We start from the raw sequence: 141,822 nt of genomic DNA on the forward strand, positions 1-141,822 counted from the left end.
GTGTTGCTGATAGTCGGCTAGCTAGCTAGCGCCGCTAGCATAGTTAGCTCGCGCCGCTAGCAACCCTTCGTGAAAAAGCACCCAGGCTTGGCTTATATTGAGGCGGGTGAAACTCGTGTCAGCACCGGTCGCTCTCTATTTGGGTCAGATATAAACCCGAGTTTAGGTGTAGTTTATTTAGCAGCAGTTCTCTTATGTGTTGCTGATAGTCGGCTAGCTAGCTAGCGCCGCTAGCATAGTTAGCTCAGCGCCGCTAGCAACCCTTTCGAAAAAGCACCCAGGCTTGGCTTATATTGAGGCGGTGAAACTCGTGTCAGCACCGGTCGCTCTCTATTTGGGTCAGATATAAACCGAGTTTAGGTGTAATTTATTTTCGTTGACCTTTACAATCGTAATGCCACGGGAGTTTATATACAGCTGTGTGCGTATTTAAGTTACTGACGTTGGACTTTATTTTATTCATTAGGGTTAGTTCATAGAGTTGCCGCACAAACGGAATCGTCCCCACATTCAGAGAAAACATTATGATTTATTCTGTCGTTACGAAGCCTCCCTGTCATTTCTCGCGTGTTGAAACGTCAATCATGAAACTGATCAATGATCGGCTGTTCGCCTTATTTATCGCGCTAAACAACAGCAGCACGTTTAAGCTTGATCAGCTGTTGTTAGAATTCTTTTGATTTTAATTTCTAGTATCAGCTGATGTTTGCTGGAGCATGAAGATGAAATCAGGAGATGTCCTTACTGAATCATCAGAGCTGAACTGGTGATGGAGAAACAGGTTTACACTTTAGGTGACATGAATGAGTTGAAGGAAGTTATGAGTTGTTTCTGAGAGACAAAGACCAAGCTCCTTTTTTTTGTGTAGCTGACAGCTGGTAACTGTGCAGGGGCGGATCTAGCAAAGCTTTTAGGGGGAAGCTAGGGCATTAACAGAGAAAGGTGGACACAAAGATATACTTTTCTTTCTTACTCTCATATAAAATATTTAGCTTTTATTAAATAGTTATCTGAATCTCACAACCAAAGTTTGTATAATAATACACAGGATTGGCTGTAGACCATTGTTCATAATTCAGAACACTGTGTAAAAATAACAAAAACAAAAAGTGAATGCATGTGTGAAAAGTGGTCTATAATGTAATGCTTCAAAGTGTGTGTTCATGCAAACATTGTCGGGTCTGCCGTGGTACAATGGGACTTCTGCTCATGAACCTGTGTGCACAGCGCCTGCAAATCGGCGCTGTACAAAGTAACTTCATCTTTACACAAAACTGTAAGCTGTCATCTGTGAAGCGTGAGCGGTGTTTGTTTTACCATAGTTCATGGTGGAGAATGGCTGCTCTTCTGAGTTTTGCTCTCTGTAGCCGTATGAATGGCAAACTACAGTGATTAGCAGCGGCATAGGCACACATAAAATTTCTTCTGAAATTTTCGCTTTCTAGAGTTATTGTGTGGATGCTGGAGGCATCCACACTATTGAGTTCCTGTTTCTCTTTATTCTTTATTATTATTCTAGTTGCGTTCCATTACACTTTTGGCACTTAACTACTTTCACAATTTTCAGCCGATTTTCACCGCTCAAATTTTAAACTATTCTGCTATTTCTGCTAATGTACGCTATATCTTTTGATATTTTTAACTGTTATACTTTTAAAAAATATTACACTTTTTTCCTTTAATTTGTCCCATTGAAATGAATGGGAAACTTCCATAATTCTGCTAAAACTTGCTTGTTTTTGAAACTTAACTACTTTTTCCTACTTTCACGTAGAACAACCATTCAAACTTTAAAATGTTCTCAAATTATTGGGCTATTCAGGAATAAATCAGCTTTTTCAAATCTTTTACCGTTTTACTTTTATGCCTCTTAAAGTTTTGAGTTGCAAAATTGTGATTTTCAGAAAATACATGCGTTGTTATGGTTGCTATGCACTTGGCTTCCAGTGTGCCACTGAAGGTTTTGCAGTCTTCTCTTCATGTCCGAACAACTTCTTGCTACTTGCTCAATTTTCACTCAACTTCCACAAATTATACATCAAAACGTAGGTATTTTTGCTGGCTTTCAGAAAATGTCACCATCATTGTTGTGAGATTTATAGAAATTTGGCAAATCTCCTCAGACCAACACAAAGTCTCAAAAATCCCCATAGAAAGTCAATGGAGAGCTTGTTCAAAATCACAGCTTGATTTCTGTAATGAGAGGCATATTCGAATCGTCATATCTCCTTAACGAAGCGAAGTTAAAACATGAGGCTTGTCCCAGTATATCTTCAGACACTCCTGACACTCACAATTCAAGAATTTCTTTCTCACCTATTACCGTTCTGAAATGAGTTAGACTTGTTTGAGGGTAGGAAATTCGTCCTTCGCTCAGATTTCTTCAGATTTCAAACTCTGGAAATGATCCACTTTTTTTCTCTCGTCATATCTTTTTAATGGATATCAACAGAGACCTGAAAATTTCAAGATTGTTCACCAAAGCCTGCTGTCTCTTACGGTGAAAAAATGATATTGATACTCCAAATAGATTTAGAGTTAGAAAGCGTTGTTTGAGGGCAAGTCAAGGCAGTTTTGCTTTGCTCTACTCAGTTATGGTGCATTAGAAGTCAAATATCTTTAAAAATTCATATTTTAATGATAAATTGTCAACACTTTAAGATTCCCTGATCTCTTCTGAACAAAACGGTGTAAGAATGACCGTTCTAGCCCCTACGGTTAGGAAATTATGGCCATTTGTTTGAGAGGAATCCTCACTATGAGAAATTCACTGCAGAAATCCTGTCTCTGTGCTCTGTGTGTGTAAAACGGCTGCACCTGTTTTGGCGGGAAAAAGTATACAGCCTCTCTGATTGGTGGATTCAAATTCAGCAGCTCCCAGGCTGCTTGACTGAGCTAGAAACTTACTTCTCTCTCCTGTGTGTGTGTGTGTGTGTGTGTGTGTGTGTGTGTGTGTGTGTGTGTGTGTGAGAGAGAGAGAGAGAGAGAAGAGAGAGAGAGAGAGAAAGGCTTGTTATGGGATGATCTCACTGTAAGATTTAAATTCAATATATTTAGACTGGTTGACTGAATTGAATGTGTGTGTGTGTGTGTGTGTGTGTGTGTGTGTGTGTGTGTGTGTGTGTGTGTGTGTGTGTGTGACAGAGAGAGAGAGAGAGAGAGAAAGGCTTGTTATGGGATGATCTCATTGTAAGATTTAAATTCAATATATTTAGACTGGTTGACTGAATTGGATCTTGTGTGTGTGTGTGTGTGTGTGTGTGTGTGTGTGTGTGAGAGAGAGAGAGAGAGAGAGAGAGAGAAAGCCTTTTTATGGGATGATCTCATTGTAAGATTCAAAATCAATATATTTAGACTGGTTGACTGAATTGGATCTTGTGTGTGTGTGTGTGTGTGTGTGTGTGTGTGTGTGTGTGTGTGAGAGAGAGAGAGAGAGAGAGAGAGAGAGAAAGGCTTGTTATGGGATGATCTCATTGTAAGATTTAAATTCAATATATTTAGACTGGTTGACTGAATTGGATCTGTGTGTGTGTGTTTGACAGAGAGAGAGAGAGAGAGAGAGAGAGAGAGAGAGAGAGAGAAAGCCTTTTCATGGGATGATCTCATTGTAAGAGTCAAAATCAATATATTTAGACTGGTTGACTGAATTGGATCTTGTGTGTGTGTGTGTGTGTGTGTGTGTGTGTGTGTGTGTGTGTGTGTGTGTGTGACAGAGAGAGAGAGAGAGAGAGAGACAGAGAAAGCCTTTTATGGAATGATCTCATTGTAAGATTTAAATTCAATATAGTTAGACTGGTTGACTGAATTTGATCCTGTGTGTGTCTGTCTGTGCATGTGTGTTACCATATGTGTACATATTTGTGGTTGTATGACTGTTATACTTTTTTTGGTGGTTTTTTTTTTCATTTAACAATTACATTTGAGGGACCCTTAGCATGTTCAGGATTTTTTCAGCTGTCCATTTTGCTTTTCCAATTTTTCTATTTAGGTTATTACTATTGTGCTAAGTCATAGCATTTCTGCTGCTTTCCAGTATTTGTGCTAAATACAGCATTTCTGCTAAATCATACTATTTCTTCTATTTCATCAGATTTGTGCTAAATATAGTGTTTCTGCTACAAAATAGTATTTCTGCCAAATATAGTATTTTTGATTAATTATAGTTTTTCTACCAAATCATAGTACAGTTTTACTGCTTTTTATATGGCTTCTAAGACAACCAATCATATCCGAGGGCTTGCACATTCAAATTTGCATATTGTTGCCTTCATGGCTTCCCAGCCAGCCAATCATATCTTAGGCCTTGCACATTCAAATTTGCATATTGGGGCAATCATGGCTTCTAAGACAACCAATCATCTATGTCATATATCTATGATATTTCATATTTTTATTTTAAATGGTCAACATTTCAAGATTCTCCCATGTCTTCTGAACACAACGGTCTAAGAATGACCGTTTTAGCCCCTACGGTTAGGAATTTATGGCTGTTTGTTTGAGGGGAGTCCTCACTATGAGAAATAGACTGCAAAAATCCTGTCTCTCTCTGTGCTGTAAAAGCCTGCACTTGGTGCACCAGTTTTGGCAGGAAAAAGCACACAGCCCTCTGATTGGTGGATTCAAATTGAGAATCTCACAGCTGTTTGACTGACCTAGAAACATGCTGTTAACAGCCCTTGTTCACTTGCTGATGCTATGTGTGTGTGTGTGTGTGTGTGTGTGTGTGTGAGAGAGAGAGAGAGAGAGAGAGAGAGAGAGAAAGACACACACAAAGCCCTTTTTAGGGCAGCATCTCATTGTTGGATAAAATATAATATATTCAGACTGGTTGACTGGCATAGACCCTGTGTGTGTGTGTGTCTCTCTCTGTACATTTGTGTATCCATATTTGATTTTGTGTGTATTTGTTGATTTGTGTATCCATATTTAATTTTGTGTGTATCTGTTGGCTGTTCTTATTTGTATTTCTAAATGTATTTTTATTTTATTTTTTCACAGGTGAACAAAAATTAGTTTTGAGCAAACTTAACCATGTTCCTTTTTATTCAGCTTGTCATTTTACCTTTCCAATATTTTCACTTAAGTTATTACTATTCTGCTAAATCATAGTATCTGTTCTAAATCATTGTTATTGAGCTATATTGCAGGATTTCTGCTAAATCATAGTATTTCTACTATATTATATTTTTCTTTCTAAATATATCATTTCTGCTATAGAGTAGTATTTCTGTAATGTTTAAGAATGTTTGGCTAAATATATTCTTTCTGTTATCTTATACTGTTTCTCCGAAATTCTTGTATTTTGGGAAGTTATCGTGTTTCTGGTAAGTTACAATATTTCTGCTAAGTTCTGCTATGCTATTGTATTTCTGCCAAGTATTATGTTTCCTCTAAGATATTGCAGTTCTGCTAAGTTACTACATTTTAGCAACGTTCCTTTGCTTCTGCAAAGTTTTTACAAATTCTGCAACTTTTCAGCTTTTTCAGCTAGTTTCAGCTGACAGCTTCAGCGTTCCAGCATCCACACTGCATTTTCGCAGGAAATGCAAATTTTCTAGTTATTATTATTCTCCATCTTCCGCCTAAATTTCGCACGTATCACGCCCGCAGTTTTGAGAAAAGCTTCATATATGTTACCTCATTTTGTGCGGCTGGATCTGGAATGGTGTGCTATGACTTTTGGTGTTTATGACTATTATAGTTTTTAAAATATTAATATTTTAGTGAAAATTTTTCCCCGCTCCTCTGCCAAACAGTTTTGACAATAGGGGTACATATGTTACATCATTTTGTGCGGCTGGAGCTGGGCTAGTATGGTGTGACGTTTGGTGTTCATAACTTTTATAGTTTTTGAAATATTTAGATTTTAGTGCAAATTTAGGCCAATTTCTAGGCTCCTGAGAAAGATTCTGCTTTTGGCACCATAGAAACAGACTTCATTTGTGGTGTGTTGGCTCTCTCTAGTGGTATACCGGGAGTAGTACGGCCTAAAGGGTGCCATGCTTGGTGAAAACTACATATCCCACAATTCATAGCATGCCTCTACCGAGTCAAACAATGGCGGACACCACTGCGTTTTATATGTCTTTTATTCGTGTTTCTAGGTCACAAAATACACTTTTAAGATATTTTCAGGCGAGAATGTAGGTGTGTAAACTTCAAATATCTGCTCGTTTTATCAAGACATCCCATATTAGCGACAATTCTTTTTAAGTGTTGCTGATAGTCGGGTTAGTTAGCTAGCGCCGCTAGCTTAGCTAGCTAGCGCCTTCGTGAAAAAACCACCCAGGCTTGGCTGATAGTGAGGTGGCTAAAATTTGTTTAATCGCCCGATCGCCGGCAAGGGTCTGTGTCTTAGCTGGACTTATTTTTCGTTTATATGGGCCGATGATGCTGGTCGATGTGGAAAAAATAACTGAGTTGTTTGGTGGTGGAGCTACAACAGAGGGCAGCTATCCACCGGTGTGTGACAGAAAGGACATGCCGCGAACGAGACATACAAGGCGGTGAGGCTACCGCCGATCGTCTGGTGTTTGCTAACGCGGAGGTCAATCATGGATCAGGGAAAGCGAAGGCAGGAGCGTGAGGTGAACTGAATTTCAGGTAAGAAGTTATGACCTGCACTCTATTTGGGTCAGATATAAACCGAGTTTAGGTGTAGTTTATTTAGCAACAGTTCTCTTACGTGTTGCTGATAGTCGGCTGGCTAGCTAGCTAGCGCCGCTAGCTTAGCTAGCTAGCGCGGCTAGCGACCCTTCGTGAAAAACCACCCAGGCTTGGCTGATAGTGAGGTGGCTAAAATTTGTTTAATCGCCCATATCGCTCAGCAAGGGTCTGTGTGTTAGCTGGACTTATTTTTCGTTTATATGGGCTGATGATGCTGGTCGATGTGGAAAAAATAACTGAGTTGTTTGGTGGTGGAGCTACAACAGAGGGCAGCTATCCACCGGTGTGTGACAGAAAGGACATGCCATGAACGAGACATACAAGGCGGTGAGGCTACCGCCGATCGTCTGGTGTTTGCTAACGCGGAGGTCAATCGTGGATCAGGGAAAGCGAAGGCAGGAGCGTGAGGTGAACTGAATTTCAGGTAAGAAGTTGTGACCTGCACTGTATTTGGGTCAGATATAAACCGAGTTTAGGTGTAGTTTATTTTCGTTGTGCTGACTTTTTCAATCACTTACAATGACTCGTACTGCGTGCTAGCTAGCACTACGGAGTTTGTATACAGCTGTGTGCGCGCTAAGTTACCGATGTTACCGATGTTGAACTTTATGACAGCCTCCCTGTCATTCTCTCGCCTGTTGAAACTTCAGTCATGAAACTGATCAATGATCGGCTTTTCTCTCGCTTGTTTATCGCGCTAAACAACAGCAGCACGTTTAAGCTTGATCAGCTGTTGTTAGAATTCTTTTGATTTTAATTTCTAGTATCAGCTGATGTTTGCTGGAGCATGAAGATGAAATCAGGAGATGTCCTTACTGAATCATCAGAGCTGAACTGGTGATGGAGAAACAGGTTTACCCTTAGGTGACATGAATGAGTTGAAGGAAGTTATGAACTGTTTCTGACAGACAAATATACACCAAGCTCCTTTTTTTTGTGTAGCTGACAGCTGGTAACTGTGCAGGGGCGGATCTAGCAAAGCTTTTGCCAGGGGCCAGGTAGGGCATTAACAGAGAAAGGTGGACACAAAGATATACTTTTCTTTCTTACTCTCATATAAAATATTTAGCTTTTATTAAATAGTTATCTGAATCTTACAACCAAAGTTTGTATAATAATACACAAGATTGGCTGTAGACCATTGTTCATCATTCAGAACACTGTGTAAAAATAACAAAAACAAAAAGTGAATGCAAAAGTGCATAAATATTTATTTTACGTGTTTGATGTGTGTGGCGGGCGTGGTCTGCAGTGCCGCTGCAGGGGAGGTGGACCCACCTGAGCGGCACCTGCAATCACGCCTCGGCGTAGTCTGTGCTCTCGGCTGTTTTTGGGTGTGTGTCGGGCTGTGAGTTGAAAAGCTACAGCCGGCTGTTTGGGTACACCAACCATGTGTGAAAAGTGGTCCATAACGTAATGCTTCAAAGCGTGTTCATGCAAACATTGTCGGATCTGCCGTGGTACAATGGGACTTCTGCTCATGAACCTGTGTGCACAGCGTCTGCAAATCGGCGCTGTATGTAAGTAACTTCATCTTTACACAAAACTGTAAGCTGTTATCTGTGAAGCGTGAGCGGTGTTTGTTTTTACCATAGTTCATGGTGGAGAATGGGTGCTCTTCTGAGTTTTGCTCTCTGTAGCTGTATGAATGGCAAACTACACTGAATAGCAGCGGCATAGGCACACATAAAATTTCTTCTGAAATTTTCGCTTTCTAGTATTAATGTTATCCTCCTTACTATATGAGCCCATTGCTGAGGCCCTCCACAGCAGTCCTAGTTTCTCATCTGGCCCCTTGGGAAAATTAGTCGCTTGATAGAAACTGAAATATGATGTACTGCTGCAACAAAAACGGCAAAAGTATGCAATCATATTTCTATTTTTGGAAATGGGTTTTAATTGGTCCCATTCACTGAACCAGTGATGAGGTGGATAGGATTGTTTTAAAAGGATTAGATAATTTAAAAAGAAAGTGTACAGTATGTAGATGAGTGGTTCCCAGACTGCATCTACTATAGCAGCTACATGTAGTTACATGTCTCCACTCTGGGTCACACGGCACACCTAACAAAGGCAGGTACTTTAAAAGCCCTCGCCCTGCCCAGTGAGGAAGGAAGCCGAGCCATGAAAGCCAAGGAAGTTGTTCTCAAAGTGAGGAAAAGTAACATTATACTGTGAAGGCTGTCGTATTCATGAAGCCTCTTATTCCTAAGAGTAAATGCAAAACTTACACCAGTGTATAAGTACACTGCTCAGAAAATTAAAAGAATGCTCTGAAAACCAGTGTTGGGTAAGTTACTTTAAATTAGTAACTTAGTTACATTACTAGTTACTTCTCTAAAAAAGTAACTCAGTTACTTCAAGTTACTCGTTACTTTCAAAGTAACTAGTTACTAGGGAAAGTAACTTTGGTTTTACTCAGAATTCTCTCGTTAATGTGTTGCTTCCGTAACTGGATACCCAGCAAGATTGTCAGTCTTCTATCTTGCTTACATGCCACAAGTGCACTGTGCCACCTACCAATAGAAAGGAAAAAATAATGTGCACATTTCCACGAGAGAAATCCCACGCCTGGACCGTCGTTGACCGCCGCCATGATTCTAGCCTGCTTTTTACATCCAACACAAAAACTGCAGTCGTGGTGCTTTTGATTGTACTCAGAACTTGGAAATTCTGCCTTCTGAATAGGAAGATGTAGGTAACACCAGACTGCAGATGAGCTGCATACAGGGCTGGACTGGGACAAAACAATCATCCCGGGCATTTTGACTAGAGACCGGCCCACCATTATAGGAAAAATCATAAAGCCTTTGAATGAAAACAAACACTGTTGTGACAGTGATGTACACTGTTCTGATGGTATATATGTATCAATCTATCAATTGTTTGTTGTAAGACTCAGATAATTATTTTTTTTTTTAAAGCGAGACATTTTAAATGAGAATAATAAAGAAAAGTATTTCCTTGTCCCCCCCCTTTCCCTGTTAATGCCCTACCTGGCCCCCTGGCAAAACTTTGCTAGATCCGCCCCTGCACAGTTACCAGCTGTCAGCTACACAGAAAAGGATGCTGGTGTTATTTGTCTCTCGGAAACAGCTCATAACTTCCCTTCAACTCATTCATGTGACCTAAAAGGTAAACCTGTTTCTCCATCACCTGTTCAGCTCTGATGATTCAGTAAGGACATCTCCTGGTTTCATCTGCATGTTTCCCTCTCACCAGATAACCAAACCGATATCATGACCAGCAGCTTTACAGCTGTGGCTCCAGCAAACATCAGCTGATACTAGAAATTAATATTAAATAAATTCTAACAACAGCTGATCAAGCTTAAACGTGCTGCTGTTGTTTAACGCGACATCCGCTGGTTTCTCTTTCTGGCGCAAAGTGGGCGATAAATAAACAAGAGAGAAAAGCCGATCAGCTGATCATTGATCAGTTTCGTGATTGAAGTAGAAACAGGAGAGGGAGAGAATGAGAGAAGAAGAGGCAGCTGTGCAGCTTCAGCTTTGTGTCTTTTTCATTGTAGCTGAAGTCCGGGACAAACTGTGTTCCTTTTCACCTCAGTACGAAACGCGTAATATTTTCTCTGAATACCAGACGATTCTGTTTTTCACGGGACGGTTGGCAACTCTAATAATTAACCGTATGAACAAAATAAAGTTCAACATCAGTAACATAGCACCCACACAGCTGTATAGAAACTCCATCAGCTAGCACGCAGTACGAAAATGTCAGCATACCGAAAATAAACTCCACCTAAACTTGGTTTATATCTGACCCAGATAGACTGCAGGTCATAACTTCTTACCTGAAGTTCAGTTCACCTGACACGCGGATCGGCGGCCGCTTCGGGTCTCTCCTCTTGCCTCCCTTTTCCTTCATCCACCTGCTGGCCTCCACCACTTGCTAATGTTACTGAATCTGTGGAAGCTCCGCGATATCCACCACACGAAGTAACGAGTAACGAGCCTATCTAAATCCCAGTAACGAGTAACGCGTTCCTGGTTTTGGCATAATAACTAGTTACCGTGCTCGTTACCACAATAATAACGTAGTTACTGTAACGCGTTACTTAATAACGCGTTAGTCCCAACACTGCTGAAAACACATCAGATCGCAACTGGATAAAGAAAAAAAAATTATTCTGCATATCTATACTGATATGTACTGGGTAATGCGATATGAATGAAAGGATGCCACATCGATGATCAACCTATAAAGGGCTGAAATCAAAGAGAAAAAATGATGTGGCAGGCTAATCCATTTTGCCAAAATTTCATAGTAGCAGCTAAAAATGGTACTCAGTAGATTGTATGTCTCCCAGGTGTTTGTATGCATGCGTGACAATGTCAGGGCACGATAGATGATGTCCTGAGGGATCTTCTCCCAGATCTGGACCAGAGCATCACTGAACTCCTGGACAGTCTGAGGTGCAACCTGGTGGGGTTGGATACAACGAAACATAATGTTCCAGAAGTGTTCTGTTGGATTTAGGACAGGCGTCTGAGGGCCACTCAGTGATAGTAATTCCTTGACCCTCCAGGACTTGGATTTATACTCTTGCCACACACAAAAAAAATCAAAAAAGAAAAAGAGCTTGGGGAATGTAGCGGGTAAAAGCCACCGAGTGTTCGCTAAGGGCCTCTATACGACTTGTGCAAACTTTCAGGCCCAAAGCTCTTACAGGAACGAGCCCAGAATAAACGGGACAAGAGGGTCAATATCAGTCAAATATGTCAAAATTTATTATTTTAAAAGAAAACACAAGGGGTTTGTAAAAGGCCTAAAACATCAAAATAGAGAAAAAGTCACTAACGACTGCAGTATAGTTTTATTGGTGCAACCTGCCAGCAATGCAGCTATCACCTGAGGGCTTGCTCTACCCCGGTGGTCCCAGATGCTCGTTACTTTAAAAGAAAGAAATCCACCCCAAATAAATACGAGCCCAACAGAACACTTATCGCATGCACTAAGTGTTTTAGTCCAGGCAATAATCGGTGGCACTAAAATCACTCTTAATAAAACTTGTTCACAGCAAATCCACACGGAGCACCTCTAAAAGACCTAATTCCCCTAAGGTAAGAGCCCAGCTCAGGGATTGCACGTTGCCCGACTAATATTGCACCAACCCAGTAGAAATAAAAACAAACCCAGCATAAAAAACAAACAGTTTTAAAAGGTGACCCTACTAAAACCAAAAACGCAACAAAAAGAGGAGGAGGAAAAAACAGTGACAAATTCACATGTGCAGCCTGTCCTGCAGGAGGCAATACAATATAAATTAGATTATAGTGCATAAATATACTTTTTTTAATGTCAAATATATTAAGTTAACATACCTCCAGCAGACAACTGTGTTTGCTGCACACCTGGCTTATCTTGGCTTGTCTTCTAAAAATCACTACTAAAAACATAAAATACAATAAACATCAAATACATTTCAACAAATGTAAAAAGAACTAAAAGAAAAACAGCCTGTACCTCGAACCTCTGCTGTAGAGGTTTAAAACAACTGTTTGTGTAGCAGACAATTAAAACTTCTCAGGCTCTTCACCTACTCACACAACCATTGTTCACAGCCGCTCGTCAGTGGGAATGAAGAGCACCTGCTGCTACTTCCTCTTTTATATCCTCCATTGGGTCCCCTGGGTCCTAAAGCCTTCCCCATTACAATTGCCCCCGTTTTGAAAGGTCACCGTCCCGGTGACCACTTACTGCCAGGGCCTAAATACATTTTGGGGCAAAACATTATGGACAAAAGAGCTCTGTGAATCACTAGTGAGAACAGCAACAGTCTGATTTACTGACCGTGGGAGATTAAAGGGGTTAGAATGCTTTCCTGCTGTACTTCTTTTAGGCCGCCCCTGAACTGTTCCTGAGTCTTGCTCTAAAACATTCTCCCTATTATCAATCCCACTTTCCTCTGCCTGTTCTGGAACTATGGACACAGGGTTCAAGTTGCTCGAGTCTATGCTCCTAGTTTCACTAGCAGGCTCTGGAACAGATACCGAAGGGAGCTGATCTTGGGGTTGGTGTGGAACAAGGGCGAGTACAACTCCATCAGCCTCACTGTCATCTGGTGTATCTGATGTTGACTGCCGGGGTGACTCAACTACCAGCCCTGGGTCAGAGGGAGGATATTCGTCTGGAGCAGGTGCTACAATACCTGAGGGTATTACTCTCAACTCTGCCCGATTTAAGTTCTTGTCTGGACCTGAACGATCTCTAGGGCGTATTTTGTAAACCCTGCCATCTTTGTCCATACTCTGCACAACAACATACACCATAGGATCCCAGGCATCGTGGATCTTATGGCGGCCTAAAGGATGACTTTTCCGATAAACCAGAGTACCTGGGGAGAGAAGGAAGTAACTGTTGGCTGAAAATGTTTATTTCTCCTCTCTGCAGCTTGTTGGAGTTGTTCTTTCGCATGCACATAAACTGAACTTAGACGTTGTTTATGCTCCTCTACCCACTCCTGCGCAGATCTAGACATAGGTTCTGACTGGGAGGCCCCCAGTAAGAAGTCAACGGGCAACTGGGGCTTCTGACCAAACATAAGCTCATAAGGTGAAAAGTCGGTGGACTGATGTTCTGTGGTATTATAAGCATACAATACCTGTGGCAAGTATTGGGGCCACTTTCTTTTTTTTTATCAGGAGGGAGCGTGCGCAACAGATCATGGAGTGTTCTGTTAAATCTCTCACATTGTCCATTGCCCTCAGGATGATATGGTGTGGTCCTGCTTTTGTCTATGCCATACAGGTGGCACAGACGTTTCAGCAAGTCTCCCTCAAAGCTCTTTCCTGATCACTATGGATACGCTTAGGGACCCCATAGATATAAAACCATTTTTCAGTTAATACCCGTGCCACTGTACTTGCCCGTTGATCTACTGTAGGGTATGCTTGAGAGAACTGTGAAAATACGTCGGTGACCACAAGTACATTCTCACGCCCATCACTAGACTTGTCCAAAACACTGAAATCAATGGCGATGATTTCCAGGGGTTTAGAAGCCACCAGTTCCCCCCTGAATGTACGAACTTTTGGTTTCACAGCCTTTGCCAAGACACAACGATCGCACTCCTGACAATATTTCTCAATGTCACGTGCCATAAAGGGCCAAAACACCTTTCTCTCACCAGGCTGGTAGTGCGTCCAATGCCTTGATGCCCATGATCATCATGTAAACTTCTCAGGACCTCTGTTTGCAAGCACTGGGGTAGCAACAGTTGAAACAAAACTTGGCCATCACCAGGTGTCTGAACTTGACGATACAAGACACCTTCCTTCAACTTGATTCTGGGCCACTGTTGCACCAACTTTCTCACTCCCTTACTTACGTTACCCATTTCCTGCTTGGTAGGCAGCCTCCCTCTTTCCCAATACTGTGAAAAAGGGCCAATTACCGGGTCAGCAGCTTGAAGGGATATTAGATCAGCTTTAGGTCGGGATGGAAAGGCAGCTATGGCTCTACACGTAGCGGCAACAGCATTTCCCAGTTGTCCTACATCTGTCTGATCTTGCACTTCCTGTGGAACCTTCAACCCTGGAAGCAGGCCAGATGGACTCTGTGGATGCAGTTGCCGTGACAAAGCATCAGCGTTGCGATTGCTGGGACCTGGCCTATATTTGATCTCAAAGTTGAACACAGCTAGTTCTGAGGCCCATCGCTGCTCTACGGCTCCCAATTTAGCAGTCTGCAAGTAGCTAAGGGGATTGTTATCCGTGAACACAACAAACTCATTTCCCAACAAATATTCACGGAATTTTTGAGTGACAGCCCATTTTAGTGCCAAGAATTCCAACTTCCTAGAACTATAATTAGACATATTCCTTTCACTAGGTCGCAGGCCCCGGCTAGCAAAAGCAACTGGCCGTCTCTTTCCTTCTTGCTCCTGAGATAAAACTGCCCCTAAACCTGCCTGGCTAGCATCTATCTCAAGGACAAAAGGTTTAGCAAAATCTGCATATGCCAATACTGGGGCACTAACCAGCAGCCTTTTTAGTGTTTGGAATGCATTCTCACATTCCTCACTCCAAAGATGACACATTGCCCCACTGGCACCACTTCTACGTTTCTTCTTGGTACCTCCCAACTCGCCCACCAGCCGGTGAAGCGGGGCAGCATACTTGGCAAAACCTCTAACAAAACGCCGATAGTATGAGGCAAATCCCAAAAATGACTGTAGCTCTGTACAAGTAGTTGGTCGTGCCCACTCAGCCACTGCACTAATCTTAGAAGGGTCAGTCGCCACCCCAGAAGCAGATATTACATGCCCGAGGTATTGAACCTCCGGCTGGAAAAAGTGACACTTCTCCAGCTTCAACTTTAGATTGTGCTCTTTGAGGCGTGTTAAGACCAGGTCAAGACGCTCCAGATGCTGCTCAAAGGAGGATGAAAACACAACAATATCATCCAGGTACAATAAAAGGGACTGGAAACTTTGATCCCCAAAAATCCGCTCCATTAGCCTCTGAAAGGTGCTAGGGGCATTACAGAGCCCAAATGGCATTCGATTGAATTCGAAAAGACCAAAAGGGGTACAGAAAGCAGTCTTAGCTTTGTCCTTCTCAGCCACTGGTACTTGATTATACCCACTTGCAAGGTCCAATGTAGAGAACCACTGTGCTCCCGTCAGGGCATCTAATGACTCCTCAATCACGGGTAATGGGTAAGCATCTTTCCGTGTCTTGGCATTAAGCAAACGGTAATCGACACACAGCCTAATCTCTCCATTTTTCTTGAAAACCACAACAATCGGAGACGAATAAGGGCTACTGCTTGGACGCACTACCCCCCAATCCAACAAATCTTTAATATGGGCTTTCACTTGTTCATACTGAGAGGGTGGAAGTCGGCGATACCTCTGTCGCACTGGGGCATCATCCATTAAAGGGATCTCATGTTCCACCAACGTGGTACATCCTAAGTCTCCCTCCCCATGGCTGAAAACTGAGCAATGCTTCTGCAAAAGTGACACTCCCTGTTGTGACTGTTCATTGGTTAAGTTAGGCCATGAGAGCTTGGAAAAATCAAGGGGCAGATGTGCCTGTACAGTCACTTCGTGCATCATTATCTGCATCGTGGGATCATCAGACTCTTCAATGATGACAGAGTCCGAAGATGATGGCGGGTCAACCACATGCAATTCACCTAATTGTGTACAGGGCGGTAACCAAACATCCTCAATTCCCACATTAACCACCGGAATCTCAACAACACCCTGCTCAACAGAAAGGAGGGCCGGGGAAACCAAGATGCCCCCTGGAAGGGGATTACCTGTCGCTATGGGCTCCAGGAGCACTGACGGAAGGTTAATGTTAGCAGCAGAGGGGCAGCTAGTACGTATCCATTTCAACGAACCAGCAGGGACACAAACCGCTCGACCGTGGGAATGAAGAGCACCTGCTGCTACTTCCTCTTTTATATCCTCCATTGGGTCCCCTGGGTCCTAAAGCCTTCCCCATTACAGGAAGAGTAAAGAAACACCAATAAATAAACCAGATAAATATACACATATGGCTGGAGGATGTGTGCATGAAAAGCTATTCAAGACTCAGAGAAGTAAGGCTGCAGTGTTGACTGTGCCAGTCCCTTGCACACTGTGCACCTAAAGGTAATTTTTTTACACCTGGAACTGTGATTCTGATTGGGTCATGGAAAGTCTTCTCAGAAGCCTGTGGAAATATTCCTGAGAAATTGTTCCAGTCGCTGCTAACGAGAGAGAGGCTACAGGAAATATCAGTGAACATATCCGCCATCATCATGGAGGACTAACTAGCAGATCACAGAATGTGAGACTGGGCGGTGGTCTGTCTGATGTGCAGTGCAGGAGTCTGTACTGTCGCCATTCCTGTTCACCTTGTACACCTCAGACTTTCATTACAGCGCCCGGGCATGCCAACTAAAGAGATAATATGACAAAGTGTTGGAGTGCTTGGAAGTATTAGTGATGGGCATAAGGAAGCTAAGGAAGAGTACAGAGCATTAGTAGGTGATTTGTGGAGTTGCCTGAGAGGAATCATCTGGTTATGTGTGTGAATAAAAACAGAGACGATGACTGACTTCAGCAGGAAGAGGACAGCTCCATGACCTGTGTCTATCCTGACACAGGATGTTGATGTAATGTTTGAGTACAAGCACTGAGGCCTCCACATCAACAACTGACTGAACTGCAACACCAACACAGACACTGTGTATTTCCTATTAAGCTGAGAGTCGTGTGTGTGCAGTAAAATTGAGATTTTAGCTGGTGACACTGTGGGCTCTCGTCTCTCTTTCTCTTCTCTCCTCTTAAAGCAGCCAGTGCTCTGAAACTTCTAAAGCTCTGCAGAAAGCCTTGAGAACTGTTGCTCAGCACCACTTAAAAAAATAGAAGAACGTGTGACTCCTTAGAAGCACAATATCAGGAAAAGAGGGGTGTCTTCAGACATTTGGACACTAATCTCTGTCATATGTGGTCATTGTTAAGTAATAATAATAAGAACTTTATTTATAAAGCGCTTTCAAACAAAGTGCTGTACAACTATTTGAAACTAAAAAGATAAATAAATAAAAGCGATACATGGCAATACAAGTAAAAAACAGAATACAAGTAAAACAGTAAGAATTTAAACAGTAAGAATTTAAAAACTAAAAGCCATAGAATTAAGACATGTAGGACAGGGTGAACAAATGTGTCTTCAACTTAGTTTTAAAAACCTCCACAGAGCATGCCTGCCTAATATCTTGAGGGAGGTTGTTCGAAAGGAACGGGGCAGGAAAAGAAAAAGCACACACTCCAATTGTCTTCTTTCTGGCTCTAGGAACCTTTAGAAGGCCAGAGTCCTGAGATCGTAGAGCACGGGATGGAACATAAAGGTGTAAAAGGTCGGAGAGGTATGAAGGTGCCAATCCGTTTAAAGCCTTGTAGGTGAGCAGCAGGACCTTAAAATCTGCTGAACCTGACAAGGTTGCCAATGAAGAGATCTCAGTACAGGGGTAATGTGCTTGAATTTCCCAGTTCTTGTTAGCAGCTGCATTTTGCACCATCTGTAGACCTTTAAAACTTTTCTGTGGTAGCCCAGAAAGAAGAGCATTACAATAATCAATACGTGAAGACACAAATGCATGGACAAGAACCTCTGCAGTGTCGCTTGACAAAACTTGTCTGATTCTGGCTATTTTTCTCAAATGATAAAAGGCGGTCTTTGTTATCTCTTTTACATGAGACTCGAAAGAGAGCATCATGTCGAACCACACGCCCAAGTTTTTTACCTTGTCCCTGCAATTTATGACACTGTCATCAATTTTCAAGATGAAATTTTGGGACAAGTGCTGAAATTTTTGTGGCCCAATGACCATCAACTCTGTCTTATCAGTATAAGTAAGTTAGTAAGTAGGTAAGTAAGTAATATACCAATAATCAGATAGCTTTATATTTCTAAATATAAAAATTTGGTGAATCTGATCAAACAGATATTAAGTAAAAGAGAAATGCAAACAAGTTTTGCAAGTTTTCCCTAAACAAAATGTACAAAAATGGGCTGATATCAGACAGAGTGGCCATCTGATTACACTCTGACTTTGATACTTCGACCAAGGAAACAAGAAAAGATAAGAAAACAGCAAAATATGCCACTCTGATACCTGATTTTTGTGTTTGTCTTTTACATAAATAAAGGAAGAAGGAAGAAATCAGTGCACGAAGAAAACAAAAATCCTCAGAATTCAGGAAATGAAGTGTTTGAAGGTCAAAGTTTCCTGGGGGATGTCCAAAAGCTATGCTCATGCTTCCCTATTCTGCCTGCACACTACAGAGAAAACAGGTTAGCTCAGTTGTATGTACCGAAACCCAGAGCTAAACCAGCACTCTTAAGCTGAAATAATACAAAAGGGCCCCATGTTAAATTAACAAGGACGTAATACTAGATCATCAGAAGCAAGCTGGGTGGACAAACTAGTTTAACAGAGACCTGTTTCATTCTGGATGAATGCTGAAAGAGTAGTGTTCCTGGATTTACTTAAGCTCTAATTTTACTCATAAACTACATTATTAAAGATATACCTTGTATACTTAAAGTACAAAAATTAGAAGCTAAATGTACAGAATCACAGACAACAGGCTCCACATGCAAGAACGGAGCATAGGCAGTCTTAACGAAAGAGAAGGATCTGAATTTTTTTTCCATACTTTACACAATATAAGCCAAGAGTTTACAGAAAGGCTTACATCTGCAATATCCATTTTCCTGAAAGAATCAAAATCTAGGTAGAACATATGGAGGCTGGGATCCTGGTGTGTGTGTGTGGAGAGGTTTGGAGATATCTCATTTATTTGTGGAAAAACACGGGCTCTTAATGTGGAAGTCAAAGACCTTTTTGTTTTCTATAGTTGTGCTCTTGGCATGTAAGAGCTCAGCATCAGTCCACGGTATGATCATGTGGGGATCAGCCTCTTCCTTAGCATTTTCCCAGTGTGGGTGGTTTGGTGGGTGTATGTGTGTGAAAGAGTGTTACGTGCTGCCAAACAGAAAGCAGGCAACATTTCGCCCTCTGGTGTTCACGGCTGTATTTGGACTTCATTCCAACTGAGTGCTGCTCAATGAAAAGTACATAGATAGATGTGAGAAAAGATCACAAAGTATTAAGGTACTAGTGATTTTTTTACTTAAATATTTGGATTCTCTTTGTATTACATAGTGTTATCATGTAAAAATATACAAAACATATTGCATAAATGCATGCATATGCAATAAAATTAACAAGCCTAAAACCCCTGATTATTTTATTTCATTTCACCGAACAATATGTATACATCACACTTATTTGCATATCTGAACGTGTATATCAAACACATCATGTTGTTGCATTCACATTTTGGCATGGTGATGCTGCTAATCCATTTTTATGCCACTTTCATTGCACAAAACAGGTGTTTCTCTGTTCTTTTGTGTTACACTGGTATCTCTCTTTTGAATACAATTACACTGTGCTTTATATTTCAATTTGCACCCCATGCAGATGAGCTAAAGTTAGAGGGCGGGACAACAATTGGTTCAAAGAAGGTATATCTTTAGTATCATATGTAGCAGTTTTTACATGAGCGCAGTGGCTTCTCTCTCTGTTATGACAAAAATATGTAGCATAGAGCCAGTTTCATGTACTACTGTATGAGGGCACAGGGTTCAAAATGTGCTTGAAAATCATTAATTCATCAATTTATCATCAATTACTGACTTCATACTCTTAATCACTTTCGGATCAAATGGAGAGTCTCCCTTGGAAATGTAGCTAATAAATCTTGAAAAACAGTTACTTTTACTGGAAGTTAAGAACTAGGATGAAGCGATGACTTCAGAACTGAGCTATACACGTGCTTTCAGTGACGCCAACTCTTAGCTCACTTAGTTACTTTAGTTTCATGGAGATATTATCTTATCGTTAACCATATTACTGTGCCAACACAGTATATTGCTGCCAAACAGACCTATCGGATCTGCTGAGGTACGTGTCCCTGCAGCATGAAGCTACATTTCTGAGAAAGTGTATGCTAGGCTGAGGCTTCCATGGGTGGGCAATTCATTCTCCCAAGGGGCCCCATGAGAAACTAGGACTGTTGTGGAGGGCTGCACCAATATACTGAACTTAGTTCTGCTCATTATTGCTTAGGCTATGCTGTAGTGTATAGAGTTAAGATGAAGCTTTCTATTTCTACGCAGTTTTGCTGAGCCATGACTTCATGTTGTAGCTATGTACTGTCACCAGGGGACAGTATCAGACAATATTTCCAGCCACCTGTTTCTGTTCTTATTGGCTCTAGCTTAGCTCCTACCTCAGAGAAAACAGAAGTCGTAGCATACAAAGAACTTTTAATGAAAGAGTGAAGTTTGCAGTAAACTTTAAAATACTTTAAAGACTAAATTTTTACATACAAAAAACTTACAGTGTTCACAAGTGATGTACGCCGTACCCCTCTGGACACAGCATGTCCATCCATTCTCTTCCACTTATCCAATTCAGGGTCGCTGGGGGGCTCGAGCCTATCCCGGCTGTCTGAGAGCAAGAGGCAGGATACACTGGATAGGGTGCCAGTTTGTCGCAGGGCTAACACATAGAGACAGACCACACAGCATATGTCTGTACGATATTCAAACGTGTTTCATATTTCTGCAAGTAAGATTGGAGTCACTGTAGCCGCAGCTGCTGTTATGCTACCTACCGGTAACCATGTGAAACTCACAAACAGTACTCCTTCCAACAGTACGTGTTTGGTCTTTATTGGTGAACGGCTGTGGAATTTGACTTTGAAATTGGATGATGCTTTTTTAATATACCCTGTACAATCAGACAGTCACATTATTGTACTGACATATGTGCACAACTGAGGTTCACAGTTGTTTCAGGACTTGTAAAGTTGTGAAACATCATGTGTAATGTGCAAAAGAATAATCTGACCAGGAAGTTGTTCTTTTAAATCTCATTTTGGGGGCAGAGTCACCAAATATTTAACCACCAGACGAAAAATAAGGCTCTCAGACACCTGGAGTTGATCCAAGATGGCAGCCAGGTTGTGAAACTTGCTTCTCTGGTCGAACCCCAAGCATCATTTAGAGTGGGTTCAGTCAGCTCAGGTGGCTAAGGTGGGTAACCCAGAATACAGACTGATCTAAAAGCAGTAAGAACAAGGACTCCAGCAGTAGGAAACACAGGAGAAACAGGAACTCATACAAGATACACACCAGGGAGTAGTAACTTTCAAAAATGCAAGGCAAGACTAAACAACTGTAACTAAAAGATGCCATAACCATTTGAATATGTGAACTGTATAGGAGAGAACAGAGAGGGATATTTTAAGAAAAGGTAAGCTTTTCTTAAAATACACAGTCCAACAGGTAAAATCTAAAACCCACAAACAAGAGACTTACACATGCAAGGACAAAGACGGGAGTAACACAGGACTATATATACAAACAGGACTGATTAGACAACAGGACACGGGAGGAATCACCTGACAGCACATGATAACAGTCAGGGAAACACGGGAAGACAGAGACCGGAAGTAAAACTAACCTTCAACATTAAACAGGAAGTAACCAAAACATAATAAAAGACATGAAAAGTTGCAGACAAAAGAACACAAGGGGACTAAAACCTACTACTGCTACTACTACTACTACTACTACTAATAATAATAATAATGATAATAATAATAATAAGGACATTAACCCAAAATCACAATACTAAAACTCATCAGGGTAATCAGATTAAACCAGAACCAACACTCAGAAATAAACAAAAAACCTCAAATTAAACCTCATAAACTCAGGAGACTAAGTATCCATGCTACACAGTATCAGTAATCAAACATGGAGTTGCTCTTCATCACATAAATATAACTAAAATAAAATCTTGTTTTCTGTAGGATTGTGCAAAAGAGTCCAAACTTTGTCTAGATTTTCAAAAGAACGGGCAGACCTTCACTAAAGCTGTTTGACATGATGTGTATTTCTTGCTGTCAGCTCCTCTGAAGTGACCGGTGATTAAGCGCAGGCCTACGTGGGAACTTGCCTCTGCAGATCACATCTGGCATTCGTCTGTCAGCCTTTTCTTCTGTTTGTTTTACAGTCCGGTTCACATTTATGTCTTTATAAAGGCCACTCGCCTGTGTTTGACGTTTAAATCACGAAATGCAGCGTGAACTTTTTCCACCCCATTAAACCTGATCCTGCTAATACCCCCCTTCTCCCCTCCTCCTCTTCCTTCTCCTCCCCACCACCGCTGCTGCTGCTGCTCCTCATACTTTCCAAATAAAACGGATCCAGCTGTGTAGAGCTGTGCGCCCTGCGTGCGTCACACCCGTGTGCTGCTCGGTAGACAGACTAGGTGGAAGAGAAGGAAAGATGTCCGGCATCGCGCAGCTGTCGGTGTTCCGGGGTTTGTGCTTTCTGTGGGCAGCCGTCGGGACGGCGAGGAGCGGGACCTTGTTCCCGCGAGACAGCCTGGAGCGGGGTCCGGTCAGCCTGAACGATATGTTCCGAGAGGTAGAGGAGTTGATGGAGGACACTCAGCACATACTGGAGGAGGCAGTGGACCAGGTTGGCGTCATATTTTATCCATTCATATAAAGCCAGTGCTGACTGGCAGAGAAATTCAATTTGTTCACATTAAAGTAAATACGCGACAGTTTTATTAGAAAGCAGGGGGATAAAAAGTGTTTCAAATTGTTTTAATGCTCAGTTTACTTTTAGCAGACACATAGTTTCCGTGTCTGCTTTAAATCTGGCCCACGCCATGCTGAGTACCACCGTCACTCATCATGATAGTATTTGCTTAAAATAGTGATTTCCCGGCCAGACTCTCAGTTCAATAAAAGAAAAGGGAATACAGAAGAGCTCCTGCAAGAACTTCATACAAACAGCTTTTTCTGGACAGCCTTCAGTACCTTGTGTTTGTTATTTTCCTTCCCAAGAATTGAATTTCAGCAGGTCCGATACATTTCCTGATGTCAGTGAGGGTCTGGTTTTCATCATTTCTGGGCTACTGGGAGGTTTCCCCTTTGCATCAAGCAGAGAATGCAAACTATCCATTCTTATAGCCCCCTTAAGGATTCATATTTTCAAAAATATGAACAATAGATGTACAGTGTAACATATGCTGCTCCTTATGTAAGATTTATCCTAATGTTCCTTCTGACAGATCACTACAGAGAGTGCAAAATCCTCTTCAGGCTCACTGGAGCTGGGTCCTAGCTACCACAATGAGACTACGATGGTGATAAAGAACGGAGAGAAAGCAGTTAAGGTGCTAGACAGAACTGACAAGGTAGGGATTCACTCATCACAGTGTAACTTTCACATACAAGCATTCACTTCATACTCCCCAATGTCTGAGTGGGTTTAAGAATAATTGGTCAGAAAAGAAAAGTTGTTTTTCGTCCCCGGGTCTGATACAGTATTTCACCCCCTTACAACCCCTTCCTTTTTATAGGATACTAACAACAAAACTGGAGAGACTCATTTGTCCCATGTTCATATGGAGATCTCCAGCCAGTGGAACAACATGAATCATGTGAGTCTTTTACCTCTTGTCCTTGATCCAGACCTAAACCTAAACCAAGTTTTAAACAAGGTTTTGGCTTTTTCTTCTGTGTCCACATTTTCCCGATGCTGCCATGAAGCTGCTGTTTTTATGTGAGTCAGTATTTTGTACTGAGATTAATAGTTTAACATTTTGGCTTGTATGAAGTTGGGATTCTGGAAATATTTTGGAGAGAAACACAAAATCCAGCTCACTTAGTTTCAGACCTCTTTTCAAAACAATGGAAAGTTTACAGGCTGACTTTTGGAAACAGATAACAGCTCAAGCTTCTTCTTTTTTTTTCATCACATTCCAGTAAGAATCTGTCAGTATTATTTTAAATATTTATCAGCTTTTAGAGTGCTTGATTTCAGTGTGATGTTTCCAGAGATCCATTTTCCTTCAGTTTGGTAAATATTCCACATTTGTAAGACGAGACAGAGAGAAGGAGAGGTTTTTGAAACTATGGGACCATTGTATTAATACGTTTTTTAAAATTAAGGATGATCTCATCCAGCAAAGAAACCTACCATATACTTTTCATAGTTTTTGCCAAGAGGAGGCCAGCTTGGATTGAGGTTGCTGTTACTGCTTGCTGTCTGCTCCGTACTTTACGGCGGTGGTTTTGATCTTTTTCTTTCCTGGCAGCTGTACAGATGGTGGTTATGTTAATAGAGGAAAAAATGCCAAGGAAGCAAGGAAGATTGTAAGCCAAAAAGCTCCACATTTCTAAAGAAAAAACGAAAGTAAAACAAACAACTAACGCCATATGTATTTAACCTTATTTGTTAAGTCACAGTAAAGTAAGTTAATGGCATGGCACTGTTGCTGCTTCAGAAAAAAAATTTAGTCAGCGCATGGGGAGGTGAAAAAAAAGCATATGTAAGCTAAAATGTGGAAATGTTTGGTTAAAATGTGGATGCTTTTTGGATGAGTGCAGGCAGTCTGTGAGTAATGTGATTTAAGTGACTAGAGGGTCTAGATAATTTCCTACAGCACTGCTGTCCATAACAATTGTCAGTCAAATGCCTTGTTGTTGCAACAAAGCGTTGCAGACAACTGTGGCTACTACATTTCAGCTGTTGCGTTAAGTGTCCCGTATTTTGCTCATTTGTGGTTTCATAACTTTATTTTAGTGGTCTGTGCTCTTTTTACCCTGATTCTGCATACCTCCATTTTAGCTGCTGCATTTTCTGATGGGTTACCTTAGCCCAGCTAAGACCCGGGCTTGGCATGAGTTCTCTACCTAACTCGTTAGGTAGCAGTGTAGCATTCTTAGAAAATGTCAGTTGCCAATAAAACTGCAAGGCATGTGCTCACTCTTTGTTCAGGCTTTGCTTGTGAGTGTGCTGAAAGAGCTGCTAGGCGGGTAGCGTGCCTTTGTGTCGCCTTGTAAGATAGAGAAGTAATGAGAAGACTAGAGCTGCCACGATTAGTCGACTAGTCACGATTACGTCGACTATCAAAATCGTCGACGACTGATTTAATAGTCGACGCGTCGTTTAAAGCTTTGTAAGATCACAAAAGACGCAGGAATAAGTAGTAGGATTTAAAAGTGTAATAACGGACTGAAACAGAAGATGGCAGCAGTGCATGTACAAGGATGCCAGCTGCCGTTAAACCCCAAGAAGAAGAAGCTGTGTCCCAGAATTCATAGTGCGCCCAGCGCAGTTGTCAACAATGGCGGCAGCTAGTTAGTTTTAATATTACTCTTATTATTCTTTCTGGGTCACAAAATAAACGTTTAACATATTTTCAAGCTGTAAGTTTTACGTCCAATCGATGCATGATCTGATTAGTCGACTAATCGCAAAAATAATCGGTGACTAGTCGACTATCAAAATAATCGTTTGTGGCAGCCCTAGAGAAGACTAAAAACAAGTTGTATTAAGCTGTGTGAGAGAATAACTGAGCACTTCAGACAAACCTAGGATTGTTTCTCTGTTGTCAGACATTTATATTTGGTGGTATTTCTGGGACCTCCCCGCCATTTCAAAATCATACGTGGAAAGCCTAAGAGGAGGGGGAACAGCAGCAAGATCCTCCTACTGTTATGATTTAACCGAAGCAGGACGGGACACAGGACAAGCAGTTGACAAGGTTTACTGACCAATTCATAATGTGCAGTGGAGTTTTCAGAGACAAAGACAGAGAGGAGAAACATTGTAGGAGAGTGCCCAAACAAACAAGCAGACTCGAGAGCAAAAGAATAAAATACTGTGTGGAATGGCTGACACACAAGGAGGAGATCTGGAGCACAGCACAATTCTAAGGTATTAACTTGAAAACACTTGGAAAAATTAACACTAAAGAGTCTGAATTATATTATAAACAATCTGCAGAGTGTAGGTGGAAGAGCTGGCGCCGTGGTGGATGGGTCAAGTGCACAATCCAGGGAACCAGTGATAACAGTTGGGTAGCCATGGCTCTGGGAAACACACAAACGTACACAAATGCAGGGAGAGAAAGGTCAACACTGCAGGCGAGCAGGAATCGCCCACAGAACAAAGCGGACAACCGACATGGATTGGTTCAAGTCAGAAATAGCACGACCAGGCTGAACAATATGGGCTGGTGGTGGGTGACAAAGCAGCTTGCAGCAAAATAGCACGCTCCTATAAGACTTGCTAACAGGATGAGCAGAATAGAATCTGCTAAGATGCCAGCTGATGAGAGCTGGTATCTGAAATGTGCTGCACTTGACTCCCCGACCTGCAAAAAATAACAGGTGATTTCCAAGCTTTGCAACAGATTTTATTTCCTCAGAAAAATACAAAGAAGAAAACCCCAAAAAAGGATGATAGGGGAACTTCAAAAGTCATCCATTTCTCACAAATAAAACCAGGACTCTGTAATGTGTGATTAATGTCTAACCTTTTAGCTTCATTTGACCTGTTTTCCTGCATTGACGAGGTAGAAACACAGACAGTAAAAACACTTTCGGTAAGAAAACTGAAATCTAAATTTACAGTGGGAAAGGAGGTCTGGTTTAAAGATGTTCTTTGTTTGGTTCCTGTGTTAAACTTTCACAGGCCACACTTTCAAAGATAAATCAGAGAAATCCACCCATGTGGCTGGGATTGTTTTTGGCATGCACTGTTTCCTCTCACCACTGGAAACAAGTCAAACTAAATCTCAAATATCTCATTAGCATAAAGACTTGCTGACTTCTTCTGCTGGAAAATCCACCCTTAAAAGCGCACTTTTAAGCATGCACAACATTTGTCACTTTGTTGCATGGTGTACCCGGTGTTCCTGCAACAAACTCACAGTTAGCATCATTTAACAACAAGTTTATAATATTTCCAGCTTGGCCTTAAAAGCCCAGATTGTTTTAGACATTAAAAAAAAGTGTTTTATCTTAAGCACTGTTTCTTTCTGGGAGTCATCCTGGAAAGGGCACATATTTGAAGATCATTTCTTTACCTTCAACATGCTGGAGTCCAAATCAAGCGTAGAGGACAGAAGGAGGGGAGACTCTAGAGACCCAGCCCTTCTGTTACATTCAGATGCCACTGATGTTGTCCTTAATGCAGTTTCCATGGAGATAGACCCAGCAGATACCGGGAAGTCATTATGTGGGGGTGCAGTGGAATAACGTACGACTGTTATTGTGATACAGGCAAATAGCACTCAGCTACACTGAATTCTGTTTGGCTTAGTGCTTCTTGATAATGATGACTGTTGTGAGATGAGATTATTTTCAAGATGCATGAATTTCTTATCGAAAACTATAATAAATACTTCTGTTCAGTTCGTCATCACTTAATATATTTGTAATTCATTTTTCTCATCCCACAGGAATGCATGGTGGACGAGGACTGTGGCAACCTGAAATACTGCCTGTATGAGATAGAGAACTCCAAATGCCTTCCCTGTATCCTGACAGATATGGTGGGGAGACAGTCAGTGTTGTCTTTTGTGGTTGCTATGAGCTACAATAATCAGTGTCTTTGCTTCAAGTACAGCATCACTAGTCACCATGAACCCACAGACAATTATCACTGAGCTCCACACTTCCCCTCTACTCGTTGTATCGCCTTTCAGCTGTTTTTGGGTAACAGCTTTCCAGCTACAGTACAGTGTGACTGGCTGCATGTAAAAGTAATCACCATAAATTAACCTGGTGGTTTCTGGACTGTCAGTCCCATCGGTCTGAAAGCTCACCTTTAGCCTCCATGTTGTTTTTGTTGAGCTACAAAGGAATTTGGGCTAAAAGAGTGGAGTACAAGTTTATCAGTTATGCTTGAAAGTTTGAATAGTGGATGCATCCATAAATGGTTTGGATGATAAGTGCAAACAGACTAATAAAATACTAGAACTTCACTCACCGATAGGAGCTCCGCCATTGAGAGGTTCAGTTCAGTCACTCAGATTAGCAGTGCTAATACCTGTCAGTCAAAGAGACAACATGGCTAACTTTATGTCTCAACAAAATACATACAGGGAAAAAAATTGAAAAATCACAAACAAACAGTTGGTATCTATGAGGAACATCCACAGAGGCTAGTTCTGTTCCAAGCTGTAAACATCCTTTATAATGCTGTTAAGTTGGACGTTTTAAAATGGGAGTATATGTGTCATGGTCCGGAGTCAGTGCCTCTGTATTTATATTTGTGATTATTAATATTCATTGTTTTAGTTTTTCTAGTGTTTAGATGTTACTGTACCTCCCTTGTGTCACTTGTGTTACCTCTTGACATCCTTGACTCTATGTTTGTGTATTTCCTGTTTTACTTTGACAGTCTGTGTCCTGCGTCAGTGTATTCTGTTTTCCTTCCTACCTGTCTCGTCTTGTCTGATTAGTCACAACTGTGTTCCTCACCTGTTTGCCATTTCCCTCTGTGTGCATATATAGTGTGATCCTCGTTGGATCGTCTGCTTGTTCTTCATGTTCTTTTGTTTAGCTTCTCCCAGTTTAGGTTTTGTTAGTGTTTTCAGTTCCCCCTCCGTTAAGTGCTTTGCAGTGTTTTTTACAGCCACCAATGAAAGGCTCACTTTCAGTTTAAACCTCCACCTATTCCTCTGTTTGTCTGCGCTTGGGTCTGCACCTCTCATCTCCACACAGTCTATCCTTGCAAACCGTGACAATATGGGGACTTATATAGTTGAAGCCTCAAGCTGCCAATAGAGGAACTGCAATTTCTGCAGTTTTTTTATTAGAAATTACAAAAGTATTTAGATCATTTACATAATACAATCCATAATCTTGGTTAAGTAATGGTACCAACGTTTCTGAAATAAATGATGTATACTACAATGTGCAACATTTGCTCCTAAAATATAGTAGAGTAGAAGCGGAAAGTAGCATAACATAGAAATACCACCCCATGCCCCCCTCTGAACACACCCCTGGATTTGAAAATGTTCAAAAGTAACATAAGTGACATAAAAATGCATTAAGCAAAAAAGTGTCCTTACTTTATGCCGTGATGTAATGCTACTACATGAATCCAAAAGGATGCACATGACTACTTATACTTTTTTTTTTTTAAACATTTCTGATTGTGTGTCCTCACATAGCCCTGCAACAAGGATGAGGAGTGCTGCTCTGATCAGATGTGTGTTTGGGGCCAGTGCACAGTGAACGCCACCAGTGGAACAGAGGGAACCATCTGTCAGAGTCAGAGTGACTGCAGGCCACATCTCTGCTGTGCTTTCCAACTAGGTAAGCTTCGTCTGGGTTTGAACACCAGAGAGACTACCTTAAAGTGCCTAATTGGATCTGTTTGCTATTTTAAAGCAACCTGTAACATGTTATTATCTCAACCTGTAACCAGTTCTAAATGTTTGGTGACAGAATTTAGGAATCAAACATAGTCCAAGACTAACAAAATCAGAACGGGGATAGTCTAATTGGGACCCTGTGATTTGGACTGAGCAATCAATGACTTAGAAGGTTCAGTAAAGTCAGTTTTAAACTTCATGTATTTTTCTCTCTGCTGCTTCCATCAGAGCTTTTGTTTCCAGTATGTAACCCCAAACCGGGCAAGGGGGAGTCCTGTCTAAGCCACCCCAACCTGCTAATGGACATGCTAGCCTGGGACCAGGAGGGTCCCCGTGACCACTGCCCCTGTGCCGATGACCTTCAGTGCCAGCCTCATGGGTGAGACCAAACACAGCAGCACACGTTTACAGTGAAAAAAGAGCAAGTGTAAATTTTTTTGCTTGAAATTCACATTTTTCTCTTTTCTTGCAGCCGTGGATCTGTGTGTGGATAACAGTACTGGAGGTTTACAGTGCAGCAGAGTTAGAATAAAATGACCTTAATGATCCAAAGAAGGACGTCTCTGCTGATCAACAGCTGCTGAAAGTCCAGGCTGTTGCTTCAGGATTGAACTTGCACTCACTGTATTATTTATGCCTTACTGCCAGTGTGTATTATATATATATATAAAACAACAATAAAAGACTTGTTTTCAGCTTTGAGAACCAAGGAAAGCACCTTCTGTTATTTACTGGTGAACTTATTTTTGGTTTGTAAGCAGTGAACACTAGAGGGCAAACTTTTACACATTTAAAAAACTTGGTGGGTAGCTCTTTTTGTAATGACCTTGACCTTAGTGGAAACTATTAAAGGTCAAGGAAAGGTGTGAAGGAGAATTGATAAGGAGGAGAATCAGTGAATCTGACTGCTTGTAAACTAGGCTCCTTAACGTTGTGATATCTGCTGTGTTGAAGCTACAAAGTCCAGAAGATGGACTACAAAATGCACATCGTACTTCACCCTGACTTTCTTACCCATATTATTTCATGCAAGTCATATAAAAAAGAACCAGAGGTGAAAAATATCACTTACAAATTCAAAAAGTTGGATCCTTTTCAGGGTCCTGGGGGGTGCTGGAGCCTATCCCAGCTGTCTTAGGGCAAGAGGCAGGGTACACCCTGGACAGGTAACAAGTCTGTAGCAGGCAACCAATCGCACTCACATTCACTCCTGCATTCACACCTATGGGCAATTTAATGGTTTCCAGTTAACCTATCCCCACAAACTGCATGTCTTTGGACTGTGGGAGGAAGCCGGGGGGAACAAATAAAATAGATCCTGTTTTTGTTTTTAGGTTTGTTTGTTTTTTTGAGGAGGGGGGGGCGGGGGGTCCTGCTGGGAAGGGGATCCAGTATAACTCCTTTCTGCATGACTGAAGAAAAATTCCTTCCACTCATCTCTTATCGAGTTCAGGCTGGAGGTTGGCAAAACAAACAAATGCACATAAAAAAATGGAAATTAAACTATAGTTAACTTTAAACAGTTATATAGCTCATAATCTGGATATAAATCTATGTTCTTCATGCAACTCAATAGCTGGATATGAAGCAGATGTTATTACAGCCGAATAATCAACAGGCTGTTGATCAGGTTATGACATAAAATATACATAATAATAGATAAATAAATATACAACAAATATACAAAATATATATAAATATACATAAAATATAAAATGTAATTTTAATTAACATTTACATGAGTTTTGTCAGTCCTTTTGATAGTTTGTTTTCATTAAGATCTGATGGTGTGTTACTATTAATTATGGATTTAGAAAATTCCAACTGTTGTAATGCATTTGTATGAACAAGATATAATAGTGTAATAAATTGTCAGTGTGATAACATATGATACAGCAGAGGGGGCAAAAGCGCAGACATTTGTCACGTACGTAAAGGAAAAGATGTGTTAAAAATACTCTGGCAAAAGTGGAAGTACTAATTCATCTTCTTCAAGAGTAAAAAGTTTATTTTAAATTTAAAAAAACAAAACTCAACTTAAACATCTGTTATATAAAACACGACCAAAGAAAAATAAAGGGAATTTAAAAAAGATATATCTATATTTGCTCTTGCCTACATTGTAGAGCGGCGACTCATACACACCTAAAAACATCGGTTGTAGCGGTGCAACATGGGCAAAACAATTACAAAGAAAGATGTCACGCTTTCCATTTGTGAGCACTTCATCTGTAAGTAGAGCAATATCACCACCTGCTGGTGCTCACAGTCAGACACACATGTCTCACTTTTCCTCTGACCTCATTATAGAAACACTAGAACAGCGGTCCCCAACCCTTTTTGCGCCACGGACCGGTTTATGTCCAACAATATTTTTGCTGACCGGTCTTTAAAGTGTCGCGGATAAATATAACAAAATAAAAACAAAGAAGGTTTATTCATAACACACGTGAAAAGACCCAGTTAACGGAAACCGAATTAATGATTAAAGCGTTAAAAAAAAAACCCCAACCCCCCCCCCCAAAACCCCCAAACCCCGATAAAAACCGATAAAAACCCTGAAAACCATAAATTTCACACCCGAGCTTAAACTATCGCAGCCCGGTACCAAAGGACTTATGGACCGTTTTTTAAATCTTCGTACTGTATTTAATAAATGCAAAATGAAGTAAAATCACTAAATAAGGCAATATTTTAATTAGAAAAAAAGTGCATTTATGTCAAGTCTTTTAATTGACCCGTTTCCTTACATTATATTATTAAACTGTTTCAAAACCCAAATTACTTGAACCCCCAAATACTTACTGGTGAAAACTTCTTTGATTGCTGATGCCAAATCATAATATTACATAAAGGGGAAAAAATAACACTGTTTCTTATTTAATGCTCAAGATTACAAAATTGCTAAAAAACTTCTTTCTTTTTTTTTTAAATAGCCAAACAGTGCTACATGGATCAAAAATACCACTACAACTCTAATCATGAAGAAGAGGAGCGTTGAAACTGATTAATAGATAAGTCATTTTGAGTCAAACCTGAGCCCACTTCTGTTTGCAGCTATTTAGCTTTAGCTAATATTGATTTTAGTCTAAACTCTAACACATATGTACAACAGTTACATTTACATCTGCAACACAAGAATTTCACTTGTGCTTGAGTATTGCTATTTTAAATCCAGAACAAACCTGAAATCATCCACCAAATCTTTCTAATAGAGTTGTCTAGTGTCTAACCAGTTTTGATGTTTTGGTCTCCCTGTCTTTGGTTGAACTTTTTTCCATCAGGATTTGGCAGTCACTGAACAAAGCAGGGGAGACAGCACAAACTGCATTGCAGCAGAAGCAGTAGCTGCATAGCTGGCCCCTGGTTTGTTCCCTGTTTTGGCCTTTAAAAAAAGAAAATGAAGGTATCCAGTAATATCTGAAAATAGGCTTTTTATTCCCTTTAAAAAAAAAAAGTTAGAATGTGTCACAGCTTTTCACCTTAAATTGATTTCATACCACTGTCAGTACTATATATCACTTTAATTTCCCCTTCAGGTTTATATCTAAGTTTATATCCTATTCTAATGCTTTTAGTATGAAAGCCTCTCTCATCTGCTGTTGATGAATTGTATGAAGGTGGTCGACTGATTGGATGGCATAAACTACACAGGCATTTGAGATCATGTCTGAGGGTTCTCTGTGAGTAGAAGAATACGTGAAAGTTAATGTTTCTCATTCCATTCAAACTGTTTTTGGTAGAAAATATAAATGTAGTTTTGCAACAACATGCATTATTATCTAAATTGGTGCATGTGTCTGCTATCACAAATACCCCAGAGCATGTAGTTCATCCTATACAGGAAAAATAAGAGACAATAAATAAATCATCCATGCCATCAACACACAGCACTGTAAGAGTGTAATTACTGACTCCTTCTTCACAGTCAAGACAACCTGTTGTTAGACTGGCTGTCTCCATCAGTCTCTATGTCTGTGTCTCTGTAGGCTGTAGTTTACCTCTGCAGGCTGTTTCTCCAGGCTTTCTGATTCTCATTTTTTCCAAGTATTTTTGATGTATTTGTTAATTATGTTATGATTCTTTTAGTACAGTTCTGTTATGAAGTCAAACAGTAATGTTTTAAAACTGACGTAACAAGCAAGAGGCAGATCTGACTGAGAAACTCAAGCAGAGGTATACTGCACACTCACAGGTTACCAGCATGGGAATTGTACAGTAAAGCCCTCTTCGTTTACAAAATGAACACCTTAAATTTAACTTAAATTTAGCTTAACACTAGTGATTGAGCTTATGATGTCACCAGGAATGTGTTTCAACTTCTATACAGCTTTCTTTTTATAACCCCACTTGTCGCCCTCTGCTGGCCATAAAAAAGAATGCAAGTATAATGGACTTTGCATTCTCTTCTCGCAGCCTCGGTTCCCTTTGGTGTAAATCTCCAGAAGTCTGGAGATGAGTTTCTGTTTCCACTGAAAACCCTTCAGCATAGAAACCTCACATTTGTCTAGACTGTGTTTCCTGTACCCTCTGTCCTACTTGCACGTCATCTTCAAGAATGTCTTAATTCCAGAAAATAGTTATTCCATATTAAATTAACTACTTCTGAAAGGTGGGTTGTATAGTGTATATAGTATATGTTATATATGGGTCCAGCTTTTTTTTTTTTTTTTTTTTTTTGACCTTCATAACTTTTGAAGAACAGGAGATATCCACCTGAAAAAAGCCACAATCTTCTTTTGCACAATTAGTTTCATTATCATAGTTTCAAGTAACAATGCTGCACCAACTTAATGTCTGTGATTTAGAGTAAGAGGAACAATCAGTGGTATACTGAGTCCCATATCATTCCCTAATTCGTTACTGGACCAAATGCACTTTGGGAATTGAAATGTCCTTCAAAATGTGTAATGAAATGTGTTTTCGGATTACGGTGAGAAGAACGGAGGAGAGAGGAGGCAGAAATGAGAGAAATAAGAAAATCCCTTATGTTAAGTAATTCCTTTTGTTCTGTTCCCCTCTTTTGCTGTCTCTTGCTCACCTTTTCCATCTGCATTTTGGTCTGGTGTCTGGACTCCAGGATCTACAAACTTTGTTTCAATAAAATTTATTTCAGGCTGTTAAGAAAGACCAAAGTAACAAAACACCTCAGAACCAAATAATTGAAATGAAGCGTCGTGATAAACAAACAAGAAAAATTGAGTCATAAATTTCCATTTGTGATTGTGGAACTTGAGAAGGACTTGATATGTTCAAGTTAAGCCACCGTCTTAAGCAAATATTTCTGTAGTAAATGAAAATTTCAGAGAAAAAACAACTAAATAAAAATTACATTTATGTTTTTTTCTAGAATGATTACAAATTATTAGATTAAATGGGATTTTTCTGAACACTAGTTACGGAGCAGAATAACCTCGAGGACAACCTGTGAAATGAGAAGAGAGGTTAGGTTCGTCACGGAGTGGGAGGGCGCAGTGGACGGATTGGACTCGGGCCTACGGCTCACACACAGCTAGCGTCTGCATTCCCTTCATCTCCGACCGTCATTGGCTAACGAGCACGTCGGTCATTGTTTCCCAGCCTCAACTCGCGTCTGATTGGCTGAAGGGACACCTACGACGGTAGGGCAAACGCTATTGGTTGAAAAACTAGGTTAGTGGTCCGACAGGCATGACGGTGAAGAGAAACTGGGTCACCGATTGAAAATCGTTTATGTCACACTTCTGTGTGTTGCTATTACATATTACCAGCGACGTTCAATGGATGGATTAGTCCCCCTGGATCTTTTGTAAGTATAACACAAGGACGAGGATATGTTTGTCGACGCCGCGTCTGTGTGACTTTGCTGGGCTTCAGTCTATGATGGATATCGTCGATGTTTTCCCAGCGCTGTGGTCATGTCAGTGTGGTTTTCTAGAGCAGGAGGAGGGACTTTAGCTTTGCTGGCCAAGTCTTGACAGTTAGTAGCTAGCAGGGAGCTGTATGCTAATGTTAGCAGACGGGGCAGAAATGCCGTTATGGTCAAAAAGTGCGGAAAACGCCTTTAGTTTGTCGGGGTTGGTTTAAGTGGTGCCAGGACTCGCCCGGACTTGGAGGAAGCTCGGGCGTAGGTAAGTGCCGGTCAGTGGCTTTCAGTTTATTAACTGAACGTGACCCAAGTGAGTAAAGCTCCAGCGCTAGCACACTAGCTGTGTAAAACGGGCCTTGGTGGGTATCCTCAGCAGCATCCATCCTGCTCCTGTAACTTCAAAGCCTCCATTGCTCGTCTCTTTAAAAGGCCTCAACGTTACTGTGCCATTCTTCTATTTATTTGGAGACCTGTGCTTGTTTTAAGTATCGCGACGGTGTATGCACTTGCTGTGGAAATGTGGCCACCGCTAGGTGTCTCTGCTGTGGTTGATCAAAGGCTATTTGATTGGGTTGTGGTTATACTGTGCATATAATTCGTGTATTATTTAAGCAGGAGGATATGGGGTGTGATAGATAATATAAAATCCGAAACAAAACCTAACCAAACCGCTTGAAAGCTGAGTGAGTGACGATTGTGATGATTTTAGTTGTTTGTTGTTACACATCATAGGCATCATAAAGGGTGGACGTGGCTTAATAGTGAAACCAGTGCAGAAGGCCGTTAAACCTTCATTCTTTCTAATGAGCACCAGAGGGCGATACCTGTGGTTGTAGAAAAGCCTTCCTGTCCTGTATAAGTCTATGGGAAAACAGCCCTCTGCCCTGACATCAATAAACCCTTTCCTCATGTGTTTATGGGCCCAGCAACTCATTTCAGGTCACATTGAGTAAGACGTGAAATCCGTTTTCTAATGTACTGTCTTTATTAGAGACAGACAGGAGGATTAGGTGTTAGCCATGAGCATGCAGGTCTCCTTGCATGTCATACCTGGTTTCAGAATACCAAGGCGGGTCCTGCTGAGCACCAGCTGGTTTTGACTGGGAGGATATGAAATGGGCTTGAGCAGGATAGGAAACAGTTGGTTGTCACTGTTGATTCATCATCTGAGTCACTCTCACCACACTGAAGCCTTTTTTTAGTACACAGGGTTTATGGATCTATTTGGGGATACTTCATATGAAACCTTTGGACATTGTGTAAGGGCAGTTTGCTGTTAATTTTATTTCTTTTTTTTTGCTGGATTACTGTCTTGTGTGTTATTTTGACAGCTGAACCTTGTGTTTTTGTAGTTTCTCATGCCTGCCTTGAGTAGATTATCCATTAACTGTTTCACCACATGAAAGGCACTTGCTGTGAACTTCAGACTGTGTCTTTGTTTTTGTTTCTAGCCAGGTAGCAACCTACATCGGATCTTATCAGTACGGATATATGTAGCCACAAAGACATTTTTACAGCAGACATTTGTTGTGATGACTCAGAAGGGTTGCAGTTAACCGTCCTGTTGATCATGAAGGCCAAATGACAAACCTATGGTTTCTATGAGGAAACTGCATAATATAAAACGTTATAGAGAAAAAGATTCTTGTCATGACTATGTGGATGCTAATTTAGATTAACTAGAGATCATTCTAAGTAATTATGTGAGAGAGAACGTTACACTAAAAAAGTCTAGTATTAAAATGTATGTGGAAATTCTTCAATGCCAAGTATTGTGGTAGAAGTATAACGTTAGTGGAGAAAAAAGCTTTTTAAAACCTTATTTTAGGGCAACCTAGGTAAACTTTTTTAATGAGATTTAAGTGGTGATCCTACACATGTAGCTGTTATTTCCTGTTAGCCATTGTAATGAATATTCATTTGGATAATCCTTCAAAATAAGAGCCCACAAGTGCTTAAGGAAAGTTCCAATTGGTGAGGCTTGCTTAAATGAGATTATGGGACACAGTTTATTTAGAGGCGAATGTATGAGAGCTACTGAAAATGCCCTTCTTAAGGGGTGAATAGCGTTGTCAGTGATGAATAATAATGAAAAAAGGACATGGCATGGAGGTGCAGTTTTTAGCGCTGATGCCTCACAACAAAGTTTGGATCTGCTGAGGTCTTTCTTTGTGGAGTTTACACATTCTTCATGTGCCTATATGGGCTTCTTCCGGGTACTCCGGCTTCTTCCTAAAGTCCAAAGATATGCATGTTGAGTTTACTTGTGACTGCAGGTGAGAGATTGTGTGGTTGTCTGTCTCTGTGTCGACCCTGTGATGGTCTGGCAACCTGTCCAGTGTGTGTACCCCGCCCCTCATCCTATGATAGCTCCACCCCATGTCCCTAAGTAGGATAAGCGGTTAAGAAAATGGATGGATGTAACCAAGGTGTCCTGCCAAGTTAAATAAACATGCCCCATGTCTAATTCCCAATAGGAGATGCTGGCCACAGTAACTGGCCATATGCTTTGGCTGGACAAACCTAACGAGCCATGCCATTGACTAAACAGAGAGGTTCCACATCCATCAGGAAATCCTCGCATGTAACTAAGGAGATACGATGCCTGACACTTACTTATTTCTCCCCTGGTAGCTTCTGTGGTTTAAAAAAGGAAAAAGGTAAAGAATTGTTGGGGTTGAAAGGACAATTGATCAAGAAATGTGTTTATCTAAATAAAGAGACACAAGTAGAGATAACAAGCCAAATGATTTTAACTAGTGTAAATACAATAAATAAATAAAAAAACAAAACAAAACACTTTTTTCACATTGTACTTCAAATAATGCATTTTAATGTCATTTTTTCTGATATTATATAAATTAAAACCTAATTTCTCTAAAAACAAAATGTTCTCAATTGTATGTTTTAAAAGGAAACTTAACTTTATCCTTTGCTGGACTCATTTTGGTCCACAAATATGCAGGTTTTTCAGAAGTTCAGCCTGATAAGCCATAATCGCCAATTTTCCTGAAATCCCAAGGATTCTTTCTGCACATATTGCTCATTATTCCCCATTGCATATGGATTGCATAAGGGATTCGAAGCATCCATCCATCCATCCATGCATCAATCTTCTTATGCTTGTCCAGATCAGGGTCACAAAGGTGTTGAAGTCTATCCTAGCTGACCTATCTATATACATTTATGTATATAGATACATTTATGTCTGCTGGCATGCGCAACACAAAGTGGGACATGTATTTAGTGTTTATAAAGGGAGCTACTTCAACAAGCTCCAACAAAAATGTCAGCTTATAAATATGCAAAAAATATGCAAGAAAACAGTTTCCACTACATGTGGAAACAAGAAACTTGTTTACCACCTTAAACAGACCACTGAGTACAACTGTGAAATTGAGGTATACAAGAAGGAGTTGCTAGGTGGATGGAAATTAGTTACTGCTTTTGTACTCAAAATTGACTTACAGTCACATGTGAAAAAAGAAAGTACACCCTCTTTCAATTCTAACGTTAGGGAGATAATAAACAATCATCTGGTCCTCATCAACTTCTAAAATTATTTAAATACAGTTTGTGTTGAGGAACAACACATGACATATTGCGCTGTCATTTATTTAACAAAAACTAAAGTAAAAACTGAGTATACCCCATGATTCAGTAGCTTGTTGGGACAGATAGCCTCACATTTTGGCTCAAGAATACTTTGCTTACAAAGGAGCTCATGGTTGCCTCAATTACTGCAAGGTGCCCACATCATCACCCCTTCAGGTATGAGGTGTTTGTGCCGATATGTTGTTGTTTGGTTTTGACAAACGTGGTGCTGTGCGGTTTGGCCAGACATTTTCAATGTCCAAAGAACATTGTTCCAGAAGTCATGTGGTTTGCTCAGATGTAATTTTGCTAATTTAAGCCATGCTCCGTGTTCTTTTAGGTGATTAGGTGTTTGAAAACCCCTTAAAACAAGCTGTATTTGTTCAGTCTTTCTAATTTTACTGTCATGAATTTTAACATTTAACTTTCTAACTGAGTAGTTTCTCTGACCTTGGGGTGAATTTGCTTGGACTACCACTTTTGTGAAGATTTCATGATTTTTTTTTTTTTTTTTTTTTTCCTCTTGTGAATAACTTTCTCACTGTAGAATGATGGACTTTAAATTGTTTAGAAATGGCCTTTCTATTTATTACTTTGTATTTATTTATTACAATACAATATTATGGGGATCTATAATGATTACCTCTCTTATGTCATAGTAGATTTCAGATATTATAGCAGCAGGAAAAGCAAAGATTTAAAACTGGTGTCTGGGGCTGCTGGTACTGTCATATCATTGTGATGGGTCTTGATGGATGGGGTCTGTTATTACTATGAGGAAAGAGGATTGGTGCTTATTGTGTCACTCAAAAGTGAAAGTTGGTTTCGCTCCTGTCGCTGCACATGTTGTTTGTCGCCACCAGCACTGGCTTGAGTGATTGTGTAATCTCTTTGCCATTTGAGATGTCTGTCTCAGTTAAGATGCAGTCATTGACACTCGCTCTATGTAGCAACAGACTGGGCACTATGTGACGTTTTCCCTGTTGAACACTCTCCAGCTGTAGAGTATTAATTCATTACTTTTTCCATCATAAGCTTATGCCTTGTATTTGGATGAAAACAGTTAAGACTGCTATATTACACAGCACAAGAACAGAATATATAAATTTCTGCATTTTCTAGCCACTGGTCTCAGAACACAAAAAGCAGTGTGTGCACAGCATTGTCATGAGTGCCACCATGCTGCGACTGACTAAAATCAACCGAGGTTGGACTGTTGGCATGCCGGATGCCTGTATGAGTGTCCCAGCTGTATCAGCAGCCATGCATATCCATGAGAGCACCATCTGTGATCTGATTGTTCGCAATGGAAATGCTCCAACCTTTACTCGGGCCATTTTTGTGGCAGCACCTCGACCTGTGCTTTTTTTCAGCTGGACAGGACGCAATTTCCACATACAGCTCTGCTAGGGTCTTCTTGGGTCAAAGTAACGTAAATTTTGCCATCAGTTAGGGTTTGTGCAGATGTTAAGGAAGACCATACATCTTCTTGAACATCCTCTATATGTGTATATTACAGTTTGGTCTATAAAATGTATTTAAAGCATAAATTGCATTCACCTGTTGATTAGTATATTATGAGTGTTTCATCATCATTACCTAATAGACGTAAGTAAATTTAGATTCACTGACGGATTTTAGAAAAAGGAATGTTAAAACAAGTTTCCAAATATAAAAGTGACTTTACTGCAGATGTAGATTTGCTGCATGCTGCGGGAAAGACTTTCCCCAACTAGAGTCTTATAGACACTTCACCAACAGTTTGTCTGCTTACAGACGGGTTTTGTTTTAGCTTTCATTCATCTAGCAGACAACACAACAGCAGATATCATATGGGAACATTTTAAAAAGATTGCTTTTCTTTTGAACAAGTGGCATGATAAAAGGACTCATGTTGGATATTCGATTGCGCTTACAGTAACAAGAGTGGTGTTATCAGTTTTAGAAAAACAAATGTCTTTTACACTCACAAAAAAAGCTTCTTTTTTTTTCTTTTGTAGTTGCAGACGTGACTTGCACTGTTGAGCCCTGAGACTTGACAACCAGACTTTACTTCCTTGTCAGTGCTTAAATTTAAATTGGTTGTTTATCATTTGTTTAAAAATGTAGTGTGTATTACTATCGTTTGGCAAGACCTGCCCAGTGATAATGAAAAACTCAAACTCGGCACACTGTTAGTTCTTGGCTGTAAAAAGCTGAAAGTGAGGACACTGCACTCAATCTATGCAGTAAACCCTTTCACATCCTTGCAGACAGGCTGTTACACCCTGACTGCTGCAACAATACAAACCCCAACTATGCACCTAAGATTTGGTGACCTCACGTAGAGAAATTCCCCGAATAGCTCCACCCACGAATAGAATTAAAAGAAAACACCTGTGTGAGTGTGCAGGGACTTAAAGTCTGACATAGTTGTACCTGTAAATCAGGTCTTTTCAGAGGTCAACTTATTGTAGTCTCTTGCATATTTCAGAATTGCCTGTATTGTGAAGCTTGTCCTAAGGATTGTATTGTACTGTGAGTTTGATTTATTATTAAATTGGTCCTTTAAAAGGAACAAATTTAAAGCTTTACAAGTTTAAAAGTCACCAGTTAAGAGTTAATGCTGAGTGAAATCACATTACAAGCATCCACAAAATTGTGTCATGCTTGCTTCATCTGTGGAGCTCTGAAAGCTGTAATATTTAAAGATCATAAAAGAAAGCAAGTGAATGATGGGCTTTTTTTTTTTTCTTTTTTTTTTCAAATTCATCCCCTCTGATATGAACCTGAAACCATGACCCAAACATCAAGCTGTGTGGATTTTCTTTGTTTATTAAAGTAGCACAGTTTTGTTTTTTTGTTTTTTAATGACTCATGTTGGGGTTGAAACTATTTAATATCACAGGAAATCGGATATAATTACAGCCGTTAAAATTTTCCATTTTATTTCACTGACCAGAGGTCTTTGCACAAATCAGTATGCAGTTTTGATATTTCTGGGTAAGAGAAGGCAAGGGTTTCAGTTCATCCCTGTTTCAAACATTGAGTATTAATTTGCAGCATTTTTGATATCTGTAAAATCTTTTCACATCTTTACAAAAACGTTCCATCACTGGCCGTGGTGGAAGTATTTGGGAGATTTGGCAGCTGACTTGCCGGCTGGATGCTTCTTTAGTGTATGAACGGGCTTTCTGCCTGCTTCCTGACTGTCTGAGTGGGTGTTTCCCTGTTCAACAGGGAATCAAAGCAGAATGCCTTGCTGACTCACTGATGAAGTAGAAGTAGGTGGTGGATGGAAATCGAGGCTGGCTGGTTAGAGACCATAGAGATTGGCTGACCCACTTTTTACTCCAGCACCAGTTCCTTTCAGTGCTCAATCATGACATAGTCGTTTTCCCCTTCTAGCCCAGGGCTTTGTCCCAATAAAAGAGCTCACCAAGCTCGTCCTGACCTAGTACTCTCCTGCCTGCATCTTGAGGTTCATTGTGTTGTTACTGAAAATTAGATAGTTGTTTTATGAACCAGATCGGCACTCATTCTACATCTATCTTCATCAGCTTTTTCTAATAAAGGTTCATTAGTATTACACTCTTAAGATTGGAATTGATGAATACACCTGTTAACTAAAGCTGAAAAGATCTTTCTCCGTAACTTGCCTCTGCACACAGACAACGTCATTTTGACGTTTTCATAAATGTAAAGTAGAATCTTTGCGCAGTTACTACTGGCATTTCTATAGCACAGTGGGAACAGCTGGGTAGCTCACCATGTTGGAAAAGACTTTTTCTTAAATCTCATTCAGGTCTATGTTGGCAGCCGTGTTGCCACCTTGATGTGCTGCGCTTCTCCCATCTCTCCATCACTCAGGCATTTTCTGCAGCAGTGTATCCAGTTTATATAAAGCTACTGACAATGAAACTGAGCTTGAATCTGTGCAGGAGATATGCTCCAAAAAGTGATCCATTAATTTGTTGGGGCTAATGAGGAAATATTTTGCAAAATGTGACTTGTAGTTGGCTTTTATCTCGTACCAGAAGCAATGTTTAGCCCTAGATTTTCCTGCATTTCAGAGTGTTACTTGAATACATTTTGCTTACATTTAGAGATTGGCGACAGATTGATTTTGCACCTGACTCACAGATTTCTCTTCATCCCCCTGCAGATGTAGACGGGCTGCCCCAGCTGCTTAAGGATATGATCATATGAGGGCAGACCACTTCAAAGTGGATGAAACTAGGTCAGGCTGAATCAAACCAGACTCAGACCAGATCACAACAGAGCAGACCAGACTGATTCAGACGATACCAGGCCCGTCCAGGAAGCCCGTTCCAGTTTCCTGTCCAGGTAACTGAAGCTGCTCTGCACGCCATCTGTAGGAGGTGCCTACTCATATTTCAGAGATGTGAATTTGAACCAAGGAGTCCTCCTTCACAGTACTCTAGTGGGAGAAATAATTAACATATTTGAAAACTAAGCCAGCATTTGCTTTGGAATAAGTGTGGCATTAAAAATGTTATATTTATTTATTTTTATTTCCATGTAATATTTGCGCTGTTTGGTTCAATTTAAGTTAACAGTGAACTTGTGTATTAATGCACCTCTGTTGTATTTCCTTACACAATTTAAGGAATAAATCTGGTTTTAAAGGAGTCGTGTTTTCAGAGCAGTAACATGTTGCATGCATCTGATTCTGGCTGACTGCTGTTTAACTTTATCAGCATTCACTCCAGAAAAAAGGCTCACCGCCTCCACATGCTGCTGACATTTTTAGCATCTTATAAAAACACAACACTCCCATTGCAAAAAATTTAAATGGTATGCTTGGCCTTGGACAAGTGGTTTAGTGCACACACCCACTTGCAGTTGGGTGAATAGATAATGGTATCGAATATCTTGGTTTCTTTGCTTTGTTTTGTTCTTGTTTTGTAATTACTGTTGTCAAGTGCAACTCCTGAATAACGAGGTGATGCCTACTTCCTTTTTTGTAGTGGAGAGTTGTGCACAAACACAGATGGAAATTCTTATCAGCACGAGAGATAGAGATTCCTCTTTACTTCTCTTTGCTGGCCTCTATTTCACTGACCCCTCCACTCCCTGAGCCTGGTTGTGCTGGAGGTCTGTTCCTGTCAAAGGAGTTCTTTGACAGGAGTTCTTTAACCGTATGGGATGATCTGATCTTTGGGTTTCTCTTTGCTTTTCTCTAGTCTTTACCTTACAGTATAAACCTCTTTGAGGCAAATATTGTTTTGACATGGAGCTGTATGAATAGTGTGTTTACTTGGCAAACTCATTCAGTAGCAAAAGTTTGTTCGTTTAGAGGCTTCGATACATCCTTCATGTGAAGTCTTCATGCCTTACAGTTGTCACAGTAAATAAATTTGCTTACATTGGGTTTTTTTTTTTTCACCCATTCCTCTGAAACATTAGAGTGCCTCTTGATGAGTCATGCCACCTGTTTGCATATGCATGTGCTTTAAAGCTCTAATCGAAACCTTCACAGAAAATGACTGAATAATTAAGCAAGAACTCTTGTTAAGGACGGGCCTTCTTCAGTCAGCTAACAGTCGCTTGGGAAGGTTTCATCATCTCTGAAGTTTAAACACTTGCCAGGGTTGTAGTTGGCGAATTGGAATGCACATGGCACATCTCAACCAGTTTGATTTATGTGTGTCATATAACTGATACGGTGCGACCTAAATCGCTTACAGTATTTCAATACATGCAGTTATAATAGTGGCTTCCTGTTTATTGCGCCTGCACACTTGACCCAGATGACACGATGTTTGCTGCATGTGTCCAGGCAACAGTTACTCTGTCTGTATTTTCTTTGTTTTGGATTTACTTTTTTTTTTGTCTTTGCACATTCTCAGAATTATTTCATCTAAAAGTGTTGCTTTTGTGTGTTCACAGTTGAGGGCTCCAGAGTGGATGGAAGGAGATGATTTTAACACACAGGCTGTGATGAACATCTGTGGTGAGTTTGGCCCTTCCTAAAAAAAATTTATTTCCCTCTGTGTATCTCTCAATTAAGTGTGCATGCTTTATTAAAAAAAAGGTCTGTGCAGATAGTCACCTCCATTTCTCACAACTACAGTATTTCCGCTTTGATCTTGACCTCAGACCTTTATAGTGATTTCTTGTCAGCACGGATAATATGAGTAATCCTGCACATGCCGTGCTTATTATTTGTCAGTTCATTTACATACTTAGACCCAGTAGTTTCGGTCTATGCATGCATATGCATGCTACATTTAGTGTGACTGTCTGCTCTGTGTTGCTTATATTTTCTTCTGCAAAGAAACTGTGAATTGTTTCTTTTATTTTAGCTTCTAATACACACAAAACACCTGCACTGCATCTATTTCTTAATAGAGAGAGTTTCATCACCAAAAGACTGAATAACAAGGTTTCACACGGCTCTGTTGAAATCTGGCACAGGAGCTTTTTTAGATTTGCAAATGGATTCTTATATTTCTGGGGAAATATTCGTACTTATGTTTCAGCTGTCATTTAGCAAGAATGTGTTTGTGTATGAACGCAGGGCCATAGGATCCCTACATTTTCTATTAGTAAAGTAGACCTGTCTTAAAAATAAAGACCTTGGTTTACATTTCAGTTCACGAACCACAGAAAACATCTTTAAGGCGGCAAACCTGTTTCATAATTACCTGCCTTTGTTTATGAATAAACATTTTTTTCTTCCTACGATTGAAGCAGTTTCTCAGCGTTTGTCAGTGCTGTTACGCTGACATTACCTCGCCATGATTTACATTTAATGAACAATTCTGGATATTAATGAGGTGAAATTTTCACACTTTGCAGTGCCATCCAGGGAACCATATTGGATGTTTTTGCTGGCTGGTTCTGTCCTCTGAGCAGCTTGTTTAACGCCCCCTGCTTAATACAGTTACGTGTCAGATTAGTGTCAGCTCGGTTATTCATGTAATTTTGCTACACTGTCAAAACTGCAGCTGATACGTGTGTTTTGCTGTTGGACTAATTTGGCAATCATGACAGTTGCTGGTTTATTGTACTGCATTTGAAACTGCTGGATAGTCCTTTTGGATTTTTGAAATGGGTTGCAGTGTGTGCCACAGGCATCATCCATGTAGTTTGTTGGCTACAACAATAGACTGTGTTTGAAGAATCTTTACACCACCAAAGCAAAATATATAGGTCCCCTTTGAACATGTGCATTTGTCCTTCAATTTAAAAAATAAATAAGTAAATAAAATAACATTTACTTGGTCAAACTGCAAGAGCTTTATAAGGCCGCAGTGATGTCTCATACAGGAGTGGGAGCTTTTGTTTTACTCTTTGCTATGACTATTATAGACTCACACAGCCACCAACTCGTTTGGGGCAAATGTAATTATTCCAACCACGCAGAGTGTTGTGATCTCAGTCAGCAGTGGCACAGCAGTCACTCCTCCTCTCATCCGGAGCCCTGTGCAGGCAGGCGGCTTGATAACCACGGCAGAGTCACCCAGAAAGAGTCACAACAAAGAAAGTCGTGCTGTTGTTATTCTGGTTTGGCAGTGTGGTTTACTAGGTTGCCAGTTTGTCTTAAGATTATGTAGCTTCAGCAGCAGGTTAAATAAAAATGGTTACTAAAAATGTGTGTGTAGTATTGTTTTGAATTTTGGTGAAACACTTGTGCAGTGGTAAAGCCACAAATAAGGTGACAAATAAATGAGGGAAAAACACCCGTTAGCTTTGAGTGAGTAAGAAAGTGCATGATTAATACTTTTCCGTCTTAAAATGCTCCAATGCTCGATACAATTGTTTGTTTTTAATTAAATAAATAATACATTCACATCCTTTGTCAGGCCACAGTGGGCATTTAGTCTGTCCACTGGTTATATGGGTGTCATTGTCCAGTCTACAGATGTGAATATTACACCTGTTAATATTTTAATGTATACTTTATTGATCCCCGTTGGGAAATTCCTCTCTGCATTTAACCCATTCATTCTGTGAAGCAGTGGGCAGCGTGTAGGAACAGTACCTTGCTCAGGGGAGTCGAACTCCCGACCTTCCAATCATGGGGCCACAACTCTACCTACTGAGCTATCCCTGTCCCTTTCCTACTTGCCTTTTCTTAATGCAGCTGTTCACATGCAGACCGCATAACTTTGCATGTCAAATTTGTAGCATTTATGCTTTTTGTCAGATCAAGAATGATTTTTGTGTGCCTAGTTTTTTGTATCTGAATAAACAGTTCTGACCAATCAAACCACTGCGTTTGGCAACAAGTGCTCCCAGCTCAAAGCACACACCGGTACAGAATACTCAGTTAGGGCTGTGCGATATGACCAAAATCTCACATCCCAATAAAAGATATTTCTCATCCCGATAACGATATGTATCACATAATAGTGCATTTTCTGTCAATTCTGTGAATCTTGGGCAGCTCGACTTGTGTGAAGTGTTTTCAGCTGGGCGTTGTGTACCTGGAGTCGAGTGTTTTGACCGATGCATGAAACTACATTTTTAGATATAAGTTGTAACGGCCGCCTTTTTCTTTGCGAGTATGTATTACATGGCGTGCTGCAGGGAAAAGCCTGTTCTAACGTTTAGTCTATGGTTTATTTTGAGCACCTTACAGGTGAGAAGCAAAACAGAGGCGTAAACTCTGTCCATACTCTTTCTGCGAGTATTCTCTGTGCACTGATGATGTCCACATCCACACGGTTACCATCCAAATGATGAAAAAACAGTGTATTTTGCGACACCACAAAACAAACGATAGTGTATAAAATGAAACGATAGATGTTTTCATTTCGTCATATCGCATAGCCCTGTACTCAATGATATGGATATGGTACAATAACCCTATTTTTAGCTCAGACAGGCAGCTAGACACCGCTCCGGGTCAGTCGGCTCGCTGAAATGATTTCTCTGGATTTTCCTTGGATGTGATTCCACCTTTGCTAAGAAGAACTTGAACTGCCCCGCTGACATCCAAAGGTGGTATCGATACAGCTTCAACTCCTGGATCAAACCATGAAATTCTCCCTGCTGCTGCCTTCTCCTGAGAATTGGATGAACCCAGAATATCAGTTTCTTCCTTTTCTTGTTCGGAAACATGTGAACCAACTTTTGCAGTGCATTTTTTAACAAAAACAGACTGCTTTCAGTGTGTATACGCTTTACACGGCAAGTTCACACCCCAAAAAAAAAGAAGTATGGAATCTTGGGTTTTTAAATTTTACTTTTATTTATTAATTTTTTTGTGCTGCTCTGTTTATAAAGGCCTTAAATCCACGCACACAGAGATATGTCTGTTTTTTAAGCTCAGTGTCTCCGTGTGCTGTGCAGATGACCTGATGGCAGACCAAAGGATGGACATCTCGTCTACAATGACTGACTTCATGTCCCCCAGCTCCACTGACCTCATCTCCAGTTCCATCAGCACGCCTGGCATGGACTACACCCGCAAAAGGAAAGGCAGCACCACCGACTACCAGTAAGTAGACAAGGAAGAAAGATGAGCTCAAATGCTCACTTTATTGATAATATAAACATATTTGCTACTAGCGCTTCACTTACCAGCAGTGCTAACTGTAACGTCACATAAATAGACATTGAATTTATTCTTGGCAGTAAGGTGCAGAGAGAAAGGGGGGAAAATATACAGACTGAGAATTATGGGAATAGATAAAGTGACTTTCACTTTATCCCTTTATACGGGATAAAGTGAAATGGCTAGATACACTCAGAGTGTTTCTGGTCTTATTAACCATGTCTGATTATGGAGACACAAAGTCTTTTGCATTAATTACTGCAGGTGTGCTACGATATTCATAACATTTGTGTCCTTAAACACTGTTAGCCAGTGTTGCTAACACTTTACACGTTGTTTAAAACAAAAAGTAATGATCTGAATCCTTCAGTGACAAAAAATTGATTAATAAATTTGTGTTTCTTTGCAGAATTGATGGCTTCTCATTTGAGTAAGTTCAAACATGACTCGATGGTAGTAGATCTTGCAAACTCAATTAATCAGCCTGAAATGCCACTGAACCCTCACACATAATCTTTTGCACCATGAAATATTGAACAGAGTGAAAAGCAAACCTACTCAACCCAGTGAACCCTTTGTGAAGTGCTCTGGTTATTTGAATGTGTTCCTGTGGTCTTGCTGAAACTTATATCTCCTGTTTTCTCCTTCTCAGCGACATGGACCCAGATAAAGATAAACTGGGAAGGTAAGGTGCCATTATTGCCATGGTGATAGAGCTTTAATCTGCTGAATGTGTCTGTTTATTGCTCTTGAAATATCCTGCTTCGATTGGGTTCCCTGTTGATTTCAACTTAAAGGGTCCGTTGAGCCAAATCATAACATTCGTGTTTTCACACTCACATTTGTGAATGACAGAAATCTGTATTTGGATGTTTCAGTGCCCACATAAATACAGAGGTGGTGAACGGAGGTTTTACACTGGATGCTGCTCAGAGTATTGAGAGATGTTATTTTTAACAACAGCAGCTCTTACTAGAATAAAAATCCATGTTGGTGTGAATATTACACAGATTCCAAGGTTTGTACTTTTGAGCACAGTAGAGAACGATCGGGTAATAAACACCTAGTAAAGATGTTAAATTTTTCCGGCACGAGGACTTTTGCCATGATCTATATGACCAAATCTGACACATCAGAGTTTTTCACCATGTTAGGAGTGCACGTTCGATCATCAGTGCAAATTAATTTCACTTAACAGGGAAAGAAAGGCTGTGATGGGTGTATTAAAATAATTTTTCTCAGAAATGTTCATAAAATTAAAGCAAAGTTGAATGAATGTAATAAGCTGCACAGGAAAAGTATCATAAACTACAACAGCTGCTTTTATGCATGTTACTCTCCAGGGTAAAATCTCTTGCACACGGCACTGTGACACCAAAGCCAATCGAGGAGAACCATTTCACTACCGTACAGACATTGTCTGCAGTTCAGCTGGGGGTGCAGTAGGGACTGCTGCCTGAAGGAGAGTGAATGACGTAGTCACGTTACATAGCAACTTAAGGGGCTTTGGATGTATTACTTTAAACCTTTGGTTTTACTGAACTAAGTGCTCACCACCCACTGGATTAGACAAATCTTCCACTAGCAGAAATAACCCAAAAAAGACACAGACAATGCCGAGTTTGGAGAGATGCTTTATCTCAAAATAAAGTCAGTCTCCTGACTGTAAACGAGTTTAACTCATCCTAATTGTTTTTGGAAAGTCAAGGAATCATTTGTATGTACTATGAAGTCATCTTCTGGGTGTGTCTGTAGAGTGGGGTGGAAATTTTCCTTGTTGTTGCTCTTTTTCCTAACTGTAAATATGAGATAAAGAGATGCGTCATGTTTGTACTGCATTAGTCATCAGATTTCCCCTCTTCCTGCACCTTTCAAAATATGTGCTATCGCATTAATTTAACAATCAAACTCTTCAGTCCTCTCTAATTTCTCTCTCTAATTCTTTCTCTGTTTGTCTTTTCAGTGACCAACAGGGCCGGATTAAGAATGCCAGGTATAAACACTCCTTTTCTCTCTCTCTCTCTCTCCCATTCCCCCTTACCTGCTAAGCTCTCTTGCATGAATTAAATGTCACTATGTGAATGGGGACAGAGAGTTCTTTGTGCACACTCATAATAAGAAACTTTATACATTGAAGGGTATAGATCCAAGCATTATGTGGAACTAAGGGGACTGTAAAAGCATACCTAATTGCTAAAGCCAAGCTGTCTTTCTCTTACATGGAAAGAATTCTCTTTTGTAGCTGCTTCTGTGCAAAGTGAGAGCAAACAAGCTGGAAGGATATAATTTTATAGTTGTGGAGGATCGGCAGAACACCAAAAACTGGATTTCGTCTTGTGTCTCTTAAGGCTATGTTTTCTTTGCGCCTTGCTAGCTGATTTTTATCATGTTAGACAGGACTATGAATGCGTAGACATTCGAGTCTGTTGGATAAGGTGCCTGATCATCATCTTCTCCTGCACAGAGAGGCTCACAGCCAGATTGAGAAACGTCGCAGAGACAAGATGAACAGCTTCATCGATGAGCTGGCGTCACTGGTGCCCACCTGTAATGCCATGTCCCGCAAGCTGGATAAACTGACAGTCCTCCGGATGGCTGTCCAACACATGAAGACGCTCAGAGGTGAGAATCAACTGGGAGGGTTGGGGAGGCAACGAAGTGAAAAGTCTTCTCATTCAAACACTTGCTCGCATCAGTTTTTGTACTAACATGTGAAATATGTGCTGTTGAGGACCTGAGGGTTCGCTTTAGCCAGTCTGGTTCACAAATTCTGATTTCAACCCATGTTTTTTCTGGGAGTTTCCATCCCAGTTAAATAAAGGTTAAACAAGGAAACGTATTCATAAGCATGGGAAACGTGAGAGGTTTTTACTGATCAGGTGACAAATAAAGAAGATGAATGATGATTGATCCCTAATTGGGGAACGGGCAGGTCAGGATAGTTAAGATGGATGATATTAAATGCAGTGAAGTACTTACCTGTGTCGTGTTGGAGACCGCTGTTAAAAATGTGAAGGTCAGTGGGGCCTGGTCAGCAGCTGGTCAGTTGATATTGGTAATCCTTTGGTAAACATTTCCAAATATGGAACTGTGTGTGATTCTTAAAGGAAGATAAGTTCAGGGTTTGTCGCATACTCAAAGCAAATAGCATTAAGTGGGAGCATAGAGCTTTCTAAAAACACTCTTACATGTGCAGGTGCAGTCTGAATAGTCACAGGTGTGACCTGCGTGTGTTTTAATGTTATATGCAGGTGCAGCCAACCCGTACACAGAGGCAAACTACAAGCCTTCCTTCCTCTCAGATGATGAACTGAAGCACTTGATACTAAGGGTGAGTGGAAAAATCAAAAGTAATTAACCTCCTAAGACCCAAACTCTTTCATTGCATGCATTTTTAATTTCTCTTTGCTATTTGGGCTGATTGGGACCTGATGAATATAAAAACAAAGAACTACCTACTTGTTTTTTGTTTTTTTTACCTAATTTTTGTTTCTGAGAAAAATTAGATCCACATATGAGGACATTCACTTTAAATTTTGATAGAACAGTGGCAGTGTAATGTCCTTGTAAGTGGATATCAGGCCCTTGTAGAGCAAAATTTAGTATTTTGGTCTAGACAACCAAAATGTGATGTGCACATATGTGGACGGCAGGTCCTAGGAGGTTAAAGGTGCTTTTTATAACTATACGAAGGAAAAAAACTCCTGAAATGAACTTTTAATCCAGTTTTTAACGTTCTGTTTAATAATGCAGGCTGCTGATGGCTTCCTGTTTGTGGTCGGATGCGATCGTGGCAAGATCCTGTTTGTTTCTGAATCCGTGTACAAGATTCTCAACTACAGCCAGGTACGCCGACAGCTTGAGGAATGAAGGGATCTTTTTATTAATAGCTGGTGGTGGGTGACTTTTAAGCCAGCTTAAAAGGCTTTACTGTGGATCTGCAACAGGCATGCGTTAGTTCCTTTACTAAGCAAAAGAAGAATGCTGTGAATCTGCTCACTCACTTTTAGTACACAACCAAGTAGACAATTCATAGCCAGCAAACATCTAGGTCTATCCATCCTAATTTTAAATTCCACAAATTAAAAGATTCAAATTGAATCTTTTCTCGTGCTTCTCTTTCTCTCTCCTCTCAAGAACGACCTGATAGGTCAGAGCCTGTTTGACTACCTTCACCCCAAGGACATTGCCAAGGTCAAAGAGCAGCTGTCATCCTCTGATACAGCCCCACGAGAGAGACTCATCGATGCTAAAAGTAAGCAAAAATGAACGTGTGTAATCTATTTTGTAGAGCCGGGAGTTTGGTCAATGCGGTTAAAATCTGTCACACCAAATGGTGTGAAAAGGAACCCCATATAGGGAACTGAAGGCTAGAAACAGTCGGAGTGCATTTTCTCAAAGGAAAAACCTGTTGATTTAACGATGGCAAACACAGCTGGAGGTAAAACAGGGGAAGTGTGCATCATTCAAAGCACTAAGAATAGAAAATGCAACCAAGAGCTCCAAATGGATTTATTTTCCAAATGTGCGTTTCCTTTGTTATTTGTGTGCAAGTCCTTCCTTATAAAATTGCTGAGGCTTGAAAGAATAGTCGTTTTCTGTTGACTGATTTTTTTTTTTAAATTTTTGTTTTTTCCTTATTTTTGCAGCTGGTCTTCCTGTGAAGACAGACATCACCCCTGGTCCTTCTAGACTCTGTTCTGGAGCTAGGCGGTCATTTTTCTGCAGGATGAAGTGCAACAGGCCGTCTGTCAAAGTAGAAGATAAAGATTTTCCCTCCACCTGCTCTAAGAAAAAAGGTAGCGCACCATTGTCTTCATTAAAACTGATGTTGTAGAAATGTGACAACCTTCCTCTCTGTCAGAGCAGCACTTGAAGAAGCTCTGTGCTTATCAGCTCTCTGGTCCCTTTCAGACATTTCTGTAAATCTGATATCTCTGCTTGTCAGTGCTGTTTCTGTATGGGCGGACTGACCACTGCCTTGTGAAAAGCTGTGACAGCAATCTTATCAAGCACGTGCAGTCAAGTTACCACTTTATTCTTTTGGAGATTGGTGTCTAGATCTGACAAAAAGTAACAGCTGAAGTTGGTTGGTTGTTTCCAGTTGCTTCTAAAACGCTTAATTCTAAGTTAATGACATACCTGCAGGTCCACGTGCAAGCATCTCTAAATAAAGAAGGATGCACTCATTTATGCACGCAGCACTACAGCAGTAACTTAATTACCCCTGACACAGAGATAGGACTGATCAGGATCTAACAATAAATGACATGGTATGTTTTTCCCTTAACAATTATCCAAGGGTGTGGATGCACCTTCATGACTACATGTAGGATGTAGCATCTGTAATTACCAAAGTATCAGTCCTATTAAACGAACTCTAATCTCAAGCATTTTTTTATGTCACCGTCAGGCCTCCTACAGGGTAAATGATGAGGAGCTGGTGACGAGCATTAACATCAAAATGAGCCACGTCTGAATTGCAGAGAGCTTCCACTTTAGCAGTTCGATGAAGCCAGCAATGTTTTGCATCCCGTGTCTTATAACAAATTTCCCACATGTGGGACTAATAAAGGTTATCTTATCTTATCTATCTTATTTTAAAAGATCTTTGGAGCGGCTCATCTCTCCTCTCTCTTTACATCTCACGCAGTGCTTTGTAAATATTTCCATCACCTCCTTATGAAACCAAAAGCCCTCATTTCCTGGTGTTCCTGTTCTTCTATTTTTAGGTTCACATCCTTTTCATAACAAGGAATTGCACCTCAGTTGGCATGAGAGCATAGTGTTTATTTACCCGCTCTATATTGTCAAAAACAAATTCTAGAGAAAGACAAGTGGCTGTTTTTTGTGTTTTTGTTTTGTTTTTTGTTGTTTTTTTTAAAGACAATCAGACGTTTTAGTAATGTGTTTTATCATAAAAAGATTTAAGTTTTCTGTTCTCTAACTTTTATTATTTCATTTTGAGAAAATTTACATTGAGTTTAGTTTGACATTCTAAAGTGTCTGTTTAGGTTTTATTGTTTGAAAAGGTTACATTTTAGGTCATCTTTTATTAGTTTAACTATTCAAATTTTTCTTCATATTATAATAATTAAAACTACAAACATGACACTTGGTAAGCTTGACTCAGTCGTGTAGACATCCATGTCTCAATAAGGAGATGCACCAAAGCAGCAGCAGGCACATTAAGCACATTATTATAACGGATGTTAGAAGACTTAAAAACAAGAAAAATTCCTATATGTTTTTAAAATTTTAGTTAGTTTTGTAAGTGCACAACATCATTTCATCTACTTGCCATTTAAGTGTAGTTTATATTTTTATTTGCTTAAACTAAAGAGTTTTATCACACGTCGTTTTAGTTTGCTTTAATTAGTTTAATAACATAATAAGTAAAAAAAAAAAACAATACATTTGACAGTTGTCAACTTTTTTTGTCTGTTATACTAGAAATGGCCAAAATAGATGCTTCTAATTTGAGTGATGCATGAGGGCTCAGGTGGAGAACCCAATAACAGTAATGAGGGAGCGGTGTTTATTTATTCATGTCTCAGGTATTTCTTTTGTGTTTAAGTAGTTATTTGAATGATGTGTTTTCCGTGTATGAATGCGTCCTATTACCCGATGAGAGGACCGAGTTCATTCTTTTATTTATTCATTTGAAAACCTTTTAATTAATCAGCAAAGCTTACACGCCATAAAAGAATCTCACCAGAGTGATAATCTTTGAAAATAGGGCTGCCTCTGAAAGTCAGAGCTATGAAGCATCAATCAAAGATGCTTTCAGTTGAGTGAGACTGCGAGTGCTTATCTGCAAACAACATGTGCTGCACTTGTAGACGAGAGAAGCTGAAACCTGAGGCGCAGGGCCTTTTTTTCCTGATAGGCAGTTGCTCAGTAAAGTCAGATGAAAAAGTTTTTTGCAGGAATCTTTATAATCTTTATTAACTGCTTCTATAATTTAAAGGGGAAGAAGGAGCCAGGTGCTGATAATCAAATGCACTTGATAAACTGATGAGTAAAAATGACTACCTCTGTAAAAGCAGAAGTTTTGCAGTTTGCTTCTATGGAGCATTCAGGAGGGTGATAACATAATGCTATAATCTTCCCAGAATTCACCCCAAGGTCAGACTGTGCAATGCTTGAAGGTACTACAAATAACCCAGGAGCTACATCTCCGGCTCTACAGACCTCAGTTAACATGTTAACTGTTAAAGTTCATAACATTGTATTTAGAAGAGGACTGAACAGAACAAGTGTGGCTTGTTTGGGAGGGTTGTTAGCAGGAAGTTTCTTCTCTCTGAAAAGAACATGACAGGTTTGGTTTCTAAAGTTGTATCTGAATAGACCACATGGCTTCTGGTCCAAAGTGAAGGTTTGTCTTAATGGATAACAGAGGAGGGGGGTGATGGTTTGGGCTTGTGTTTAAGTCATTGAGTTGATCATGAACTCAGCTGTATACAAAAGTATTCTAGAGTCATATCTGAGGCCGTCTGCCCCTCAGCTAAAGCTTGGAAATGATGAAATTCGGCCGTGCAACACGACAGCGATCCCCTGCACAGCAGCAAATCTACAGCCGAATGGCTGGAAAGAAAAGTATCAAGGTGTTTCTTCTGACTTACGATTACTTCAGTTGGACTTTTATTGTGAAGTGGAAAGTGGAAATGAAGTGGAAATGTGAAGATGAATTTTTATTCTCACAAGATGACAATGTTCGCCAGTAAAGTGGACTTTGGCCTAACTAACTTAACAGTTTGCTTTGTTGTCGATGAACAGTTGCAATGGGCCAGTAAAAGTCCAGACCTCAACCTGAATGTAATGATGTGGTTGGACCTTAAAATTCAGCTGTGCCGAGCAAATGCCTAAAAATCTCAATGAACTGAAGTAACACTGTAAGGTAGAGTGGGCGGGCCAAAATTGATCCACAACAGTGTGTAAGGCTGATTAAAATCATACAGAAAACAGTTTGGTTCTGCCGGTGTCACACTCTGCCTCCGGCTCATTTCTGCAGAGTTGGTCCAAACAGTAAAAGTTAACACAAAAACAGCTAAAGCCAAAAATGAATTTGAACTCTGAGCAAGAACCAGACTATTATTTAACAACATCAACCATCACAAATTACTAGAAAATGTTATGTTACACTTAAAAAGCACTGAGGTAGTTTAGTTTAAACAGAAACATGTTATGGCCCATTAATCAAGTAAAAATATATGAACGACAACAACACTTTTGAAGTTATTGTGACCTGCTGAATCACATTTAACTGACCAAATTCTGATTTGTGTGAATCTTATTTGGAAATTGCACCTGGGCTGTTCTTTCAACCTCTACATCACACTTCATTAGATGTGTACCAGGCAGGTCAGGGCTTAAAGCAGTCTGAGTCAGCTTGGCAGGCGGTGGTTTCAGCCATGGTGAATTAGCTGAAACACGTTGGCGTGCAGTGTAACATCACGCCTGGACTTGAGTTTTTAAGATTAAAAATTAAAGGTTTAGAACATGACACAAACGGAGCCTCGGTCACTCCATTTTCCTTGTCAGAAAGTGACGTGCAGGACGTTTTGCACTTTGATCAGTCAATATAAGAAGATTTTCTTGGAATACATTGCAGCATGTGTGCTCCACTGGTCTAAGAGCAAATGAAAACATGGCTGGCTGCGTTTGGAGCTACTTAGTAGCTTATTGAGGAACTGGAGTGTAAAACGTCTTTTATGGAAACACACTTCTCTGTGTTATTCTGGGGGGGTTAGGGTTTAAGTTCAGTACAGCTACAGAAGTGAAACTGCCAAGAAGGTATTTTACTTGTGTAAAATGTGTTGAGAAGATGGGAGTACTCCCATCTTCATGGAGAGTGGAAAGGTGTTCCAGATGGTGTGGGCATTTGCAGAGGAGCGATGGTGGATATACTGGACAGAGGCTGTTGAAGATGAAGCTGCCAGGCAGGAGGTTCTTGTAGTTTCTAATCTTGTAGTTTTGTGGCAAAGAGCAAGAAATAAACAGCCCTGAAAATCACAGATGGGCTCGTTTGTCAAAAATAGTTTAGAGGCTACAAGCCAAAGTCCACACAGCACTAGCTGATTAACTGTGATCCTTCAATCCTGCAGGGACGACCCTATGATTTGTCTTCAAGGGTTCAGCCTAGTGTTTTGATTTGTGCTTGAGAATTAGCTGTAACTACATCACTGCTGTGGCTTCCTCAGTGTTTTGTAAGAGATTTGAATCGATCAGCCAAACTGTTCAGATGTGGGTTCATAATCAAAGATAAATCCCCATCACATTCAGTTCAGTGAACTGTAAAACATGCTCCATCATACCCCACAGCATGGTGACGGTATCCTACTAAGATAGCCCTGCTTATTTCTTATTTTAATGCCTCTCTCTCGCTTCTCTTCACTCTCATTACAGCGGACCGTAAGAGCTTCTGCACTATCCACAGCACAGGCTACTTGAAGAGCTGGCCACCTACCAAGATGGGTCTCGACGAAGACAATGAACCCGACAATGAGGGCTGCAACCTGAGCTGCCTCGTGGCCATCGGCCGCCTGCACCCCCACATCGTCCCCCAGCCCAGCCTGGCAGACATCAGGGTGAAGCCGACAGAGTACGTCTCCCGGCACGCCATCGACGGCAAGTTCGTCTTCGTCGACCAGAGGTGAGAGGCAAAAGAGCGTTAAAGGGGAGGGCCGAACAGGTCACCTTATCTTGATTTATGTGACAGGACAGTAAAGTTCAGCCTCTTGCAAGTACTCGGATGATTTTCAAGGTCGCATCTCCCTCAGCTTATTCTCAGAGTCTGCCTGCTTATTGAAACTGGAACGGATTTTATATTTAGAAATATTAGATAGTAAAAAGATAAAGTGGCCAAAAATTGAACCGACTGTAATATTGATATGAGAGTGCACCACAGGCATTGTTTACACACACACACACACACACACACACACACGCTTGTATTGCATTCAACTTCAGGAGGCTGTGAATAATGCACATTTTATGTAACTAGCTTCTGAAATTGCCTCCTGAAGGGTGGAGGGGTGAGAGCTGTGAGGAAATATGGATTCAGAGAAATCGAAATAACTTGTAGTGCATAAAATATCAAAGTAGAGCCACAAATAGTCGACACGCTCTGCGTGTCATTTAGCACAGCCTTTGTTAGCAGCAAACGCGATGGAGTCAAATACACCCCTGTTTTAGGATGCGGTGATTTTTGTGTTTTTAATATTAGCTGTTTAGATGAACACATTATGTTTCAGTACGCACTGATTTATCTTAGAGCTGTGTTACAACCAGCCTTCAGTACAGTTGAAAAGCTTTTCAGTTAAATGAGTTTTATTCTTGCTCAGTGCATTAAGTGCAAAAAATATATAATAGTGAGGAGGTTTCAGGACAGAGTGATCTGTTTTTGGGTGATTCACCATCTTAGAAAACCTTTGTTGCCCATAATTACGACTCTCACCAGCAGCTGCAAGCAAACAATCCTCTTTGTGTCTGTGTGTTCTTCCAGAGCCACAGCCATCCTAGCCTACCTACCCCAGGAGCTGCTGGGAACTTCTTTCTATGAGTATTTCCACCAGGATGACATCAGCCACCTGGCAGAATGTCATAGACAAGGTGCCTTCTGAGAAACCTCTAAAATCCCTGTTAGAGTTTAATAGAGAAGATGTGAATGAATGAATGCTGGTGGTGCTCATTGCGTATGTATGGCATATGTCCACAGTGCTGCAGATGAGGGAGAAGATTAACACCAACTGTTACAAGTTCAAGATCAAAGATGGCTCCTTCATCACGTTAAGAAGCAGATGGTTCAGCTTTATGAACCCCTGGACCAAGGAGGTGGAGTACATCGTGTCTACCAACACTGTGGTGTCGTAAGTATCTGAAAACGCTTTTTATTTGCTTTACCTGGAAGTTTTTAAGCTATAAACAAAAGTATTTTGGCTCTCTGAAGACTCTGCTACATCACCTGTGTGCCCCCCCCCCTTCAGGTGTCCTATGATGGAGGGATCAGATTACCCTCAGTCTGCTGCCTCTCCACAGAGTATGGACAGTGTTCTGACCTCAGAGGGTAAATGACTACCTTCATTCTTTCACGCCCTGCTTATTTATCAGAAACATCAGCCCATGTCCACAGTTATTCTTCACAGTGCATACATTCTTCTTCTCTTGATTGCTGCTGATTGGTAGGTGGGGGGAGGCGGGCTCTGCAGACGGTGCCTGGTATCCCCGGTGGCACAAGAGCGGGAGCTGGGAAGATTGGACGCATGATTGCTGAGGAAGTGATGGAGATCCAGAGGTGAGAATAGAAGAATTTGTGTGGTTTTTACAATCTCAAAACCAGTCGAACAGAAAACCAGCGTTGGTGCTCTAATGGAAAATCACCGTGGCCTAGTTTCTTACTCAGATCATGCTGATAGAGGTGACACAGAGAATGAATTATCAGGTATTACAAGCCAGCTGTACACACTGGCAGTTGAGTATATGACAAACCATATGCAGGATTTTACCTAATTTTTCTGCACTGAATCATTTCAAATGTCAGGTTACAATAAAATGGAGAATAGGCACATGTTCTGTGCTGTCTAAAGTAGGACAGTGGGTTCGCGCTGCAGGCTCTTCTCCTCGCTTTGTGAAACTTCAAGGCTAATGATGAAACCCAGCCAAAATACCACAGACTGTCTCTACTGATAAATGATCGCCCGATTGTTATGGCAGTTCTGAAAAATGATTGTGTGTGCAGTGAGGCTGATAGAAGAGGGACTTTTTTATTTGGGGTTTTCATGTGCTGGAAGATTTTTGGCATTTTAGGGAAAGATGCTGTTTTGAAAAGTGTGACCTTCTTGATGCAAATGATTCAGTAAAGAGCTTTACGTGTTATTTCTAGTAGGCTTTCAGTGGGTAAAGAATTAAGACTGTAAACCATCATTTAAATGTGTGTTCAAGGTTTTGGAATCCTAATGTGAGACTGGTCAAATTTGCAGACGACATGAATTTAGATTTGCACTTGCTGTCATGCCTGATGCAGCGATACATACGTGTGTGTAATTACTCGTGCAGTATGTGTGAACGTGCACATTTTCTTTTATCCTTTAGGACAAAAAAATAACAAGGCAATAATTGGCTGCCTCTTTAGCAAATACACAGAGGATTAGTCGTCCTTGTTCTGCTCTGGCGTGTCACATAAGAGAGCAGCATGAACACATTCTCCACCTGGTGCAGGTTCTGGTTAAAGTGGCAGGAAAACAAATTATTGTTGCCAGCTGCAAGCCTCGTAGAGTCTCTCCAACCATGACGAGGGATTTACCGACCTGATATTTGAATCTGAAGTATGTTTGATCTGGACTCACAAAGCTGTTTCAGGTGTAATCTGTTCAGTTCCCTTCTATTTAGTGTGTGACGTGTCAGTAGCGCTGCACTTGTTGCTAGGAGAAGAAACCACAAAGGATCAGCATGCATGCAATGGAAAAACCTTTCTTTAAGTGTTTGAGAGCATTTAACGTAATCACAAAATAAATAGGCTTATTGTAGGACTAGCATCGTGTTGGTACTTGATATCGACTCAACAAGTACACCATCCAGGTATTTGTAGTGTTTCATGTACTTATACTCTTCAGTTCATTCAAAATGGCGAGTGTGAATACAGAAATACATGATTGGAGACAGCCTAGATCTGTTTCAGAAACACTGCTGTCATCTGTTTCTTGCTATCAGGATTCGAGGCTCCTCCCCCTCCAGCTGTGGCTCCAGCCCTCTGAATATTACCAGCACACCTCCACCCGACACCTGCTCACCAGGGGGCAAGAAGGTAACACACAGAGACACACACACACACACACACACACCTAATTGACCTGAAAGCAGTTTAATTTGTGTGCTTCTCTGTGAACATGCACTGTGGTGAGGGCCACGTGCTCATGGTTCCTGCAGGACATTTAAAAAAAAAAAAAAAAAAATCTTCATATATCTGTAAATAAAACATGAAAAAGTCTTTAGATGTCCTTTATTTTGAGATGGTGTCTTTAAAAGTCACTACTAATAAAACAGTTCTGTAAATCACTTGCTCAGTGTTGTCATCTCTACATTGTCATACACATTTATTTATTTTAGGATAAAGTTACACACTTTGAACTTCCAGGGCAGGGATTGCAAACTTGTTTTACAATGTGGGCCAAATACAGACTCTGACTTTGATTTCAAGTGAGCTGAATCAGTGAAACGACACGATAAATGTCTGTGATGGTTCCCTTTCAGTCGATTCACTCGGTACAACACATAAGTATGGGATATCACGCCCTCGCGTGTCCTGGCTGAAGAAACCTTTATTCACGCCTTTAAGGCAGATGACGTGTGATGACACGCGCACGGCCCCGCCTGCACATATAGCCGCTGTCATCACAGTCATCCCTACGCTCTTCACCTCGCTGAGAACACCTCTGCTGAGTTGGGCTAGCTAGCTGCTGCTAGTTAGCTCCGTTGTCTGCCGACTTGAACTTAGCTTAACTGCCCCTGTTGGTGTTAGCCTCCACCGCGCAGTTGGTGTGTAGGCTGCCCGCGGAGCGCTAATTTCAAGTTTTTCCTGTGCAGCGTTTCGCTTTGCGTTTTGGAATGTACTCCAAACCGAAGCGAGCAAAGCAGAAATCTTCTGTTCGCCCCTGTCCTCAGGGATGTGGTTTCTGTTTGCACGACAGCGACCAGCACGATGCCTGTCCTGTCTGCCTGGGGATCGTCCACGCTAGGAGAGCGTTGACGGAGCCCGAAGCCTGTGCGTTTTGTCGCCAGCTCCGGCGCTCGACCCTGGAAAGACGGGTGACGTTTGTGGAAAAAGTGCTGGGACGCTCGGCTGTCGCACGGCATGACCCTCTCCTTTCCGAGTCTGGAGCCCCGGCTTCGTCCGAGTCCGAAGACGAGGATTTTCCGGTCGATGTCCCCGCAATTAGCTGGGCTGACCACATGGAATATGTTGACGGGTTAGCCGATGACGAGCCGGAACCATGCAGGAGCGCTGACGGGCTTCAGCCTGGGTTGAAGCCCGCCAGCGCTCCCCAGGAAGACGATGACGTGCTGGACATCGGCCTGGACATCCATGGTTTGTCGGAGGATGAGCAGGAGAGCTCATTGTCGGCCCAATGTGCCGCCGCTGCTGCGCCGGTCGGCCACGATGACACCTCTCTTTTTTCCCTGTTTCGCCGTGCTGCTGAGAAGCTGCAGGTGGACTGGCCCTCTCCTCCGCCAGCTCAGAAGCCGTCGCGGTTCGCGGGTTTTTTCCTCCCACCGGAGCCCGCGACGGCCAAAAACTGCCTTCCCATGTTCCCAGACTTTCTCTGCGAGCTAACAGCATCATGGGACAAACCTCTGTCTACCCGCGTCACTGTGCCCGGCTATGGACCGTACATGGAGTTGGACGGCGCCGAGGGGGCTGGCTTAGCTAACCCAGCCCCTATGGAGCCGTCTCTGGCTGCTTATCTGGCCCCGTCCCATAACAATGGTGTCGGCGGCCCCGCAACTCTGCCGTCCAAGCACTGCAGATTCTCTGCTTCGCAGCTGGATAAGATTTATCGGGCTCAGGCCGGCACTGCTCGCGCCATGAGCTCCGTCACCATGCTCCAGACGTACCAGGCAATGTGCCTGGCGGAGCTAGGATCGCTGCTAGCTCTCACAGGCCCGCCGCTCCTCTGCCGACTGGCAAGAGACCGGCGCCCACTGCTGAAGTGGGTGTGCCGCCAGCGAGAGCACATCCTCCGGCCCGAGCTCCACGCCAGTCGGCCTGGAGCAGAGGCCCACCCTCGGGCCCCCGGCGGGACCCGACGCCCAGGAGGAAGAAGCCTCAGCCCTCCTAGCTGTGGTTTCGAGTGGAGAAGGGGTCCAGCACAGTGTTGCCAACTCCTCAGTAAGGAAAATCGCTATTGGTTGTCCTAAAAGTCGCTAGAAGTCGCTAAATGACGTCATCACCTAATTTGCATAATTGGTCATGCTAATATAATTGTAACCTATGTTGTTGGAGAGAGAAATAACATCGTGGAAGAGACATAAAGTGAGTAAAAAACGTCCTAAATGCATTTAGAGTTTATTTAGAACTACAAATTAAATTTCTTTTAGCAATTATTGTTTTTTTAATGTCACAATTCCAACCCTGCTCCTTTACCCGGCTTGGACCGCAAAAGTGACCGAAATAGGCACTCTGGTGGAGTTACTTTGTGTGTGTGTGTTTATAAGTAGTTTTAAACCTTGTGATCCACAAAACAGCATAAGAGTAAAAGAGTAAAAGAAGAACTGACTGTGTTACAGCACCCGCTGCTTGTTGAGAGTAAAAGGGATACGTGCTTTCACGTCTTTTTTTAGCGACTTTTTTTCTTAAAAAAGGGGGTCTGAAAACTCGCTAAATATAGCGACAAAGTCGCTAAGTTGGCAACACTGGTCCAGCAGCAGGGAGACGCTGCTTTTACCCCTCTGTTGCCGCCCAAGAGGTGCCGCTTAAGTTCTGTTCAGGTTGTCAGCCCCAGAAGGCGCTGCACTTTCCTAACACAGTCTCCCAAGCACAAAACCCCTGCACACAAAATGCCTCAGGTAACTCCCTGTTCAGGTGTGTTAAATGTTCAGGTGACCACATCAAGTGTTCCCGCTGTTTCTCATTGTTGTGCCCCAGAAAAGGTGCCTCCAACAAAATGTATGAATGTACATGTTCCCATGTTACAATCAATAAAGAGTGTTGTTTATTCTCAAACAATCCCAAATGCTCAGCCTGCGGGCAGAATGAGCCAGGTCAGGCAGGTGATGCAGTCCCCTGCAGACACACTGGGGGGCGACAACGCCCCGCCGACGGTGCTGCAGGTCAGCTGGCTGGCTGCTCACTTCCCTCAGTGACGCGCTTGCGCCCCCTCTCCGTGGGTGCTGCGAACCGTTGCCATGGGTTACCGGTTGCAGTTCCGGGTCAAGCCGCCTCGTTTCCAAGGAGTCGTAAACACGACTGTCAACATCGAGGCGGCCATGATACTCAGAGAGGAAATAAAGGCGCTATTGCAGAAAAGAGCAATACGAGTGGTCCCCGCTTCGGAGACAGACAAAGGTTGGTACAGCCGCTATTTTGTTGTTCGAAAAGAGGGGAGGGCTTCGTCCATCCTCGACCTGCGAGTCTTGAACACGTATCTCACGTGCGTACAGGTTCAAGATGCTAACACTCAGACAGCTCTTGAATGCAGTCGGCCGGGAGATTGGTTCGCGACAATCGATCTAACAGATGCTTATTTTCATGTGGCTATACACCAAACACAGGCAGTTTCTGAGGTTTGCATTCGAGGGCGTAGCCTCACGAATACCTAGTGCTGCCGTTCGGGCTGTCGCTCGCTCCTCGCACCTTTACGGAAGTGTGCGAAGCAGCGCTAGCGCCCCTCAGAGAGAGGCATCCGCATCTTAGCCTACCTAGACGACTGAGCTCTCGTAGCTTGCTCCAGAGAGCAGGCGGAGACACAGCTGTCACTGGTTCTCACACACATTCAGACACTGGGGTTCTCTGTGAACTTTCAAAAGAGCTCGCTAATCCCGAGTCAGCAGATTTCTTTCCTCGGTTTGAAATATGCTCGCTTTCCAGCCCGCACGTTTGTCGGAGCACAGAGTGGCCGCGTTTCATCGCTGCCTCGCTCAGTTTCAGCTGGGACGCAGACTGCGTTTCCAGACGATATTACGCTTGTTGGTCATGATGGCATCTATGATCACCGTAGTGCCACTTGGACTGTTAAAAATGAGAGCGTTTCAATGCTGAACTCTCTCTCACCGCCTGTGATGTGCATCGCGTCACCTCCGGAGGAGGCTGCCGGTAACCGCGTCTTGCATGCTAGCTCTCCGTCCTTGGAGGGAGCCCAGGCTGCTGCATCAGGGCTCTCGGATTAGGAGGGTGTTGTTTTGCAAGGTGGTGTCCACAGATGCTTCCCTAAGAGTGTGGGGAGCGCTGTTGAAGCTGTCTTGCTCTTTGCTGTTATGGTGCAGTGTTCATTTTCTGTCTCTGAGAGCCACCTATGTCCCGGGCCACCTGAACCTGGGGCCGGACCTTCTCTCCAGGGGGGGTCCTCTGGTGAGATAATGGAGGCTACACCCTTTAATAGTGGCTGAGATTTGGGATCCATTTGGCAAGGCGCAAATAGATCTTTTTGCTTCCAGGGTAAATACTCACTGCCCCCTGTTCTTCCCCATAATTGACCACGATGCACCCTTGGGCTTGGACGTGCTAGCGCACCAATGGCCAGACGTGCTCCTGTATGCATTTTCCCCAGTGGAAATGATATCTCCAGTTCTAGAGAGAGTGCGTCGGCATTCCCTCTCTCTGATTCTAGTGGCCCCTTGGTGGCCCACAAGGTCGTGGTATGCAGAGATAATCAGCCTGCTAGCAGCGAGTCCTTGGCAGCTTCCTCTCCGCAGGGATCTCCTCTCTCAGGCAGGAGGAGAAGTGTTTCATCCGCGCCCAGATCTGTGGCGCCTTCATGCTTACCTGCTGAGAGGCGAAACTTGATTGCTAAGGGTTTGCCACCCAGTGTGATAGCGACAATCCAGAGCGCTAGGGCCTCATCTACTAGAGGCTTGTACACTTACAAATGGCGAGCCTTCGAGCAATGGTGCCAGGACCGCCACACTCTCCCATTTCAGTGCTCTATTGTGGATGTTTTGACATTCCTGCAGGAGCTGGATAAGGGCTTCATTTTCGACAATTAAGGTTTATTTAGCAGCTATATCTGCTTGTCATATTGGCTTTGACGGGGTGACACCAGGTGCACATCCCCTCGCCATACGTTTTCGGAAAGGGGTTCGCCGGCTGAGGCCCGTGCTTAAGTCCAGTGTCCCTGCTTGGGACTTGTCTTTGGTGCTGGAGGCCCTTTGTAGCCCCCCGTTTGAACCCATCGAGTCTGCGGATATGAAATTTCTTTCATATAAGACTGCATTACTTCTCGCTTTGGCTTCGGCAAAGTGAGTGGGTGACCTTCATGCGCTGTCCGTGCATCCCGCCTGCACACAGTTTTCTCCTGATGGCCACAAGGTCGTATTGCGTCCAAATGCTGCCTATTTTCCCAAGATCATGCCTGCATCTTATAGCTCAATGGAGTTTGAGTTGCTGAGCTTTTGCTCCCCTCCTTTTGCATCTGAGGAGCAGAGGAGGATGCATTCTCTTTGTCCAGTGTGTGTGCTACGCACCTACATTGAGCGCACTCAGAATGTGTGTTTATGTGACCAGCTGTTTGTCTGCTTCGCCAATCCAAACAGAGGTAGATCTCTGTCCAAACAGAGGCTGTCCCACTGGATTATAGAAGCTATCTCACTGGCATACGGCACCAGAGGTCTTGCTTTGCCCCACGGGGTGAGAGCCCATTCCACCAGGGGGATGGCAACCTCATGGGCTCTTTTTAAAGGGGTGCCTGTAGCTGATATTTGTGCGGCAGCTAGTTGGGCATCACCGCACACTTTTGTGCAGTTTTATCGGTTGGACGTTACAGCCCCTTCGGTGGCTCATACTGTCCTTTCTGCTGGGTCTACCACTCACTAGGAAGTGGTGGTCCGATTCCGGTTCGGTGGCTGCTCTGCGGGGCGTGTATATATGTCCCATACTTATGTGTTGTACCGAGTGAATCGACTGAAAGGGAACGAATAGTTATGTCTATAACTTCTGTTCCCTGAAGGAGAGGAACGAGGTACAACACAAGGTGGCCCCACTGAGCAGTTTGGCTCGGTGAAGAGCGGCTATCGAACTGAGGGATGACTGTGATGACAGCGGCTATATGTGCAGGCGGGGCCGTGCGCGTGTCATCACACGTCATCTGCCTTAAAGGCGTGAATAAAGGTTTCTTCAGCCAGGACACGCGAGGGCGTGATATCCCATACTTATGTGTTGTACCTCGTTCCTCTCCTTCAGGGAACAGAAGTTATAGACATAACTATTCGTTCTTAGTCATCCAGGTCATCGTAGTCTGAGTTTCTTGAAGATGTTTCACTTCTTGGATGAGAGGTGAAACATCTTCAAGAAGCTCCTTAGACTACACAATAAATGTGTATAATTACAGAAAAAGTTCTGGTAGGTCTTTGCCCAGACTGTCCTGTAATTGTGAAATATAACACTTTTGTTAATTCAGAGAAAATGTCCTGTGAACCCAATGTAAAAGCCATAATTTTATATAGTAAATGAGTAAAAAAAACCCAGGAACTTTATGTCATTTAAGTGTTTATCTATTACCTAATGACTTTGGTGCCGTATGAATGACAATTGAGTGGGGTTCTCTATCATTAGAAGTTGTAAAACTTATGAAAAACAAACTTCAATTCTATGCACTCCTTCACATTTTTCAGAGCAATCCAGTGGGCTGGAGTCTTTCAGAGGCCAACTCTGGGTCCCAGGCTTTATGTTTGACACCACTGCTCTAACTCCTGCACTACCCTAACAGAATAACTGTCCTCATCTCAACTTTAGACACAATTGCATTGTTGAAAGCCTGTACACCAAACTCGTCTGGTCTAATCTTAGTATTTATAGTGCAGGAACTTCATGGGTCTGTCTAAAACCTGAAAAAATGCCCCTAAAACAATCCCAGAAGAACAAAATGTACAAAATCATTTTATCCTGTTTGATGATGTTAAAACATGCTGCTTGTACCAGTTTTAATCTCAGCGTTCGCTCTCACTGAACAAGTTCAATGTTTTTGCTGTGAACTGATGTTTACTCGTGTCGCCTCTGCAGATTCAGAACGGAGGAACGCCCGAGCTGCCGAGCACGGGGATGCTTCCTGGACCCGACTCTGTTGGCTACCCCTACTCCAACCAGTCCATCATGAGTAAGTCACTGAGTAAATCTGTCATTTTATGATTATGTCCTCTTCATCAGTCATCTTCTTAACAAGTTGCTCTCTGTAAAGGTGACAACTCCCACCTGAGCATAGACATCATGGATGAGCCCGGTTCCAGCAGCCCTAGCAACGACGAGGCGGCCATGGCTGTCATTATGTCCTTGCTGGAGGCGGACGCCGGCCTCGGGGGGCCCGTCGACTTCAGCGACCTACCCTGGCCGTTGTGAGGAAGCTGGGAGGGACGAGCCGGAGCTGCTGACGTGGGGTTGACGTCTGGTTGCCACGTTTTCCACCCTGTGTGCATGACGGCGCCGCAAAAATGCCCATCTTAACAAAAAAAGGAAGAAAAAAAAACGCTCTGTAGATACAGAAGAGATCCTCTCTCTTTAGGTGTCCATCGGACTGGATGGCCGTTAGGTTTCATCCCCAATTTTTGGTTCATCATTCCCTGCAGGTGGAGCTGAGATCCTGTTAAGATGCTCATTTTTCCAGTGCTGGTTTTCTAACGTTGCCACGGTGAGAAACCATTTCTCTAACAACAGCGGTGCTGACATGTCGATGCTCCTTCACTCTCTGCCCCATCAACCCAAATTAACAGAAGCCCCCCCCTCCAAGACACTCGAGACAGTGGCAGAAGTTTAATAGTGTTGTGTTGGGTGGTGAGCCCGCTGTCTCCGAGGTTTCCCTGTAAGATACTGTACAAGCACGAGGACGTAAACACACAACAGAAGATACTCAGAGGACCTTTATTCCCAAAATTCCACTACCAGGTGTATCACGTATTTAAATTCTTCTTTCTTTTTGTAAAGACCGAGTTGTTTTGGAAGGCACCGCCCAGCTGCTGTTTCCAGAGTTTACGCAAACTTTTACTCCAAGCTGCTCATCCTCGTCTGTTTCCTCAGAAATACCGAACTTCTCCGTTTCCTTCTGTGTTCACTCAAACAGCCTGCAGTGCTTCTGAAAGAGGCATTAGGAAGCTAGCAAAAAAAAAAAAAGGCGAAAGCGCTGGAATTGAGGGGGGGTTGTTGGGTTGAGGATCCCTGTGCGTGTGCCTGTGTGTATGTTGAGAAACAGACCAGTAAGGTTTAAAAGGTTGGCCTGTGTGGCCTTGCTTATAAATCAAACTGATCTTTTTACTATTTTACTGTTATTTTCTAGTGAATGTGGACATGCTTCCCATATGGAAGAAGGAGGAATAAAGTGAAACATTGCAAATATAATAAAAATCCCAGCAGTAAGCGAGACGGGTGTGCAGGAGCTCCGTAAGGTCGGGGGTCGTGGGTTCCATGCGTCACATGTTGCTGTCCATTTAAAAGGCTCTGGTGAAATAAAGCAGGCGATTAGAACAGCATCGGGATCGTGGATAGATTTAACAGACTGACTAAACACAGCCACGGGTCTAAACTCACACACACCTACCAAGGACCAAATGCCACACGGCTGCAGTAATAACACAGCTGGCATTGCAGAAGCTCTCATTTCGTCCAACTCATGCAGCGCCCCTCTGTGCCGTCACTTTAAGGCCTTGATTAAACCCATCGGAAATCCGATGTCCTTGTAGTCGTTCCTGTGTTTGACGTAATCAATGGTACCGCCACTGTCTGCTTGAGCATGAACATCAAAGATCAAAAACTCCAGAATAAAAAGCAGACAGTGGCTGCAGTGGTTTTAATACTCTGGTTCTTATTTTAGAGCTTAGTTTTTCTCTTCAGCCCACAGAGCGGTTTTTCCTCATACCACTCTAGATGCTCTCTGCAGGTAGACGGGCCTGGACACAATGTAGTGTAGATTCTCCACGGATGTCCATGTGGTCACAGAGAACAGGCAGGTGAGCAGACATCCACACAGATCCTCACAGTCACCGATGACGAAGCCTCAAAAGTCTGTTTGGTTCATAATTTGTGACAAATTTGCATCACTCAGACTCGAGCAGACTCCAGAGTCTTATTTCTTCAGCGTCACCTTTACTGAGTTCCCAGCTCAGCTGCTGCACCTGAAGTTTTAAATTTTTGCATTATTGGCCAGAGATCCTTTATTAACCAACGTTAAGCTTTTTCCTTTCACCACTGAAGCTTTTTAAATAACTGGTGCTCAGCAGTGATCTTAAGCCCAAACTACAGAAGTCATCTATTAACAAAAAAAAAAAAAAAGTGCCAAATCTTTTATTTGCGTTATGTTCGTCCCTAAAGAAGAAAGAGGAGGAAAAAATCCAAACCGATCGAAGACCCGAACCTTGAGGCAGCGTCGGCAGCTCGACATGCTGCCAGTCATCAATACCAAAGGTGAAAGAGAGAGTGCTGCATGAGAGTCAAGCTCAGGCCTTAATCAGCTTAGCCAACTGAATATCTCCAATCTGTCGTAAACTTTTTGATATCTATTGGACCAAAAAGGCTAAAAAGTGTAAATCTACTGTCATCATTCATTATTTTAAAAACAAGGCCTATAAACACGGTGGGACTCCACTGAACCTAAATCCCCTCTGAGTATCAAGCAGCACAGTCCCACAGTGAGACCCATAAACCAGCTCTGAATATAAGACTGTCTGGATGCACAGATTGACCTGCAATGCTGGAATCTTTCAAAGGAATTTAAAAAAAAAAAAAAATGACCATCAGCAAAGATCTGCTGCTTCTCGTGGACGGCCTCCTGCTTGTTTATCTCTGGTGGGCTTCTGAGCATTGGCAGCGAGTGCTTCGCCGGAGAGGAGCGAACAGCTGGAGTGAAACTCTGACAGCTGTCAGAACAAAGAACAAGGCTTTAATGGGGGGAAAAAAAGGAGGTTAATTGAGTCCGGTGGGAGCAGCAGCTGTATGGGCGGGCACACTCGGTGTGCTCGACAGCAAACCAGGACTGTTCAAGTGCTCCTCCATGAGGAAATGTTCTTCACTGCCATTTTATTGACAATGCGGGAGGCGACGCGGCGTCAGCCTGCTAACATACAAACCTATAAGCTTGGGTTACAGGGTCTCCACCTGCTCACCCCCTCACTGATCCTTCAGCCTCCCAGTCTTGTGTTGAACTGGGGCTGAAAGAAGCTGAAAAAAACAAAACACCTCAGAGTTGATTTATTTGCAGATTTGCCGTACGTGGATTGAAAAAAGACTGCAGTTACCCTTAAATTTGGTCCCCCCCCCACCCTTCACCCAACTGTTAATTCCAACTACCTTATTAACGGCTGGTGAACAAAGAGGACTTTGTAATGAAGATGGACCTCACCAACGTCTCCAAGCACTTCCTGCAACAGTTTCTGGGGGTCATGAGAGATTTCCAGTAGCCTTTTTTTTTTTTTCCCTATATGATGACGACGATCCCTGATATGACCTCTTCACCTCTCTGCTGTCACAGCCCCGGGCCTTTGTGTTGTCAGATAAATTAGAGGCGGACATGACAAAAACCAAAAGAAGCAAAGACACAATCAGATTTGCCTTTTAACTTGCTGAAATCTATTTTGGAAACAAAAACAAAAATCAAATTGGATGTTTGGAAATATTTTTTTAATGGCGCTGCATTATAAATACATTATGAAGGCTCTGGTTTGGAGTTGCAGAGATAAAACCTGGATTTGAGTCTGAAAGACGAAATCCCAGAGATGTATTTTAAAAAGTAAATAAATAAAAAAACACAGAAACTAAAGAAATTAATTTTCCTCATCGCTCTACATGAAGGACTTCTTAGTTAATTTGCAAAGCGTAAGCAAAATAAAAATGTGTTCTTGTGTATGACATGAAAAAGGTCTTTAAAGGGCTGATGTGTAACTTCTCAGCTTCTCACCGTGACCAGCACATTCTTATACAAACACAAGGCTTCCTGTCAAACTTTGAACACTTCTGATGTGGGCGGGGCTAACACTTTAGGAAAATACTTTTTCATGATGGGTTTTCTTTTTTTAACTTTCAAAGAAAATACATGTGAGACACAAGCTGGGCTAATACAAGTCACCTGTTTTATTTCCACGTGGGCAGAAAAAGTTAACATTGACCAACTGTGGCTGAAAACAAAGCAGCTTTTAAAAGAAATCCTTATTTGAGGAGGCTGAATGCTGCAAGCTTGGCAGCTGCAGCACCAGCTGCTGTTTGGACCTGGGCCGCTTAAGCCGGGCTCAGACTCCGCCTCCTCCTCCGTCCTCCTCCAATCAGGCAGCCGCTGGCAAGGTCCCCTTTGTATCTGTTCTAGTGGGTTTATTTCTGTTTTAAGTGTTTCTACTCTACACACTACAATAAAGTGTTCTCCTTGTTGATATCTCCCTGCCCCACCTGACGATAATGTATCAAATCTTTAAATATTATCATGTTAAGAGTATACTTTATGCAAATATATATGAGTATGATGAGTGTATTGTATGTATCAGCAGTGAAATATTTTTAAAATAAAATTATTTGTTTCTGTCATCGAGGATTCGCTCGTGTTTACAGTCGCTTGCAGGCTTCATTCACAACTCTCAGCCAATCGGTGAAGCCTGCTGGTATTTTTATATAGTGTTGCCATCCAGCTTGGGCAGAATCTGCCACAGAGAAGCGCTGCTGCTGCTGCTTCTCCACAGCCACGGGCAGCTGAATGGAGCTGAGCGGTTAAAGCACACTTCAGCAGGACAAAGAGCTTGTAGGTTAACCCGAGAGGTTCCTCGTGGTTTGCTTCCCGTGGCCTGTAAAGTTGCTGAAAGCATGAGCAGACACTCTGGATGCACATTAAATAATCATGGTTACAGTGGAAGCAGCGTATCTATATTTAATCCGTCCAGCCGGGCTTGGGTTGTTTTCCTGCTACTGAGCATTTCTTTCATCCTCTGCCAAAGCTTCACAAAACCTCAGATGCCACTTTAAAAATTGAAAGTAAAGTTTCTTCTTGAGACTCTGCGTGTTATGAGAAGGCATCTGAATTTTAATATTTCAAAACTTTCAGTGCTGCTGCATCTGGAGGGATGTCTTCTAAAGCTGAGTCACTGCACGCCGATCACATCTGCAAGCTTCAAACATCACTAATCACAGCGCAGCCTGGGAGCAGTGTGCAGCGCCAAGACCTGGACATAAAGCTGTTATAACAGCAGAAGGCTTCAGCAGGCAGGCTTGCATTCAAATGACAATATGTTTGACGTATCAATGAGTGATTAACATCTAAACAGCCAGTGTTGGAAACATCTGAGGTGGAGATTTTAATCACCATAAGCACCTTAGGGGACGTTCAAGAGGACTCATTTTCTGCGATGTATATACTTATAGCCACTTTATTAGGTACACCTTTTCAGCTAATTGTTGATATATACGTAATCTAAGTAAATATCTAATCAGCCAATCACATGGCAGCAACTCGATGCATTCGAGGTGACCTCCTGAAGCTCAAACAGAGCATCAGAATGAAACGAAAGGTGACTTTTAATGTTGCTGCCAGATGGGCTAATTTGAGTATTTCAGAAACAGCTGATCTGCTGGGATTTTCCCACACAACCATCTTTCAGGTTTACAGAGGTGCAAATGGTCCAAAAAAAAGAAAATGTCCAATGAGCAGCAGTTCTCGTTGATCGGCTACAGCAGCCACACGGGGTCCCACTCCTCTCAGCTAAGAACAGGAAACTGAGGCTACAACAACACAGACTCACCAAAAAGTGGAAAAACGTTGCCTTGTATGATGAATCTCAGTTTCTGCTGGAATACTCAGATGGTAGGGTCAGAATTTGGCTTAAAGAACATGAAAGTATCCTGCCTTGTATTAACAGTGTAGAGTGATGGTGATGTCATGGTGTGGGGGATACGGGCATTGTTTGAACATCACAGCTCGAGTATTGCTGCTGACCACGTCCATCCCTTTATGACCACAGTGTAGCTATTTTATAATGGCTGCCTTCAGCAGGATGACACACCATGTCACCACACAAAGCTCAAATCGTCTCAAACTGGTTTGCTGAATATGAAAGAGAGCTCTTTACTCCAAAGTCCTTCAGTAATGAGATCTCGGACCAATAGAGCACCTTTGGAATGTGGTGGAGCAGGAGACAGACAGTATAAATATGCAGCAGCTGCGTGATGCTTTCATGTCAACATGGACCAAAATCTGAGGAATGTTTCCAAGACCTTATTAAATGTGAGACATGAAGAAAACAGCTTAAATAAGAAGGCGATTGTGATTCTTAAAGGTGTTGTAAATAGCATTTATTTAAAAAAAAACAAACAAAAAAAAACCCAAAAAAGTGTTCAGCATCTTTTCTGACATCCTGTGTGCTCGCAGCAGTGATGATGGATCTGTGCAGAGTTTCAGAGCACCTCAGTCAAGACTCAGGAGTGGAGCAGAAAATAAACAAGACTTAAACTAAGATCTAACTTATCAGAGGGGTGTACTGCAAAACGAACAATCAGTCTTCAGTTAACGGGCGATGATCATATAAACTGGTCCGGAGCAAATTCTATCAAGAGTTTTGGTTTAAAATCTGTTGCAAGTGGCACATTTCTATTTACAGAGCATACCATCAAGTCCCACCGTAAAGCTACAGCTCTGCAAACTGTGCATGGCACAGTTAGTTTCATAGCTCTGATATCCAGCTGTCCAAATAAACAGCAGCACATCGAGCACACAGAGTTCTAACTTATTAATCCACAGCAGTTTTGCCTTCCGCTGTTTTATTTATATTACTTATATACACACTATTTATCCCCTCTTTATAATATCTCAGCATGAGATAAATGGCACTCGATCAGATTTGTATGGAAGAACCGTAAAAAGCCACATCAAACGCCTCGTTTTATGGAAGCGTGCAGAAAATCTGTGTTGACAGAGAAAACTTATAACCACCATTATTACCGTCATCTCTGAGATACTGGGGTTTTAATTATTGTGGAATCAGCTAACTTAAAGAAAGTCTGGCAATGCTGAACCCGCTCTGTAGTGCACCCCTCTGAAGTAAACACATCTATGTTGTGTGAAACGTTGCGACACAAGAAAAAGACTCCATCTTCACATCAAATTATTCCCCCCCCACAGAAATATGCAGAGGCACTGAAGTCCACTTTCCCAGTGAGGTACAGTATTCTACAATACACACACACACACACAGCACTCAGCATTCACACGTGTAAAACAGATCTCTCCTCACGTGTACACAAAGGTCCACTAAACTCTCCTTTGGTTGACAAATAAAAGAGTAAACAGAGCTGGGAGGGGAGGTTTGCTGATGTGCTTCTAGTTCTCGTTCATTCGGACGCCGTGTGGACTGAAAGCAGCTGCAGCAGAGGTGCAACACAAGGCAAACTGGTGTTTTGCCACTCAGGAGGAAGAGGTGGTGGAGGAGGAGACACTGGAAAAGTCTGTGCTCACACTGAAAGCAACACGCCGCTTAAACTCTACAATTTTGTGTGCTTGCTGGCTGCTGAAGGCCAATCAGACGTGTGTGTGCTTCACTGTGGCAACATGTGTGCAACTGTGATGAGAATGCGGGAAGCCTTGTTGGTGAAGGTGAAAGCACTTGTTGCTGGAGGTGTGAACACAGAGGTGGAGGGTGGGAGTGTGCAGCAAGCCGTCTCATGCAGAGGGCGATGGCATGTCGGGGTCCGGCTCATAGCGGTAAGTGGCCTGAGTCTGGCTGCCGCTGCCGTGCTGCTGCTGCTGGTTGCCATGTGCGGCCGGGCTCGAGCCGTCCTGAGCCTGCTGGTTCAGGCCCTCGTAGGCCTGTGCTGGCTGGGGGGTTGCACTGCTCTCAGACACCGGCCCCAGCACCACCTGCTGGGGGAGAGTGTCCAGCTCGTCCACCTGCGGCCCTGGAGGGTGCATGACCACCAGTTGGTCCTGCGGAATGTCTGCGGCAGCCGCTGCCAGGTTGGTGGTCGACTTGGACTTGACGCACTGAAAGTCCACGTGCCGACTCTTGCCTTCCTCCTTCTCCCAGGACATCCTGATGAAGGGGCGCTGCACGTAGTTGTAGATGACTTCTGGACGGCCTCCAGGGCGTCGCTTCACCTTCTCTTTGTAGGTTGGGTATCCTGGGAAGGAAGAAACAACATGTGATCAGGACAAAACAAGCTTGAGTGGAGCTGGGCTGCAAAGTAGCTTGCAGAAAAATACATATTAACAACATCTATTGGTTGGAGGGTGAAGAGAAAGAACTACTCACTACAGGTGCGAGCACACACAAATTAATGACATGCTGTTATTGGTATAAACCATCATGGGTAGCCTCCTCCAGCAGTCTGAGCTTAGAGCAGTGTAACTAAGGGAGGATTCGGGGTCACCCGATCCAGCCCCAACTATGTTTTATCAAAAAGTTAAGTTTTAAGCCAAATCTTAAAAGTAGAGAGGCTGTCTGCCCCCCGAATCCAAACTAAGCAGCTATAGTATAACCAATGACTCCATGAGATTCACCATTTGACTGAAACACTGTTTGAGTTAATATAATATGATGGGAAAATAAACCAACAAGACTCTGCTGATGCCATCAAACTAATCTATATTTTACAAAAAAAAAAAAATATTCAACTTGGATATTGTTAATTACTGATAATTGAAAAAGTGTGGGATGTGTGGCCCTGATTCTTTTCAAGCTTCAGCTTTGAAACACACCAGAAAAAAGTGTTACTTGGCTTCACACAGGAGAGTGTTACTGAGAGTTTTAGCATGGAGCTACAGCTTGTATTTAACATTTTCCTAAAAGTCATGTAATGAAAGCCACATTTACAGGCATTTTACTGTTGTTGTGGAAATTCTTGCCTCAGATTCGACCTTTTAGATTTTAACAACCTGTTAAACAACATCATTTACTGTGTGCAGTGTTGGTAAAAACGTCCCTCTGCAGGCCCGTGGGAAAGCTCCAGTTTGTTCCTTCGGTGTGTGAAACTGTTTCCATGACCTACAACTGTTTTTCCTTCCAGGTTTGCTGTTGTGTTTTTTTGCTGGTAAATGGTAAATGGACTGATTCTTACATAGCGTTTTTCTACTCTCCTGGAGTACTCCAAGCACTTTCTTCTAAGCTTTTAGTGCTTCCTAAGCTAACATTTATACTCCAATGGGTGCATCGGAGAGCAACCACCTCCTGAACTACAGGAGGTAGAGCAGGCATAACAAGCCATCATGACAAGTACTGTAATGTGAGCTGAAGTACTCTGCAGACATTTATGCTGCTTATGATGATTAGATAGCAGTCCATCATAAAGCATCATCAAGAAGGTGCCTGATGTTTCCTAAATGAATTAATTCTATCTTCTCCTCACACAGACATGACCTCACAAGTCACTTTTTTAGGAGATGGTAGACACTAATGTGGTCTAAACATAGAGAAGAACTAGGACAAGAGCTCACCAATTTATTTTAATTTGGAAATTAGGGGAAGCAGGTATAGGGTGAAAAATACTGGGCCCATCATAGGCCCCTGAGGAACTCCACCGCTAACTTGTTTGTTTAAAAAACTGAGGTCAGTTATTAGCAATGATTCTGGCACTAAGCTAGAAGATGAGCCTGGAATCCTGTAAGTCACAGGTGTGGGCCGGTGTCCTGCAGGTTTTAGATGTGTCCTTGATCCAACACAGCTGATTTAAAAGGCTAAATGACCTCCTCAACATGTCTTGAAGTTCTCCAGAGGCCTGCTAATGAACTAATCATTTGATTCAGGTGTGTTGACCCAGGGTGAGATCTAAAACCTCCAAGACACAAGACACTGGCTCTCAAGGCCTGGAGTTCGACACCCCTGCTGTGAGTGCATTTGAGGTACATTTCCAAGGGTCATAGCACCGTGGGGTGGTATGTTGTTCTTCTGCCTTGGGTTCCAGTGATCTGTCACAAAGCAGACTGAACATCCAGGATGCCAATCCTAGTTTGTGACTTTATGTCACAGACATACTGGTACAGTTTTACTATTGAAATGTTGAATATCCTGAGATATCTAGAGCTCAGAGTTATAGAAAAAAATCATCATGCAGAACAAAAATGGAGGAGGGGGGGTCAGGGTGGAACTTTTTCAGACTTAATTAATTTTCATCATCAATCAGTTATCCAGGTCTGGGTCTTGGGAGCAGCAGCCTGAGAAGACAAGCCCAGACTTCCCTCAACTCTTCCAGCTCCTTCCAACTCCTCCAACTGGGGTAGTAACTCGTCCCTGACTCAAAGTGGGCACTCCACCCTTTTCCAGCTGCGAACCACGGCCTCGGACTGGGATGTGCTGATTCTCATTCCCGTTGCTTCAAACTCGGCCACGACCGCTCCAGTGCAAGCCGGAGGTCGCCAACCGATGAAGCCAACAGAACCGCATCATTGATTGAGTTAAATTACCTAAATGATTCTAAGCTGCTGCACTTGATGATACATCTGTGATGGTTTTAGTCTCGGTTGCCACTGAGAGCTAAAGGCTGAGCAGAGCTGTGCCTGTGCCAGGCTATGAAAAAAAAGCACTCTGTAGGAAGCTAACTGATAAGGACTCTTTGCGACATCATCTTTGAAAGCAATTACTTTTACAAAATATTTTACATCATCTACCTTTAGACATTCAAGGACCAGACTGCATTTGAAGACAAAAACTATTCTGAAAGCCACCAGTAACAAAAAAAACCCCTTTTTGGTGTACCTTCAATCCCCAGTCGGATCTTTTTCAGTCCTCTGTCCTTCAGCACCGACTTGGCCACGTCTCTGTTCTCGATGTACTTGAAGAAGCGGTAAAGTTTGGTGCTGTAGATGACTGCGGAGGACAAGAGACACATTCAAAATCGAACTAATGTGAAGTCAGGACATTAAAACCGCCAACTCTCCGAATGCACGACTTTCCTGCCCTATCTGAGACATTTAAAAGGTAAACAAGAAAAAGCCACACAAACAGAAAGTAAGCGGGAGCTGCAGGAAGTGTTCGTGCCACTGTGGCCTGCTTTCACACACCGAGGCACCTTAACCTGGTTTCTGTAAAGTGGAGCACGGCCTCCATCAGATTACTGTCACCCAGTTATGAGGCTAACAAACCAGATCAGTGGAGCAGCTGGGTTCACTATGAAATCTTACTCTGCGAGTACTCCTCTCCCATCTGCGGTGGGTACTCTTCGTCCCAGTCCACCACATCGTCGTCAGTCAGCACCACCACGTGACACTCCCTCTCTCCGCTCTGGGCGCTGGCCACCATCAGCGGCAGCACCATCTCCTCCAGGTAACACTCAAACTGACGCCGGGCTCCGTCGTTGGACAGCTCGTGCATGAGGGCGCCTGAGGACGAACAGACCGGACGTCATTGTGGACAGAAAGCAGAAGCCAGAAACGATACTGAGCTGTGATTTTTGCTCTAATAAGCAATCAAAGCAAGTAGAAGACTGTAATTACTCTACATGAACGACTATCTGTATCAAACTTGTTACTGTATTGGATTAATAATAGAAACAGTCAAGACACTCAGATAATCCTGAATAGAAACATATGGAAGAGCCTTTTAACTGTGGGTTGTTTTTTTAATCACATTTGACTAACAGTTCTGAACATGCAGTTTCTGTGTCCACAGAAGTTATTTCTAAAGAAGATTAGAAGCTTTAGGTGGTGGTGGAGGCACCACATGAATCAACCTTTAGCAGGAATAATTTGAAATAATCATTTATTGAATGTCTTTATCAGTCTCTCAGAGTGTTGTGGAGGAATTGTGGCTCACTCTTTGTTGCAATGCTCCTTCAGTTCATTGAGGTTTGTGGGCATTTGTTTATGCTTTCTTAAGGTTCCACCACAAGCTTTAGCTCTCAGACAGATGCCCTCACATTTGACTCTAAAATACGCCTCAGTGTGGCTGCAAAACAGCCCCAAAGCACCAGACCTCCAACGCTGTGCTGCGAGTTGATACGAGATGTTTGTGCTGATATGCCGTGTTTGATTTTCACCACATGTGGCACGGTGCATTAATGCTGAACATCTCAACTTTGGTGTCGTCGCTTCAAAGAAGATTGTTCCAGAAGAGATTTGCTCAGATGCAACTTTATCTGAACTGTGCAGCCCTTTTCTTTTCGGAGAGGAGAGGCTTTCTCCTAACAACCTTTCCTTGTTCAGTCTTTTTTATTATACTGTCATGAACTTTAACATTTAACATGCTAACTGAGGCTTGGAGAGTCTGAGCTCTTGGGATTTTTGCAGTTTCTCTAAGCATTGCACCATCTGACCTTGGGATGAATTTCCTGTGACGTCCACTCCTGGGAAGAACTGCAACTGTCCTGAATGTTTTCCACTTGGGGATAATCTTTCTCAGTGTATAATGGTGGACTTTGAAATCATTAGAAATGGCCTTATAACCTTTCCCAGACTGACATCATGGCAGCAACAGTTGCTGTTCTAAGATCTTTGATGATGATTTTCTCCCTGGCATTTTTTTAACGAACACCAGTGCTGCAGAAATGCAAACTGTCAAAACTTCTAACTTTTCAAAAGTGCTCACACTTGCTGATGATCAGTTAATCAAGTGCATTTGATTAGCAGCACCTGGCTGCTGCTTACCTTCTTAATTAACTAATTAAGTCTCTCAGACTGCAGGCTTACTTGTGGATCCTAGGGTGTATAAAAGCAGAATGGGAGGCAGAGCCGTCAGCTTTCTTCTGTGGAATCCGCTCCCAGTTTGGATTCAGGAGACAGGCACCCTCTTTACTTTTAATATTAGGTTTGAAACTTTCCTTTTTGATATAGTATATAGTCTGGGCTCTATCAGGTCTCCCTTAGTTACACTGCAATTTTCACTCACCATGTGTTCATACAGCACTCTGCATTTAATCATTAGTTATTAATCATCTCTGGCTCTCTTCCACAGCGTATCTTTGTCCCGTCTTCCTCCCCTTACGCCAACCAATCATCTTGTCATGTGTTGTTGCTCACCTGTAGTTGTATTTACTTAATGTTTATTAAGATTTAAGGTTTATTAATTAATAACTGTAAGCTGCACCGTGACAAAAAAGATAAATATCAGCCAGTGACATCAGTAAATGCAATCTTATTTGCCATTATCACTGCACAGTGTATTCTGATACTGAGCTGATATATCAGTACATCCCTGGTGTTTCTACCTGGAACAGCAATCAATTGAAATCAGAGACATTCTGACTGAAAAAAAAAATAACTCTAAAAAGTAGAATAAAAAAATCCCATCCTGTGTTGGATTAATTAAATTTACCAGCTTTGGCTTGTTATGTACCTGCATAACAAGCACTGAATCTCACAGCTAATCATGACCTACTTAGAGCTCAGCATAGAGCAGCAGCAAGCAGCAGGCTGCGCGCTGAAGCCACTCCTCCCACACACTCAGACACACAAACAAGAGGCACAGCCATGCACAACAACGACGACAACAACAACAACAACAACAAACGTCCATCACACGTAGCATTGTCGCAAACCAGTACAATGTAGCTGTGCAATAAATTTAAGCAAACAATGTTATTTCAGCTACAGAGATGTGATATGCTTTTTCTTTTTCTCAATAAATCAATCGCATAATCTGCTCCACATTTAACTGATGGCTTCAGTAAACAATATGAACAATATCCAGCCTGTTAGTGTGAAATTATTGCTTTCCTCTTCCTGAAGTAACTGCCTGTACCCATGCAACATGCAGAGACGTTTACTTTTTGCTATTAAAAAACAAAAGAAGTAAAACAACCAACACACTCACCAAACTGTGCACTGACCGAAGGAGGAACTACATCAGCATGCATGCAGTAAATCAACAGCTAGCCGTTTAGATACTCACTGAGGTCTCTGCACTTGATGGTGCTGTAGTTGAAGGAGATACAGAGGTAGTCACATGCCTCCCTCAGCTCGGGAATGGAAACGCCGTCAGGGCAGCGGATTATCCCCGACTTGTAGTAATCCTGCCATTTTCAGCGGCGCGATCGCACACATAAACGGACGGAGCGGTGGATGTTCATGCACACACATGAGCAAGGGAGAAAAAACAAGGCGCCATTATTAATGCTGCTGCTGCTGAGAGAGAGAGGGAGAGCGAAAGAGAGGATGAGGAGTGGAGGGAGGGATGGAGAGCGAGCGAGCGAGCGGAGATGAAAGTAAAAAGCAACGTCACAGAGGAGAGAGAGGCTTAGAGGAGAAAGGGTGAAGGGTGATGAAAGTAAAAGCTTCTGACGTCAGCCTCCCTCCCGCTCCACTTTCCATCCTCTGTCTGTCCCTGTGCAGCCTCACGGTGGCTGTCACCCAGGAGACTTTCTACTGATGGGGGGGAAAAGAAAGAGAGGAGACACTCGGAGCACACAGGACAGAAAGTTCTGGCACCTCTCATTTCCTGCTCTGCCTCATGTCTCCTTGTGTAATTCCCACAGACAAGCAGGCTTTTGCCAAAATCCATTATACCACGACCACAATCGAGCAGCTGTTCACCCCTTCTTACTAATGCTCTCCCAAACAGAAGAGGCAAACACATAACATTTTACACCTGCCACAAACACTTTTGGAAGCAGATGACTTGGACGGCTTTCAGAATATTTCCTCTCCTCAGGCTGCTGTTGTGCTAATGATTATTGTGCTATGAACAGATGAAATCAGCATTAATGAACAAGCATGTTCACTGCGGTGTGTGCACTGGGTGCTCTTTAAGCTGGACAGTCAATAGTCCAGGAAAAGGAAGCAGCAGTATGCTGTAATACACACCAAACATTTCAAACCACAACTGTATTCATATCTGTGCATAACAGTCTTTACGTTATCTCACATTATTTTCACCATCAGTTCCTCTTTCCGTTGTACTCTCAGATCAAAACATGTAGCGTGTCACCTGCGGTTTTTTCCCTTAACTCCACTAACATAAAAGTTGCCTTCACGGCCTTACAAGACACTTTTACACGGTCCAGCAAGCCAGACAGTCCTGCAGCCTCTGGGTCAGATTCACCTTTTAAAGCTGGCCAAGTTTCTTTCAGAAGGGATCTTTGTTTTCAGCCTGTTCGCACAGTATTAGCATTATAAGCCAGCTTCTCCCATCAAAGCATGCCCCGAGGGGCTGTGGCTTCTCGACGTGTTGAGTGCTTTTGCAATAGTTTATACTGACAGTTTTTTTTTTCATGCTGGTGGTTAGTTGCCAATTGGTGCATACAAGAAAATCCTACCTCCCGCTCCTTTTTTATCATTTTTGCTTTTAATTACAGCCGTCGACGTGTCACGCTGTAATAATTCTCACCTTTAGTTTTCTTTTAGCAGAAAAGAATTTAAGGGTATAAAATCTGAAATACCTAAAAACTGATATGGTCATGTCAGGTGATGGAGAGAAACTGTGCACTGCAAGCGGTTAAATGAGACAAGGGCACAATAATGTTTGTGCTATTATTCTCATTTATTCATTTTTATCCCCTTTGGCTCTTGCAGATTGTATTATTTCCTCCTGTGTATTTTATTTTGTGTGTTCTAATTTCAGTTGATTTTGTTGCTCTTTGTTTGCCACTTTTGTGCCATATATTAGAAAAAAACTGCCTATCAGCTTGTCATCGTGCTATTTTTGAACACTTAGCCACTGCAAAAACGTTTATGACAAAAGCAGATAAATGAGGGACAGTGACACCGGTAAATGTCAACTAATTTACTAGTTGGTTAGCAGCTGATACGTGACAAGACACTTGGCTGATGTATTTTTGCATCCTCACTGTAAGTACTCTGCTGCACCTGGCACAATTTAAATTCAGCAGTATTTAATTAAAGTGATTCTTTCTTTCTTCGGGCATAACAAATGACAAAAGAGTAAAAATCTATGTTAGAGGAAAGAGCAGGAAGCATTTACTTCCTCTCTCTACATTTAACTGCAGTGCCTCAACTTTAATTTGTATTAGACGTCTTTAGGCGGCACAAACTGACATTTTAGTGTTACTATAACTCACCTAGTACAAATGCACATAGGACTTTCACATGAATCTACCTCTGAGCGTGAGCGTGTTAAACTGTTATCCCTGTTACATGGTGATGGGGCTACAAAATGAAGAAGCAGACAGCAAGTGTAGGGACTAAAGTGCATGGTGTGGTATTGTTCTGGTAGTTCATAGATGCAGTGTGTGAAAAACACGTGGAACAAGCAGTAATATGGTAATATTCTTGTTCTTGTCTGTGGAGACTAAAAATCGTAATATACAAAGAAATTCTTTGTAGTGAAGCAGAGTGTTAAAACAGGTGAAAATGTCCACTGTGGCGACTTTTAATGCTTCTCATCTGCTTCTTCTTCTTCTTCTTCTACTCTACTCTCTACTATTTAAGCCAACCAGCATTCTACCTGTGGATAAAGTCCCTGCTGTCAGGCCACCCGCTTCTAGCATTTTGGAGGACTGAATGTCTCTGTCACACAATCCCACTCTTAAAGGGACACAAATGTAGGACCATAAATCGTTCACAAGAGTTGCTGAATTGCAGCAAAAGCCCCAAAATCTTAACAAGACTATACTAGGATAGGTGGATATGACTGAACTGCACTGCTTCTATTTACCCCACATCATATGTACGGATGGAAGAAGAGCTTCAATTTTAAATAAACTCACATCAGCTTGTTATCCTCTGCAACCCACTAAACTATCCCAGCATGTGGCTGGATGCAAAAGAAGCAAAGTCTGACTGTAACTATAGGATCCCACCAGAAACAGACACTTTACTAAGACTGCAAATATTCTCAGGAGATATACGACTAACTACTAACGACTATAACTACATATTTATTTTAGAACCTATGATAACCATAATTAATGAGAGTTTAAAAACTTTTTATATCATGCAAATAATCCAATGTTTTCAGAGAGGTTCTGGGCCCCAAACAGAGGATGGAAAAAAGAGAGAGAAAGGTTACAAAAAAGAATGAATATGCCGAAATAATTACACAGAGAATACAACAGAGAAGACACTCATTGGGTCTGTGGTTAATAGAGGGGAAATGGAAAAGTCTGAGACAAAGTCAGGCAAAGAAATGACAGTGAAGCGAGCACTAATGAGAGGATTACACAGAAAGTGACCGACACGCAGACACCGTGTACATCCTTTCTCACCAGGATGGCTCTGAAGACAGTGGAGCTGATACCATCTGCCACCTCAAACTCTCCTTTTTCATTGGGCCGAGTGAAATTGTTGTCCCGTCCAGAACCGAACATCCTGAAAATACAAGGCAGATTTTCTTTTAATGACTGCAAACAACGGCTGAACAGATAAATGAGCATCTATCTGTACTGCCATGCTCCGTGTTCATTAAAATGCATAAGCTGCTGATGATATACCTGGCCTGTGTTATCTCTATGCAGTCATAATTTAACAGAGAACTTCTGTTTTTTTCTTTGCCCATGGTCTGATTTTCAGAGTGACTATCTCAATACTTATTTTTGTTGGTAAAAAAATAAAACTTAAAGTTCTCAAATACAACAAGAGAAACAGCGTTTTGGCTAATGTGCTCTGATGTGCTCTGAACAATTACCTGCCCAGCATGGTGTTAGGCTGAGCTGTGAAAATAGCAGGATCCACCACAAATCGTGTGTTGTCCACAATGAGTGTTACTCTTTCTCCCAGCCTCAGCCCACTGCGATGTCCTTCTTTACTGCTGAGGTCATACACGTAGATCATATCAGAGGATCCTTGGCCCAAAGTTTTGGAGTGGTGGTCACCTCCAGGAGGAGCCAGGGAACGAGGTATGTGTCCTACGTGGGAATGGGGAAGAGAAACCCTGGGAGGACGTGGGCTGGAGGACCTGGATGATGAGCCTCCTTCGCCACGTTCACGGTCTATGGATGGAGAAATGTGGACGATTAATGCAGAGAATATTTGGCCTATTTTACAATCTACAACAAGCACCTTTATCCTGCTCACCGTGCTGCCGAGTGGGAGAAGTAACATTCCTGATGCAAGGCGTCAACTGGCTCTCTCCCCGCTCATGGGAGGAGTCGCGTGAACGATCGCTGGAGCGCCGCCGCTGCTGTTCCCGGTAATGTTCTGCTCCTCCTCCTCGTTCTCTCGCACCGCCACTGGCACCGCCCCCATACAGACTCATGGTCCTGACCTCCGGCCGCTGCTGGTGCTGGTGGTTGCAGTCCAACACTGACACACCACACTGCTCACTTGTGAAGAGATGGGAGGAAATCACAATGATGAACATCTCGTGAAGGTAGATTATTAAAAAAAAAATAGTAATAGGATGCAGTAGAATAAAACTAGAGAAGATTAACAGAGTTTTTTTTAAGAACACTTGATGCCTCCTACAATTATACATGTCAGGTTAACTAGCTACAGCTGTGTAAGGCAGATAAAACCCTGCAGTGCTTTTAATATGAAATAGATCCAGGACATGTCGAGTTTTGCGTTAACAGTGTAATGCAGTAACATGTAAACGACAGAGAAAGTGCATCAACGCAAAGACTAACTCGTAAACTAATTAACCAGGTGAGATTAGACCTCGAGTCCTGACTCTAATATAAAACAGTTTCAGATTAAGACCTACGACCTTCTCCAGGTGAAGCCAATAAATGCCCACATACTTTTAGACTAATTAAGGCTATTATTGTTTGGCTCTGTATATTTATCTCTATCACTTGTGTGGCTTTTATATACATAAAAACAGTATAATCAAAGTATGTATAGGCAGAGATGGTTGCTCACCGCTTCCTTCATGCATTTCTTTACTGTCTTGTGGAAATCCATCATGATTGCAAAGATTAAAAGTTTTTTTTAATTTAATGAGAGCAACTGGCAAAGACTGGTTCTTATAAATTAAGAGTGGAATCAATACAAGTCACAAATTGCATGACTTTGTTTGTCCGCTGCAATAATGACCTTCATCTGCTCTTCTCGTTTTTTCCTTAATATTTAGAGCAACTAGCATCATTTCATTAGAGCAAAAACTAAAATATAAGAAGATTTTACAGAAGATTTGGTATGAATTATTAGGTCGCAAAACATTTAAAGCATAACAATCTCTAAAACATTTATTCCATATTCATATTAAGCCTTTGGTTAACTGTGTCCGTAGCTTTAGAAAAACACCTCATATCTGACAGCTTCTGACCATCTTATACTTTATGGAGCTGAACAGTGAGTAGATAATTGAGCAACTCCATAAAGGTTTTATATTTAAAGCATCACTTTAGAAACTCATTCAAAGCAGCCATTCAGGTTTGATGTGGTCAAAGCTTTGAATCCAAGTGGGAGGGCACTAATGATCGCACAGAAACCCAAAGTACTGATGCGTGACTTCATGGAGCAGCGAGGCACATTACTCTGTGCGTCGATTGCATCCTCTCTAGACTCATTCACACTGTCGTGCAGAAATCGCTCGAGGAGCAAAAGAGTAGTTTTTACATGCCGAGCCGCGGGACGAGAAAAGTCTGCAGTCAACTCGCGTGAACCCCAACAGGCCCTAAGTGCTGCAGAAACACGACTGCACCAAACTGTGAGCACCACCGACCTCAGCCTCCAGCTACAGGCACACACTACATCAGCATCAATTAGAGGGTGTATCCATGTGAAACAATCTGAGTGAGCGGAACTCACTTGGCTACAGGACAACAAAGAGAAATCGCCTCGATTGTTTATTTGCTCCACAAGCTGGTTTTTCACAGATTTTTGACTGATAGGTAACGACCGCTCCACCTTGCTTCGGAGTGAGCGATGCTTCCTTGAGTGTTTTTTTCCAGAGACAGACAAGCAGCCCTGAGAGAGCTCTTACAATATCTGCCCTCCATTTCAGAAAGGAGTTAAACACACAAGCTCCTGCGTGCATTAATGCACTCGAGAAATGCAGAAACAGGCACGCACACTCAAGCAAAAAGCAACTCGCTTCCATTATTGGCTTCAGGCTTTCATTTTTTTAAGACTGAAACAGAAATACTTGCAAAAACAGATCTTCAGTCATGCTGAACTATGACAAACACCAAATGTAAAGTGTTATCTATACTTTTACATATATAGGTGCTCATATTAAACACTGACAAAGTTTCAAAAAGGTCACTGTAGGTAGGTACAAAACAATCCCCAGGAGCCCAAAGCTCAGGTTCAGATTGCTCTAAACACTGTTTCAGACATTTTTATCTGCTCGTGAATCTTTGTAATGTCACAGAGCAGGGATTTCTCTCTCTCTATCATTATTTTGAACTGTGAATCATCCAAAGCTACTATATGAGCTGGACACTAGCTTAACAGGTCCCCTTCAACCTGATCTAAGAGATGTGAACATCGATTTTCTCCACATTCTTCCCCAAAAACTACTAAAATTCAGATGCCGTCAGTACATTCTGATAAGATGAAACGTTTTTAATTTTAACCCAGGATCAACAAATATGGATTAGTTTGAACTGTGAATCATACAAAGCTGCCTTAGGAGATTCCAAAAGTAAAAAGATGGAGCTAAAATGAGCTCACACAGAATAAAGGTACAGTACACTTAAGTCATATAATGTAGTTACAAACAAGCGATTTTATATACACAATATCAACAGTGAACATATAAAGTTCTGGACATGATGAACAGGGGACATAAAACCTGCTTGGATAGCTGTGTGATAATTATATTACTGCATTTACTATGAATGCAGGTCTGTACCAAACGGTTAATGACAGTATTGATTAATCTGACTCAATTATTTATTTGTTTGAAAGAAAACTTGAAAAAGGACTATAAAATACATGAATGTCTTTTGGTGAATTAACAGTCCAGAACCTGAAGGTTGACAAATCACTTAAGTCTACAAAAATGTAACCAAACAGTTACTAAACTCACATACGGTGTCAAGTTTTACTTGACAATGATTTTAACAATTAATCTACTATAACTGGCTACCTGATGCTGCTCAATTTTAATTTCGTGAGGTGGAAAACAAAAGGAAAGGAAAGGTTTGTCATATTGAAATGTATACTGGCAGGTAGAGCTTGAAATATCAAGTGAATACACTCTGGCACATTTGAAGAAAGATGTACAAAAAGCAAGAAGCCACACATGTCACCTGTTACAAAAACCGCTTTACACAGTACTATACTGTACTACCAAAGATTCTAATAATTAAATCATTATTTAGTTAGTACTGATTGATAACTCTCTGTGTTAGATGTGTTGATGAGTGCACCCATTATAGATCCACTGCGACAGTACAGCTGGCTCTTTGATCAATAGCACTGAGCTTATAAGGCAGAAACAAATCCAGGTCTCAGTAATGAAGAGGGCTGCGTCTCCCGAGAGGAGTCGCTATGAAATATGATGATGACCGTCTACTGGAGGCGATATCATCAGAGAGACATAAAATGGAAGAAACAGGCTGACTTCTTCCATAAAAAGACAAGGTCCTCTAAAAGTGGCTTTAACTCTGACAATGACAGCATATATAACTTTTTACATTAACATACGCTAAAAAGCGTCTGGTCCGGATTTCTAACATGTTTTCTATTCAGTCTTTTCATTTTGAACTTGAACATGATCATCGAGGAGGACAACATTTAGGGCATCACTCAAACTGTACATACAAATTGTTTGTGCGAACATTTTTTCACTCTTGATATGACATAACACACTACAACCATGAAAAGGTGGCAGTAAAGCACAAAAAAAGGAAAAAGAAAGCTAGTTTTGGAATAAATCTACAGTAGTGACCAAATATCAACAGTAGTTTTGCTATTAAAACCCATCCAAACTTTACATTACAATAGTTTTGATTTATGGTCGCAGGCAGCAGTGCTTCAATATCTGTGCTTTATTTGGTTTTAGTCTTTGTGTAAAACAACAGCATTTGTGGTGTGAGCTCTGTTAGTCGAGTGAATGCATCACGTACACCAGGAGAGAAGCCCATCTTTTGGAAGTTTTCTCCACAGGAAAGCTGTGAATAGTAACGTCTCTTGCCTCGTTTCCTTTCCACCTGAAATTACAACCTTTAAAAAGTGCACTGTGGCATTTCTGGATACTTTGTATACCCCAGACTGTTAGATATAGCAACTCTGTAACTATAACTCGGGAGTGCCACCAGGGATTTGTCATCAACCCAGAGTGGAGGACTGCACACTCCAAGTACTGCGGCCCTTTGGACGGTTTTATATATATTTAGGATTATTAAAATAATGAGACCATTTTGTGTTTTTACTAAGTGAGGAAAATTGCTGGGGTTTATTCTAGACCCAAGGGTTAAGTAAGCTGTTCAATAACACAGCAGAACTGAACTTTTGACTTGTTTTCTCTGCACCATGCCCACTAAACAGGTTTTGCATGTTTTGGCAGAGCCTCAAAGGCTGGTAATTAGAAAAGGCTCCCTGGATGCCAGCTGAGATCTCAGCGTGCCGGACGTGCCGGCTTGCTGCTGCTGGTCAGACAGGTTGACCGGCTGGCTGACAGACTGATTGAGTGGTTAATTGGTTAACTGTCTGGCTGGGTCAGCGGGAGGGTAGACCATAATGTCAGAAGACAAGCAAACTGATAATAAAAAATAATAATTCTCCACAAAAGCAATGCAGCGACAGTACATCACCATGAATTGCCTCTATGGCGATTCAAGGTCATTTATTCATTTTACCTGACGGCAACCCACCAGTCTTGTGAAGCAAAAAGCTCAACTGTTTGCACACAAATTTCTACAAATTTAGCGTGTCTAAAATAATTTTTTTTAAAGCCATGCACATGGAGATAGTTAACTTCTGAAGCAGGGTAACCTCTCAGACATCAAAGTGGAAACAAAAATGAATAATAATTTCTGTATTAATACAGAGCTGCAGACTCCGCCAGTGTCCTTGAAGGGAAGGGTCACCATAGTAGCTGAGCAAAAGGAGAAACGGGTGCACACAAACACAAAAACACCAATGTCTGCTTCAGGTTCAGTGTCTTCAGGTGAACTGTACGACAGGCGCACACACAAAGTGGGCACTGACCATCGCTGAAATGTGAAAAACACCATTATTCATACAGAGAGCAGCAGCCCGGCCCGTTATTCAACACAGCATACCTCGACTGATGAGACGGACATTAATAATGAAGTCTCCTTTTCAAAAATACCACAGTTAAGAGTTCTGGCAAGATGTGGCTGATTATGTAATATATGTATTTACACCAGTGCCTGACACAGCATGAATCTCCAATGGGATTCTAATGCTTGGCCGAAATGGGAAAATAAGAATAAAAGCGGGTCTTGCAGCCAAACAGGCTGCCAGCCAGCAGCCACACCAGTAGAGTGGAGGGAACAAAGGAACTGAGAAGGCAATACTTCACTCAGGGCAGGCAGATCCTCTCATCTTTCACATGGCAATGCAAGTCTACAGAAGCCACGATTTCACACAGACAGGGCTAACATTTCACTTGTCTAATTTCCTGCTACTGGACACCCCTCCCTCCCCCCTCCCATACCACCATTTCTACTTTCTCATTAATCTCAAGAGGTACATTGGTTCTGTGTGTGCAGTTTTAACGCAAGTCAGCAACCCATCTAAGACACAGTAAGACAGGCAACGATGCATGGCGTCCTGGCAGTCTATTAAAAGCATGAGGTGAGAGCCCCAAGTGGTGAGGGTCCAATCTATTATTTAGGGGCAGCTGACACTACTGATGGGCGAAGGCAGGGAAGCTGCCCTGTACAAAAGAAATCCAACAAAAGGACAATGAATTAAAAAGGCATAAAAATGGGAATTACCATTCATAACAAGGATATAAATGCCACCCCTTGCCCAGGATGAGTGGATGTGAGACTACCATTAATATCATTATATCATCACACACTCCCTGAGTACCACAGAGTCCCATCAAGGATAACCCTCCTGTCACTGCTCTTCCTTTTTGAACCACTATTATAATTCTTTTCATGACAGTGAGGCATACCGAGAGCAGAGCACTAACACATGTAACACAATGACAGAGCTGAAAAGCCTCGGTGCTTTGAAAGCCGACGTGCACCTACCGCTCGGTATCAGAGGGCCAAGTGAAGACAAAGCAGCAGGGGACGAGCTGCGGGATGACAGCGGCACAAAAGCCTTGCGCTCCTCCGAACAAAGCGGGCTTGCCGGCAGCTTCAGCATCCTCGCTCATTACTTTCCAACTTCATCAGCATCGTTTCACACGCACACACTCAGGCCAGACTTAAACTCGCTGGTTTAAAAAATACAAATACAAATAAAAATCCACCAAAAGCGTTTAACGTGTCTGGATGGCGAGGGGGGGGAGATTCGCTCGGGCTAGTCATTCAGAGTCACCGGAGGGACCTTAAACTGTGAATGGCCGCGTGCTTCGCTGAATCAGAGCGGTGCTGCATTCACGTGATCCTCGTAAGTTACCACTTCTCAGGGCTCCGTGTATTTTTTGTTTTTTTGTGGTTTGGTTTGCTTTTAAGTCGTTCTTTCTTTGCACACAAAAATTATAACGATTAATTTGTTTGACATTATATTGTAAAGACAATTTACCCCGGCTTATCGAGAAGGTCACTGAACTTTAATAATTATTTTGAAAACTGTGATATTATCTAATAAAACGGAAATCCTCCAGTTTCCCATTCCTCATAAATGTATTTGAAAACCCGCAAATGAGATTTATTCTTCAAATGATTTCATAGGCTCTGGATCCTAGTTTGATGAAGATGAAATGCAGAGACAACACAGAACCTCTTTTATACTGAAACCTTCGCATGAAATAAAAATGCATTAATACGCATTTATTTATTTATTTATTTATTGCCTTCCACAACTTCCAGTTTGAAGTGACTGAAGAACAAACAGGATGAATTCCTGGATAACAATATCATTAGCAGAATCTCCCTCACTGTGCTGAATGCTGAACTACTGAAACAGCAGAAACCCTGGACTTGTATCTGAAAGCAATATATTTTATCTCCTCGCTTTGTTTCTTAATTTGGTAAGTTTAGTCCCCCGGCGTTTTATAACTGGATATTCTTGTATTTTGCTTATTTATTGTTGTCTTTTTATCTCTTATTTCTCCATTTCTTTTTGCCTAATATATTTCCTGTGGGGGAAACGTGTTTATTGTGCCTTGTAAATGGGTTAAAAATCTCTTTAGAGGAAAGGATCACTAAGACATGGAGCTACTTTTGTAATTATGACTACATTTTATGCATACATTTTTTTAAATCTTGCATTTCATGGGCAATGACTGTTCAACACAGCCTACTTCTATCTTCAGCTAGACGTCTAAGGCATTACGGCTATTTAAGTGCTGCATACTCCAAATGCTAAATTCTTTATACATAATTCTTAATTCTTGAACACAACTTTCGGCAACGTGGCAACAACATTTTTTTTGAGTCTTCCATAGCCTTTTTTAAATATTCTTAACACGGTGGTCAGATAATATTTGAGTTGAGGAAATGTCAAGAAAACATACACTCACTGGCCATTTCATTTGGCACACCTGTTTAGCTGCTTTTTAACACAAACATCTAATCATCCAATCACGTGTAGACATGGTAAAAACCAGTTAAACTTGAAACCAAGAATGACAATGGTAAGAAAGGTGATTAAGACTTTGTTGGTGTTGATTTAGAGGTTATCAGTGCCAGACGGGCTGGTCTGAGTATTTGAAAAGCTGCCGATCTACTGGGATTTTTCCACCCAACCATCTCCAGGTTTAACAGAGATTGGACTGAAAAAGAGAAACTTTCCAGTGAAGGCAACAGTAATTCAAATAACCACTCTTTACAGCCCAGGTATGCTAAAAAGCATCTCTGAATGCACAACACATCAAACCTTGAAGCAGATGGGATAGAGTGGTAGAGGACCACAATGTGTGCCACTGCTGTCAGCTAAGAGAGGAAACTGAGGCTTAATTTTTGCTGCAGGATTTGGGGAGCATATTAAAAATTAGACATAAACAAAATTAAAGCATGGATCCAATCTGCCTTGTATCAATGGATCAGGCCTCTGCTGGGATATTTTCTTGGCACACTTTGGGGACCATAGTCCTGAGTATTGTTAAAATGCCACAGCCTACCTGAGTATTGTTGCTGACCATGTTCATGAAATTCATCAAATCGGTTTCTTAAACATGACAGTGAGTTCACTGTACTCAAATGGCCTCCATGGTCAGTGAAGCACAACTGACAAATCTGCAACAACTGTAAATATGACATGTCTGTAAAGGTTCTGAGTCACCCAGGTCATGGTAATCTAAGTCTTTAAGAAACATAAAGAAGTCCATTCGCTTTTCTTTCCAAGCTTCCTTGAGTATATGATATGACAACATTTATCAAAGTCTGAGGAATGTTTCCAGTACTTTGTTGAATCTGTAGCATGAAGAATTAAGGTGGAGAAGACTGTGAACAACATGTATTTTGTTGTGCCAGCTGCACTACTTAAAATGATTTGCTCATGTTCGTGAACACAACTTGTCACTTTTTTTCTGTGAGTCAGCAGATATTTTGTGCAGAAAGTTAAACACGTCACCATCGCAACCAAGAAAGCTGAGTTTTAAAGCAGTGTTTCCCAACCACCATGCAGCGGCACATAGGTGTGCAGTGAGAAATGATCAGGCGTGCCGTGGAAGGTTATCTGGTTCCACCTGATTAGTACTCTAAGCCAGCGGTCCAAAACCTTTTTTGCGCCACAGACCGGTTTATGTCCGACAATATTTTCACGGACCGGCCTTTAAGGTGTCGCGGATAAATACAACAAAATAAAACCAGTACCGGTACCCCAAAAAATATTTATTCATAACACACGGGAAAAGACCCAGGGAAAGTGAGTTAACGATAAAAAAAAAAAAAAAAAAATGATAAAAACCGATAAAAATCGGGAAACCATACATTTCACACCCGAGCCTCAACTTTCGCGGACTGGGGTTGGGGACCGCTGCTCTAAGTGATCGGCGTGAGTAACGGGCAGAACAATTACATTCTCTTCCACTAGAGGGCAGCACAACTACCTGCTCTAAATAAATCAGAATCAGAATACTTTACTAATCCCTACGGAAATTATGTGGGTTACAGTTGCTCCAAGACAGTAACAGTAACAGACTAAACTATTTAAATAATACAATATGTTACAGAGTTTACAAATTTAAGAAATAGTACTAATATATACAAATCGCTCAATTATAAATATCAAGAATATTGACAAAGAATTACAAAGCTGAGAATATTACACGGGTGGAATATATATGATTGACATTTGACTCTAGCCTGTGAACTTCTTTTGGACATGTGTGCTTGTATTTTTCTTACTTTTAACTTTTATATGTTTTAAATTATTAAACTTTATTCAACAGAAATTTATAATGTATTTCAGTGGGAGACTCTTCAAATCCTCATTCAACTTACTCATCTTTCAACTTTAACTACTTCCACATACTCACCTACGGACACCATTCAAACAAAGACAAGACCCTGGTCTCTCTAAAGGTTACCCACCTGAGTGAAGTTGGCCCCCCCACCTTCTTCAAATCCAACAAAAGTGGTATCAAACGTTTGTGCTACGTTTGTGCTGGTTTGTGCTGCAACAATTTTCGTTTGTGCCGCTATCATTTTAAAGATATTAATAAAAATTTCTAGGGGTCATCAGAGGTCAACCAGCCCCCCCACATTAATGGAATCAAACAAAACTGGTGTCAATCAACTGTGCTACGTTTGTGCTGGTTTGTGCTGCTAAAATTGTCGTTTGTGCTGCTTCTGTTTTGAAGATATTAATGAAAATGTAAATGTCAAAAGGTCAACCAGCCCCCCCACATGACCCAAATCAAACAAATTTGATGTCAAACATTTGTGCTACGTTTGTGCTGGTTTGTGCTGCAAAGATTTTCGTTTGTGCTGCTATCATTTTAAAGATATTAATAAAAAATCCTAGAGGTCATCAGAGGTCAACCAACCCCCCCACATTACCCAAATCAAAGAAAAATGATGTCAAACATTTGTGCTACGTTTGTGCTGGTTAGTGCTGCAAAAATTTTTGTTTGTGCTGCTATCATTTCAGAAATATTAATAAAATAATGTCCTGATGCGTGCTCAATCATCTAGGGAAGTAAATTCCAAAAGGTTGATTCTGTTCATCCGGACATTTTCAGTGGAAGAAACATTTTGTCACTCATCCAGGTGACTTCTTCAGTCTCAGCTGACTGCAGGTTTCCCCAACCTTATAAACAGTACATTTGCACAGTGAAGGAAACTAGCACCAGTGAATGAACAATGGGCTGGGGGGTTAATTCCATGATTGTTAGTATGCAAATTCTTATGACCATTGATCAACGACTACTAATCAAAGACACAGATTCTCGAATGGCCATGAGTACCATTCACAGAGAGTTGGGGAATGGCTGCAATCACAGCATTGTAAGATGGTGAAAGATGTACCCTTGGGCCCCCCTTCTCGATTCAGAGATGGTCAGCATCCTGACAGCCTGATGGACGAAGCTGTTTCTCAGTCTGCGGGTTCTGGCCCGGAGGCTCTTCAGTATCCGTCCTGATGGCAGCAAACTGAAGAAGCTGTTGAAGGGATGAGTGGAGTCACTACCCGTTGTCATTTTTTTCCTGCAGGACCCAGTGCAGGAGTCATACCACACAGTGATGCAGTTGGTGAGGATACTCTCAATGGTGCCTCCGTTGAGAAATTTAAAGCAGGCTTACGATACAAAAAGATTTCCCAAGCCTTGAAAATCCCACGGAGCACTGTTCAAGCCATCATTCAGAAATGGAAGGAGTATGGCACAACTGTAAACCTACCAAGACAAGGCCGTCCACCTAAACTCACAGGCCGAACAAGGAGAGCGCTGATCAGAAATGCAGCCAAGAGGCCCATGGTGACTCTGGACGAGCTGCAGAGATCTACAGCTCAGGTGGGTGAATGTGTCCATAGAACAACTATTAGTCGTGCACTGCACAAAGTTGGCCTTTAAGAAGAGTGGCAAGAAGAAAGCCATTGTTAACAGAAAACCATAAGAAGTCCCGTTTGCAGTTTGCCACAAGCCATGTGGGGGACACAGCAAACATGTGGAAGAAGGTGCTCTGGTCAGACCAAAATGGAACTTTTTGGCCAAAATGCAAAACGCTATGTGTGGCGGAAAACTAACACTGCACATCACTCTGAACACACCATCCCCACTGTCAAATATGGTGGTGGCAGCATCATGCTCTGTGGGTGCTTCTCTTCAGCAGGGACAGGGAAGCTGGTCAGAGTTGATGGGAAGATGGATGGAGAAAAATACAGGGCAATCTTGGAAGAAAACCTCTTGGAGTCTGCAAAAAACTTGAGACTGGGGCGCAGGTTCACCTTCCAGCAGTACCACGACCCTAAACATAAATCCAGGGTAACAATGGAATGGTTTAACACTAAACATATCCATCTAAATCCAACCGAGAATATGTGGCAAGATCTGAAAACTGCTGTTCTCGAATGCTGACCATCTAATCTGACTGAGCTGGAGCTGTTTAGCAAAGAAGAATGGGCAAGAATTTCAGTCTGTAGATGTGCAAAGCTGGTAGAGACATATCCTAAAAGACCGGTAGCTGTAATTGCAGCAAAACATGGTTCTACAAAGTATTGACTCAGGGGGCTGAATAATTACGCACACCCCACTTTGCAGTTATTTATTTGTAAAAAATGTTTGGAATCATGTATGATTTTCATTCCACTTCTCACATATCCACCACTTTGTATTTGTCTTTCACGTGGAATTCCAATAAAATTAATTCTTCACATGAAGACAGCAAACAGTACGGGTCGGCAGCAACACCTCGAGCCCAATAACACGGAGCTCCTCAAGGATGTGTGTTGAGCCGCCTTCTCTTCACTCTGCTGACCCACGACTGCACACCATCACACAGCTCCAACCTTTTCATCAAGTTGCAGACGAAACAACTGTGGTAGGTCACATCAGCAACAATAATGAGATCTACTACAGGGGTGAAGTTAACCATCTGGCAGAGTGGTGCAGCTACAACAACCTGTCCCTAAATGTGGAGAAGACCAACAGCGACTCTACTTCCTCTGCAAACTGAGAAGCGCAAGAGATTCAATCCCCATTATTAGCACCTTCTACAGAGGCACCATTGAGAGTATCCTCACCAACTGCATCACTGTGTGGTATGACTCCTGCACTGGGTCCTGCAGGAAAAAAATGACAACGGGTAGTGACTCCACTCATCCCTTCAACAGCTTCTTCAGTTTGCTGCCATCAGGACGGATACTGAAGAGCCTCCGGGCCAGAACCCGCAGACTGAGAAACAGCTTCGTCCATCAGGCTGTCAGGATGCTGACCATCTCTGAATCGAGAAGGGGGGCCCAAGGGTACATCTTTCGCCATCTTACAATGCTGTGATTGCAGCCATTCCCCAACTCTCTGTGAATGGTACTCATGGCCATTCGAGAATCTGTGTCTTTGATTAGTAGTCGTTGATCAATGGTCATAAGAATTTGCATACTAACAATCATGGAATTAACCCCCCAGCCCATTGTTCATTCACTGGTGCTAGTTTCCTTCACTGTGCAAATGTACTGTTTATAAGGTTGGGGAAACCTGCAGTCAGCTGAGACTGAAGAAGTCACCTGGATGAGTGACAAAATGTTTCTTCCACTGAAAATGTCCGGATGAACAGAATCAACCTTTTGGAATTTACTTCCCTAGATGATTGAGCACGCATCAGGACATTATTTTATTAATATTTCTGAAATGATAGCAGCACAAACAAAAATTTTTGCAGCACTAACCAGCACAAACGTAGCACAAATGTTTGACATCATTTTTCTTTGATTTGGGTAATGTGGGGGTTGGTTGACCTCTGATGACCTCTAGGATTTTTATTAATATCTTTAAAATGATAGCAGCACAAACGAAAATCTTTGCAGCACAAACCAGCACAAACGTAGCACAAATGTTTGACATCAAATTTGTTTGATTTGGGTCATGTGGGGGGGCTGGTTGACCTTTTGACATTTACATTTTCATTAATATCTTCAAAACAGAAGCAGCACAAACGACAATTTTAGCAGCACAAACCAGCACAAACGTAGCACAGTTGATTGACACCAGTTTTGTTTGATTCCATTAATGTGGGGGGGCTGGTTGACCTCTGATGACCCCTAGAAATTTTTATTAATATCTTTAAAATGATAGCGGCACAAATGAAAATTGTTGCAGCACAAACCAGCACAAACGTAGCACAAACGTTTGATACCACTTTTGTTGGATTTGAAGAAGGTGGGGGGGCCAACTTCACTCAGGTGAGTTACCCCTGCATTGACATGAGTAGCAAAGCGGGACAAAACCTTGTGGTCTTTCAGCAGCTTTCAAGCTGGAAAAGTGCAAGATCACAGAAACATCAACACTAATGACATAATAGTCATGCTGTGAGACGATGCAGTGTGTAATAGCGATAGATAAATATTTGAAAAGAAAAAGTAGTCAATCTGACCTGGGTCCTGGAGAAAATTCTGACCCAGCTGAAGGCCCTCGCATGAGTAGTGATCAGGAGAAATCTTTTTGAAACCTAGTCCCGGACACTTACTGACAAACCCCAAACCAAGTTGTCTGTAATGTCACTTAATAAAATTAACTAAATTTTATTTAACAATCACCAGTCTGAGCTGAACTGTGTTCTCTGATATGAGCAACATAATAATTAATTCCTGCATCCTCCAAATGTGGGCGTGAATACTAAATTCAGTCTACATGCACACAAATCGGTACATATGAGACTGAACAGATGATGATGCATGTTTGTGTTTCACACCGTGTTACATTTTTATGCCTACCATTTCATCAGTATACCTAGTTATACTCTCACGGCCTTAGCACTGACAAGGACACTAGCAAAAATCAAAACTCGAGAAAAAAAACAGTCAGGAAGGATAAGAAGGGAGCAACGGTCTGTGGCTTTTCCCTTTTACAGGGGTTGTCTTGTTGTTGCCTCTCCTGTTTGACCTGTTGTCACTTTCATCTGCACCAAAGCAGGTTAAATAGTTTCACAACGATTTATGTGATCCATGAGCTGACTTTGTGTTATACTGTGATGATCGATTGCTCCCTTAATTTTTGGAGCACTGTATATAGCTAATCCATAAAGGTTTTAGCCTGCAAGAGTAACAAGACTCTTCTTACTACTTCTTCCATCTCACCCTATCCTTAGCATCCTATTCTGCTGACATAGCAACAAGACACAGTTCATTAACCTCCAGGATAAGCTTCAAAGCACACTTATAATAACTCTCACCATCATGCACTGATAAAACTGCATTCCACAAAGATCTGGACAACAGCAAAAATCAATACAAATAGCCTTCCTTGCATTAACAGCAGCACTACCGCCTCCTCATCTACGGGAAAATTAGCTGTTTTTGCAAAGGTCAACTCCCAACTCAGTAATAAATTTATGGATCCAGAACTAGTGGAGCCATAAAACTATTTCACAGATATTCAGATCACTCACTCAGGTTGGGATTAACCATCACATCACCTGTCTGTCCATATGGATTGCAATGTACCCTGCTTTCATATCACATAACGGTGAATTATCACATCAGCTTCTTATTTTACAGCAACTACAAACAACCACCCACTACAGAGTTTTGACACTTAGCAGAACTACACTAAACACAAAGTGTAGCTCCAGCTCAGCAAAGAGTTCAGTGTTAATATCAAATTAAGCTGGTTAACCTTAGTTGAGCTGCATAACCTGATAAAATTATAAGAAACCAGGTCAGCCTATTAAGTTAGCGCTTACAGCATCTCCTGACTGCTAGTGAGCTAACTGCTACCAGAAAAAGGAGTTTATAAAAGCTCTCCGTTACCTTTTTGCGTTACATTCCGATTTGTAGTCGTAATAGTTGCTTAAACAGCCCGCTGCACCCTTAACCGAAGATTGGAGAGGCAGAAAAAGACGAGCGTTTTTGTAAGAAAACCCCCTGTAGACAAACTACTGTTAGCTTGAGGACTCTTTGTTTTGGTTTGGGTGAGCGGAGTTCGCGTGGGACGTATCGCGAGAAAACAGTTCAGCGTGCTGACAGGCGCTTAGTGCACATAATAAGAATTACAACAATGACATGACATTTAAATATTTTATTCCGTTTATTCCACTTCATTAGTGTCATACTTCTTACTAAAAGCCTTTAAACTATATTTTTTATATTCTTGAAGTGCATTGCAGCCTAGTTATTCCTTTTGGCTTTGCATTCAAAAGTAAAGTAAACAGCGTGCAAACCTGCAATGCAATCATATAAATTAATTTATACATGTAAAAATATATGAAATTAAAAACACGACACAGTTGGTCCAAAGTTTTATCTCCTTCAAGAGAAGTCGTTTTTATGAGTGGCCTACAACACCACCTGTCACATAAAAGTGCACGCACAACAGGGAAGCTTTGCCTAATCCAGAAAATTTCATAAATATCAGTTTAATAAATAAAATCAGTCTAAATAAATAGAGTAAAAATATACACTGACAATAAAGGCAGGCTAACACTTAAAAAAGAAACAAGAATCTACAAAGTAGCCTCAAGTTTTGCACCCTGAACAGGATTCTGGAAATGTTGCTGCGGTCATATAATAATAACAATTAAAAAAAAATTAAAAAAAAAAATCTAAACTCATTCTGGCTTGAGGAGCTCGTCCAAAACGTTCAAAGCGTGCTGGATCTCATCAGAAGTCAGATCGCTCAGCTCGTCCAGCTCCTCCAGACGCAGCGGCCGCCTTCTCCTCCTCCGGCCCGCCGTCTCCCGACTGCTGTCCCGGGGCCCTGCCGCGTGGATACCCCGGAGCCTCATCTGCAGCCACTCCCGGCGCTCCTGCACCTGCTTGTGCTCTCCGAGGTTGTGCATGAACTGGACCTCACTCACTGTCCTTTTACTGTGCACAGATATGTGATACTGCTAGGATCTAATAGCGATGAACTTGTTATGGTGAAAAAAATCATCTTAAATGATCTGTGGGGATTACCTTAGTGGTCGTCCTTGACAGTGAACGGAGAAGTGTAAAAGGCAGAGTGAAATAAGCAGAATCTTATAGTCAATTTTTCCCATTTTGATTACCTGTAAAAAATTAAAAAATTAAAAAAAACTTCTATAAGTTTGTTAATATTTTAAAAAACAGCCTAAAATGAAAAATATCTGACCTTTAGTCTTAAAAGTGTCAATTTATATTTTATATTTTAATCAACCTTGAAACCACTACATCCTCTATCTTAACATATATTAATGTATAAATGCTAATATATTACAATAAAGCTTACACAACTAATAACCTCAATTAGATTCAAGCCTTACTGGGCCTCCATTTTCCCTCTAGCTGAACAAAGTATAGCCCAAGATGAACTTACCTGTGTTGTAAAGTGAGTCAGCCTGCTTTGGTGGTCCGCTCCTATCACTTATGATTAGCACAGGACTCCCCAAGTTCCTTTTTATAGTCCCAGGTTCCTGCCATTGATGAGCTGCCTTCATTATTGCAGTTGATGTCATACCTCTAGCTCGTGGAGGGGGCAGAAGAGGAATGACAACACCTCCTCTGAACTCCAGGCTTTCACTTTTGTCATATGAGAGCAAATAAATGCTTTTGACCCCAAATACCCACACACACTTATTTTAGACGCACAAACCTTTGTGAGAATGCCTGCATTGTTGGTATATTGCAAATCCATTTACTGCTTTTATGCACAGGGATTTTGTGCCTGGAGACATTTTATCTATGTGACTGTGACAGTGCAATTTTTCTAACTGGCACAGAATTGTGTTATGAAGTTATTACTTATTGTAATAAGATGATGGCAGCATGACTACAAAGAGGGCCTTGTTTCAGGGTCCAAAGCTACACATTCCCAAGCTTTTTCATTTTCAGTTCAAACTTCTCTCCACATTCTCAATTTAGCATGCTTCTCTTTTGTTTTTTCTCCATTTCTGTGAGCCGTCCAGATCTATTAGTTCACATCTGAAGTGGTGACCTTTTTTGTCTGACTCCCGTGCGCCTCACAACAATAGCGGCAACATTTGGATGGGTTTATGACCCTCATTGACTTATAGGGAGTCGCCCTGGTTACACTAATGTCTTACCCAAGAATTAACATTATCTTAATGAGTTTGTCTCCCAAAAAAAGAGCTTTTGCTCCAAGTTGACGTCAGAGGAAACACCCTGAATCAAAGAGTAAGCAGTAGTTCAGGAGGTGCATGGCTGGGTGATGCCACTGCCGTCACCGTCTTCACCATGACTGGCAAGCGTACGTGGAGAGTTACACATTTTTCTTTTTTATTAAGTTAAAAAACATTTAAACCGTGAGGATTTTTATTTTCAAAAAAAAAAAGAAAGCATCATTTTCATTTTTTATACAGATTTTTTGATGATCGTGTACAATAACACCATCAGCGATGTGTTACAGAGTGCTCTGTAACACATCGCTCCAAAATCTCCTGTAGGTAATCAGTGTTAAGAACTGGTGACTGATCATTTATATACCATCCAAACTGTAAAAATGTTGCATTACAGGAGAAAGGCGATAGTTCAGAAAATCTGTGTATTGATTTGCAGTGTCCTGTTCCCTCTAAGGGGACAAGTGGATCTGAACCATGCCAGCAAAATGCCCCCCAACAGCATAACAAATACTAACCATCCTTAAAAATGGCAAAAAATCTCAGGAGCTTGATTTCCCAGTATCAAAGGAGTTGCTTGTATCTTATGAGCCTCATTAAATTTCTCTATCAGCCAAAACTGATGTATTTCGCATTGATCTAAATGCAGATGTTACTTTAGTTACAGTGCTTAAAAGATGAGCCTGTTACCTTTTGTTGTCTTAATCAAGATCAAGTGTCACAGAAAAAGATGGGATGTTAGCTGTGCCTCGAGGTGACTGCCATGGTAGGTTGGTGCAATATTAATAACACTGAATGAAAACTGAATTATTGCACTGTTGTTGAACTATTGTACCATCCAGCATATATCAACATGGATAAACATTCATTTTATTTATTTATTTATTTCCCATTAAAGGAAAAGGACACCTCGTCCCTCACAGAGTTTACAGTCTCAGTATCATCCAGAAACTCAGAGTTTACATGAAGAAATATGAAGAAACACACAATAGAGCTGTTTTCACAAACTGAACAGAAGTGTGCCAAGAAAAAGACAGACACCTCAGAGATGCAAGGTTTTATTCCCTGGTATACTTTTTGAAACTTATAAGTAAACGGGTCAATTTGTAGCTTGATTAGTTTTTCATTGTTTCCACTGTACAGTGCGTGTACTGAACCACTTTAATGTTGTCTTATATTTGCTGTGCTTGTTTTGTTTAATACATTTAACATTTTTTTAGTATTGTTTCTCTTGAGCTTTTCGACTGCTGTAACACAAGAATGAACACACTACACATTTCTCTTCTTTTATGTTAGTTTATCTTTTAAACTATATTATAATATATAAATATGTATAATATATATATTTTTGAGTTGTCCTGTTAGTTTAAACCAAATAGCCCAGTTCCATTTATTGTTGCATTGTTTAATGATGTCTAAAAGTTGCATTACTTCCTTGTTGTTGTTGTGACTTGTTGTTCACTTTGTACTGTACGAAGACATATAAAAAAAAACATACTCTTATCACAATCAAAATGATCATTTCTCTCTTTGTAAAGCATCAGACTCTCACTGGAACATGTAGCTGTACTATGTATTTCCTTAACCTTATTCATTGCTTCTCTTGGCTCTCAGGCATCCCTCCCACAAGCTTTGATAATAGTTTTGCAGCATTCAGAAGGTAAATGTTTTAAACTATATTATGACAAAAAGCAATATCAGTTTTTTTATCTTCACAAAATCTGAATAATCATAGTTCATCCCTCCCATGTCTCACTCAGTGCAGCTCTGTCATTTAGACGTCTGGGTTAGTTTTCAGTCACAGGTGTCCCAAGGGTAATCAATCCACAGGACCAAATAGCTTATAGTTGAAAGAAGAAGTCTAGGCCTTATTACGGGCACATACACTACATATTAGGTAAGCACAAAGGTATGAGTTTTCTAAATGTGGAGGAGCTGGGGATGTCTATGTCATGACACGCTGTTGAATTACAGTAAAGTACTGGCAGCTAAATTTGCCAGCATTAAACTGATATTTCACACTACACCTACTGTAATCTAAGAGCTGTTCCTTGCTGTAAATTAAAGAAAAAACAACGAGTGTCTTATTGCAACACTTCACAAAATGCAGAAAAAATTATCTCTGGTGAAAAAAGTCTTGTGAAATGTGATCATCCCTGGTGGATATACTGACAATTGTTTGACCTCTTCTTTTTGAACTAGTAAAAACGGGCATGACGGCATCACTAGTTATGCCAAGCAGCTCAAGCATTCATAACTAACACGTGAGAGAAGAAGTAAATACGTCTTATTTGTAAATCCACACAGGGACAACAAAGCCACATCATTGGTTTTAGATTTACCTGCAGAGCCTTTTGTGTTTAACCATCATGCAAAGGAAACATGTTAATTCATAAATACTGGCTTTCCTCTGAAGTCTGCTGTTGAACCTGTTGAGCCAACAAACAGGTCTCGTGTTCAGTGATTAAAGCTGTTTGCATACCAGCCCTTTAAGATTTATGGGGTCTCCTCAGACGGGCTGACCTCCACTCGCCTTGACACTACTACAGCGACCTCTGACCTTAGCTTAGGACCTTGTCATTCTTATTACCTCATGCTCATTCAATGTGTAGAGACTTTCTTATGGCACGCAAAGCCAAAAAGACAAGGAGACTGACAGTGTTGTATTTTACCTTCTGCTTTTCTGTGTTTCTCCTGATATTCTCAAACTGGACAGGAGAAACTGTCTGAGATGGACGTATTCTTTTATTCCTTGTTTCTGTCTCCAAGTAAGAAGATGGTTTATTTCTGAAAGACAAGGAAAAGACTTTCTCTGGGTATCACCAGAAGGGCAAGTGAGACTATAAACAAAGAAGTGTACAGCATATAAGCTAAATAATATAAGCATTAAAACTAGGTAAAGGGGAGTAAATAAGAGGATTGCTATTTCAGTTGATGTTTTGGCTTTTAGAAGGTCCCATGATGACGGGTGACATCGACAAATGACAGAGTGCAGGAGTGGCTCTTTGCAACTGCTGTGCAAAAATCCAAGAGTACTTAAGTAAAGACGTAGGGTTTGATTAAAGGCTGTGGATTCTGCCAAAATCTGATGAACCACACATATGATTTAAATACTAAAATCTTTAGTTATGGATCATTTTGACCATTTGTGGAAAACAGAATACAGTGAAAACACAGCGTCTGACATTATCACCTTAGCAAACACCATCACCAGCTGGCTACTGTGTTTCCACAGCTCATCAGTGCAGTCAATGCATATCATCAGATGTTTTACACTGAAAACAGATGCCCAGGGCAATTATTTAGAAGTCTATGGAGAAATGGTTTTCTTTCTCTGTAATCTCAGTAAACACTTCCCTGACTTCACATGGGTTACAATCACATTTCTGTCTATGGGGACAACCATATGTTGGCTTAAAGTGAAAAGTAAGCTGTAAACACTTGTTTCAGATAAGATACCTTTATACCTTTATTAGTCCCACGAGTGGCAAGTCTGCTAGAAATATGCAGTAAACTGAAGGGCAGCACCAAAGCCCAATATCAAGATTATTTCCAACTGTAAATCATGCAACATTAGAAGAGTAGAAGAATAAAAACATGACGGGATTTGAGCAAAACTCATGAAACATTAAATTATGATATGTATAACAGTTTATTTTAATGATGCATACATATGTAAGGGCTTTTGCTGCTGATGAGAAGGGATAGTAACAAAAAGGTTAGATGTCCTGTGAGCAAGTCTGCTAGAAATATGCAGTTTAGTATAAAAAATTGTGACAGTAACAGGTTTTCACTGATGTAAGGCTTTCACAAAATACTGAGGATTGCATTAGTTACGTGAAGTCAAGCTCAGTCAAGCTCAGTCAAAGATCAGCTGATCTCAGTGTTATCCCACACTGACTAATGTCTAATCTGAAGCTGAAACTGCTGTGCATCTGTGGGCCACTTTGCACCACCTCCACTTAAGCCGTCTGCTGCCACTGATGCCTGCTCTATTTGGGGCTGAGGGTCTTGCTGTTGCTCTTCTCACCTCCTCCTCTCCATGTATGCACACAGAATGGTGAGGAGGTGGGATTTATGATGTAGGGGTTACAAGCTGTTCATGCCTCTCGCTTCTTCTCCCAGAGATGCACACTGCCACCTGAGGTGTGGTTTTGCTACCACACTGCACTGTTACTACAGTCAGAATTCGCTACACGTAGCTGGACTGATTGCTTTGATAAGGCATTTTCACATTCCACTAATCTCTCCGATTTTGCCAGAGTACATCATTTTATGCAGAAAGAGAAACTGTTTATCTGACAATTTGAAGCAGTCTAACTGCTGAAAAGTAGGTTATTACGATTCATCAGATTCTGGCTTTCAGCTTCATACAGTTTGCTTTTAATAAATTCACTTTATTCTGCTGCACTCAGCTCTCTGATTGTGAAAACAGCCAAATTGATGGATAAAAAATATCTTGGGAAAGCTGTTACCAGCTAGCACTCTAGCTAAGGAATTCTGAAACCAATTTTTTAAAGCTGAGTCAAGGCACCAGTTTCGAATGTTATCAATCCAACATGGACAGGGCGGTTAAGGTCAGCAGTGACTACCACACAATGTGAACTTGACATCTGTAGAGAGCATTCAAGCTAGAACAGGTAGCTATAAAACTGAGTCAAACCAAAGTAAGGCTTTTAAAAACGCCAAAGTGTTGGTATCTGCTAGAAATGAGTTAAATTGATTTATGTGAATGCTCTGTGTGAATAAATTATATTGACTTTGGTGATGCCCTTATTTGTGCTGTAGTGATGCCAAGAAGTCAACACTTATAGTACTGACTGGGATGAGAAGGCAGTTATTTTACTTTATTATTAAACTATCTTTCTATCCCCCTCTCCCTGTCAGTGTGTGTATGGTGTTTGAGTGTGTGCAAGTTAACCACTCCTTGTGTTTCAGGGGCGGGTCCTTCGTTTTCCCGCTCTTCAGCTTCCCACACCTGGGATGACTCAGCTGCTTCTACCTAAGGTGGAGGATTTGATTGTTGATTGTTGAACTGCAAACAGTTAGTGGAATTGTCTCTCATGAATTCTTATGTTTGTCTCATTTGGCGTTTGTTCTCCTGTTCCTTCCTGTACATGAAACCTGGACCATGTAAGCGAGTTACTCTGAGAGAGGGTATTCTTCTGGAGAGGAGTTGCGGATCTGTCTAAATTGGAACTGTCTATGATTGCTAACTGGGAACTGTGGATCTGTCTCCATTAGAGATCTTTAATTGTCTTCTGTTGACTATATTTTATGAGTTCTGCATTTTGAGTCCAACCTGCAAATCGGACACAACAGGAACCTGTCTTTTAAGCTAGAACACTCTGGAATAATTCTTTGATTACTTTAACACTCTCGTCCTTTTCCCCCCACTTTTCTTTGTTTTTGTATCTTGTCATCTATTTTTTCTTTTCAGTTTGTTCAGCACTTTGGTCTTCCTGTGTTGTTTTTAAATTTGCTTATAAATACATGAACTTGACTAATGGCAAAAGAGCCCAATCTGACAGCAACATATATTATAAACATAGAGTAGTAGTAAATCTGGCAAATATTTCATACACACTCAAACCACTGTGACGGTAGTTTGAATGTTTGATGAATCTATCTTCTTCTGCTGACCCACTTTAGGGTCGCAAAAGCACTTGAGCCTATCCCAGCTGCTATAGAGTGAGAAGCGGGGCACACACACTGGACAGGTCGGCAGTCTGTTACAAGGCTACTGGAGAGCACCATTCATACTCACATTCACACCTATGGGCAATTTGAAATAGCCAGTTAACCTGACCCTAGTAGCTGCATGTAGGAGTCTGAGTACACAACAGTATAGAGGGATATTACAAAAAACTACAAATATCAATAAGGAAGGGGACAAGAAACATGTGAAAGTAATCAAGAGAACAGAGTAAATAGGAAGTAAATCCCATAATACACTATCAAGGCAAACAGGAAACAATCCAAAAGACATATTACTGAATACAAAGTCGAACAAAAGACCGAGACAAAGAGACTCTGGAGGGAGGACAAGGGGAAAAATACAGAAAGACGAGACAGTGAGGGGAACAGACGGGAAAACACAGGGACTTAATTCAAAGACAGCACCAGAACTGTAAACCATCTAAATCGGCATCCAAAACTCTAAAAAACTAACAAACCTGTAACTAGAGCTTAACTACAACAAGAATAAATGCTTAAAATTACTCAAATTATAACTGAATTAATCCAAAACCTCAACCTAACAATGATAAAAATCTTAAGACTCTCAAAAAGCAGTGAAACCAAACACACTTAATAATCACCATGAGTGCCAAAGATAAAAAGAAATTTAACTTAAGAGTGAAAGTTTTTAAGTAGTCCATCTTGAGCTTTAAGGAAACAAGAAAAAAAATTATGTCTGGCTTCAAAGTCAGATTTTCAGTCAGTTTAAAGGAATGAATGAATAATAATGAAGAAATATGTGATGTGTAAATGTGGATGTTGGAGACGTTTTATATAAGGACTGTGCAGCATGGCATTAAATAGAGCCCTCACATCTAAAAGCTTCTTTCGGGACACAGAGACACGCACACACAGGAATGCTGTGAACTGTCATCTGGAGTGCACCAGTGGTAGATTGGGAGGGAAGCAATTTAAGACCAAAACACCTGAAGGGAAATATACCTCCACACACACACATAGACACACACATACTCACACATACACACATACCCCTTCTCTCTGAGCTTCGATGCCTAGCTCCATCTGGTTGGCATGGAAACAGAAAAACTCCCCCCAGATGAAAATGAGATGCCCCCAATACGATTCATGTGGGAGCACAATGGGAACATTAAGATGAGAAATTATAGGAATAACATCCAACATGCTAATGCCTTTGATAGGTTTTCATTGTCAGTCTTCACATGAGGAGATTTAAATCAGTCCACATGCTAGACCCCACCAAAAAAACACTGAAAATAATGATTATTTCACATGTGCCAGGGCTTATTGTTGCTTTTTTAGTATCTAAATTCTTTTGTAAACCCACAACAGAGTGAAAAGAGTAGAAATCTCAGCCTGAGGCAAAGTATCGTCTGAGTCATACGTGTTAATCACCCCCATCAGCCCCCACAGACTGCGGTCATTTAGAGCTGCAGGGCAGCAAAAGTCTTACTCATAGCATCTTTCAAACTCCCAGGCAGACCAAAAATAGCTGACAATTTTGGGAGTCTGCATGGCAACACAAAACATACTTCTGGTATATGTGCCAAGTTCCCAGGGAAAGGGTGTGTGTGTGTGTGTGTGTGTGTGTGTGTGTGTGTGTGTGTGTGTGTGTGTGTGTGTGTGTGTGTGTATGTATGTATGTATAAAATCTAACCAGTACAAGCTGATTTCCAGTTCTCTGCTGAGATTTCAATTCCCAAGTCTTTGCTCTGTGAATTTAACTTGTATGGTGAACTCTCTGTTGACAGGGATGAAAACAAACTATAAAATTAACTTCTGTTACTAGAAGATTCACACTGATGCTTACCTATAAATGTAAAGAGCTGACATAAGGGTGAAAGGTTTCAGCTGATCACAGTAACAAGTTGTTAAGGGCCTCTTAATGTGAGGTGCTACAGCAGATGAACAGTGTCTGAAAGTCAAAAATAAGTAGCTGCAGTAAAAGCAAACCTGTGATAGTCTTCAGGAGAACTATTCCTGAAGACTATTGAAAGAAATTACAGGAGCGTTTTGCTAAGACAGTTCAAGCTGTGTTGTTTGGCGGCTCAAGACTTCTGCACTGTATATTGCTATGTTGAGCCCCAAATCTGCCCATAAGTTATAATAGAATCATATGGTGAGTACATGTCTAAAACTGTAGTTTAAAATACTATTGGTAAAAGTATTTGGTCTACCACTAGGTGACAGTGTTTGACCACAAAGTGTTATTGTGCTTGCCCTTAGTGGGAAACAAGAAAACTGCTTACTTGTTGGGTCCTACTGTGGAGTTTGTATTGTTCTCCCACAGTCCAGAAACATGTTCGTAAAGTCTGATGGAAATAAATCAGCCTTCGGTGTGATCTGGTAACCTGTGACAGCAGGGAAATGTAAACTATGTAAACTATTTAAAAGCAATGACAAACAAAAATCCATTTAATACACTTAGCTTTTCTAATGCATTATGTCTAAATATCTTAATATGCGTTCCACTAGCTCTCAAGAGTCGGGATTTAACAGATGTCCGTGAACGCCGCATGAACTCTCGGCGGTCCCTTTGAAGTGCAGTTTGTGGCTGGAGCTGAAGCTGGCCTCGGAGGTAACTATTAGCTTATGTCAAAAAATGTTTATGTATAATGATATTATAAGTTTCAGGCTCTAAACAGGTAATAGCCCCCTCTGGAATAGTTTACCTACGAAATTGACTTTTAAAACCTCAACTTTTAGTCTGTTCTTCTGATAATTCACCACGGGTTTTTTTCCCCTTCTTAACCTTGGATAGGCTAAAGCCCACAATCCACACCCGCCGCCACCTTGAACTGGAAAAAACAGTGAGTGAACATCCATTACCCTGTAATATAGTCATTTTAACTCGTGTTGCTAATCCCCAGATTCAGTTACACTGATCGCTACAATGTTACACACTCCATTTGTATCTTAGAATCTTCGAGTAATAGCAAAGATAGCATGTCCTTGCTTGGTCTTACAACCATTAAACAGTTTAGTTTGAAACGTCATTAGTAATCAGTTATATGGGAGCATACTGATTTAGGTACCATAATTTATAATCAGGTACAGAAAGGGGAAGAAATGTTTGGAGAAGCACACGAAATGCTTGCAAAAGTATACACATTCTGTACTTAAGTAAAAGGTACAGATTCAAATTCTTTACTCAAGTAAAAGTGAGAAAGTACAGGCTCTGAAATGTACTCAAAGTAAGAAAGTAAAAGTAGTTCTTTGGAGGATGTTTCCACAGCTGTTTTGTGCTATTTTAACGTAAAGATTATAGTAGGGTAAGAAAAACTTAATTTCAGTCTAAATTTTAAATCTAATAAATGTCTTCCACTTGAGTCACTAGTAGAACACGAGATGGTGGCCACACATCATTGCTTCTTATCCCTTCTGAGTTATTTTTAGTTTAGTTTAGTTTTTTGTGTGTTTTTATCACTGCTGGCACAATGAGACTGCACCTGCAGCCATTCAAGTTGCACAAGTAGTCCTGCTTGTGGACTACTACATCCACACATGTTGTTGCAAGAAGGTTTGCTGTGTCTCCCACTACAATCTCAAGAGATACCAGGAGATGTGGTGTTACATGAGAGGAGCTAGTCAGGGCTATAGAATGACATCAAACTAGCAGCAGGACCAGTATCTGCTAAAGGAGCACTGTGGGAGGCCTAGAAAAGGACCTCCAGCAGGACCAAAACAGGACAATTCCCAGCATCATGTGGCAAAAGGGTAAAGGCAGTTCTTGTATAATGAAGGTATTAATTTCACTGATGGCCCTCATATTCCCCAGATTTGAATCAAATTAAGAATCTGGGATGTTACGAGCATCCAAAGCTGCCAAAAAGCACCACAGAGTGTCAGGAGCTCATCAGTGACCTGATTTAGCTCTGAGAGGAGACTGATCTTTCGACAGTGTCCCGGAGGGTCTTATGGACATGGGGTCCATAAACATGACTCATCGACATTATGGCACAAGTTTGATCAGCCTTCAATTTTTAATGTTGTTGGTATGATTTTGAAAAGAGTCCTCAAAGCATTGCTGATTTTGGTTTCCAATGACTGTTGTTACCTATTAATCTTCTCATCATTAATCATTATTTATATACATTAAGTATTTCTATTCAGGATTCTTTGAGTGTCGTGTCTCTTTCTGATATAATGTAAAGTGGGGGTGAGCTTGTGTAATGCTTTAAGCTCTTGGTAACGCTCTAAACAAAAACATAGCACACTTAGTGATATGACATCAATATTATTGAATGGTATGCTTGTCTTTGCTATAATAAAATGAATTAGTTATACAAAAAAGAACCATAAACTTGATGTATTTGAGAATAATCGACTTTCCTGTTAAACAGAATCATGATTGACTTTGAGGAGGCAGACTTCATTTTGGAAACTCAGAAAAGAAAAAGAAAAAAAGATCTCAAAAAAGACAAAAAACACAAAACCAACTTGACTGTGAAACCAGAAGAGAGCATCCAGAAGAAAAAGAAAAACTCCCAGCTCAAAGAAGAAAAGAAGGAAAGGAAACAAAAGAAAAAGGAAAAGAAGAAAGAAAAGCAAAGAAGGAGACTGGCTTTAGAGCTAGACAGCAGTGTTGTATTTAAACAGTGCAGTAGTGCCCAGGAAAAACTTTTTGAGAAGCCTGAAGCATCAAAGCCACAACAAAATGAAAAGCTGAAGCCTGATCGTCTGACTCAAGACTCCAAAAAGAAATGCAAAAGAAAAAAAAAAGTGGTGTTTGATGTGTCACCCTGTTACATCCGTGTCAAACGGCCTAAATTTGCATCATCATCCACGAAAGAGGAGGAGGCTGTGAAAGGCGCTGAGAGCTGTTCACAGGACGCAGTGACGGGGAACAGCCAGAGTTGCGATCAGGACTCTCAGGGCACCAGTGATGACATCAACAGCCAGGACTTGTTTATTACCCAGAAGACTTTCAGAACATCGCTCTCCGAACCCTCCAGCGGGGAAGTCAGTGACGGAGCTCTTATGCTATCTCCTCAGTTGCGAACACAGCAAGGCGAGTGCCAACAGCTTAAACTATTTCATGAAGAATCAGAAAAATGGCCACATGGCTCACAGCCTCATCAGCGCTTTGTGCAGCCAAACCCAGAAGAACCTGAAGAAGGTAAAGGACATCATAAGATACATGAGCAGAGAAAAAGATCCTTCCTGAAACAAGAAAATAGAAACTTATCTGAAGAGCAAAGAGTCTCACGTTCAGTGCATTTAAAGATCGGTGTGGGGCATCCTTTCCTGGAGGAGCCAATCATTGTAAACTCCTCCCTGGATCTTGGAGAGAGCAACACCTGCCCTCCAAATCAGCGTTCCCCTTCATGCCTGCCACATGTTAATAAGTCACTGCTTCCTGCCAGGTCCACAGTGAGCTCTTCCACACAGACAGAAAACTTCTTCACCACTGAGCTCTCCTCCTACCTCAGCTTCTGCCAGAAAAGTAGACCAGCTGTTTGTTTCGATGACATGAAACCTTTAGACCTGAGCCTTCCACACAGGGTGAGAAAAGACCGCGGGAGCTGTTTGTCAGTAATGGAGGTCAACCATGAAGGAGAAGGAGGCATGGGTCCATCTGGGTCTTCACTTGTGAAAGAAAATCAGGTGCTTTTGGGTCGAGGAGAAACAACTCCCAGTCCACAGTTGTCAGAATCTGATCAAAAGTCTGCTGATACAACGACGTCCAGCGAGGACAGCGAGCAGCCGTGCCGCGCTGGCAAGCTGGACCTGATTCAGGTGATACCACATGATCCTATTTGTGTAGTTACAGAGCAACAGATGATAAATTCATCTCACATATTGAACTTTATATTACAAAATTCACAGCTAACACCAGTCATCTTTTTAAGTGTTTTTCAGCTTCAAACCTCTTGAAATTGCAGTTCTCTCTTTTTTTTCTCAAAAATACTTAAAATACTGAAAATACTGATGTAAGGTTTCCCACTGATGGCAATTCTGCTGTTTTATACTGTTTGTGAAAAAAAAATGTACAGCTCTTTTAGGGGATTACTGGGAGATTTAAAAAAATAAAAGAATGACTTTAAAGATTAGTTTGTGGAAGATTTGGGTGTAAGAACCATGATAAAATATGAAAAACAGGTTTAACAGTTACAAATTATTGATATTTATTTTACCATTTTATGCCACACAAAGCTTATCCTGTATCCTATTTTTTACTAAAAGTATTCAATATAAACACACACTCACCAGCAGAGTCGCGGCAGGAGCAGTTAAGTTAAGTTAAGTTTTAGGGGCAGGGATTGCTCAGTAGGTAGCGTGGTGGCCCCATGATCGGAAGGTCGGGAGTTCGAGTCCACTGAACGGCTACCCTGAGGTACCCCTGAGCAAGGTACCGTCCATCCACACTGCTCCCCGGGCGCCCAGTGGCTGCCCACTGCTTCACTGAGTGAATGGGTTAAATGCAGAGAGGAATTTCCCCACGGGGATCAATAATATATATAATATTATTATTATCAGTGACAGGGCTTCTGTGACTAGTTCCAATAACCAAGACTAGAAAAACATCGTTGATATCGTATGTCCAGAGCACTAATAAGGATTTCATGCATGTACGCTGACTTCAATATTTGAGGCCATGTTGATTATGAGTAACACAAAATAAGGATAAAGATAATATGGCCACCTTTAATGATTTTGTTTAGGACTCTTTTAACAAGTTGCAAAAATTAGTGTCACGTAGATGTCCGAGTTGTTGGCAGGGCCAATAAAAAGTATTAAAAAATATCACAACACTTGAAGATTCATTCACTTTTTTAAACATCTCTCAATCTGTCAGATTTCTCTTATCACCCTTAAAAATACTGGCGACCAGCAGTGCTACCCCTCAGCCTCCTAGTAGACACACCACTGGGAGGCTGAGCGTATCAATTTTAGGCATCTTATCGGGGGCAACTCATGTTCAAGAAAGAAAATTATACAGGGCTGTGCATTTCAGCTGGTTCGTGTATTTTGACATTATAAACACATAGAACGACAGAGCATTTAAATGTCTGTTTTTGCTGAGCAGTAAGAAGTATTTATCAGGAGAACTGTGTAGAATGATCTGAAAAAGAGTAACTGAAGTTTCTTCCACTGTTCAGTAACACTCTGACTTTTTTTGGTCCTCAGGTCAGAGCGGTCCAGATGAAACTCAACGAATCCTTCTTTTTCAAGCCCAAAGGAGAGGGACGGTCGCCCAGGCCAGAGTCACCGCTGATGAAACTCTCTCAGGGCAGAGACACTAAAAGGAGGAAGAGCCGCTGAGGTCACAAGGTTTTAATATAGGCTGCTATTAGCCCTGTTGGCTGGCGTCAACAAATAAGATGTGACGTTTGTGTTGACGTTAGTGGCCAATATTTATCTGTTCAGTCATATCAATTTCGTGCTGACTAAATGTTCAGAATTTCATCTGAAAGCCTTTAAAAACTTTTATATAAGATTTTTTTTTTGCTTTCCTGGAACAATTCAATGAAATTGTTACTGCAACACAAACAAACAAAGAAGACTTTAAAAAAAATATTTAACACATTAATATCAACCTAGAACTTCACAACTGGAGCATGCTTAAACTTTCCTAGCAGACACCATCTAACGTCTGGAACACTTTTCAGTTTTATGATCTTCAGAAGCAGCGTCAAAAGTGTTGAGCATTCCTGCTGAAACTCAGCTTGTGCCTGAGGCTCTTAAGTAGAAGGACAGTGACATTAACACTATCAGTGAGCTCAGGTATTTTATGATATATGCTGTAAAGTTCTGATCTCCATTTTATGGACAGCAGTATGTGGCCACACGGTTCAGTTCAGGTGTTTTCAGTCCCATTGCCATAAGGTTAAAACATCATACACCCAGATGTGCAGTCTGCCTTCACAAATATGAACATGGTACTGTAACATCAGCTCAAACACTGTGTGCTGGGAGCTTCATGGCATGGCTGAGCAGCTGCTGTACGTGTAACGTGTAGCTGTACGTTTATCCAAATACTATATGTTAGGAACATGAACAGAAGAAACATGCTTCCATTAAAAGAAAAATAAACTTCTGGGATAGAAATGACTGATTACTATCTTTTGACCTGTTGTTCTAAAGTTTTTAGTATTCTGTCATGTTTTTTTTAATTGCTCTAAGTTTGTCCGTCAGTGGCAGTTTTTTGATGCCATGTCGCTATGACAGCATGTTGTAGTTCATAACATCATAACAAATAATCTGTTGTTAAAGTTTATTTATTGTGAAGTAGTAGAAGTTCACTTTCTGTTGCGTGTTGATGCAGTATTTACCAAATTCTTAAATGGTGTTGAATAAAGATCTTTATTATTTAAGTCTGTCTGCCAGCAGAGTTTGTGTGTTCTGCTATGAAACATGGAGAATATGTGAAGCTGAATCAAGACCTTATATTCAGCCAAGTGCTACAAAAGACAAGCTACATCAGCAACAGATGTTTTAAAATGACCTCTGTGTTTTCAGATGGATTAATGAGAGTACAGATCCAGAGGTGGGAAAGACCCATCATCACAGGCAGGGAGAACGTGCTTGCAGAAAAGTTCTGATGCACAAACAAATAAATGTAAGGTGCTGTATTACATGTGGTTTGCTTGCACAAATAAAACGTACTCTTTGAACATCAGAGCCGAACTGATCCTGGGAAAGGTGATGCCGAGCTCCTCACTGATCACTGATGATCTTGGACCCGACCTCACGCATGCAACACTGTGCTGCACTGAGCAGTTTCTCCACAATGACATGCATTTTTGGAGACATGTTCAGCAAATAAACAAAAACGTCACATTGCCAGAAATGTCATCATTAAGAACATTATGTCAACAATCAAGCCTTTTTATTCATACAGTGGCCACCAGGGGTCAGCTGTTGCCCTTACAAGATGGGCTTCACAGCATGAAAAGAACACTACTATTGTCACTTAAAATATCCACTGGTCCCGTCCCAACTGATGGCCTATAAAAAGGTGTTTTATCAAGGTGTCACACAAGAAACATTTCACGATGTGTAAAACCAATGAGCTGTCTCAAGACCTTCACAACCTTATTGTTGCAAAACATTGCTCCCTTTTTTGTGATAGCCAGCTCCTCGCTCGCTTCCCTAACTGCAGCTGATGTGACAGGGCTTTGGCGTGGGTTTGCTGCCGTTGCTGCAACTAGGAATATGGAGGAGTGAGGTGTGAATGATTTTAATTTCCGTAATTGTTCTCCCTTGTGGGTGTTTGTGGAGTGCATGTTCAAAATAGTTGGGAATGGAAGCAGCTGAGGATGCTTGTTGATTATGCTTTTCATATCTGAAAGTGCAATTTTTAGTACCTTGATCTGGGCCTAAATCCTGAGAAGCCATGAAAACTCTCCAGTAAGCTCCCATCCAAAAGCATGGCGTGGTCTGCTGGTTCCATTCTGTGGCCGTGTCATTCTTTAATGGTGAGGCAGGAAATGGACCCAAAGATGCAGACTTGGAGGCAAACTTAAAGAACCAAAGACTGACCTTTATTTAGTTGGCAGCTGCAAATCCATAGTACAAATGAAGACAGAGATGAACTAAATCAAGGAAGTACTACAGCAAAACAGAACTAGGCATGGGGAACATAGGAGAACAGGAAAAACTTACACCATTAGAATAAACACATAACCTAGGCAAAGGTAACATCCAAACTGAAAGCTCCAAAAATATAAAATGGAAAATATCAAACAGGAAACTGGGTCCAAAACAAAATGCCCAGTACAAAACCCAGGCTGCAGCTGTCTTCTAAGGCAAAACAAGACTGATTATAAAATTGCTAGCATGGGTTAACATAACTCAAAGCTTTATTATGCTTGATCATGAACTCTGAAGAGCTTTATTCATCATCGTTCTGCAGATCGGTCATTGATGCAAAAGCTTCTTGAGCCCAGGTGACACTCTGGCTCACACAGATGTGCTTCCCGGAGGCTGTACCGATCCTGCAGGAAGATTACAAAAGAGTTAGGACTGAAGATCCCACACTGTGCCTTGTGTTTTCATGCATTCTGTTTTGTGTTCAGAAATTACTATTACTGTAATTACTCATTGTGGTGACATACACAAATGCTTTTTCCAGACAGGCGCTGTGAGTCATGATGACAGAGACTATTTTCTTCTGTGGTATCCTTCCAGTAAAGAATCTGGAACAGCATTGTCCAGGAGACATTAGAAGCAATTGTTGAGCTAAAAGGAAAAAAAATAAAAAGACAGTAATAAATTCAGTTTAAGAGCAGCATGTGTCAAAGGTGTCGAGCACTGTTGCTGAAACTCAGGCTATAAGTGACAGTCTTTAAAGACAGTGACATTAACACTGTCATAGAGCTCAGGTCCTTTATGATATACACTGTAAACTTCTGATGTATAAGGACAATAGTACTGTAACTCGATGAATGCTTGATATTGATTCAATACCTGCAGAGCTCCAAACCTCCTCTGGCATTAACAGCAGCACAAAAACTGTGCACTGGGAGCTTCATGGCATGGCTTGCATGGCTGAGCTATATGTGTAATTTATTGCTGGTCCAGTACTACTGTACATATAATATATGTCAGAAATATGAACTTTCTTTCTATGCTTTCTTTAAAACAAAAATAAACTCGTTCTTAAAAAAAAGATTTTTAAACACCACAGTTATTTAGGGATTTCTTAAAGCCAGCAGAACTTTTGTTCCCTTCTGACTCTACTAACACTCACTGAACATGAACTATCAGCTCCCATTAAACTCTTCAACCAGAACTCATGTGACAGTAATCTGTATGGATTAGAATAAACACAACCTTAGTCATGATCATACTCATTATAATGGTCCTAAATGACTCATGGCAAGATAACTAGCTAATACTGCAGAATTCCTCTTAGTTGACGCTGTTCTTTAGTGATGCAAATATCCATTTGGGGCTCATTTAACCAGCTGGTAATGCAGCTGTGAGGATGATATTATTTTCAATATGTTTTGTAAACTAAGAGAAAAAGGTGATTCAGAATCTTGAAAATGACATTTTTAAAATGCAGTTGCACAAAATAAAAAAAATCATAATAAATCCCTCCAAAAAGTTTCATAACAGATTAAAATGCAGAGTATAGAACTGATTAACAACAATAAGTTTATTTAAAACCAGATAAAAACAGGTATAATTGGAAATAATTCGTCTAAATTTCAGGAGCAGGAGTGTTTCTCCATACACTCCCTTGCACTACTATCTGACTGGCCCAGGAGCCGCCACCAGTCCCCTCTGAGGCCTTCCTCAAACCCCAGCCTCAATTCATGCTCCAACCATCTGCCATTATCTACTAGAAATGCTGTCAAACCTTAATGAGGATGTCGTCCCAGTTAATTAATCTGAGATATAATGTTCACTCATTTTCTCAGTGTAACTTGTAAAAGTTACGACCAATCAAATAAAAATATTAAAGGGCCTCAGATTACATTTATCCTCAGACTGTAAAGCAGACTGACAGACTTACGTGCAGCAGCGCAGTAATAAACCGTGAGCAGCAGAAGCAGCAGTCCCACTGTGGCCTTCATGTTTACTTCACTCTGGATGTGATGATGTCCTTCTGCTGTTGCTGTAAGAAGTGATCTGAATGTTAAATGCAGTCTCACACTCACATAAAAGGCATGGTCACAGTGAGTTTTACTGTCAATTAAACACAAAGATTAGAAATCACCAACCAAGCGACGTCTCTGCAGCTACTCCACACTGCTTACAGAGACAGATAACATCAAGAGATATAAATGTATTCGACTAAGCTAAGTAGTTAAATTTAAAATATGTTCATTTGAAATGACAAGGATGTTGAATAAGACGAAACGCATACTTAACCAGCAGAAAACGAACCTTTTATGAGGACAGTCCAAAGTCCAAAAGATGCAACAAGTCCAAACTGTGCAAAAAAGCAAAACAAATCCAAGAAACAGACAAGAAGCACACAAAGGCAGATCACTGAGGAGTAAAAGAAATGCCACTTCAAAGATTAACGGAGATGGCTGTAAAATCAGGATTATGTAACAATAGGAAACGGGAGGGAAACTAAAGAGAGCGAATGGGAGAGAAGAAAAACAACACAGAGGAAGTAAAACTTGACTCAAGACACAAAAGAAACAAGCTAACACATTAAAACAGGAAGTAAGTAAACACTGAAGCCAGATACCATGACACAGAAAATAGACTGTGGGAAACACTGAGCAAGGCTTTGAGACTAACACAAAGAACTACAACGAATAAACCCGAAGGCAAAATACTAAACAGAAAAGAAACAGGAAGCAAAGGTTAATCAAGAGATTACAATGGAAAACTAAAAATGAAAATAATTGAGAGAAAAGCTCTAAATAGTCCTAAAATCCACAAACTCCCATGATGGAAAAAACATGAACATGACACGAAAAGAAAGGAGTGAAAGAATAACTCCAGTTTGTTTCTTCCACGTGTATTTCTTTTTTCTAACATGCCTCTATTAACTCTTACAATCCATATGGGCTTCAGTAGGAAACAACACAATAACCATTTAGCAGAGTCAGATGACTTCACAGCATGGGCACCTGCTCCAATCAGAAGCTGGGTGGTCTGAGGTTCCATATGTCCCAACACTCACTTGACACTTTATCTGGTACCACGTGCCTTTATCAGGTTTTCCCCATTTTACCGTCAGAGCTGTCTCAGTTCTTCATGGCACAGATTCAAAAAGATGCTGAAAACATTTCAGAATTTGGTGAGCAAATTGTGTGCTGTACATCCATGATGTGTCTCTCCTGTTCCAGCACATCCCAAAGGTCCTCCTTTGGATTGAGTGGTGACATGGAGCCCATTTGAGTACACTGACCTCACTGTCATGAGCCTTCTGCATAATAAGTCACTGCTTCCTTCCAGCTCCACAGTGAGCCTTTCCACACAGACAGAAAACTTCTTCACCACTGAGCTCTCCTCCTATCTCAGCTTCTGCCAGAAAAATAGACCAGCTTGATTAGAGGACCTGAAACCTTTAGACCTGAGCCTTCCACACAGGGCGAGAAAGGACCATGGGAGCTGTTTGTCAGTAATGGAGGTCCAGGTGTCTGAGATGGAGTGTCCAGAGCAGTCATAGAGATTACATGAATATATGCTGACCTCATTATTTGAAACTCTGGCCATGTTCAATGTAAGTCTCTGCGATGTAACAATACACATGTAACAGGAAATAAGGATAAAGACAGCAATGTAAGTAAGTAATTTTATTTAGGACTTTGTTACCAGGTCACAAAAATAAGTACGGACGTCACAAAGATGTCTGAGTTTTTAACAGGGCCCATAACAACTATTAAAAATATAAAAACACATGAAGTTTCATTCACCTTTCATTCCTCACGTTAAATTCAATTTTATTAATACAGCGCCATACATCTGGCAATCTGTCAGATTTCTTTTGTCACCTTTAAAAATGGTTGAAGTCGCATTCTTTTAGCAGCCAGCAGGGGGCAACTCATGTTCAAAAAAGAACATTTTTCGGGGCTGTGCATTTCAGTTCATGTATTTTGACATTATAAACATGTAGAACGACAGAGCATTTGAATTTGTGCTGAGCAGTAAGAGATATTTATCAGGAGAGCCGTGTACAATTATCTGAAAAAGACGTTTTTTCCACTGTTCTGTAACACTGTGACATTTTTTTGGTCAGAGGGATCCAGATGAAACTCAACGAATCCTTCTTTTTCAGGTTTAAAGGAGAGGGACGGTCGCCCAGGTCTGAGTCACCGCTGATCAAACTCGCTCAGGCAGATAAATTAAAAGCATTAAAAGCAGGAACAGCCGCCGAGGTGACTGGTGGCTAAACTGCAGTTCATGCAAAGATATATATATTCTTTTTTAATTATTATTATGGGCTGATATTAGCCCTGCTAGCCGATATCGACATATCAGCGAATAAGATGGCATATTTTAATGTGAGTAGCCAGTATTTATCTGTTCAGTCATATCAATTTAGTGCTGACTAAATGTTTAAAATTTAACCTGAAAGTCTTTAAAAATTATATACTAGATATTTGTCTTTCCTCGAACAATTTAATGAAATTATTAAAACACAAACAAACAAAGAACACTTAAAAAATAAAAATTGTAATTTCACACATTGATATGGACCCAGAACTTTATAACCGCAGCTATCTTAAACTTCTCTAGCACACAGCGAAACGTCTGGAACACCGTTCAGTTTTAATAGCTTTAAGTTGAAACGCAGTTCATGTCAACGGTGTTGAGCGTTGCTGCAGAAACTCATCAGAACACGAGAGTTCATGTTGAGGTTCCACGAAACAACCGCTGTTTTCGGCCTCACTCCTAATCAGAAGGCCCTGTGTCCAGTACCAGTATGACAGGCTACTGGATTTTTTAGAAGTGAAAAGACTGGAAATTTCTCGTTAAAAAAACACAAACAAAACAAAACAAAAAAATAAAAGCCGAACATTTTTATTGAACTTTTTTTTTTTTTTTTTTTTTTCAAATATATATACACAAAGCATTTTGGAAAATACAGTCATTATAAAATTGCTGTTAGCATGGGTTAACATAACACAGAGCTTTATTATGGTTGATCATGAAATCTGAAGAGTATTCATTCATCACCGATCTGCTGTTGCTTAAAAGCTTCTTGAGCCCAGGTGACACTCTGGCTCACACAGATGTGCTTCCCGGCGGCTGTACCGATCCTGCAGGAAGATTACAAAAGAGTTTAGAGTGAAGATACCACGATGTGCCTCGTGTGTTTATGCATTCTGAGTTTTTTTGTTTTTGTTGCTGTTGGTGGGGGCGGGGGGGTTTCGTTTCTTCTTCTTCTTTTTTTTTTTTTTTGCCTGTCCCATTCGGTACTTTAGTATCCGGGATTATTGTCTGAAGGCCAAGAAAGATGCCCAACTGATTTATTTTTCTATTTATTTTTGGTCATGGCTTTGCCAAATTGCTCCACTTGATAGATCTTAATAATAAAATTATTATTATTATTATTATTATTATTATTATTATTATTATTATTATTATTATCAATAATAATAATAATAATAATAATAATAATAATAATAAGTTATTTAATTAATTAATTAAATTTATTTTATTTTAATTTATTACAAACTGAACAGACATGAATGGGGGATAGGAAAGGGAGGGAAAGAAAAACAGATGAAGAGGGACAGTGAGAGAAGACCCTAAAAAAGCATGCACACTGTTTTGTGTTCAGAAATTACTATTACTGTAATTACTCATTGTGGTGACATACACAAATGCTTTTTCCAGACAGGCGCTGTGAGTCTTGATGACAGAGACTATTTTCTTCGGTGGTATCCTTCCAGTAAAGAATTTGAAACAGCATTGTCCAGGAGATATTTGAAGAAATGCTTGAGCTAAAAGAAAAAAGAAAAAAGAAAAAGACAGTAATAAATTCAGTTTAATAGCAGCATGTGTCAAAGGTGTTGAGCATTGTTGCTGAAACTCAACCTGGAACTCAGTCTTTAAATAGAAAGACAGTGACATTAACACTGTCACAGAGCTCAGGTCCTTTATGATATACAGTGTAAACTTCTGATGTATAAGGACAATAGTACTGTAACTCAACCACAGCAACTCAGCAGAACATGTAAAGTTACAGATGGGGGGGGTCACTGAATGCTTGATATCGATTCAGTACCTGCAGAGCCCCAAACCTCCTCTGGCATTAACAGCAGCACAAAAACTGTGCGCTGGGAGCTTCATGGCATGGCTGAGCTATATGTGTAATTTGTTAGTGACCCAGTAGTGTTGTACATATATGTCAGAAATATGAAAAAATAAACTCTTTCTTCCTCTGATTATTATCTTTCGACCTGTTGTTTAGGTCAAACTATCACCTTGTTTCTAAACACGCCACAGCTTATTTTTTTTATCTGGATCAAACGGTCATAAAGTAAACACATACATAACCTCACATCATGTATGTGATAAAAGCAAAAGTTTGTCTTTGTAACATTTTAACGTGTTTTGTCATCAAACTCAAAACATTTGAAAATGACGTTTTAAAATAACTCATCGCCCTTTTGAAGTTTTGTAATAACCTCACTCACGTAATGTGAAGTTCATTCACAATAATCAGTTAAAGTTTTTAACTTGTAAGTCATTTAAGTTATGATGATTACTAATAAAATGAGATAAAAATCTAATAAAAACGTTCAAGATGGCATTTATCCCTACTTAAAAGCAGACTGACAGACTTACGTGCAGCAGCGCAGTAATAAACCGTGAGCAGCAGAAGCAGCAGTCCCACTGTGGTCTTCATGTTGATTTCACTGTGGATGTGATGATGTCCTTCTGCTGTCGCTCTAGAAAGTGAACTGAATACTTAATGCTTTGTCACACTGATATAAAAGGCAGTCTTAACAGATCTATTACAGTGAGTTCCCTTTTTGGGTAAAAGGAAGTGTAAGAGACACACCACCACTTAGACATGTAGATTAAAGATCACTCACCAAGCAACACCTCTGCAGCTACTCCACATCGATTATGGAAACAGATAACATCAAGGATGTTCCATCTATTCAAATCAGCTAAGAACAATGACCACATTTTTTATTTTTTTAATTGAAGTAATTTTGTTTGAGAAGACATGAGTAACAGCATAATGTCTGTTTATTTCTGCCGTGTGTCTTTCTTTATAATCCCCAAAAGCTGATTCTGTTCATCTGGACATTTTCAGTGCGAGAAACATTTTGTCACTCATCCAATTACTTATTTAGTCTCAGCTCGACTGCAGGTTTCCCCAACCTTATAACCAGGACATTTGCATAATGACTGAAACTAACACCACTGACTAATAATGGGCCGTGAGGTCATGATCATTAATATGCCAGCTATCATGACCTCCTTTATAATGTTTGTGTGACAAAGTGGGTGAGAACACCTTTTGTCCAGAGTTAAAAGCTTGATATTCTTAGTTAACATTCTTGTTTTGATTTAGCCATATCTCATACAGTGGCTTGCAAAAGTATTCGGCCCCCTTGAACTTTTCCACATTTTGTCACATTACAGCCACAAACATGAATCAATTTTATTGGAATTCCAGGTGAAAGACCAATACAAAGTGGTGTACATGTGAGAAGTGGAACAAAAATCATACATGATTCCAAACATTTTTTACAAATAAATAACTGCAAAGTGGGGTGTGCGTAATTATTCAGCCCCCTGAGTCAATACTTTGTAGAACCACCTTTTGCTGCAATTCCAGCTGCCAGTCTTTTAGGGTATGTCTCTACCAGCTTTGCACATCTACAGACTGAAATCCTTGCCCATTCTTCTTTGTAAAACAGCTCCAGCTCAGTCAGATTAGATGGACAGCGTTTGTGAACAGCAGTTTTCAGATCTTGCCACAGATTCTTGATTGGATTTAGATCTGGACTTTGACTGGGCCATTCTAACACATGGATATGTTTTGTTTTAAACCATTCCATTGTTGCCCTGGCTTTATGTTTAGGGTCGTTGTCCTGCTGGAAGGTGAACCTCCGCCCCAGTCTCAAGTCTTTTGCAGACTCCAAGAGGTTTTCTTCCAAGATTGCCCTGTATTTGGCTCCATCCATCTTCCCATCAACTCTGACCAGCTTCCCTGTCCCTGCTGAAGAGAAGCACCCCAGAGCATGATGCTGCCACCACCATATGTGACAGTGGGGATGGTGTGTTCAGAGTGATGTGCAGTGTTAGTTTTCCGCCACACATAGCGTTTTGCATTCTGGCCAAAACGTTCCATTTTGGTCTCATCTGACCAGAGCACCTTCTTCCACATGTTTGCTGTGTCCCCACATGGCTTGTGGCAAACTGCAAACGGGACTTCTTATGGTTTTCTGTTAACAATGGCTTTCTTCTTGCCACTCTTCCATAAAGGCCAACTTTGTGCAGTGCACGACTAATAGTTGTCCTATGGACAGATTCCCCCACCTGAGCTGTAGATCTCTGCAGCTCGTCCAGAGTCACCATGGGCCTCTTGGCTGCATTTCTGATCAGCGCTCTCCTTGTTCGGCCTGTGAGTTTAGGTGGACGGCCTTGTCTTGGTAGGTTTACAGTTGTGCCATACTCCTTCCATTTCTGAATGATCACTTGAACAGTGCTCCGTGGGATGTTCAAGGCTTGGGACATCTTTTTGTAGCCTAAGCCTGCTTTAAATTTCTCAATAACTTTATCCCTGACCTGTCTGGTGTCTAAATCCAATCGAGAATCTGTGGCAAGATCTGAAAACTGCTGTTCACAAACGCTGTCCATCTAATCTGACTGAGCTGGAGCTGTTTTGCAAAGAAGAATGGGCAAGGATTTCAGTCTCTAGATGTGCAAAGCTGGTAGAGACATATACCTAAAAAGACTGGCAGCTGTAATTGCAGCAAAAGGTGGTTCTACAAAGTATTGACTCAGGGGGCTGAATAATTACGCACACCCCACTTTGCAGTTATTTATTTGTAAAAAATGTTTGGAATCATGTATGATTTTTGTTCCACTTCTCACATGTACACCACTTTGTATTGGTCTTTCACCTGGAATTCCAATAAAATTGATTCATGTTTGTGGCTGTAATGTGACAAAATGTGGGAAAGTTCAAGGGGGCCGAATATTTTTGCAAGCCACTGTACTTGCTTCATCAAGGTTATACAAAACCATACAGTAAGATTCTAAACGCATAAATCTACACTCAAAAAAATGAAATTGGGTGGTTGTTACATGTACAAGATTCAAACTTGTAATTTGAACTAAATAATTTCATGTTTCTATGGTGAACGTAATTAAATCATGTAGCATCTGCATGAACTTCAGCAACTTAATTTGTTCTTGTTGAGATGACATGATACAATCTAGTAAGAGTGGTTCGTTGCCTGGACTCACGAAATTCACAAGATCACATTAGATGTCAAACTGCAGGAAAATCTCTGGAGTTTTAAGAGGCAGAAATCTACACCCACACCACGTGTATGCTATCGCTATTTATTGTGGTTTTACTATTTACTGTCTGGATTGACAGCTTGGTGGTGTGATGGTTAGTCCACACTGAAAAAAAGGCATTGCCCATCTCTTGGATTTACGTAAGCATCTTGCGTGTATTTAACACAATTGCCTCATGCTTTAAAGTTAAGTGAAACTATATAGTGTAGAAACTACATGATATGCAGAGAGGGTAGATTAAATTGTTCATATCATGATCGAGTGAAGTAAGTCAATAATATAGCAATGTTAAATCTCACAACACTGCACGGGATTTCAGTCTCGCGCGCTTTGGATCGTGGTTTGAGGAAGGCATCCATCTCAGTCAAGTCGAGCAGCCGCTGCTATTGTTCTTTGGTATACCAAAAAAAGTAAATTGGGTGGTTGTTACATTTACAAAAGTCTAACTTGTAATTTGAACAAAATAATTTCATGTTTCTATGGTGAACATAACTAAATCACGAAGGATCTGTATGAAATTCAACAACTTAATTTGCTCTTGTTGAGATGACATGATACAATCTAGTAAGAGTGGTTAGTTGCTGAACTCGTGAAATTCACAAGATCACACGAGATTTCAAACTGCAGGAAAATCACTGGAGTTATAAGAAGCAGACAACTACACACACACCACGTGTATGCTATCTGCTATCTGCATCAAGCCTTGTAATCATAGCTTTCTTACTGTTGTTAAGCCTGGGTTGGTGGCATGGTGGTTAGTGCTGTTGCCTCACAGTAAGAAGGTCCTGGGTTCAAATCCACAATCTGGCTAGTTTGTGATGGTTTCTCTCTGGGTATTCTGGTTTCCTCCCACAGTTAAAAGTCATGCAGTTATTAGATTATCCCCTGCAACCCAGATAAAGATAGGAGAATGAAAGTCATTGTAAATCCATTCACTTTTTATGTTAACTAGACTTGTTGAACATTATGTAATATGAAGACAACATGTAGTATTTAAGTGACCAAGTAGTACTGGGCTAAAAGTTATTGAATAGTGTTGGAATAAAATGACAAAATTGTGAAGGATTAAAATATTCCAAGAGCTCAATTTACTTCATCTGAACATGTTTCAATCATGTTTTATGAACACAAAATGTACAGGTTTACTGAATATGAATGAGCTGTGTTGTTTTAACTCAGTTGTTTAAGTTTCTGCCAAAGCAAAACAATTGTGTGCAACCAATGTCCACTATTGAATCAAGTAAATCCAACATGCTCTTTTTTTCAGTGCAGGGCCTGGGTTCAAATCCCCAATCTGTCTGGTTTGCAGTGTGTAATTAGACTTAGGTTAATTGGTGATTCTAAATTATCCATGAATGTAACTGCAAATGGTTGTTTGTCTCTATGAAATCATAACCCCCCCATATTGGTTCATTAAGCAAGACTAGCAGTAATTGCCTTGTTTAACAAAGTAGTTGTTCAAACAACAAGATTTCCTTGTGTTTTCCTAAAGTTTTTAACTTGTGTAGAATGAATAAAAACAAATTTCACTTTACATACTTCAATAAATTACTTCAAGTCAATGTAAGTATACTACGTTGATCCAACGTAATCTGATTACATTAAACCACCAAATGCCAAATGTGTTGGTTTGACATGGTCAAAATGGGTTATTGTACTTGGTTAAATCACGTGGAAAAAGGTACCATGATTAAATTGTGTTCATCCAACAACAGATTTTTTTGAGTGCAGATTCAGTTTTAGACCATAAGAGTCCACATGTACGGTGGCCCTGAGAGGCCAAACGGACTGCAACTTAAGAAAACACTTCTTAAGAAAACAATTCTTAGCATATTTTGGTTCCTGCAACTGGTCCGTTGTGTTATTGTCTCCCCAGAAACACTTTCCTTGTGCTTTTGGAAATCTGTTTTTTCCTGTTTCCATTGTCTTTTTCCTATTTCCGTTGTGTTTTGTGTGCTTTTGCATCGTTTTTCTTGTTGCTGATGTTTTCTTAAGTTGCAGTCCGTTTGGCCTCTCAGGGCCACCGTACACATGTGCCCAATGAGCAATGTCATTTGTTCAAAAACACACTGCAATCAAAGCGTATCTTTTTCATTCAAAATGTCCGTGTGTTCATATAGTTGTGGTTTATGTACACTCAATCTGGCTATGATGAGTGTATGTAAATTTCTGACCACAATATTAGAAAGATTCCTGGAGGCTAAAGCAAAACAACTGTGGGTTAACTTATGCTTTGCAAAACATCTTAGAAAATACAGTCATTATAAAATTGCTGTTGAATTGAACCTTTTCACACATTAAAATAACTAGAGCTTTATTATGGTTGACCATAAAAAAGCTGGCCTCCTGGGGGATCATGCTGGGGATGGGCAGAGCACCTCAGTGGTCTCAGTCTCATAAAGTTGGAAGACACTTTTTCTAGTTGTTCCTGTTCATTTTTGTAATTTATTCCATAAAAGCAAAAAGATGTCGTGGCAGAATTTCTTTCCTGAGATCCTCTTCCAAGGCTTTCACTCCAGCTGCCTTCAGTAAACTCTGTATTCCCATTTATGAAGATTTCTCTTGTTGTCGAGTTTGTGAATGATACACGTTTCTCCTCAAGATGTGAGGGAAAAAATTCTGCAGTTATCCACTTTTTAAAAAATGACCAAAAAAATGGCCATGAAACTGCTCTCAGTCAATTGTTCAGTTGCTTTGAGCCTCTGCAAACGGAGGACTGTGAATAAAAATGCCTAAAATTCTTAATTAATATAATACATCTGTCAAATCCCCTGAACTGTTTAAGATAAAATCCACTGTGGTGACGTACAAAGGCGAAATTACACAAATGTGTCACTGTGCAAAAATATATGGTCAAAAAAGTCAAAATGCAGCATGTACTGTTCCTGGAGCGAAAAACTTGTGACCCCATATCAGGCTATGTTGTGTAACTGCAGTGAGAACACTGAAGAGGTTACTGCACTAATGACGACATGAACTTCTGTGTGGATGTTGTTGTTCCAGTAAGGACTGTATGTTGCTATGCTAACAACAAGCCCTGGATCACAGGTAACATTATGGGCCTTCTGAACCAGAGGAAGAGAGTTTTTAAAGTTGGTGATCAGCAGGAGCTCAAGCGCATGCAGAAGGTACTCAGAGTCTAGCTCAGGGAGGCAGAGGAGCCGCGCAGGAGTCAGCACAGACTGTACTTCCTCAGAAGGCTGGTGTTCTTCAACATCTGCAAAACGCTGCTGCAGATTTTCTATCAGCATGAAGAAGAGGGACATTTCACACCCGTACAAAATTGTGAGGAAGGCAGGCTTCATTGTAGGAGCTGGATATCCTGACATCAGTGCCTGTCTGTCTTTGTTGAGACAAACTTTTTAAATGTTTTCTCACTTCACACCCGGGACAATCGGATGACCTGTGCGGTTTTAATGCTTCATTAACTATTAACTTTCTTTCTTAATGTTTAATTTCCAGCAATGAAACCTCTTTCACTAAGTTAAAAATGTCCATGCATGTTGTCACAGTACACAACTTTGTGTACACTCGTCCTGAGATTCCTGAGTTCAGAAAAATAATTAAAAGTCCCAAAATTAATGTGACACTACATACACTCATCATCGACATGAAACGTCTGACCACAACTGCAGATACTTGTTTGTTTTTTATTGAAACATTCTTGGAGAGGATCGCAAGCAAAAGAAGAGCGCATGGGTTTATTTATGCTTTGCAAAGCGTCTTGTAAAATACAGTCATTATATAAATGCTGGTAGCGAAGAATAACATAACAGAGACTGTTATTATGCTTGATCGCGGACACTGAAGAGCATTGTTAGTCACTGTTCTGCTCTTTGTTAAAAGCATCTTGAGCCCAGGTGACACTGTGACCCACGCAGAAGCGCTTCCCTTTGGCTGTATGGACCCTGCAGGGATATTACAAAAGAGTTAGGACTGAAAATATTACGCTGTGTCTCAGTAAAATGTTCGTGCAATTTGTTTTGTGTTCAGAAACTGTTATTATTACTCTAATTACTCATTGTGGTGACATACACAAATCCTTTTTCCAGACAGTCGCTGTGAGTCTTGGTGACAGAGACTATGTTGTTCACTGGTATGCGTCCTGTAAAGAAATGGAAACAGCATTCTCCAGGAGCTGTCTCATCCAATGGTCCAGCTGGAAGAAAGAAAAAGAGCCACATCAATTCAGTGACCTCAGCATCCTTCATGTTAAAATTATGTGAATCTTAGCAGGTTGAATTAACCTGCTAAGAAGCCTCTGGACAAAAAATAGCCAGAGGCCTTCTGACTCTATGAACACTCTATTTAGAGATAAATACAATTTATATGATTAAACACAGCCTTAGTTATGAGTGTACAACTCATGATAACAAGCTAACCCTGCAAAATTCTTCTTAGTTGACACCATGCAAAACCTCATCCTTGAGAAAGACCACATGTTACAGAGTTAAAGTGACATCTGAAAACCTAATGTCATGTCTGTGGTACAAATGTATCTTTGTTACACATGCATATTTTATAACCAAAGCCAAAAAAACAACCTTTTTAAATGTATTTACTCAAAATAACAGCACACCAAAAATCATAACTAATCTGAGGTTAATTTAGTCAAATGCGAACCTTGTAAGTCATGCAATTTATGATGATACTATTAAATTAGATCAGTGGTTCTTAACCTTGTTGGAGGTACCGAACCCCACCAGTTTCATATGCGCTTTCACTGAACCCCTCTTTAGTGAAAAATAAAATATGATTTTTTTCAAATTCAAGACATAGATATGTTTTTTACTGGTGCACAAAATGAGCCGTGCATGTCACGGCGGAGGCTCTGCCGAACCCCTGAGACCGACTCACCGAACCCCTAGGGTTCGATCGAACCCAGGTTAAGAACCACTGAATTAGATAAAAAATTGAAATAAAAACATCAAAGTGCCTCAGGTGTTATTTATCCTCAGTCACATGCAGGCTGACAGACTTACGTCCAGCAGCCCAGCAATAAACCGTGAGCAGCAGAAGCAGCAGTCCCACTGTGGCCTTCATGGTTACTTCACTCTGGATGTGATGATGTCCTTCTGCTGTTGCTGTAAGAAGTGATCTGAATGTTAAATGCAGTCTCACACTCACATAAAAGGCCGTTATAAGATGTTTGTCATGGTGAGTTTTTACTGTCACTTAAACACAAAGATTAGAAATCACCAACCAAGCGACGTCTCTGCAGCTACTCCACACTGCTTACAGAGACAGATAACATCAAGAGATATAAATGTATTCGACTCAACTAAGTAGTTAAATTTAAAATATGTTCATTTGAAATGACAAGGGTGTTGAATAAAATGAAATGCATACTTAACCAGCAGAAAACGCACCTTTTATGAGGACAGTCCAAAGTCCAAAAGATGCAACAAGTCCAAACTGTGCAAAAAAGCAAAACAAATCCAAGAAACAGACAAGAAGCACACAAAGGCAGATCACTGAGGAGTTAAAGAAATGCCACTTCAAAGATTAACGGGAGATGGCTGTAAAATCAGGATTATGTAACAATAGGAAACGGGAGGGAAACTAAAGAGAGCGAATGAGAGAGAAGAAAAACAACACAGAGGAAGTAAAACTTGACACAAGACACAAAAGAAACAAGCTAACACATTAAAACAGGAAGTAAGTAAACACTGAAGCCAGATACCATGACACAGAAAATAGACTGTGGGAAACACTGAGCAAGGCTTTGAGACTAACACAAAGAACCACAACGAATAAACCCAAAGGCAAAATACTAAACAGAAAAGAAACAGGAAGCAAAGGTTAATCAAGAGATTACAATGGAAAACTAAAAATGAAAGTAATTGAGAGAAAAGCTCTAAATAGTCCTAAAATCCACAAACTCCCATGATGGGAAAAAAACATGAACATGACACGAAAAGAAAGGAGTGAAAGAATAACTCCAGTTTGTTTCTTCCACGTGTATTTCTTTTTTCTAATATGCCTCTATTAACTCTTACAATCCATATGGGCTTCAGTAGGAAACAACACAATAACCATTTAGCAGAGTCAAATGACTTCACAGCATGGGCACCTGCTCCAATCAGAAGCTGGGTGGTCCACATGGGAGGTTCCATATGTCCCAACACTCACTTGACACTTTATCTGGTACCACGTGCCTTTATCAGGTTTTCCCCATTTTACCGTCAGAGCTGTCTCAGTTCTTCATGGCACAGATTCAAAAAGATGCTGAAAACATTTCAGAATTTGGTGAGCAAATTGTGTGCTGTACATCCATGATGTGTCTCTCCTGTTCCAGCACATCCCAAAGGTCCTCCTTTGGATTGAGTGGTGACATGGAGCCCATTTGAGTACACTGACCTCACTGTCATGAGCCTTCTGCATAATAAGTCACTGCTTCCTTCCAGCTCCACAGTGAGCCTTTCCACACAGACAGAAAACTTCTTCACCACTGAGCTCTCCTCCTATCTCAGCTTCTGCCAGAAAAATAGACCAGCTTGATTAGAGGACCTGAAACCTTTAGACCTGAGCCTTCCACACAGGGCGAGAAAGGACCATGGGAGCTGTTTGTCAGTAATGGAGGTCCAGGTGTCTGAGATGGAGTGTCCAGAGCAGTCATAGAGATTACATGAATATATGCTGACCTCATTATTTGAAACTCTGGCCATGTTCAATGTAAGTCTCTGCGATGTAACAATACACATGTAACAGGAAATAAGGATAAAGACAGCAATGTAAGTAAGTAATTTTATTTAGGACTTTGTTACCAGGTCACAAAAATAAATACGGACGTCACAAAGATGTCTGAGTTTTTAACAGGGCCCATAACAACTATTAAAAAATATAAAAACACATGAAGTTTCATTCACCTTTCATTCCTCACGTTAAATTCAATTTTATTAATACAGCGCCATACATCTCGCAATCTGTCAGATTTCTTTTGTCACCTTTAAAAATGGTTGAAGTCGCATTCTTTTAGCAGCCAGCAGGGGGCAACTCATGTTCAAAAAAGAACATTTTTCGGGGCTGTGCATTTCAGTTCATGTATTTTGACATTATAAACATGTAGAACGACAGAGCATTTGAATTTGTGCTGAGCAGTAAGAGATATTTATCAGGAGAGCCGTGTGCAATTATCTGAAAAAGACGTTTTTTCCACTGTTCTGTAACACTGTGACATTTTTTTGGTCAGAGGGATCCAGATGAAACTCAACGAATCCTTCTTTTTCAGGTTTAAAGGAGAGGGACGGTCGCTCAGGTCTGAGTCACCGCTGATCAAACTCGCTCAGGCAGATAAATTAAAAGCATTAAAAGCAGGAACAGCCGCCGAGGTGACTGGTGGCTAAACTGCAGTTCATGCAAAGATATATATATTCTTTTTTAATTATTATTATGGGCTGATATTAGCCCTGCTAGCCGATATCGACATATCAGCGAATAAGATGGCATATTTTAATGTGAGTAGCCAGTATTTATCTGTTCAGTCATATCAATTTAGTGCTGACTAAATGTTTAAAATTTAATCTGAAAGCCTTTAAAAATTATATACTAGATATTTGTCTTTCCTCGAACAATTTAATGAAATTATTAAAACACAAACAAACAAAGAACACTTAAAAAATAAAAAATAAAAATTGTAATTTCACACATTGATATGGACCCAGAACTTTATAACCGCAGCTATCTTAAACTTCTCTAGCACACAGCGAAACGTCTGGAACACCGTTCAGTTTTAATAGCTTTAAGTTGAAACGCAGTTCATGTCAACGGTGTTGAGCGTTGCTGCAGAAACTCATCAGAACACGAGAGTTCATGTTGAGGTTCCACGAAACAACCGCTGTTTTCGGCCTCACTCCTAATCAGAAGGCCCTGTGTCCACTACCAGTATGACAGGCTACTGGATTTTTTGGCAGGGAAAAGACGAAGTGTGGAAATTTCTCGTTAAAAAAACACAAACAAAACAAAATAAAAAAATAAACGCCCGATTCAAAGCCGAACATTTTTATTGAAAAAACGTGATTGCGTGGGTTTTTAAAAAAAATATATATATACACAAAGCATTTTGGAAAATACAGTCATTATAAAATTGCTGTTAGCATGGGTTAACATAACACAGAGCTTTATTATGGTTGATCATGAAATCTGAAGAGTATTCATTCATCACCGATCTGCTGTTGCTTAAAAGCTTCTTGAGCCCAGGTGACACTCTGGCTCACACAGATGTGCTTCCCGGCGGCTGTACCGATCCTGCAGGAAGATTACAAAAGAGTTTAGAGTGAAGATACCACGATGTGCCTCGTGTGTTTTCTATTTATTTTTGGTCATGGCTTTGCCAAATTGCTCCACTTGATAGATCTTAATAATAAAATTATTATTATTATTATTATTATTATGAATAATAATAATAATAATAATAATAATAATAATAATAATAATAATAATAATAAGTTATTTAATTAATTAATTAAATTTATTTTATTTTAATTTATTACAAACTGAACAGACATGAATGGGGGATAGGAAAGGGAGGGAAAGAAAAACAGATGAAGAGGGACAGTGAGAGAAGGCCCTAAAAAAGCATGCACACTGTTTTGTGTTCAGAAATTACTATTACTGTAATTACTCATTGTGGTGACATACACAAATGCTTTTTCCAGACAGGCGCTGTGAGTCTTGATGACAGAGACTATTTTCTTCGGTGGTATCCTTCCAGTAAAGAATTTGAAACAGCATTGTCCAGGAGACATTTCAATCAACCCTTGAGCTGAAAGAAAAAAGAAAAAGACAGTAATAAATTCAGTTTAATAGCAGCATGTGTCAAAGGTGTTGAGCATTGTTGCTGAAACTCAGCCTGGAACTCAGTCTTTAAATAGAAAGACAGTGACATTAACACTGTCACAGAGCTCAGGTCCTTTATGATATACACTGTAAACTTCTGATGTATAAGGACAATAGTACTGTAACTCAATGCCACAACCACAGCAACTCAGCAGAACATGTAAAGTTACAGATGGGGGGGGTCACTGAATGCTTGATATCGATTCAGTACCTGCAGAGCCCCAAACCTCCTCTGGCATTAACAGCAGCACAAAAACTGTGCGCTGGGAGCTTCATGGCATGGCTGAGCTATATGTGTAATTTGTTAGTGACCCAGTAGTGTTGTACATATAATATATGTCAGAAATATGAACAAAGGAAGCATGCTTTCTTTAGAACAAAAATAAACTCTTTCTTCCTCTGATTATTATCTTTCGACCTGTTGTTCAGGTCAAACTATCACCTTGTTTCTAAACACGCCACAGCTTATTTTTTTTATCTGGATCAAACGGTCATAAAGTAAACACATACATAACCTCACGTCATGTATGTGATAAAAACAAAAGTTTGTCTTTGTAACATTTTAACGTGTTTTGTCATCAAACTCAAAACATTTGAAAATGACGTTTTAAAATAACTCATCGCCCTTTTGAAGTTTTGTAATAACCTCACTCACGTAATGTGAAGTTCATTCACAATAATCAGTTAAAGTTTTTAACTTGTAAGTCATTTAAGTTATGATGATTACTAATAAAATGAGATAAAAATCTAATAAAAACATTCAAGATGGCATTTACCCCTACTTAAAAGCAGACTGACAGACTTACGTGCAGCAGCGCAGTAATAAACCGTGAGCAGCAGAAGCAGCAGTCCCACTGTGGTCTTCATGTTGATTTCACTGTGGATGTGATGATGTCCTTCTGCTGTCGCTCTAGAAAGTGAACTGAGTACTTAATGCTTTGTCACACTGATATAAAGGCAGTCTTAACGGATCTATTACAGTGAGTTCCCTTTTTGGGTAAAAGGAAGTGTAAGAGACACACCACCACTTAGACATGTAGATTAAAGGTCACTCACCAAGCAACACCTCTGCAGCTACTCCACATCGATTATGGAAACAGATAACATCAAGGATGTTCCATCTATTCAAATCAGCTAAGAACAATGACCACATTTTTTATTTTTTTAATTGAAGTAATTTTGTTTGAGAAGACATGAGTAACAGCATAATGTCTGTTTATTTCTGCCGTGTGTCTTTCTTTATAATCCCCAAAAGCTGATTCTGTTCATCTGGACATTTTCAGTGCGAGAAACATTTTGTCACTCATCCAATTACTTATTTAGTCTCAGCTCGACTGCAGGTTTCCCCAACCTTATAACCAGGACATTTGCATAATGACTGAAACTAACACCACTGACTAATAATGGGCCGTGAGGTCAGTTTCATGATCATTAATATGCCAGCTATCATGACCTCCTTTATAATGTTTGTGTGACAAAGTGGGTGAGAACACCTTTTGTCCAGAGTTAAAAGCTTGATATTCTTAGTTAACATTCTTGTTTTGATGTAGCCATATCTCATATGTATTCTGTAATGCAAACATGTACTATCCCAGGTTTGTTTATGTTTTGCACTTTTACAGGTTATGTAATGTAACATCTTGGTTTAAATCAACTCTGACAAGTTTGTTAATTGTCTAGTTTGAACTCACCTTACCTACCTGTGTGCCAGGATCAATAGGAGGAAATGTAGTTTCACTTCCCATATTTATAGCGTCCAGGTTAGTCTGAGGTCACAGGAAGAGACCAGGTCAAGAAGGGGGAGAATTCTTGTAATTTGATAAAGTCAATTTTAGATTGTGTTTGTTGAGAAATGGATTTATTGTTGTGGTATGTATTGACTACGCCTTAGTTTTAATACCTAATAAAGAGTAGCATTATACGTTTATGAGAATATTTGTCTTACCTACTGCATGGAATAGTTCAGAGGAGAAATTGTTTGGATAGCTGACTATTTAAGCAGAAGAACTCTGGTGTTAGTGGGAGAAAGGACCTGGTCAGAAGAGCTGTGTGCATGTGACCATAATTTCCGTTGATTTAAGTTCAGTTATGTTTATTTTTACCGAGTTAACTATGGAGTTGAGTTTCTTATCTATTTTTGTAAATATTGTTTGGTCACAAAAATGGTGAATAAATCACTCGCTACACTGGACAGCATGGTTACTATTTATTCTCCAGCCAAATGACTCTACAGTAGTGGGCACCCGCTACAATCAGCAATGACAGTAACTCGCCACTCGGACGGTAACAGGTTGCATATGTGCACACATATATTCAGTGAACACAGTTATGCACACTGTACTGAGTTGGACCATATTTATTGTATCACGTTTTTCATTGTATAGATTCAAAAAGGTGCTGAAAATATTTGGAGAGATTTTTTATCCATATTGACATGATCACGTCACACACTTCCTGCAGATTTATTGATATTATTTATTAATTTGAATCTCCTGCTCCAACTGTCGTGGAACTTTGCAAATAAAGTCTGCAACATGGAAAGAGCTGTGATCAAGCTATTTATTACTGCGCGCAGGAGGTGTCACACACACACATCAAAACATAACAGGTTCATAGCAATGAGCGTTCTAACCTTGCAGCGCCCCTTTTATAACACCGCACAAACTCTGTGTATCTTTTCAGTTACAACAGTCTTTCAGCTGTTGCTGAACAGAGAAGACTCCCACTATCCTTTCCCAGGCCAGCAGGTGCTGGCCCTGAGCTTACATCCCTCTGAGCAAAACAATTAGCAGATACGTAGTAAAACATCATTAGGCCTAGCTAAGCAGTTTTCACAAGGTCATGCTGGCACATACTTGCTTCATCTTAAGCAGGCAGATATACAAAAATCATACAGTAAGATTCTAAACACATAAATCTAAATGTGAGGATAAACTAGAATTTTTCCATAACACAACAAATCTCAAAAGTCAGCTATTGGACTGAGATCTGTGACTGTGGAGGCCATTTGAGTACAGTGAACTCAGTGTCATGTTCAAGAAATCAGTCTGAGATGATTTGAGCTTTGTGACATGGTGCATTATCCTGCTGGAAGCAGCCATCAGAAGAGGATTGCAGGGCATGCTTGCAGGACGAGTCATCACTTACATTTCTTTGAATTCTTTAATATCACTTATCAAATGCCACCTTTTTACTGCGGTTGGAAAGCAGCCATACTGGCTCATGCAATATGGGATCATCAGTGCTTGATTTGTCACATTACTGTAAAGTCAGACTGTAGCATCTACTCTCCCTAGGGTGAAAAAGTAGCTACCCCATATCAGGGTACGTTGAGACAAACATTTTGATCCCCTTAAAGTTTTTCTCAGTTCACACCTGGGACAGTCAGATTACCTGTGCAGTGTTTATACTGTCAGAGTGCAGGCAGATTCAGTTTTAGACCATGAGAGTCCACATGTGCCCAATGAGAAATCTCATTTGTTCAAAAACACACTGCAATTAAAGCGTATCCTTTTCATTCAAAATTTCCATGTGTTCATATAGTTGTGGTTTATGTACACTCAATCTGGCCATAATGAGTGTATGTACATTTCTGACCACAGTATTAGAGAGATTCCTGGAGGGCATCGAAAGCAAAACAATCGTGGGTTTACTTATGCTTTGCAAAACATCTTAGAAAATACAGTCATTATAAAATTGCTGTTTAATTTGTTCACAGAGTAAAATAACTAGAGCTTTATTATGGTTGACCATAAAAAAGCTGGCTTCCTGGGGGATCATGCTGGGGATGGGCAGAACGCCTAAATGGTCTCAGTCTCATAAATCTCGAAGACACTTTTTCTAGTCGTTCCTGTTCATTTTTGTAATTTACTCCATAAAAGCCACAACAAAAAGAATTTCTTTCCTGAGATCCTCGTCCAAGGCTTTCACTGCAGCCGCCTTCAGTAAACTCTGTCTTCCCATTCATGAACGTTTCTCTTGATTGTCAAGGTTGAGAATGATACACGTTTCTCCTCAAGATGTGAGGGAAAATATTCTGCAATCATCCACTTTTTTAAAAAATCTTCTGTCTTCTCTAATACAAGTTAGACATTAAACTGCTTATTTGTCACGTAATACCAGGAACAGGCCTCACTTGGCCATGAAACTGCTCTCAGTCAGTTGTTCAGTTGCTTTAAGCCTCTGAAAACGGAGGACTGTGAATAAAAGTGCCTACAATTCTTAAATAATATTATACATCTCTTGATCCTCTTAACTGTTTCAGTTAAAATGCAGTGGTGAAAATGCAAAAATATATGGTAAAAAAAGTCAAAATGTAGCATGTACTGTTCCAGGAGCGAAAAACTTGTGACCCCATATCAGGCTATGTTGTGCTCAGTAGGTAGAGTGGTCGCCCCATAATTGGTCGGGGGTTCGAATCCACTGAACGGCTGCCCAGAAGCACCCCTGAGCAAGGTACCATCCCTACACACTGCTCCCTGGGGACCTGATTAGTGGCTGCACACTGCTTCACTGAGTGAATGAGTTAAATGCAGAAAGATTAATTTCCCCACGGGGATCAATAAAGTATACATTATTATTACAACATGAACTTCTGTATGGATGTTGTTGTTCCAGTAAGGACTGTATGTTGCTATGCTAACAACAAGCCCTGGATCACAGGTAACATTATGGGCCTTCTGAACCAGAGGAAGAGAGTTTTTAAAGTTGGTGATCAGCAGGAGCTCAAGCACATGCAGAAGGTACTCAGAGTCTAGCTCAGGGAGGCAGAGGAGCCGCGCAGGAGTCAGCACAGACTGTACTTCCTCAGAAGGCTGGTGTTCTTCAACTTCTGCAAAACGCTGCTGCAGGTTTTCTCACTTCATACCCGGGAAGGTTTTAATGCTTCATTAACTATTCACTAACTTTCTTAACGTTTAATTCCCCACAATGAAACCTCTTTCACTAATTTAAAAACGTCCATGCATGTTCTTAGAGTACACAAGTTTGTGTACACTCGTCCTGAGATTCCTGAGTTCAAAAAAATAATTAAAAGTCCCAAAATTAATGTGACACTACATACACTCATCATCGACATGAAACTTCTGACCACAACTGCAGATACTTGTTTGTTTTTTATTGAAACATTCTTGGAGAGGATCGCAAGCAAAAGAAGAGCGCATGGGTTTATTTATGCTTTGCAAAGCGTCTTGTAAAATACAGTCATTATATAAATGCTGGTAGCGAAGAATA

The 141,822-nt window shown here is 41.0% G+C and overlaps 9 protein-coding genes across 15 annotated transcripts in view; 3 read left to right on the plus strand and 6 right to left on the minus strand.

The window, feature by feature from the left end:
• The first annotated feature begins 22,421 nt into the window (after nt 1–22,421).
• dkk3b (dickkopf WNT signaling pathway inhibitor 3b) lies at nt 22,422–30,174 on the plus strand. The gene is made up of 7 exons (XM_031730372.2): nt 22,422–22,751; nt 23,353–23,478; nt 23,644–23,724; nt 27,535–27,627; nt 29,257–29,401; nt 29,689–29,839; nt 29,933–30,174. Exons 1-7 carry the CDS (start codon nt 22,557–22,559, stop codon nt 29,952–29,954), a joined length of 813 nt encoding a protein of 270 aa, XP_031586232.1. The 5' UTR covers nt 22,422–22,556; the 3' UTR covers nt 29,955–30,174.
• A 4,934-nt stretch (nt 30,175–35,108) lies between these two features.
• Nucleotides 35,109–72,615, plus strand: arntl1a (aryl hydrocarbon receptor nuclear translocator-like 1a). Of its 2 annotated transcripts, none has more exons than XM_031730368.2 (20): nt 35,109–35,248; nt 43,047–43,228; nt 44,795–44,858; nt 48,206–48,353; nt 48,820–48,840; nt 49,063–49,095; nt 50,374–50,403; nt 50,875–51,032; nt 51,662–51,741; nt 52,164–52,256; nt 52,548–52,665; nt 53,060–53,209; nt 57,819–58,065; nt 58,918–59,024; nt 59,131–59,281; nt 59,399–59,478; nt 59,598–59,706; nt 61,122–61,215; nt 68,122–68,215; nt 68,297–72,615. In XM_031730368.2, the coding sequence occupies exons 3-20, from the start codon at nt 44,813–44,815 to the stop codon at nt 68,452–68,454; spliced, it is 1,917 nt and encodes a 638-aa protein (XP_031586228.1). In that variant the 5' UTR covers nt 35,109–35,248; nt 43,047–43,228; nt 44,795–44,812; the 3' UTR covers nt 68,455–72,615. The 2 variants fall into 2 exon arrangements, with proteins under 2 accessions (XP_031586228.1, XP_031586229.1); XM_031730369.2 differs by lacking the exon at nt 35,109–35,248 and adding an exon at nt 35,414–35,570.
• A 1,725-nt stretch (nt 72,616–74,340) lies between these two features.
• LOC116312861 (BTB/POZ domain-containing protein 10-like) lies at nt 74,341–101,007 on the minus strand. Of its 2 annotated transcripts, none has more exons than XM_031730365.2 (8): nt 100,838–101,007; nt 85,970–86,217; nt 85,581–85,884; nt 85,162–85,264; nt 81,891–82,011; nt 79,187–79,384; nt 78,762–78,872; nt 74,341–76,191 (listed from the first exon to the last, which is right to left on the minus strand). In XM_031730365.2, exons 2-8 carry the CDS (start codon nt 86,148–86,150, stop codon nt 75,734–75,736), a joined length of 1,476 nt encoding a protein of 491 aa, XP_031586225.1. In that variant the 5' UTR covers nt 86,151–86,217; nt 100,838–101,007; the 3' UTR covers nt 74,341–75,733. The 2 variants fall into 2 exon arrangements, with proteins under 2 accessions (XP_031586225.1, XP_031586227.2); XM_031730367.2 differs by lacking the exon at nt 100,838–101,007 and adding an exon at nt 92,017–92,250.
• Nucleotides 101,008–111,109: 10,102 nt separating this feature from the next.
• On the plus strand, nt 111,110–117,138 carry LOC116312867 (myb-like protein X). Of its 3 annotated transcripts, XM_039614442.1 has the most exons (5): nt 111,110–111,209; nt 111,316–111,418; nt 111,602–111,650; nt 113,184–114,579; nt 115,972–117,138. In XM_039614442.1, the coding sequence occupies exons 4-5, from the start codon at nt 113,188–113,190 to the stop codon at nt 116,104–116,106; spliced, it is 1,527 nt and encodes a 508-aa protein (XP_039470376.1). In that variant the 5' UTR covers nt 111,110–111,209; nt 111,316–111,418; nt 111,602–111,650; nt 113,184–113,187; the 3' UTR covers nt 116,107–117,138. The 3 variants fall into 3 exon arrangements, with proteins under 3 accessions (XP_039470376.1, XP_039470377.1, XP_031586236.2); XM_039614443.1 differs by lacking the exon at nt 111,602–111,650; XM_031730376.2 differs by lacking the exon at nt 111,110–111,209 and having other exon boundaries at nt 111,401–111,485.
• A 1,168-nt stretch (nt 117,139–118,306) lies between these two features.
• On the minus strand, nt 118,307–120,905 carry LOC116312860 (C-C motif chemokine 3-like). The gene is made up of 4 exons (XM_031730363.2): nt 120,682–120,905; nt 120,308–120,409; nt 118,902–119,025; nt 118,307–118,781 (listed from the first exon to the last, which is right to left on the minus strand). The coding sequence occupies exons 2-4, from the start codon at nt 120,366–120,368 to the stop codon at nt 118,679–118,681; spliced, it is 288 nt and encodes a 95-aa protein (XP_031586223.1). The 5' UTR covers nt 120,369–120,409; nt 120,682–120,905; the 3' UTR covers nt 118,307–118,678.
• Nucleotides 120,906–123,288: 2,383 nt separating this feature from the next.
• On the minus strand, nt 123,289–125,156 carry LOC120432744 (C-C motif chemokine 4-like). The gene is made up of 3 exons (XM_039615755.1): nt 125,053–125,156; nt 124,082–124,205; nt 123,289–123,518 (listed from the first exon to the last, which is right to left on the minus strand). The coding sequence occupies exons 1-3, from the start codon at nt 125,111–125,113 to the stop codon at nt 123,425–123,427; spliced, it is 279 nt and encodes a 92-aa protein (XP_039471689.1). The 5' UTR covers nt 125,114–125,156; the 3' UTR covers nt 123,289–123,424.
• Nucleotides 125,157–131,382: 6,226 nt separating this feature from the next.
• On the minus strand, nt 131,383–133,350 carry LOC120441217 (C-C motif chemokine 4 homolog). Of its 3 annotated transcripts, none has more exons than XM_039615491.1 (5): nt 133,122–133,350; nt 132,952–132,983; nt 132,735–132,836; nt 131,788–131,911; nt 131,383–131,660 (listed from the first exon to the last, which is right to left on the minus strand). In XM_039615491.1, the coding sequence occupies exons 3-5, from the start codon at nt 132,793–132,795 to the stop codon at nt 131,570–131,572; spliced, it is 276 nt and encodes a 91-aa protein (XP_039471425.1). In that variant the 5' UTR covers nt 132,796–132,836; nt 132,952–132,983; nt 133,122–133,350; the 3' UTR covers nt 131,383–131,569. The 3 variants fall into 3 exon arrangements, with proteins under 3 accessions (XP_039471425.1, XP_039471423.1, XP_039471424.1); XM_039615489.1 differs by having other exon boundaries at nt 132,956–132,983; nt 133,122–133,349; XM_039615490.1 differs by lacking the exon at nt 132,952–132,983 and having other exon boundaries at nt 133,122–133,349.
• Nucleotides 133,351–134,485: 1,135 nt separating this feature from the next.
• LOC120440958 (C-C motif chemokine 4-like) lies at nt 134,486–137,549 on the minus strand. Its single transcript, XM_039614498.1, has 3 exons — nt 137,397–137,549; nt 136,393–136,516; nt 134,486–135,999 (listed from the first exon to the last, which is right to left on the minus strand). Exons 1-3 carry the CDS (start codon nt 137,455–137,457, stop codon nt 135,906–135,908), a joined length of 279 nt encoding a protein of 92 aa, XP_039470432.1. The 5' UTR covers nt 137,458–137,549; the 3' UTR covers nt 134,486–135,905.
• Nucleotides 137,550–141,685: 4,136 nt separating this feature from the next.
• The window catches only part of LOC116312863 (C-C motif chemokine 8-like), a 1,236-nt gene continuing 1,099 nt past the window's right edge, over nt 141,686–141,822 (minus strand). The window contains exon 3 of the mRNA XM_031730371.2: nt 141,686–141,822. This exon is cut by the window's right edge and continues 141 nt beyond it. The gene's annotated coding sequence lies outside the window, so the exon portion shown is untranslated.

Source organism: Oreochromis aureus, linkage group 7 (genome assembly GCF_013358895.1).
Source record: "Oreochromis aureus strain Israel breed Guangdong linkage group 7, ZZ_aureus, whole genome shotgun sequence".
In the NCBI taxonomy this organism is placed as follows: domain Eukaryota; kingdom Metazoa; phylum Chordata; class Actinopteri; order Cichliformes; family Cichlidae; genus Oreochromis; species Oreochromis aureus.

Bases quoted from the DNA above. Each gene is read 5' to 3' on its own strand.
- dkk3b (XM_031730372.2), top strand. From the start codon at position 22,557: ATGTCCGGCATCGCGCAGCTGTCGGTGTTCCGGGGTTTGTGCTTTCTG. The intron at 22,752-23,352 runs GTTGGCGTCATA...TCCTTCTGACAG, and splicing joins TGGAGGAGGCAGTGGACCAG to ATCACTACAGAGAGTGCAAA. The intron at 29,402-29,688 runs GTAAGCTTCGTC...TGCTTCCATCAG, and splicing joins CTGCTGTGCTTTCCAACTAG to AGCTTTTGTTTCCAGTATGT.
- arntl1a (XM_031730368.2), top strand. From the start codon at position 44,813: ATGGAAGGAGATGATTTTAACACACAGGCTGTGATGAACATCTGTG. The intron at 44,859-48,205 runs GTGAGTTTGGCC...TGTGCTGTGCAG, and splicing joins GGCTGTGATGAACATCTGTG to ATGACCTGATGGCAGACCAA. The intron at 51,742-52,163 runs GTGAGTGGAAAA...TTAATAATGCAG, and splicing joins TGAAGCACTTGATACTAAGG to GCTGCTGATGGCTTCCTGTT.
- LOC116312861 (XM_031730367.2), bottom strand. From the start codon at position 92,144: ATGAGCGAGGATGCTGAAGCTGCCGGCAAGCCCGCTTTGTTCGGAGGA. The intron at 85,265-85,580 runs GTAATTGTTCAG...TTGTATTTTCAG, and splicing joins CCTAACACCATGCTGGGCAG to GATGTTCGGTTCTGGACGGG. The intron at 76,192-78,761 runs GTACACCAAAAA...CTTCCTTCCCAG, and splicing joins GATCCGACTGGGGATTGAAG to GATACCCAACCTACAAAGAG.
- LOC116312867 (XM_039614442.1), top strand. From the start codon at position 113,188: ATGATTGACTTTGAGGAGGCAGACTTCATTTTGGAAACTCAGAAAAGA. The intron at 114,580-115,971 runs GTGATACCACAT...TTTGGTCCTCAG, and splicing joins GCAAGCTGGACCTGATTCAG to GTCAGAGCGGTCCAGATGAA.
- LOC116312860 (XM_031730363.2), bottom strand. From the start codon at position 120,368: ATGAAGGCCACAGTGGGACTGCTGCTTCTGCTGCTCACGGTTTATTAC. The intron at 119,026-120,307 runs GTAAGTCTGTCA...TTTTCCTTTTAG, and splicing joins TTATTACTGCGCTGCTGCAC to CTCAACAATTGCTTCTAATG. The intron at 118,782-118,901 runs GTATGTCACCAC...ATCTTCCTGCAG, and splicing joins TGTCTGGAAAAAGCATTTGT to GATCGGTACAGCCTCCGGGA.
- LOC120432744 (XM_039615755.1), bottom strand. From the start codon at position 125,113: ATGAAGACCACAGTGGGACTGCTGCTTCTGCTGCTCACGGTTTATTAC. The intron at 124,206-125,052 runs GTAAGTCTGTCA...TTTTTCTTTTAG, and splicing joins TTATTACTGCGCTGCTGCAC to CTCAAGCATTTCTTCAAATA. The intron at 123,519-124,081 runs GTATGTCACCAC...ATCTTCCTGCAG, and splicing joins TGTCTGGAAAAAGCATTTGT to GATCGGTACAGCCGCCGGGA.
- LOC120441217 (XM_039615491.1), bottom strand. From the start codon at position 132,795: ATGAAGGCCACAGTGGGACTGCTGCTTCTGCTGCTCACGGTTTATTGC. The intron at 131,912-132,734 runs GTAAGTCTGTCA...TCTTTCTTCCAG, and splicing joins TTATTGCTGGGCTGCTGGAC to CTGGACCATTGGATGAGACA. The intron at 131,661-131,787 runs GTATGTCACCAC...ATATCCCTGCAG, and splicing joins TGTCTGGAAAAAGGATTTGT to GGTCCATACAGCCAAAGGGA.
- LOC120440958 (XM_039614498.1), bottom strand. From the start codon at position 137,457: ATGAAGACCACAGTGGGACTGCTGCTTCTGCTGCTCACGGTTTATTAC. The intron at 136,517-137,396 runs GTAAGTCTGTCA...TTTTTCTTTCAG, and splicing joins TTATTACTGCGCTGCTGCAC to CTCAAGGGTTGATTGAAATG. The intron at 136,000-136,392 runs GTATGTCACCAC...ATCTTCCTGCAG, and splicing joins TGTCTGGAAAAAGCATTTGT to GATCGGTACAGCCGCCGGGA.